We start from the raw sequence: 134,831 nt of genomic DNA, 5'->3' as shown, positions 1-134,831 counted from the left end.
CGTTTTGGAGGTATGTTTTTTTTAAAAGGCATAACTCATCAAGAGCTCCGTGCCAGACGCCGACCATAAACCAATTTCGAATCGGGTGCCTTGCTGGAATTGAACCGATTCGCCACTGGGAGTTAATTATGACAATTAAAATGCGAACCTATGCGCCCTCCAACCGGGCTCACCTATCCCGCTCACGCTTCTCGATTTCTCGAAAAAAAAAAATGCCGGACGATATAACAATCAAATTAACAAATGCTTTTAAGTCATTAATTTATTTTAATTTATTTATTTCTCCATAACGATGCGTAAATTGAGACACGGCGAGCACTTGGCAAGGATACATCAGGGCAGGACGACTGATGACAACAGCCCAACCGAACGCACGGGTAAAATGGTAACTAACGCCGCTATCACAACCGGATCCGGACCCATCCAATTTGAACCGTTTGTGATCTTGTCTAAGCAAACAATCATCGCATAAATATCCATTTCATTATGATTGCTTTTGCAATCGATGACGCGCTCTCGGACCCATTCACGTCCGCCGGTGAGTGGAGTGTCCTACGCACAGCGGAACCGCACATGAATGAAAAGATAGTGGTCAACCCTGCGCTGTCGGACGGGCGACGGATGCATTTATGTTGCCAGTCAAGTGTGTACCGGGTGATGTAGCCAGGAATTCCATCCCACCAAATCGATGTGTCGGGATGGTCACTCTACCCTTCGCCTTGTTCTTCGCCTTGTTGTCGCCGGCCCCCGGGGTCCGTTTGTCCATTGTTTATACACCGCTAGCAGCAAACAGCAAACGGAGCTCGGTGCTCGGGACGGTGCTCTCATATGCGAGGTTTGCCAAGATGCCTGCCTGACCGTACCGATGATGCTGCCACACCGATAGCCCCACACGCGTCAACACGTAACCAGATAGCGCTGCATTAGTTGGATTTGTTTTGTATAAATGCATTTCGATTTCGGCCAACAGCGTGCGCGTGTGCATTGTTTTCGCTCCGGGCCGGGCCGGGTTTTGTTGTTTGGCTGGGGTAACCGTTTGCTGCAGCCATTTCAGCACCGTGCTTGTGTGTGTGTGTGTGTGTGTGTGGGTTTATTATGAAAGGAAATAAAAATATATATCATCACCATATCGACTTACCGTGAGTGAGCCCAACGGGAATCCCTCGGACACAAACGGCAATGGAACATCGTTGTGCAATGCGAGGGAATCACGTGCATCGATCTGGTATTTGCACAAATAATGAACATTTCAAACAATACAATGATAAACCGAACCCTCGGTTGCCCTTTTCTCCCTTAGGCGTTAAGGCCCTTTTGTGCCTAAAAACCCCCGTACCCCGTCCGTATTGTTTGGCCCGTGTCTGTGCCGTGTTCCATATGACAATATGATCTAGCTGTGGCTATTGATCATCGAAAACAGCTTCCCACTTCCTACCAACCCAATTGGCGGGTGTAATCTGTACCACCTTGTCCCCGGTATGCTTTGCAATTTAGAGACTAATTTCGTTTCGGTTCCGAATGGGAATGGGTTGAAAACCCGATCAATGGAAACTGGAGTCCATCGATGCGCTGTAAGACAGGCAGCCCAATGGGCAGGTTTTTTCTTTCCGCCCTCCCCCTGATGGACACCGAATACCAGTTCAGGTCGGTCTTCCAACCCGTTAGAAACTTCATACAGCTACATATCCAATTTCGCCAAAAAGTCGAACAGAAGAAGGCCTCCACCGTAGGACAATCACTTCACAAAGGAAACATCCGCAGCCACTGGGACATCGGTAAGATGCTGGGTTCTTCCTGTCTTCCTGCGTTGTTCACGTGCACGCAAGCTTTGTACCGTAACCATTTGTGTGTGGTTTGATTATTCCACAAAATTTACTCCTTTTAAAGTGTACTTTTACAAATGTGGTGAGACACCATTAGGCCACCCTCCCGGTTCTAAGCCAGCTTCACCCTTACACATCAGGTAGACAAACGGAAGAACAATTTTACGGCTCCGTTGCTCCGTTGCCCTGCTGCTGTCTTGCCTGTTGCCAGTTCGGTGAAGCTACAAGTTCTTCCCGCTCGAAACGGAAGGGAGTTTCGGTACGGTTTCGGCAATACGAGATCATTCATATTTTATTAAAAACCCAGCCCGAATTCATTGCGAAACGAAACCTGCCGAAAACTAATTAAACATCCATGTGAAAAACGGGGGAGTTCTAGCACAATCTAGCAACCGGGGAAAGGGAAGAATTTAAATGTATCATTTAGACGATTCATAAACATGGCCCAGTGTGCCAACCCTTTGTTCGTCAGAGAATTTACATGATGCGATACCGGCCAACGGGGCGGTAGTAAAATTGAAGCTGGTGTGTAGCTAGACATCTGTAGACATTTGGCTCCCTGTGTTACGGTGATTTTTTAAACATGAGATCTTACAGCAATTCGAGCTTATTTTCTTTATCCTCCCCCATTGAAGGGTGGCTCTTGCGGGTAATAAGAGTTTTTTTACGACGTTTTGTCGTAATAATTTTCCGTCCGTTTTTTTTTGTACGTAATGAATGCGCGATGAATCGGATGAATGGGTTGGGTGCGATGTTCTAACGTTCATTATAACAAATCTATTGGCACCTGCTATAAATAGGCTGAGTAATTTAAGCTAGAGTGCATCACCAGCATCACGGCACGGGCGTTGATGATGCCAAATTTCCGTATCGATTATGGACGTTTGGAAGCAACGATCGCCACCGGGTAGAGGAGAAATGTGGCCCTTTGGCACCACATCATTAAGCAACAGGCGCCAATGGTTTCAGTTTCCGAATTCGTTCTGTTTACGGCTAATCGAAGATCAAAGTTGTTGCACACGTAAAATACAAAAGCACCGGGCATCAAACCCGAAGATCGACGCCACCGTGTTCCGTTCACCTTGACTGGAAAAAAAACCCTTCATCTTCATCTGGTCCGAAAACGGTAGTCGGTCAGCGGGGGTGAGCTGGGGAGAAAGAACAAGCAAAAAAAAAAAGGGTGGCATCATCCATTCGGCACGATTAGATCGTTTTGTTGGTGGAGTACAAAACCTCCAAACACACATACACACACAACAAAGAAAAAGCATAAAAGTAAAATGTTCCCTTTCATCTAGGACGTCTAGAGTAACTGTAAAACGCTCAACAAACATTCAAACACACACACACACACCCGATACACCCGATTCGCCATGTTACAGACAGAAATTGGTGATGTGTTTTTTTATTTTTAATGTTGTATTATTATTCACTTACTTCACCCTTTTACTGTCATAATAATGGAACGAAGAAAACGGAGAGAAAAGTTCAATCATTATATGATATGCATAAATCATTATTGTGTTGCGTTTTTCGTTCTTTTGTCGGCGCAACAATAGGATAATAGACAATCGAAACCTAGAATGGAATCAACAGCAGAAGGAAAACAAAACAAGACACACGCACACACACACACGTGGAAAAAAAGAGTGACGCGTGTGATACAACCGTCGAAAGAAAAGATTGAACACATTTCGGCGCATTAAGCATAGTGGAAACGCGTCACGCGCGTTACTATGGCGATACTACCAAACGGCTATCAGGTACATTCGGCGCGCGGTGAGCAAGAAAAACGGCCTAATCATTTACTGATGGGTACGAGTGTGTGTGTGTCTGTTCACCTTTAGCTGGCCGGTTTGCCTGTTGCCTGTTACTTTGGTCTCTCCTTTTTGGCCAGTGGCTTGATGGGGATGATTTTCTTTTTACAAAACCGCCCGCGTCTGATCCGCCTTGGCCTTTGTTGCCTTCTCTTATTTTAGCCCTTTTTTTCTGGTGTGTACTGTCTCACAAAAACATAACACACGCGCGCATACATACCATTCACCTGCGAGTTTTGGCAGGGCCACCCTCCTCACCCTCCCAAACATATATATATTGTTGTCTATTTACCTTATGAATCATACGGCCAGCGGCTACTCGAATAGGAAGGAGCGCTCCTTCAAACACACCAATTCATCCGATTCATTCATTCGATTTTCCACCACCCATTCCGTGCGGTCAATCGGAAAAATGAACCTCCCGCCTCAATCACAATCTGAGGGGGGATGATGGGGGATGTAATGCATTGGGCATTGGTAAACCTAATCGCGGGTGTGTGTGTGTATGTGCTCTGCGCGGAGCACGTATTCGGGCGTTAGTGTCGTTATGCTGTCCGCTGGCCTGCCCCCGCTGCTGTCATGCTCCATCCAATGCGCCAGCCGGGATGGGATCGCTAACGTTTTACGCCTAGTCATGTACACACAACCCAGACCGAATCCAACTCCCCCCGGCCGCGGGGTCGGTTTTGTAAAGAGTCTCCGCCTTTATCTCAATCCGCGGTACGATAAAAGGCGCTTACGCTTTTAATGTATAACTAGTTTCGAGAAATTGCCGAAGATGATGATCGTCTGTTCGGGGCTGTTGTATTCCGATTGATTTGATTGATGTTTATTGTTGAATCAATTATATTATATCATTATTAATTCCATATGTATTTATTACGCACGGCCGGCCGGCATCCCTTGAGTGACAGTAGTATCCCCCGAGCCGTCTTCTTTGTGCTGTGGAATATATGTGTACGGTTACGGGTTGAAAGAAAATAGGCACAAGCTAACAGTCCTGGGGAGGGCGGGAAAAAAAGCAGGCCGTGAGGTGTAAAGGAAAACAATGCGTGTCAGAATGTTGCTGCAGTTCAAAAATGATACAGCTCCTTTCTGTTGCCCCCACACCGACACCGGGACCATAATGGATTGTATGTCCAGTTCCTCATACAGTTCTGGGGAGCCTCTTAAGCATTAACTTTGAGTGAGTTATGCCAAGCGAATTGCTGTGCATGGTTATTAGAGAGAGGGAACGATGGGGTTAGCGCTTTGCTCATCATTCAGTTGTCAATTCTATCAGTCGATCGGCAGTTTCAAAGCACTGTGTGAAACAACACATTCTTCGGACGCAAATAACAATCGCCTTTCATGCTGCAATGATATTTCGATTCGATATGCCCACGTTTTAGAAGCATCCTGAGTGTGTGAACAGGTTTGATACGTTGGGGCGGTTTTGATAACAGATGGCGCTAGTAGTTTAGTAGTTGTTTCCCTTTCTCTGGCAATACTGCCTTTTAGAAAGTGTCATTTTGATGAGGTGAAACAGAAAAACACAATTACTGAATGCGTCAGCAAAGTTACAGAATAAATTTTTAGATTATTCAGCAACTTATTGCTGATAAACTCCACCAAACTCCTGAAGAACTCGAGAAAAGCTTTTCACTCATTTAGCAATAATCCAAATCGTCGCACAACGTATTCATTGTTGAGATACTTAAAAGTAACTCGACCATGTCTGATCACCGCTAAGCCGAAAATTCATGCTGAGAAGATGATTGGTAGGACCGAATACGAAACGAAAAAAATATAAGTGATATCTTGCCTACTTGGTTACTTATTCGATGGCGTGCGTGTCATTCGAATGACATGACCAAGGTCTGTGTAGGATAGAGGTCGAGTAATATAAAGCAATTTGACAAGTAGTCAAAAGTTCGTTACACGTGATTTGACGTTTGGACGCCCTTTTCCATTCAAATGTTTTGTGTTTCACAAACGACCAAGCTAATTGTGAAACTTCGCGATATAGTAATCAAGTAGGCTAGACGCAAGGAATCTTACACGGGCGACCAAACGTCAAATGAAATCCAAAATGGCGGACCTCTATCTTGGCTATTACTCGACCTCTATTCTACACAGACCTTGGACATGACCAAGTTAACAGAGCTTGGTATGACAAATTCACTGTTTGATAGTGAGTTCATCTACAGCTTGTCTTTGTAGCTGATGCTCCATTGTCTTTCTACACATGTGAGGGAGGGGCAATCCTTTCTGAGCATCTTCTTCTCGAATTCAACTAAAAGGATCAGGATTTTGACAGAGTCCATGTTGCATAGGCGTACGTTAGTATCTATTAGGCGTATGAGCTTATGTACCCTTAATGTCATTTAAATTCCAGATTCACTCTATTCAAACGGACCACAACGTTATGGAACCGCACCGCCAAAGACAAATGATGTTTGTCCTCTCCTCCTCTAACACAAACGATAAAACACCGCCCGAACAGAAACTTCAAAACATCTTCACCATGAAACAAATGTAGCAAAAGTACGCTTTTAGCATATTGGATATTCATTTTTTATGAACGACCTAATTTAAACCACAAATTTCGGCCGTTTACCGGGTGCGAGTCCCTTCTGCCAGTTGCCATTCCCGGCGTAATGCTATTGCCCTGCGTTGCGCCAGGCACATTAACCGAAAACTGTTGAACACCTGACACAATAATGGTGCGGGTAGGCCGAAAACGGTTTCTCGGCTTAGCGAAGGGAGCGTATATTAATGTAATCTCTTTTTGCTCGGAATATTTAATTCCCACGAAAATATAAATTTAATAATTTTAGCACTTGTCACTCGTTGCGCTTCGGTCTTTCGCGAGAGGAAGTTGGAATCCCCCCGTTGGGTATGTGGTATGGGTGCGAAGAATGCAAGTAAAATCACCGATTCCCTTACCGGGGCTCTGGCAGATAGAGACAGCCGTCGTCCTCATTGCCGTTTGCTTTCATCGCCAGGCACTTTATCTTCGTCCGGACTCGTCAAGGTGCGGTATGACGGTACGGCGTACATAATTTCATTTTCATACCTAGGCGTTTGTCTTCCATGCAACTTCTACTAGTGGCAGGAGAAAACGGAAGAAAAAAGAAGAGAGGAAAATTGGAATTAAACATTTATTTCAATTACCCTAAACATTATGTGCAAAAGTTGGTTGCTGAATGGTGGTGTTCAGCAAATGAATCCAACATACCAAAAACCCAAAGTGTCCCCTGTAGCAGAATATCCATTTCAATGGTTTCGAGCAGATAGACCACAAATGGATGGCTTCTCAACAATCGCCTTTTGTTCCACACTGGCCAGCCGCAACAAAGCGACGTCTTCAAGACAGGCAGCACCACCAGCTCGCGTATCTTTTATCAAACGAATCACTCAGCGCTCGGACGCACGCGGACCAACAAAACAATTGTCCGCGAACGAAATAATGACGAAACGAAAAAAAAAATCAATTATAATTAAAGGAGTAAGTCATAATCAACAGTAACTTTCGCTCCTAACCCACCGTCCTAATGAGCGCAAAACCGAAACCTTTGATGAATTAAAGAGGAGATACTTTCAAAGTTCATTAAACTTTGCTACGGAAGTAATTACGCCTTCCCTTTAAGACGCAGCCCTCACATTCAGCACCGGGGAAGTCCTTTACCACCTGTTCTAATGGCCGCTTTGCGTTTGCTTCACATTTTTCCAATTCCTGCTGTTAATCAAATACATTCATTAGTATCCGCTTTCAGCGTTGTGTTTATTCCACTCGCCAGGACTTTCCAGCTGGGCCAGCTTCTTAGCCCGCGATCCGCTTCTGCTAGGGGATTTTTTGGAAGCTGAGCCCGATGTGCACCGTCCGACGGAAATATTATTTTATCTGCTCAAATTTTCGACTGCACTTAAAACAGCTTGATCTAGGCTACATAAACTACAAGCTTATGGTTTGGAATTTCACAAACATTTTACTTTTATGCTGCTGAAAAGGAGAGGGAGTTCGGCACATCATCTCGCTGGCCAGTAGGGACAAAAAACTGCAATCGCATGCTGCGTTTGCCCGAGGCACTCAACATAACAAAAAAAGTACGAGAAAACCATTTTAATACTCATATCGCCATGTCTACACACACACGCACATAGCCCTTTTATTTCTTGTGTTTTTGATGTTCAATTTTCTTGTGTATTTTGTTTTTTTTTTTTTGTGCTCGCATAACTGGCTTCACTTCTTTCTTGCCGATATCTTAACGTCCAGCAGAACACTCAATAGTCGGTGGGCCTGTAACTCAATTCCATTCGGATATTTACGTTCCTATCACTGGCAATGTCCGGAAGGGCTAGACACCCTCCCGGTTAGTGCTCAAATAATACCAGAAAATGCTCTTACGGATGGAAAAAGTCAGTCGAACGTGTAATATGGATATGAAATTGTCCCGTTTATGATTGTTTGCACTTGCAGCAGAGCAAAGGGAAAGAACAGAACAACAGCAGAAGAAAGAGAGAGAGAGCGAAAGAAAAAAAAACACATTCACCCAACCGCGAAGGGGGAAAAACGGTCCGGTAGGCATTGGTTTTTTTTTTTTTTTTGGGATGCTGGATGCTGGAATCAGCATACTGCTACCGGAAAGTCATCATATCTTTTCTGATATGAAAAACTAATATTACGCTTATTGGTGAGCGCGTTCTTGGAAAAAATGCGGGCAGCGAGGAATGCAAGTGAAAGAAGAAATCCTACATTAGGAGCTACTTTTATGGTTATGCGTCTTATCATATTCCTATCATTCTTCGCATTGCTCGCCCATTGTACTATGCCCGTTGTTTGTGCGAGTTGTGGTGTGTGGGGGTTGATGGGGGTTTTAAGCTGATATTGAAATCAATTCGTTTGCATCTACCACATGGCCACGGTTCTTGTACCTTTTCGCATCATAATTCGATATTCGATTGATGCTCTTCTCTGTAAGTAGACACACCTTTTTCTATCTGGGACGGAGATTGCTTCTGGCTTTGTGTGTCCTTTATGCCTTTGCTTGCATCTTGGTATGGGACATCTGACTTACCTTTCCGACTTGACTACCCGATGCTGGATAGTAAATACTATGAGATTTACTACAGGTCCTAACGCTCCGTTTAGATCACAAAGGTCTTCTCTCAGATATCTAATATCTCTGTGATCTAAAATTATAGCCACGATAAAATTTATCTAATTCATAGTTAAACATATCTTTTATAGACTTTATCTAGTTCAAATTCATGATTATTTACCATATACAATAATTAAAAGAGAATGATGAGGTATAACTAAGACATACTGAGCTAAATTCCCGTATAGGTTATGTAAATCCTACCGTATTGAGGCACCGAAAGTCAGTCTAATCATCCAGATAAAAACTCTCTTCGTTTGATACGTGAAGAGCAGCAAGACCTACGTCCAATTCAACAACAGGTTGTCGCTGGAATAAGAACAAGCTGGGTTTAGGTGAAACCACAATGTGTGGTGAGCATCTTCGACTTCTTCTCCTTACGCTGTAGGAAAAACACACGCAAAGGCATTCTAGCGCTGAAGCATCATCCCAAAGCCGTTTGTGATTAGGTTTCGCATGCGGGAAGACATGGAAGAATGGGTGTAACAATGTAACTTATCAATGTCCAGTTGAGGTGAGGTGAGGTTACACTCACTAAGGACGTGATTTGAGACGTGACGCTAAAATGAAGATGTAATATTGGAAGCCTTCTGAGGTGCCATTTGGGTATTGAAATATTCGAAAACTTTAAGTAATATCAGGAGCATCACAACTATCCGCAACATATAGCTACTAGCTCTAGCTGACGACTACATACATTAAGGGATCTCCAACATTTTTTTGCTAATATACGAACTAATATAAAATACAACATTTAAGGTATAAACCGACGCTCGGTACCCGTTAAGATGCAAAACATTTAAATACCTAGTTCCACGCTCAACAAGTGTACGTTTGCCAACGGTTTTGGCCAGCTCACACCCATCTTCTCCCCCCTGCCACCATTACTCTCTGCAGCCATTCGTCACTCTCCCACGCATCCCAAGCGCACTAGCGAGGCATCTGACGCAGTGCCCTAGCAAAACGCACCGTTCCCCCTTTTGCCAATTCACAGTACAAAAAGGCAGAGGAGCAACATATTGAACCGAACCGAACCCCGTAGCCCCCGTAGCTTCTGGACAGCAATAGCGAAAGGTCGGGCTGGGTCGGGCTTGCTTTTTGCAGCAACACCGAAAAACCACGCCAAAACCTCGAATCAAAAAGGCAAACGAAATAAATATTGAAAGCGGAACTGACGAGGGATAAATGTTGTGTGAACTTCCTTTACCACTTTAGCCACGCCACACGTTACGCGCTGGCGGATTGGCGTTTACAACCTCCACCCCGCTCTTACGTTTGCGCCTTTTTGCGAGACCCGAGGTCGTACTTCCGATTGAATTTTATTGCCTTTAAATTAATTGTGCGTACTTAGAGTGGCGGATAGACAAACACGCATATTTACATACCGTTCGACCATCGACCGCCCCATATGTAGGAAATGCAAAGGGCACGGCACAACACCGGAACGGACCGGAACGGAGAGGGAGCGGGGAGATGAAATTAAATGGGTCTGGTTCGATTGTGTCTGGTGTGCTACTTGACATGTTTAAGCTCGCGTGAGATTGATTACAAATCACGGACACAATTCATCAATCCTGGCCCGTCCCGTCCTGTGGCGCAGTGGCTACATATACATCTACCTCAGCTGCTAAATCTTGACCAAAACACATCGATATGCTCCATCAATCCGAATTATTCTTTATCTAAATTCTGGCCTCCCCCCCGACCCGGTACGGTACCGTACAACCGTACGCCAACATCCCAGCCTTTATCCCGGGGCATCGATCGTTCTCATTGCGTTTGCGAATCAGTCGAACCGGGGGGTTGCGATAGCGGATAGGGCATAGCCGACCTTCGAGGCCCGACTGTCTTAAAACATTCTTCGCACAGTAGACACAAATCAACGACAAAACAGCGATGGCAACAGGACTTTGGCCAGCAGTAATGTGTATGTTTTCCGAATGATTTATCCAAAGAAAAACGCTAACATGCAAAGCTCTGATCATTCACCGAAAACAACGTCACTGTGTACGGTATGTTCGGGGAGACGGTTTTTTTGTAGCCCGTTTTTGCTGCCTGCAAAACATAAATATCGCGTGTAAACATTCGAAATCATACCCAAACTGTTCGGCAGTTTTTTTTTTTTTTGTTGGCCTCTCATTTTCCTGTTCCAGCGCTATGCTGCTGGGCACTGTGTTGTTGGGCCCAGAGTGTTTCTGCCGGGTGGGTTTGCATGACGGTTTAGCATGATTCGCAAACGTATAAATGGCAATTGATCTTTTGCACTTTTGCCGCTATAGAAATGACGTAGAAAACTGCGTGCCAACATCACCCTCGTCGGATTCCTCAAGCGTACATGCTCGGTAACTTCCACCTTCCCCCGGTCCACCTTCTCCAGCTCTCTGCGCGCTTCTGCACGCCCTTCGCGCGACGTACGCACGGGGAGGTTTCGGTGGTGACCTTCCTCGCGTTGCAGCACTCACTCCCCCCGAAAAACAAAAACGCACAATCTAAAGAACACATCGATTAAAAATGCACTTATAATGCACGCACACACACACACACACACACAATCCGGTACTAGCTAGTAAGTCCCTTAAATGTTCATTTCCTACCATCAATTTGCCATATGACACCAGAAAAGTGCACAGCCAATCTTTATTGGCAACATTAAGCAACAACAGCAGCAGCAGCAACAGCAAAAAAAAACTCCAACACGGGCACACGGGGCTCGGAACAAACAGGCGTTAAATAAAACCGGGCAAAACAGCGTACCATACGGCTACAAATACAGCAAACTACATTTCTAACAGGTCTAGGATAGTTCGCTCCATCCCGTTCGCGCGGCCCTCGGACCTGCAGCACAAAAGTGCACTCGTGCACTGTGCGGCTCGATGGATTGGAAGGCAATTATTTCCATCTGCATATTAATTGTTGTCCAACAAACACTGACGTGCGGCACCGTTCTCGCTCACACGAACCACCATCAGCAGCAGCAGCACCGGCTTGGTCGCGGTGGTGGCGGTGGACGTGATCGTTTTTCTTTCGATTGCGAACCTGCCGCAAATGGCAAGCAACTGCATCAACAGCACCGTGTAAGTGCATCGATCTCCCCCGAGTTTGATTCGATAAATGTTGGGCAGAGCTGCGCGGGAGCCAGCGCAGGTTCCAGACAACATCGTAATGGGTGGATTCGTGGCGGGAGTAAGTGCAGTTTGCACATTATCTAAGCACATGTTCCATCCGCAGTTATAATCCGGCACTGCGGATGCCACCTATATTTTATTGTGCGAGTGCTTTGGCGAAGATTGCATTAGTCACAACATTTACCCAGCTGGCGTGAATTGCTCTATCCCTTTTGCCGTAACGGTGTGCACGGCACACGAAACGCACGTCGGAATGTTTTAACGCAATGGTTTTTTTGCTCGCGTATTATTGATGCGCAAGAAAGTAGCTGCGTTGTTGGTGTCCTTTACACCGATTGGTTCCGATTTGTCTTGCATTTTCAAACCAAGGGCATGATCTAATTAGTTTCTCTATTGCCTGCGTGTCTCGAGTGTCTTGCTTAGTGTCTGTACTTAATTAATCTTTTGCGAAGAGCCACTGAGTTCGTCACCTTCAGTGAAGAGTCAATCGAGTGATGATTTGACTCTCACATATCGAAAGATTCCTGAATCTCTGTTGAGCGAAGAGTCATTAGAATCATGGTTCGACTCACAAAAGATTCATGAACGTCAGTGGATTCTCTATGAAGATTTTCTCCTCTAACAATCCAAAAATTTCTGAAAGTCTGAGTTTCCTCGTCTTCCTTCTTGGCGTGACGACCTACTAGGCCATTTCAGCTATCATTTCAGGCTTACTAAACTTATATTCCGCGGATGGGATTTTGGACCAGCCCGGTTGTGTGAAGGTCGACGCCGCTACCTATACACTACCGGGACTCTGAGCAACAATGGGGTTATTTTTTATTCAGAAATTCATAAATACCAACAGCTTTTCTCGAAGGATTCCGAATTATTCAGATTCAGCTATTTAAATCATAGTTACTCATCATTAATGTTAAGTATTCCTATTTACGGTTTTTAAAGGTGAGAACTCCAAGGAGGTTTTTTTTTAATTTACCGATGTTGAATCCTCAAAATAGAGACTCCGAATACGAATCCGAATCAGCCCAACACTTGTATTGATTTATTTTGTACATAACATTCATTTGTGAGAGATTGATCCTTAAAGAATTGATCCGTTCTATGATTCTATTTTAGGTTACGCAAAGGTAGACCCGTGATAAAAACTCCTTCTGATCCATTTAAAAACTTTATTCAAATAACGCAGGTGTATTGTATGATGTTTTCTTAACGATTTGTCAGTTGTATCATTGTTGTCGTGGTTATGAAGCCCCAACGCAGAACAATGCTGCATCGAACCGTTTGCCTCCAGTTTGCCCGTTTTCGTTTTGTAATTTATTTTATAACAACCCGTAGAAAGCGTTTGCTTTATTATATTCACTTAAGCTGCACAATCGCAACAGCAAACGCACCCCAGTCCCGGGCAGGAAATGAGGCTACGGTACGGCAGCGGAGATGAAGCGTACGCGACAATAATTATTATAATTACATGACGTGATCCTCTATTTCTGCATAAAATATTGCAAGCGCGTTGCACTTGAGCGCGCCTCTCACATGGCCGGTTTCTTTTTCGTCGAGGCAGCCATCGCGCATTGTTGACAATCGCATTGGCGCACCGATTGGCGACTCGATACATTTCATTTGCGCCGTTTGGAATCGGCTACCCGCCCGACACGATCGGGTCGACCGCGTGCGTACGGCGGACACCGTGGCCTGGTGGTTCATTATGTATTCCATTTCATTAAATTATAAAACTCGTCTCCTTCGCTGACTGCTGGTACATTCTTCATATTTTGTAGCAGCAGAAATGCAAATCCATCTGGACGAAACACGAGTGAAGTTTCATTGATAAATTGTTTTATTATTATAATAAAAAATAATAAAGCAGACAAAAAAAAATAAATCGGAAGGACAACCCATACCCATAATTACGGCACACACATACACACACACACACACGGACATGACTGCTCCAATGTAGGTGCTGGCCGGATCGATTGTGAGAGGGCCAATCGCCAATCTGTCTGTCGATAGCTTGTTGCGAACCCGCAACCCATCCGGCAAAGTGAACGCAACGCGACAACATCGACGTAGCATAAATTGTAAAAACTAATTATCAACTTACCTGTATTTCTTTCGCATTGTGTGTGTGTGTGTGTGTGTGTGTGTAATTTTTTTCTTTCTAAAACTTGCAAATACTTTCATTAATTATCATTATAAATCGATCGATTAAACGCCACGGCTATTTGCATTTTAAAAACGTGATTTTCTCGTCCACATTGCGAGACATTGCCTTTTGCAACAAGATCATTCAGCAGGTTCATGTTGCATATTACTTCAAACGGCTAGGCGAGACTCTGATGGACTGCAAAAACTCACTGCGATCAGTGCCGCTGCGTGCACGTCCTCACCGTGTATCGCATTTACCCCGGCAGTGGCAGTAATCGATCGTACGGTCAATAATTGTGCTGCCCACTGCCCTTTTTAGGGGAATGCATTGGCACGGGGTACGATAATTTCTTACCAGCTACAAATTGTCCACATTTCACCGGTCGGACCGGCGGAGTGAACGAATTGTGAAACAATTCTTCGCACAAACTTCCCAACAGCGTCCCGGATAGAACCATCCCAGCAAGGCACAAACATAGTAGCCAGCCGGGAGTAGCGCGTAAAATCCCGCGTTTGTGCGCCACCGAGAGAAGATTATTAAACCCTGCTGACGTTAATGTATATTACCTTTTGGAAGCATCTTTTTGGTTTTGGTTTTTTTTTTATTTCTTACACCCGTACAGCATCCTCCCAAAACGGGACGGGGAATGCTAAATCAATTTTGTATCATTTTGTTACAACTCCCATGCGACTGGGGCACCATGAGTTTCGCTTTATTACCCTTTAGACTTCAACCTTTTATTGTTTTGTTTTGTTGTGCATTGAACGCCACACCGCACAAATTGCAGTTCGTGGCTTTTTTGTTGCCAGGTTGATGATGTACATATAGGTGTGTAGCATGCTTCCTGTTGTGCTTGTCTAGACTTTCATTTCCCACACAGTACCAGTACGGCACACACACTGTTCGTATCATTTGCTATGCTTTCTTTCGTGGCAGGTAACTTAGAGAAAGAAGTTGGACTAACAAAATACCCGCTCTCCTGTTTATTAACAGTGGTTTTCTGGTGTCGAAAATCCCAATTTTGCGCCGAGATAAACGGTTCCTCTTACCCGCGGATTCGCGGAGTTCCTTTGTAGCACAAAACCCTAATGCAAAACGGCGGAAAATTGGTTGAAAATGTCTTTCTGTATCATATAGAACATTTGTTAATGTTTTCCTTTAATGTTGGGTGACTTTGATTCGGATTCATGAATTTGACTAAATCTTTGAATTGAATCTGAATCTCTATTTCAAAGTTTAATGAATCCTCTAAGATTTATGAAATCGATCTACGAATCATTCCCTCCCCTCCTCCTCCATCTACCACTCGACCATCCGTTTTGTTAATTGGGTCCCCTCTGTCATTTTGTTTGAGGTCTACTAATACTTGATCTGCCACTGCTATGGAAATTCATGAATCCTTTATGAATCCTTTCTTTTTGTCGATTCCTGATTTGAATGACTCGTCACTTAAAATTCATATGAATGACTCTTCTCAAAAAGTTTTCTTATAAAAAGTTGTCTGTAGTTGTTCAATAAAGCAGAGAAAGAAGTCGACTCTAGTAACTTGGAAGTATAAACGACGTTGCACGCAAATAATGCGAGATACACACAGCTTTCCTGGATTACAGCTACCTGTTATCGCTGTAATAGTATATCTCGGGCACTGTCTCTACTTTCTAAAGTGCGAAATGTCGCATTTACACTTTTCTCATGTATGTTCCAGGCCCCACTCCACGGCACGCCATTTTGCTCTTAATGAAGTTGAATAGTACAAAAGTGACAAAACGAGCTATTACACGGGGCAAAAGTAAAAGGTCAACAGTGTATAGTTTCACCCTGTTCATCGACCAACAACCCAATCCGGCATCAGTTGCAGTTGCAGCAAAAACCCCCCAAGAGCTGCACACGTGTGCACCGGGATTAGGGCACACAAGGGAACCCAGGTTTTGGAACCGTTTTCTTATTGAAATCCTTTGAAATGGGAAAATGAGCGTTTTATCGTCTGATGACACAAGATGATGAATAGCAAACATGATGATGACACCGAGACCTACACGGACAAATTGTTGTTGCAACCGTCAAGCAGGCACACACATCACATCACAGCACAGACACACCGGGCCGGAACATCTCAGGAAAAGGGGAATCTACCGGGCCGAAGGGTTTGTGCCAAGATGTTTTGATTGCGGTGCACTACATTCCGTTTGATGTTTTGCACCCGTGTTATCAGTACGAAAAACAATCAATTGCATGGAATTGTTCACACTTCCGACAGGCAATGCACACAAAGCGCATTCCTCTAGACGAGACGAGCCTGTTTCAATGGCCATCTATATTCCCCAGCATAAGGGTGGGGCAAGGGAATTATTGCACCAATGTTTCTTTACTAACAAATCAGTTATTATTGCCACCATCTGCAAGTACACAACCGGGAGCAGTGTGACTCCCCCATTGGGTCTACGGCCAATATTTGCAGAACGCTGTACTCGCCGAACCTTTGCAATGCTGGATCGGACTTTGGTTTATATTTACCATCAGAAAACAAGCATATAAATAAGGTATGAGTTTATTTAAACATCACCAAAACTGCTTCTTGAGCTCACTATGAACTTAATGTCTTTGCGTGGTTGAACGATTTCTTGTTTGGTGCTGAAATTTTCTTGGAGTCTGAAATCTGTGAAGTCCATCCCCGGAGAACTTGGTAACATTTCACTTCTGAAAGCTTTTTCTCAGCCATAACCTCATTCGTTCTAATTACAATAATTAATCTTAGGCATAACAGATACCATACAATTTACACTGATTCGTTCACTAACTTTTTACTGAAACGGATGCTGAGAAACTTCAAACTGTACGCGGCGATAAGTGACATTATGGGTGAGTGATAAATTTACCATACCACTCACGTGAACCACTACAGGATGTTTTCCAATGTAAATCTTTCCTATCTGTTCTATGTCTTATGTATCTTGGCATAAATCGACACTAAACAACACCGACACAACAATAGCTCCTTCTTCATGAGAACTTTTTCACTTAAATTGCATCACTTCAAAGCAGGAAGAAGAAAAAAAAATGGCCAGAAATGGTAATTCTTGACTGCGAATAGCTCCGCAAGCTCGGCGCTTGAAAAACCCGTGATCAATTTTGCTGTAGTCGGAAACAAATAACCAAAATCTATATGTACTGTATACCTTTATTGTCTCTGCCCATTTACCTCCGCTTTCATACCACCGCAGGGACCGGGATTAACGAAGAAAATCGGAAAATTAAAGAAAAACACCTGCATTATATTTTGTTTCCGAATGCTTTTGCTTAGGTGTACCTCAGGAGTACTTACTCCCCGCCCCGGCCATGCACGAGAGAGAAAGAGATTTTTGCCTTAACACATACATTATAATGCCCAGTTTTTGAACATGTACATCACCCCGTATATGTCTTGGCGATAAGCACGATATCTGGGCACTAAAAGCACCGAGTGCATCTGCAAATTATTAGTATATTATGTTTTTGTTCGACATCGGGAACATTGTGTGTGCCACGAAAGTCGCTTCCACTGACTCTGTTTGTTTACCTAATATCAACGCTTCGTTCGGCAAAACCAACGTTCGTTCGTATCGGCATGCGCCGCGTATAGGCGGAGTCAACGCAATACGGATCACTACAGCCTGGGAAGCAACCCCGTGCGATGGGACGGCTTCGTTTCGGGTGGGTTTTCGTGTGTATGCCCTTTTTTCCACCCACCTCCCCAGTTTTGTGTTTCGATGCTCGAACGTACCACAAAACTTCCTTTAGAATTTTGATACCCTCAAATAAAAGTGCATACAATATCGTCTTGCAGGTTACCGGTGGAATGTGCGCCAGAAAATTTTGCGACAAAAACGCGATCCTCTATACATAAGCGAAGGACCTATCGAAGAGATTGCTATTGCACTTTGCGCGAAAGTTTCTTGCTTTGTGAAGATTGCTTCTATCGCGCGCGCGTGTGTGTGGTTGTGTACATAAAATGTGCCATAAATTGCAAGTTGTATTCCATTCTTGATTATTTCCTTTCCCTAATATTAATCTTCTCCGAGCGCAACGTTTGTAGGAAACGAAAAAAAAAAGTGTAAAGTCTGCTGAATATGAAATGCGCTACTACAAATGCTTTTCAATGCACTTGCGATGCGGTGGAGCATTGTAATGGGTTTCTATTGTATGTACGGTTGAACGGCAAATATTTCACTATTTTAAATTCTCGCCAACGATGGTAGCAATTATTCGTAGTAGTATCATATCGATCCATCACATCACACTACAGAGAAGCACAACTTTTACTGCATCTCTTTGACTTTGGGGCAGTCTTCGATAAGGGTATTTCAAGTGCTATTACTTTAGTTAAATAACAAATATTCCCTTCGCATGAAACATCTCCTAATGCTATTCGATCTACGAGGTTATTCTTATTCATTGGAACTTGTAATTGGTATGTAATTTTAGTACCACATATTTCTGAATCTATTTTCCATAACTGAAGGTTCCTTTTATATACCATAATAAACAGATAGTTTAAACAAATGTGTAGTTATGCATCGAAACATTTAGTCATCTACATTGGAGCTCCAACGGTCAGTTTGGGTCACCTTGTGTTTGATAATTCAAATTTGCAAAACATATCAGACGTCTAGCGTCAGACGTCTCGAACATGATGGATGACGTTATGTCCCAACTGTCAAACTACAGCGTATTGCCCTGCCTGTGGTGCTGTACGTTGAAACGGAAAACAGAAGCGGCTTTGAATGTTTGTGACCGTGGGTTAGCAAGCGTAAGCTTGGGATATAAACAAATATTCATTTCACAAAAGTTACGAGGCAATAATACGCCTAACCAATACAAACTTTAGGTGTTAGTGGAATCATCCAACGATTTTGTAACTGCAAACATATCGTGTAAAGCGGTTTGCTATCGATTGAATAGCATAAATTGCATCCAACTGCTCAAAATGGACGCTTTGGACGCGGGAGAAATCCTCAGCCATTTGAATCATTTGGGGTATCGCAACATAACTGTGGTACAGTTGAAAGAATTTCAAAAAGGTATGGCAATTGAAACCTGCTCGATTTCATAGCATTTATCACTTCACAGAACCCTAATCTCCTGCATTGCAGATTTGAAGAAACTCATCCGGTACGATGCAAAACAGTGCGTAGAAAATGATGGCAGTTTGAATGATAACGCAGCACCGGGCAACGTATTCGATAGGTTACACACAGAAACAACGGCAAGCTATCAAGCAAAACATACACGATCAAAACATACCGAGTCAGCTGCCCCAGTGGACAAGGAAAACGTTACGCCAACTCATAAAACCACTTCTTGTAAAAACAATCAACCAGTCAGCAAGATGTGTAAGTAAACGTAAGCCTCCGCCTGGTGCTTTATTCAATTGTCACTTTCTTGCAGGGATAAGACCGAAAAGTAGTCAATCTGTGAGACGAAGTGACCCCGTTGCGCTGTACCATTCATATAAGAAGGAATGGAACAAATTCAAACAGAAATTACCGGGCGAAAACGATCATTCCGAATTGCGCTGGAAAATCAGGAACAAGTTGCTTGGGGAACAATAGACGGTACGACAGAAAGACACGAAAAAATAAACTTTTGTTAAATCAACCTGCTGCTTTGTCTACGCTTTATTTATCATGTTTGAATTTGGTCATTAATGCCCGAGCATCGTTGCGATTCAAATGTTCCAAAAGTTTCTTCTCTATATCTCGCACTGCACTTTCCGTTAGCACGACGGTATTGTGTTTTAACATCGAGTACACATTCAACCCATACGTTGGCATTAAATTTACGTGCGCCAAGCTATCTGCACTAATCGATATGTTCTTTGGAAGAATATCGGACGTGTCGACGAATAGCACAGAAGGTCCCCATAGGCGAGCGGCAATCAAATCATTCAAGTACTGGGGATCTTCCGTGGGGATGTTTAAATCTTTTACGACATGCAAATCATCTTGCGCTAGCTTTATCGACATGGTAGAAACCAGTCCCAATACTCTGTTGAAGAAAGGTAGCATGTAGAAGTGTGTAGTCGGAGATCTTGGCCCGTGGGCAACTCCGCCTCCTCTCCACAAGGGCGACCGGATCGAGCCGTGACGGGCCCTTCCTAATCCTTTCTGGGGCCATGGTTTTCTTCCTCCACCACGTACTTCGTTTCTTGTTTTCGTGTGGGCAAAGCTCACAAACCGGTACTTCCTTTGCCATTCGATATTCTGATGAACGATGTCAATCCGCGGCGCGGCACCAAATATTGAACTGTCCAATTCCATGATACCGGTGTGGTGTGGTTCTAGCGAGTCCATGTTTTCCAGCCACACTGCACGGGGCGGGCGCCGATCGACTCTCGCACCGGACACTATAGCTGAGGTAGAGTTGAAACGAGCGAAGCCATTAGTTCCAAACGCTTTACACAAGTTAGCAAACTTAAACATTATAAATGCGTTTGTTTCGTAACCGAGCTACCGAGAAGGGAAACAAACAGACCCAACTTGACACCGATGAGCTGTCAAACGTTTGGTTTGACAGTTCATGAGCCAAACATTAATTCCGTTGTTGAGCCAATTTTTTAAAAACGTTTGATTATCGGACAAACATTCTGCAAAGGGTTTTGATGCGAAATGCCATTCTTGAAGTGGCTTCCAACAATAGAAACAGCAGATTTGGTTTTCTGTACCTTTTCTCCCTTTTTAGTGACTCCATCATCTGATTTCTTGGTGAACTATGGGCACTCTTTGTCAGCTTGTTGTCCAACATCAACTATGGGATCGCACCAAACGTGCTGTGTACCTGTTATGTACACTGCTTCATTATGTACACCATTGACGTTTGCCAAAGAGTTTGACTCACGCACACATGTTGTTCGATTGCTTGCGCGAGGTTGTGCTGCTTGTCCCCCGAAAAAACGAGTTAATTTGTGCGTTCAACCCTACTTCTTCGACATCGCCCGTGTGCGATTGATACCTCTTTTCGGCCAGTTTCGATCGTAGTAAGCAAACGGAAGTGCACCGCGACAGTGGCAGGATTAAAACGCTCAACGTATCACGCGTACTCCATTTTATGATTTTTATCGCTGTTGACGACATCCCATCCACTCGCGTAGTGAAGCATCCAATCGATTAGTTTCTTGATTAGTGCTACAACACGTTAACGCTGTAGAGAGAGCAACTAGCACCCGATTGTGAAAAATGCATCCGTCACGAGGATCAGCAATGAATAACGTTTCGATTACAGATTCTTGTGGTCAACCGTTGTGTGAAAAGAAGGACTACTGTGACAGTGTCAATACCGATTCTGGGTTCCTTTCGGGCCATAACCTCAACTCGTCTGAGATTATTGGGACGGAAGAAAGTGGTTCGTCGGAAACTAATCCCAGGAACGTTGGTACGCATACATCGCCTCCTGCGAGTGAGAAACAGATCGAAGAGGAACCGTGTTCGAACGTCGACTCCGGGATGATTCCGGATGAAGAGTTCAACTCCCGTGAAATGGGGTTGACCGACATTTGCGAACGTTTCGACCGTTTGATGAAGCGTGACTGGATGAAAAGTTTTCAACAGGATGAGATGGGTGAAACGTAAGTGTCTTGGCAACAGCAGCCCGCCGGATGTTTCGGTGTGATAAACATTGGGCACTGTTTTTTTTTACTTTCAGCCAGCTTCATCTGGCCGTATACGAGAGAAATGATGAACATATTGCCAAGCTGGTTACACATCTTCCACGACAATTCCTAAACATCCAGAACGACGACGGGCAAACGGCACTGCATTTGGCTGTCCTGACGGATCAGGCCAAGATTTTGCGTCGCCTATTGAGCGCGGGTAGTGATCGGTCTATCCGTGATCTAGATGGCAATACCGCCCTACATCTGGCCAGTGCTATGGGAAACGTGAACATCGTCAAGGAGCTGCTAGCACCGCCATCGTTCAACGAGATCCCGCAGGGTGTATCGCAAACAAAAGTGCCACAGGATATGGAATCGTGGAATTATGATGGTAAGTGGGTAGATTCAATTTGTCCATTATCGTTGCCCTAGCGGTCTTTTTTCAATCTCCATTTATGGTCAAAGCGTCGTTCCTTTCAATCAAAGCGCGTTGCTGTTGCGATTGAATGCAACAGAACGAGATGGGGAACGAATATGAAACGAAAATAGATGGCGGCATCCAGTAGGCATGGGTATTTCTAATTATAAAAAGGGACCGTGCTAAATTTAGTAAATGAAGCACGATCCTAGCAACGATCTGCGCAAAATCGTGTTTATTTTGGTGTTAAAATCGTTCTGCAGAAGAATGTTAATGAATCACGAAGTAAATTCTCTATGCAATGCGTCTGTGGCAAGAGCGGAACTTGCGGATTGCCCCGAAACGTCTTCTTGTCGCACCACAAACATGACCACACGGTCCCGTTTACAAAGTCTGGTTTTTGAAGCGTTTGGGAAACCCTAACTTTCTACTTCGCGACGTGTTTCCCACATTCATAGAAATCCCGTGGGCCCATCATCATCCACTGGGAAATACAGGGGGCCTCGCGGATTGCAATCGCACGCAGTTGAAGCGAACGTTATATGTTGGGTTTTTCCCACTTATTTTGTGTACAACGTCATGCGAACCACCACCACACAGTTGAAAGCGCATGGCTCTATTGTTGGCTCTGTTGTGTGTATTAGTGTTAGTGTTCACAGATGTTTTAACAAAAACACTGGTTTCTAACCACTCGTGGGATTTTTTGTTTGTTATTTTATGTAGAATTCTTTTTTTTTCTTAATGTCATACATTAATCATGTACCGTTCATTCATTGATGGCTACAGAATTAAATCTTTGCATCATATTACATCCGAGATGAAGTCTCTGACATATTACCCGCATACCAAAGGTTGTTCCGGGGGGTTGGTTCGACTGAGAGGGGGGCGTGAAAGTGTTTACGATCAGGTTTTTTTTTGTTATTTCATCCAGCGTGGATGGGAAATTCCGCTTTTGCGCGGTTCCGCATGTGTGTTTGCGTATTTGTTTCATGTCGCTCGGCAGTGCTCCAGTGGATACACCTGGAATTGATAAACCACACGTAAAACAGAGGTACAACTTAGTTACAGTAGGCGTTGTAGCGCTGTTCAAGCATTTGAATTTGAACGTTGATAGCAAATGTGAACGGAATTGGAGCTTTCAGAAGAGTTTATTAAGAATTATATGGGTAAAAGTGCGATAAGATACAAAGCAGAATAACATTTAATTTGCTTGTTAAATGAATAAAATGTTATTTTTTTTTAATTTAAAGCTTAGATGAAAGCGATGCCATGAAGCAATATTCATACACATTTCAATATTAAATGCAACAGATTACATATTCACAATTTTGTCTATTTGATTAAAGGGGAATGTACATTCAGAAAACCGCAAAAAATAATCTATCTCTCTTATTGGATTGGATGGAAGTAGAAAAGAAGGAGTAAAAACTAAAGTTGAATTCAAACCACAATAGTTTATCACCGGCAACAGCATTGATACGTGCTGGGGTACTGACTCAAAACACACCTGTCGTAACCAACGAAGCTGGGAGAGGAGGGATAATGATGAAGGACTGGAGTAGACCTGACGCTAATGTACGAGCTGTACCATGAACTTGCTATGTTACAGTGAATTAAGCTCGCCAAGCTCAGCTAAACTGGTCATGTCGTTAGAACGGCACTGAACGACTCAACCCGTAAAGCCCTGAAATGTCGAACTTTGCCCAATATCCGTAATGTTGAAATTGCAGTTCTCGACTTAGAATTGTTTCTGTCTGATTTATGTTGTGTATCTGATTTCTTTGATTGATTATCAATTTGAAAGATTATCAAGAAGAAATTTAGGATACCAATATGTAAAACGTTGTTATGAGAATAATGCTTTTCTTCACTGATATTTTCGTATTTTTGTACGGCCAAATAAACACTCCTGTGGTCGATATATTGATTTTAAATTTTCATAGATTCTTAAACTTCCAATAGATTCCATGCGGTTTGTGTAGGAAAGGCAACTGTTTTCAATTTTATGAAGCATGCGGACTGTTTATCTCCTTGATATCTTATACTTATTACAAATGCTTATAAATCAGTGTATTTCATACCTCAATTTGCCCTCTTTTTTCAGGTAAAACGTGTGTTCATTTAGCAGCCGAAGCTGGTAGCATAGAAGTAATTCGATCATTACTCGACGCCGGTGCCGACATTAACGCAAGGGTAAATATTTCGTAAACCCTCACCTTGGCGGGGGTTTTTGTGTATCGCTTTTGTTGTACAACCCCACTGATAAAAACCCATCTTTATCATTGCCCCACAAAACAATAGGAAGGAAAATCCGGAATGTCTCCACTGCACATCAGTATCGAGAAGGGCAACGAAGAGCTGGCAAACTTTTTGCTCGATGAATGTCCACTTCTCTCGCTGGAGGCGGTTACTTACGCGGGAATGACGGCTTACCAGCTCGCTCTCATACAAGACAAACGCATGCTGATCAGCGACCTGACGAAACGTGGAGCGGAACCAATTTCCCTGCCGGAAAGTGATGCGGAATCCGATTCTGATGATGAAATGGTAAGCTAAAAGCAAACGCACACTAATGATAGTATATGTAGAACAGGATTGTAGCAAATGGGACAGAAGAAATTTTGTTTTTTTTTGTTTTTTTTTTTTTACTTACGTTATCGTACGTATAAACACAATTAATGATCATGTTTTTAGTTTTGAGCGTTATCTGTTGAAATATTGGTGAAGCAAATTCACAACCGGTTTAGCAAATTGCTCGATAGATGTTTTTTTTTAATTAGCGCCATATAATATTAGAAAAAGCTTCGTTATTGCCGAATGCGTGAGCCCAAGTTGCCGTAAGCTCTTCTGGGTTATCCGACGTAAATCCCAAGTTTTGGTTACGCGAATTACCGTGGACAGAAAAAAACACGACAAGCTTTATGCAATTAGTGAATCATTACTAGGCTGTAAGGTGTAGTGTGTGGTAGCTCTCTATTTGTTTTAATTCTGTATGATTTCACATTCCACAGATCAGTAACTACTACGGGGCGAGTGCATTTTCGGCAGCTTTCACGGGATTATCGGCTATCAATGTATCTTAAAAGCAAAAGAAAAAAAAGCAAACTAAAAACAAACACTATATTTTGGCCCCCCCTCAAATTGACCCAGCACCACCTACCCCGGGGGCTGCGTGCGAAAAAACAAACCACGCATGTACCGAGCGCAGATAGAAAACAAAAACATATTGGACCGTGGTTCTAATGTAAAATAAAAAACCGTATGTAACTATTATTCCCATTCTAATAAGTGCCTTATTGTAAATGTTGGTCAAGATGAACAAATGTGACGTTGTTGGTCTCTTGTTGGCATAGTTAAGCGTATATACATACATGGGCATCGGATTACCGTAAACCATGCATCATTCATCAAATGTTACAAAGAAAAAAGAAATGATTCTAACACACATTATTCACTCATAATCTTCCTTTCCACCCTTCTTTCCACCCCGCCCCACGGTGTCACCTCTTTGGCTTATTTGTAGCCAGAAAAACGATGATACGCTAAAGCTTTAAAACGTATCTTGTTTCGAAATGTGTGTTTTACTTGTCCATCCCAAAAAAGCAAAGGCGTCGATGTGTGTAGTAGTGGTATAGAGATATGTTATTTATATGGTTCGATTAACTCGTAAGCAATTGTACATGTAACAAATTTAAAACAAAAAAGAAAGACGATGTCGAGAAGCGAATAAAACAAACCTATTGCGAATGAACCTTCCATTATGTCATCATTCTCTATTCGCGCCAGTTAAAAGAAAGAAAACGTTTACGCCAAAACAGAAACGAGATCGATGCACAGAGAAGATTAGACTTTTACGTTTTTATTTGAAAACAATAATATCCCATAACATTTACCTAACGAACAGGCATTTTTTATGCATAATAACATGGCGCCACTATCGATTGTGGGTGTTGTAGTTATTTTTTTTTTTTTGGTGAGTGTTAACGAAAACAAAACTTACTATCGGAAATTAACCAATCTTTACACAACGGCTTGCGTTGTTTATGATGGCGCTACTTTACTAAATAAATCCCCATTATGTAGATATTTGCGTTGTTGTTAGTGTGTTTTATTTCTTCATCCGTTGTGTTTTTTGTTAGTGATGGCACCCCTTTTTTGTAGAAGAGTATATGTCAGGCTCGAACGAAACGGAAAGCTGTGTTTTAATGCCGCCACACCCGCGGTGAAGGGGTGAGCTAATTTTTAGCGGCTATGACGCTTTACTCTACTGCGCATCCAATGCAGGAGCGGGTGCGTGGTTGGAACGACGGCAGTGGCGCAAACACTTGGTGGACTATATATTTTACCGCTTACACGCTTGCAACAGATACTGGGAAGCGCACGATTTACTTTGCACTGCCCGGGTTCGGCAATTTCTCCCAGCTCGGTTCAATGCCCCAGATTTGTCGCGCGTACTCGGCGATGGTACGATCGCTCGAGAATTTGCCACTGGTTGCGATGTTGTTGATGGACATCTCCAACCATTTTGATTGATCCTGCAAGAAGGAATGGAGGTTTGAATTTAGAAACTAATAATAATAACCAAACGACAGCGCCGTCCCCCGTACCTGATATACGGCGGAAACACGATCCTGTGTTTTGATGTAGGAATCGAAATCAGCAAACAAGTAGTAACGATCATACTTCAGCAGCACATTGGCCAAATCTTGGAATTCATGCGGATTGCCCGGGCTGAAGAATCCGCCCTGGATCTGATCAACGCACTGCTTAATGTCCGGATTCGAATTGTAGTAATCGTACGCATTGTATCCACGGCACTTGAGATCTTCGACCTCCTCCACCGTCATGCCGAAGATGAAAATGTTCTCATTGCCCATCTCCTCGGCCATCTCCACATTCGCACCATCCAGGGTGCCAATGGTCAGTGCGCCATTAAGCTGGAATTTCATATTGCCCGTACCGGACGCTTCCGTACCAGCGGTCGAAATCTGCTCCGACAAATCAGCCGCCGGCATAATCTTCTCCGCCAGCGTTACTCGGTAGTTCTCCAGGAAAATGACCTTCAGCTTGTCGCCCACGATCGGATCATTGTTTACCACGTTGCCAACCGCACAGATTAGCTTGATGATTTGCTTGGCAATGTAGTAACCCGGGGCCGCCTTTCCACCGATCATGATCGTGCGCGGCGTAAAGTTGGCGGTCGGATCACGCTTGATGCGATTGTACAGCGTGATGATGTGCAGACAGTTGAGCAGCTGACGTTTGTACTCGTGGATACGCTTCACCTGGATGTCGAACATGGAAGCCGGATTCACCTTCACGCCGTAATCCTTCTCCAGCAGCTGTGCTAGCTTCAGCTTGTTTTCCTGCTTCACACGCGCCACGGCCCGCTGGAATGTAGGATCCTTTGCCCATTTCTTCAGCTCCTGCAGCTGCTCCAGATGGACCGGCCACTGGTCGCCGATCTTCTCCGCAATCAGATCGGACAGGCCGGGATTGCACAGCAGCAACCAGCGCCGGGGCGTAATGCCGTTCGTTTTGTTCTGGAACTTTTCCGGCGTCATCTCGTAGAAGCATTTGAAGATATCCTTCTTGATGATTTCGGAATGGATTGCTGCCACACCGTTCACCGCGTGCGAACCCACAATCGACAGGTTTGCCATGTTGATGCGCTTCTCACCATCCTCCTCCACCAGCGACAGTGCACGCATACGGCCGAAATCTCCCGGGAAACGTTTTTCAACTTCTTGTAAATGCAAAAAGTTTATATGATAGATAATCTCCAGGTGGCGCGGCAGAATCGACTGCAGCATTGACACGGGCCAGCGTTCCAGCGCCTCCGGCAGCACGGTGTGGTTCGTGTAGGCGCAGGTACGCGTCACAATGTCCCACGCCTTCTCCCAGCTAAGCTTCTCATCGTCCAGCAGGATGCGCATCAGCTCGGGAATGGCCAGCGACGGATGGGTATCGTTCAGCTGTATTGCCACCTTGTTCGGGAAATCATCAAACGACGTACGGACGGCATCGCGCGAACCAAACTTCGATGCCTTGTAACGGCGCACAATGTCCTGCAGCGTGGCGGCACACATAAAGTATTCCTGCTTCAAGCGCAATTCTTTGCCCTCGAAGAAGTTATCGTTGGGATAGAGCACGCGGGAAATATTTTCCGCCAGATTTCGATCCAACACGGCCTGGATGTAATCACCATCGTTGACTGAAAAGCATGAAAAGTAGAAGCATAGAAGCATAAATATTAATGAAGGTTTACTACCTTAGCATTGGAAATGGAACGTTTTAATCCCATCGATGCTTACAGAACTTCAGGTTGAAATCAATCGGTGATTTGGCAGACCACAGGCGAAGTGTGTTAACGACATTGTTTCCATAACCGGGCACCGGGTTATCGTACGGCATAGCGAACACGGTCTGCGTGTCGACCCACTTTTTACCCTCGGGTGTGTCGATCACGCGGCCATAGAAATGGATCGGGATCATGTATTCCGGGCGCGCCTTCTCCCACGGGTTACCGTAACGCAGCCAATCGTCCGGTTCCTCAACCTGTTCCCCGTTACGGATCTTCTGTGCAAAAATACCATACTCGTAACGAATGCCTAAAGGTTGGAAACGTAAAGTTTTGGCTGTAACAACGTGCAAATACACCTGAAAACAAGCTCATATACCATATCCATAGGCCGGCATTCCCAGTGTTGCCATGGAGTCGAGGAAGCAGGCAGCCAACCGGCCCAAACCGCCATTACCCAAGCCGGCATCCTCTTCCAGCTCCTCCAGCTCCTCAATGTCCAGACCCATCTGATACATCGCTTCATCGCACGACGTTTGTATGCCGAGATTTATCATGGTGTTTTGCAGTGATCGTCCCATGTAGTACTCCAAGGACAAATAGTACACGCGCTAAAATGAAAAAATTAAAAACACAAAAACGAAAACATTATACTTTCCTGCCCCGGCCATGTAATGTTTTTTATTTGCTTTGTCCATTTTTTTTTTCTCTACTCCTGCTATTATCAAATGCAATTCCACTTCCTTCGTGGCGCAATGCGTTTAGTTTAGCCGGGCGCCCGATTGTAAGCTATAATAATTGGGTCATTGTTATCGCGAACAACCGTCAACTATGTCACCGATGGTTATCACTAGGCGTGCTAATACTAATGATAAGGGCTAGCCGACAGAACCAAACATCCGCTTATCATGTCTTACCCTGAGGTTCATTCTAGTTTAATTGTATATATTTTTGTAATCATTCTAGCCATCTTGCTGGTGTTATAATCTTTCTATGACCGCCACCAGCCGCTTATTATGTGACCGCTGATTTGTACAAAAAAAAAACTGCACTCAAGTCACCTGACTTTCGCAAAGAATTTGAAAAATATTTAACCCTTCTTGGGACAGCACTTGAACGAGCTCTGGTGCGAGAGGATCGCAGACTCGTGTTCATGTACCGAACTCTTCACGATCACCATTTGCCTGATGGCCATTGAAACATTATCCATTCCACCCAACGTCGTCTCAACACTTCTTCCCACCGAACCGGTCTTTCTATTAGTAGCACTGACAATTAGAGGTCAAATATCGAGTTCATGGAATACGACCGTATATCGCGCACTGGCTAGTGGATCGCCATCGCGAAACGCGTGCAACGAACATGAAAAAGGAGGTGGTAGCAGGATGTACTTACTTTCGGGTCCCTCTCGTAGTAATATTGCTGCGTTCGGATCCATCGCGATACCAGATGATCCTTCACGGTATGGGCTAGGGCAAAGTAGTAATCACGCACGGTGGCTACGTTCCTGTCCTTCACCAACGTGTAGTGAAGATGCCGATTGAAATCCTTCTTGATCTCGTTCACATCCTCCAGCTGGGCTATGCCGCGCACACTGATCTGTTTCCTTTTATCGACATCTGACTGTGGCTTTGCCATCGTAAAAACGTTACTATAATTCGATTCGTTTGCAAGACTCGATACGGAATACCGTGGAACACTTGGACGAACACAACCGCTAAAGGAACTGCAACGGTGCAAACGCGGACCACTCTTCGAGATTAGTGTTCAGAAAATGGGATTCTGGCTAGCTTCGTTACTTCTTCGGTCACCTTGCGAAGGTCAAACATGCGCTGTGTTGTTTTCGCGGCTGTCATCCAGTGAACCTTACAAATGTTCACTGGCAAATGCATCGGTTGCACGGTTCCGCTCTTTGCCAATTTCGACGTTTGTGTTTGTACAAAAAATTAGGTCACGTATTTTTGAACAATCGTTTCAACGTTTTTTTATGGTAATTTTCGTTCGTATTGCTTTTCGTTAGATTGTCTGTTCTGTTAAGACATATAATTGTATTATTGATACACTCTATAAGAATGGTTTAGTAACAAGTTTGTGGATTAAGTAAAATTATTTGAATTATTTTGTGGTGTTGGATTGCTTATACTTCGTTATTATCTTTTATTGGACAACTTCTAATGAACACAACTTCTTAAAAACAGCAGTACTTAGGTGTTTTACGTATGAACAGTATGAACTTAGACTTTAAATGTGCTATATTTAATGCTAAATGTTCAACAAAGGCAAAACATTATTTATCAACTCACATGCATGCATGCATGCGGATGGAACCGGTTCTTTCACTCTCTGTCCCAAAACATTTAAGTGAACGCGAACACAACGCATGTTAAGATAGAAAGGTCTGTAGTTTTATTTTCTAGCTATGGCGAAACATGCAGCTTAATGTTGGTTGTGATTATTTTATTCCATACTCGAGAGATTTCTTTTGCAATATTCATTTCATTCAAATGTTTCTATAGTGTAATTTAAGCATGTGCTGTAAATTCTACATGGAGTGTTTGTATTGGCCTATAGCTTTAGGTTTTTTTTCTTTTCCTTGTTTCTTGTCTCCATTCCACACGCATCAAATACTTCCGTCGTTACACGCGCACGAAAGATGGAAATAGTTTTAAAGCGTACCACAGAAAACCAAAAACCAACGTGAGGAATACCACAAAAAGGCAAAGCCGAACGAAATTCAGAGAGGTGGGCTCGAAAACAAAACGTTACAATTTGGCTGTGCCAATAAAGCATTCGCAACGCTCAATTTCAGTACAATCACACGCAACTTCAAGGTATGTTATATTTTCTTAAGAGAAATAACACTAGTTTCTTTTTTTTTTTGTTTTCGGGTACGTGGCAAGCCACACAATCTCAATGACGACTCCCAATCGCACGTGCTACACACATTATGGACCTCCTTTTTTATCTTTTGTTCGATCGTTTAATTTAAGAAGTGTTATAAATGGGGTTCACTATCAAGAAGCCTACGGACATTTAAAAATTTTGATTTCCATTTCTTCACATAACACTTCTTCCTGGATGATGGCATTACAAAAGCAGATTCGAAACGAAATGGTTTTGCGTAAAACTTCGAAAGCAAATGACAAACAACAGCAAATAGTCGAATGCTAATAATATCCTGTTTAGCAAGGTTTTCTCCTTCTTCAACCGAGGGCTCGCTTGTGCCTTTGAACCACGTTTGAACGTACGTCTTTACTTGGTTTTCTCGGTTTCCGTCTTCTTGCCCAACGGTACAGCAGCTTTTACTCTAAAAGTACGACAAATTGTGAGAAAATACCATTAAATCAAACAATCTTCGTTGATTGCAATACTGTTGCGTACTTACTTTTCTGTAATTTCTTGGATTTTGCTTCGCACTATCTCTATGTGGGTGTCAATCGACTGTTTGTTGTTTTCATATACTTTTGGCAAGGTGAACAAAGCGACAAATCCTGCAATGTGTGGGGAGAAACAATGTTGAATGATGGCTGTCCACATCAGATTCATACACGCTCGTGGGCAGACAAGTGTCCTTACCAATCATGACGCATGTGATACCATTGAAGATCGCTCCAACGTATGTCAACCAGTACAGCAGTACACCAAACTTGATCGAATCGACAAGATCCTCTACCAGAAACAGGCGTCTCAATCCGGTCAGTAATGCATTCACGTGAGCCACTGCAAATGTAGCCAGCTGCTGGACCTTCTCCTGCGACAGAGTAAGATCCATTTCCAAGTAATCCCTGTAAAATGCAGCAGCATTTAAATATGATTGCATAAGTGCCACTCTCTCACACTCGCTCTATGCACAAGTGAATAGTTACTTGAATGGGTGTCCCTCAGCAGTTTTCTGCACGGCTTGCAGAACGTTCTTATAAATCCGGAAAGAAATCGTTCCGAACAAGAGCAGCAACGATAGGTATGAAAATACACTGATCAGCGAGAAGAGAGACATGGCCAGCAGAATGGCAAGTCCGCCACCGAATACCACTGCCGACTTCTTTATATCACGCCAGTAAATGAGAGATTCCACTAGAACGAGAACAAAAGACACAAAACGATAATTAAATGTTTGTATATTGCGTTCGGCACGTTGCCGTTTTCGGCGTCTGGAAAATGGGTTACAAGCTTCGACTAACGAAGTGCTGGCTGGGCACAACTATATTGACACGTTGCCAAAGATCGCTTGCGTATCCTTCTCGATCACACGGCGCACGGAAAAGAGCCTTCCGGATAAGAGCCTGCTCGTCCAATTATTGTCCCGTAGTTACCTGGACCGCGTGGAGGCAATTCCAGGCGATTGTAATGGCCATTTCCATTAGAAGTACGCGAATTTTGTCGTTTTACCATCGCGAACAAATAGTGTGCCTGCGTGTCTGCGCGATGTGTTGATGAGTGGGCTGCTGGCGGTCAACTTCCAACTCAACACTTAATCCATCCTTTCGCGTTGCGTTCATGATCGCCAAGCTCCAGGCAGTGTTCCCAAACTTTACGCGAAAGCTTTTCCAGGTAGCAGGTGTCAAAAATATGATTCATCTGTCTGGCGTACCCAAACAAACCGACAGCAACGGGTAAATCAGAACCGCGGATTTTTCCGCGGAACATAATTTCCAATACAATGACTACGACTCGTTGCATCCGCGGATCAGCACGAAATTAAAATTAATGTGTTTAGCTAACTGTACACTTGTTCCTGTGCAAACATTGAACATTTGCTCGATGGTTTCTGTTGATTCAATTGTTTGAAGTCTGTCTTGGCCTGTCCCACAACGCTTTACATAATGTTCTATAGCTGCTGTAGGCGAACAGCGTTGCTTACTTCCATCTTTGGTGAAATCAGAACCTTCTAACACCAGAACATCGGCTAGAGAAAACGCTGCCATCGTTGAATGTTTCGCCGCTTCTCGTATTTGTTTACTGTTGACAAAAACTCATTGACCACCACAGCAAATCGTATGCCGCAATTTGATTCAGAATTGTAAAATCTAAGCCAAAAGTCACTTGAAATTTACTACTAGGATCGTATTGGAACTTTAAATTTCAATCAAAGGAGAACGTTTATTTATAACTTTGCCTTTTTTTGCTGCATTTTATTAGTCACTGTGTTATTTTTACAAATCTTGGCTTTGCAACAAGGACTTCGAAACTGCCCGGTTCGAGCCAATCGGTGCTGCTTGACAGCTAACAACTTGACATAAGGGAGCATATCTTTGCTTCTTCCCAGAACATCAGCCTGCTAGATAATCACGTAAATTTTCATTCATCTTCAAAGTTCAAGTTGAACCTTTGCTCATAAAAGAAATTGGAAAATAAATTCGCATTCCTTATTTTTTCTTCGAGAAAAAGATCTGTTCAAGAATAAGTTATCAGTACTGTGATTTTTCTCAAACTTTGTGTTTTTGTTGTGTGAGGAATTAAATAATGTGCAAAACATTCCATTTTCGATTTATAAAACGAATGCTGGGGCAACACATTCGACTAATTATGTTGTTCTAATATTATAGAAGTTTTGGAACTAGTGGGTCTCTTCTTTGACCCGTTTGACTAGTTGTGGTTAGAAAATTTCATAAATCTCTGCATTCTTTTCACCTCAATCAAATGATAATTATAAAATGGAACGAAACTATAATATATCGAGATCCTAGCATATCATTGATAAAGGTTAGGAATGAGCCAATTTTATATTAAATAAAATATAATACAGCTGGAAAAGAATTGTATGCTTAACACGAACATAATAAGCATAACATTATTTCGTAAAATTTGATGCAACAAGTTTTGTGAAACACATCGATAAAAACGAGAATAACAAATCATTCCGTAGTTACTAAAAAATGTTTAAAACTGTAAAATCCGAACCAGGACAACGTTACCCCCTTCGAATCATTTAATAAGTTGGATTTTTTACTGTATGGAAAAGTAACGCAGCCTGCATAATTGGCCCACTTTCAACAGTACATGCATATGTTATTGAACTTAAGCAGTTACCACTAACAGACATTCACGGTTTTGCTACTGACACTCACACACTTCTGAGCACAGTACCAACAATGTTTTTTGAATAAATCATGTTTTCTTTTTGTCTACTTGTGTCAAGTGCACTGCACTGGGCTGTCTGAAACTCTCTTACCTTTGGGGTGTAGTCTTGCTGGATTAAACCAAGTGTCTGCAAAGGAAAAAAAAACAACAAAACCGTTAATGAAACATCGAAGAAAACTAATTACGTTTTATGCATCATTTGGTTAATATAGCGCGTATTCACGATATGAATTTAGAACGCAAAAAACGAACTGACGTACATGGGTTAATCACGCTGCAAATTAAAAGGGGAGAAGATTTGCCGTTTCCTTCCATTGCGTTCTTTTAGGGCTCCGAAGCACCGAACTGATTTTTTCAACCCTCCAAACAATTGTATGTGCGTATGAGTCACACTTTTGCGGCCGAGAATTAGGATGTAGCGCTTTTTTCAGTTTTATAAAACCGTTTTCAACCGAATCGTGTGTGTCGTGTGTGCAAAGGCTTGACTATTAAACGGTTCTAAGCGAATATCGATTTTTACATTTCCCTTTGTATGATGTGACTGACATGCGAAATAAAACTCTATCGCCCTTTCACTGTTGCACAAATACTACTGACCACATCTAGGATACGTTTACCACGTATCCCTCTTGCCGTTAAAAAAGATAGTGCGCAATCACTTCCTACTGCGCATGCCCGATTCACAGGCGGAGGTTTTCATCCCGACGACGTACCGGTATATTCATGCTAAAAGTGATACGTTCCTCGTGTTTTTTCCCTTAGCTGTTCTTGCAAATTTCTTCCGTTTTACTTACCCAATCCATAGTCCTTAAACATTTGTTCAATCTTTATGCATTCATTGGAAGCTTCGGCTTCAACTTTGGCAGCCACTACTTTATCGGTTGTGCGTGACACATCGCATGCTGGAGCAGCAGTAACGTTTTTTTCGGGCTCCGGTTGGAGCGGTTCCAACGGTTGGACATCAGAAAAAGGTGCAGCAGCTGACTCGTCGAAGATGAGAGCTTTTTCCTCCTTCTGTGGCCGTACATTTGCGTAAGGATTCATGTAGTCACTTTCAACTTCATCCTTTATCTCTGCATTGATTAACTCGATGGTCGAGTTGACGGGTGGTGCAGGAACTGGCTCCACTACCGAAAATGGTTCGTCCTTATCAATCAGCAGTTCATTTCTGTAAGTGCTTTGAGCCATGGGCATGCACTCATCAAAAACATCACCATCTTTTGATTTTGGCTCTGGTTCTGGAGTACTGGAGAACAGTAAATCTGCACTATTTTCTTCCTTTCCGAATTTATTATCTACTGTACTCTCAGTGGCAAGAGCGGAACCGATATTTTCGAAGCTTAGATCTAACAGAGAATTTTCACATTTATCTTGGAAGTTATCCATGTTTAAACTTTGCATATTTCTTTCTATCGTGTACGAACTGAACTGTTCGCTCCACCAAATAGCTCGGCTCGCACAAGTTACCTTCTGTACAATTTTCTTCAACGCAGAGCATGCGTACTGCTTACGTCAAAAGCATGTCAATATTTAGTAAAAGATTGGAGAAAATCTCCCCCACCCTTGGCAAGGGGTTTGAAGCAGCCCTGGAGAATAAAAAACAACGCCACAACGAACAACGCTGGGTAGTTTTGCATACAAACATTTGAAAATGTCTTTGATAATCAAGACATTAACCATCGATTGGAGTAAATCATCGAAAAAAGCAAATGTGATAACAATTATCAATCCGTGGTGGAAGCTGCATCACATGGCCGGGACACTCCCCCAAGCTTCTATGTGCAACAGCGTCATTAGCCAGGTTGCGTCGACAAAGAGAAAATTGTACGGAAAACCCCTGCAATACGAATGAACGCACCAACACACACTCAATGGTCGACATCAAATATATCTGCCAAAATTATAAATATGGTTGGTCGACCTTTCTGACGTTTTTGCATTCCCTTCCCAGGTGTCCGGGTATACGCAACATTGTTAAAGGGAATAACTTATCGGGTGTTTTAAAGTAAAAACGTCCCATCGGAATCATTTTTTCGTGAGCTACAATGAACGGAACTATCAGGAGTGGATTGACCAACCCGACACAAGGGCTGGGCCAAGTACAAATGGGTAAAACAACACCGGTACGAATCGTGGTATGAATCATTCGACACGGGGCAATATGCTTATCACACACCCCAAAATCTGTTTTATCATTGTAGAATAACGGGCTGCACAGGAAGATGACGAGAACGGATCAGTCGAAATCATCGTACGAGCAGGTTCCGCTGCATACCGCATGTTTCACCTATCTTGGATTCTATCTGTTAATGATACTCGGTATGCACGAGGTCGATTTGTTATTCTGACGACTTTTACTATACAAAAATGTGTTTCTTTTTACAGGATACATAAACCAGCTGTTCTTTACACCAAAGGTTGCAACGGAAAAGCATCGAGATGTAAGATTTACAACAGCCAGAGAAACCTCTTTTTAGCGTACCTTGATGTAAAGGGACATTGACATACTTTCCCCCCAGGGTTACGTGCCGCTCTACGATGCGTTTGAGAAGTTTTATCTGCGTTATGTTTACCGACGCGTGAAAGATTGCTGGAACAGACCTATTTGTAGCGTACCCGGTGCAGAAGTCGTACTGAAGGACCGAATCACGAAGGATTACGGCTGGTCATTTGAGTACGTTTTGTTACATGCAGTAGCATCTTATTAGTATTGGCGACCATTTAACCACAAACGGGGCTATCTTTTCTAGATTTACCGGAACGGAAACGAAGTGTCTGAATTTGGGTTCCTACAATTATCTCGGCTTTGCACAGAATGAAGGTCCTTGTGCTGATGAATCTGAAGAATGCGTTCGGTCACACGGTTTAGCATCGTGCAGTTCACGCAGGGAGTTAGGTAAGAACTGGCATATAAAAAATGAAACATTACATACTCATGCGTTACGATCTATTTCACATCCACAGGAACGAATCCACTGCATAACGAGCTTGAAGCGCTGACTGCCAAATTTCTAGGCGTCGAAGATGCGATCGTATTTGGCATGGGCTTTGCCACGAACTCTTTGAACATTCCTACCCTGATTTCACCGGGTTGTTTAGTAGTTAGCGATGAGAAGAATCATGCTTCGATCATTTTAGGACTGAGACTCTCCGGAGCAACTCCAAAGGTTTTCAAACATAACAACATGGTGGACCTTGAACGTGTCCTACGGGACTCAATTATAGCCGGACAGCCTGGCACTGGCAAACCGTGGAAAAAGATTCTTATAATAGTGGAAGGTGTTTTCAGCATGGAAGGGTCGATAGTGAAACTTCCCGAGATTGTTGAGTTGAAAAAGAAGTACAAAGCTTATATTTATCTGGACGAAGCTCACAGCATCGGTGCGACCGGGCCATCCGGCCGGGGTGTTTTGGATTATTACGGTGTTAACCCGAACGATGTCGACATTTTAATGGGCACGTTTACGAAAAGTTTTGGTTCGGCCGGAGGATATATTGCGGGCAACAAGGTAAGCGAGGCGAGAGAGTTTTTGGCGTGGCCTGTACATTCGTTTCAATCATTCTTTTGTTTCCACAGCGGCTTATTAACTTTCTGCGAGTGCATAGTCACGCACACTGCTACGCCAGTTCAATGTCTCCGCCCGTAACGCAACAAATTTTAACATCAATGAAAATTATTCTCGGAATGGATGGATCATCGGAAGGCAGAAATCGTATTTCTCAGTTGGCAAGAAATACGCGCTACTTCCGGAAGCGACTAGCACAGATCGGAGTTATCACCTACGGGCATGAGGATTCGCCCGTAGTTCCTATGCTGGTGTACCTGTTTTCGAAAATTGGGTAAGTGCCGTCCGAGCTGACCAATGTGTGGATAGGGGATGTTAATTAATAACCTTCCTACTTAACACAGGGCCGTAGTGCGAACATTGACTGCTAAAAACATTGCCGTCGTTGGTGTTGGTTTTCCCGCGACACCAATCATGGAGGGCCGTATCCGTTTTTGCTTGTCGGCCGCACATACGAAGGAACAGTTAGATTACGCTCTCTCGGTCATCGACGATATAAGCGATACGTTGGGTCTAAAGTATTCCCGCAAACCTAGAAATGTAAACCCCATCGAGTATTAGTACAATCGCAGTACATTCACACGGCACAGTTTGCACCGCATTATATCTATCTAGTTGCTGGTGGGTGGAATTTTCTTTTAAATTAATATTAATTAAAAGGGTAGAATGCAAACCAGAACAAAGCTTTGTTAATCGACAATGGAAAGGGGTCGGATTGAAGCGATAAACTGTATTAAGAAAACAAAGCTTACAGTCAATATTTCTTTAGGTTGAGCTTTCGGTATCTTCCACACCGATATATTCACCAATAAAGGTATAAAACACAGTTTGATTCTTGTTGCAAATGTATCAAATGAAAGAAAATGTACGGCGTGCAGTATATTAACAGTTATGTGATGAATGTTTTGCAATACAAATCTCTAATATATTTTAACATTAGAATCGAAGCTGTTAAAGCTGTCCCCACTGAAAGATGAAGATAGGATAAGAGCATGACGGTTTAACTCTCACTAGCACTTTAGCAGAAAGTAACACGCCTTGTACAGTGTAGTTCATTAAAAAAGCTTACTACTACATTAGTGAAAATGCATATAACGTTTGAAAGATATGTTCTTATATTATTCTACCCTTTTGAGCACACATATTGCAGAATTCTGGAGCTTTTTAGGCAGGTAAAGCCTTACACGTTACACAATAAGTAATAATTGACCAGTTGACTATTGAAACGTTTAAAGTTTTTGTGGTAAAAGCACAGGGGAATGCTCAATACAGTTGCTTCACCCTCAGTTGCTGAAACTGTTATACTGCGGAAATTGATTGTGGAAAGCCCCATTTTGACATTCTGTGCATGTCTGTCAAGGATTGCGTACGCAGGTACGTTGCAAATGCGCATGTACTACATTTACAATCTTTTCTGATATGCATCGATTTTCTCATTCATGTTCAATAGCTACCATCTTGAGGATGTGAAAATTTTGCTCTTGCACAAGTTCCAAAACGCTAGCACTGGTGTACTGGGTAGTCTTGGTGAAGTGAACCCAAAAAACGCACACTTTCTCTACGTTACAATCGTACGATGATAGTGTAGGGCAGTGTGCAGCAAAGCAGTAACGCGCGTGCAAAAGGATATCTTAAAACCTAAATAGTGCAACACTTTGCAAGGTAAATCTGGTTGTGTAGTTCTGGATGTAAGGGGGCGGTGTGGGGAGGGGGCGACTGTCTCAGCTTTGAGGCTTTCGTGAACCCCCCACACTACTGCCACTCAATCGTTCATTAAAATATTGTAGTGAAAAATCGAAAGCTCTCCACCCGGAGAGCACACACACATGACCTGACGTACGGGCTCATTCGTAGTGTTTGAAAGGACGATTTTTGGTTCTGTGATTTGATGAAGAAGCAAAAAGAAACCCGAATCGTACGCAGAGTGAATTAATAAAGTGCGTTAATTTCACAGAGGAAAAAAATAAAAATGGCTCCCAACGCTCGCCTGTGGAAGAGAGAGGCCGAGGTGGACTCGGATGCGGCAAAGCTTGCGGATGTAGCCAGTACGCTAGCTACAAAAATATTCGGCCACAAGCAAAAGCACCATACGACCACCACGGAGTCTGAACTTGAGCTGGGTAAGTGTTTTTTCCCCTTTTCCTTATCGCCTTTCAACTCTCGATACCACCACACAACCAGTATTTCCTTCTCTTGGGCTTTTTTTTTCTCATCGTTTAATCCGTTTTACGTTATCCTTGCGTTTCGCTCACCCTTATATAATGGGGTGGTTGTTGCAAGCCGCGCAAGGGTTGGGAAATATTAAACAAAATTATTTCAATTTCTTTTCCCAATCTCTACCCACTCCATCGTAACACATTTGGAAGACGACTTTGCGCGTGTGTGTTTGCTTATATATATACATATAAGTGTAACTGAATGTTTTACTTGCAATAGGGACCGAAATAAAAAAAGAGAGTTGTTTCGAAAACTTTCTAATGTGGGTCAACACATTAACTCGAATTAACTCGAATATATTTTAAAAGTACTTCTTAAGTGGAGTAAATGAATCCCGATTTTATCCCCCAAATTATTTAAACAACATTGTGAACATTGTGGTGTGTTTTCCACTTCCACCTGGTGAGAATAATGATGGTCCGGTGGTACTTGTTTTCAACCTTCAAATTTTCCCAACATTCCTCTCTCTCTTGCAGAAGAGAATGAAGATTTCAGCACAGCATCGCCCACCAAGGGGGAGGCGGAAAAGTTGGGCGATAAGGCGGCCGAGATGACGGAGGCGCTAGCGCACGAGATGGGCATACCGACCTGGGGGCTCGTGTCGATCATCATCGTCGTGGTACTGATCATACTGGGCGTTTGCGGTTTCTGCATCCGGCGCTGCTTCCGAAAGAGACGATCCAAAGATGGCAAGAAGGGCATGAAAGGCGTTGATTTGAAATCGGTACAATTATTAGGTTCAGCATACAAAGAAAAGGTATTCAGTAGAAAACTCATTCATTACGTGTCAGTGTACAGGTGCATTTGTAATCGTGTAATTTCTCACTAAAAATATTTGTATTCGTTGTAAAACCCCTCTTTAAGGCTGAACCAACTTTAGATGAATGTTAATGTTAGAATTTTGTACTGTAATGTAGCTCTCTCTTCTGCTGTATCGCAGAACAGACGGGATGGAAACCGGGCCCATACTAACATGTGCTTTTGTGCTTCTTTTTTTTTTTCATCACACTTTTACCCCGTTCATCCGTTCCTTTTTCCCGATTTGTGCCCCCGGGGTGGCGCTTTCGTGTTTCGTGTGTATGTGTGTGCATTTCAAAGGTTCAACCCGATATGGAGGAGCTGACGGAGAATGCCGAGGAAGGTGATGAGGGCGAAAGCAAACAGAGTGAGCAAAAGCTGGGCAAACTCCAGTACAAGGTACGCTGAAAACAAAAAATCCATATCCTTTTTTGTTGATAATAACAATAATATCCCAAGATGCCCAAGCCTAACGATCCTAACGATCATTCACGTTTGTCTTGCAGTTGGAATATGATTTCAATTCGAATGCTCTCACCGTCACCGTGATACAGGCGGAGGAACTCCCTGCCCTAGACATGGGCGGAACATCCGATCCGTACGTCAAAGTGTACCTACTGCCGGACAAGAAGAAAAAGTTCGAAACGAAAGTGCACCGTAAAACGTTGAATCCGGTGTTTAACGAATCGTTCACCTTCAAGGTAAGTTTCTCGGGCGGCGGTATGATCGTTTACGGGTTTTTTGCATCGTTTGCAGGTTGAATGTTTTAATGGCAAAATAAAAACAAAATAATCACCATCACAACCAATGCAGAGCAGTGTGTGTCTATAGTCACGAACACAACACACCGCCGTATCACTAAGAAAGGTTAACTCTTCTATCAAGGGCTTGATCTCATTCACTAGGATCGCCTAACACACAGACACAAACCCATACCCATGCCCTGTTCCGTGTTCCGCCCCAAATATCCAAGTTAGATAGATCTATCTGGTTTTAAGTATCTCGCATTTAAGACGGGAAACCCTTTTTAGATAAATCCCAACAAGTTGCAAATTGTAATATTGTAAGTATTGAAGGGCAAGCGTAAGCAATATAACTAATGTTGTGTTGTGTGTTTTTGTGTGCTTTTTTCTTCCTTTATTTCGTTTCCCACCGGCAACAGAGTCTCCCATATGCAGAAGCGATGAACAAGACGCTGGTATTCGCTATATTCGATTTTGATCGTTTCTCCAAGCACGACCAAATTGGGGAGGTAAAGGTACCCCTTTGCCAGATCGATTTGGCCCAAACGATCGAGGAATGGAGAGAGTTACAGAGCGTTGAGGGTGAAGGAGGGCAGGTACGTACACATGTTACCAAATATTCTCCCCCTCCCTTCGGCGAAGGTTGTTGGGGGAGGTTTTCCTTTTCGTTGTTCTATTAAGAACCTTACTACTAAATACCTGAATAATTGAATGAATAACCATAATGTGGCTTAGGAACAAAGGCAAAACAATCGAAACTTTTGGCCAGTATTGAACAGTGGACGGACACAAAGTTCAGCAACTCCACACTGCTATTATTATACTAATATACATATAATACTTATTCGTGATGAGTATAACAACACTTGTGCGATATTGTGTGTTTTGCGGGGGAATGTTTAAGAAGAAGAAGAAGCACGGATGCCTTTCGCGATCGCGGTTTGGACAACATTTATATATTTAAAAAAATATGTTTTTCTTTTCTATTTTGTAACTTACACCCAGTTCAAATCCTACTCATTTGAAATCTATCAATAATCCTGATATATATTTATAGAAAAAAAAACAATAGAAAATCATACAAGTTTATTGATTTTGAATTAATTTGAATTTACATTTTCATTCCTCCTCATATATTTGCTTACATGTTAGCATATTTTTCTATTTGACGTGATATTGCATATATTACTATAACTCTATGACTTATTCTTTCAGTTCTGTTTTTATTTTTTTTTTTTCTATAATCAATCTTCAACAGCTTTTATATATTTCTAAAAAAAGCATATTTCATTGCTCTGTGTGGAGCTGTAAAACGATACTTTAACTACACACCGGTACCTTTACTTACTTACTTACTTACTTACTTACTTACTTCATTTAATTTGTTTTGGTTCTGTTTTGGTGTCAACCTGATACAATCAATTCAATTCATTTGAACAATATAGTACGAAGCATTGAGTTATTGTGTAAACAAAAAAAACAAAACAAACAAATAACCACACACACATTCGTGACCGGGACGGTGTAAAAGGACGCGTGTTATCCATACAGCACTACTATTACTACTACTACTACTACTACTACTACTACTACTACTCTCTCTTTCTCTCTCTCTCTCTTCTATTATAGAACGTTGTTGAAATGAGTTGAATGAAACCAAAAAAAAAAACACTGTTTGAGATAGTTTTAAGTTTTTTCTTTCCTATCGTGGTCCGATTGATTGATTTTTGAAAAACTAATTTAATTGACGTAAATTGTTTTTTTCTTTTTCCTCAAATTTTCTCTGCTGTGCTTACGCCTGTGAATGGTTGTGTCTACATCAAAAAAAAATATATCTAACATATTTTATATGCATGTAACTGCTTCAAAATATATAAAAAAACTCGATAAAAAAACCATTACACGTAAGTATTGTTTCCATCAAGAAAAATATTCAAATACCACTTACTACTTACTACCTCCCGCCCCCAGCCCCCCCCTTTTACTACCCAGTTTTAAAAGTGCGCTGCTGTATATTTGTTTGATCGTATTGGCTTTTGTATAGCTTTTGTGTAATGTAACAACAAAAACATGTGTGTTTAATGATGATCCCCCCCCCCCATTATAACAGCCCCCCCCCCCCCCCCTTGCCAAGCCCAACCACCCCACCAAAAACATTAAAACCCTTGTTGTGTCCCTTACGATTGTGTAACCAAACATCATGGGCAACAAAATCCCCCGATTTGCCATACTCTTTTCTTAGAGCCTTTGCATCAAATCGATTAATCGATTTCGTGATGTGTTATAGTGTTAGCACCGTTCTTTTCTTTGTCGAATGAAAATGCTACCGATACGGGTTTCGCGAGGTCTGACACAGATAGTATGATCTTGGATCGTAAAGCAGCAACGACACACATAGAACAACACTTTGAACCCCTTACGGCCACCACAAATCTCCACAACTATTTTCTAATTGATTAAAAGTCCCTACCCCCCACAAAGCTCAATGCAGAACCGAAGTCACCATCTTACTCACGTGATCATTAATACAAAGAACGATCATCTCTATTTCTCTACACCTCTCTGGTACAACACACTCCACTCCACAGGGCTTATTAAGAGCAGTTCAAGCTTTCTTTTGCATCTGTAAATGGGACCATTTATACACACGAAAACCACAAACTAACGCCCGAAGCGCTCACAAATTCTTTTCCCTTTCGCTAAGCGCTCGGTGGTTATTATCTCGTTGTGACCGCGATGGCAACAATTGTGTGCGCGATCGCGATTGTACAAATTTTTGTTCACTAATTTGACAACTAAGTAGTATCTCCGCTTTAGTGCGTAGTGTGCGTAGTGCTAATTCTCTGTAATGTCTGTGTGTGTGTGTGTGTGTGTAGTTTTGTGTGAATTTAAAAAATCAAACCAACAAACCGCTTCAACGTGATCATCAAAAGCGCGCGCATTTACCCCTATACAAAATTCACACGACACGAGAGTTACTTTCACTCGCATTTCCACCGTTTATTTTTCCACCCCAAACAAAACCAAAAGCGGATCGTAGAGGATCGTATTTCCTTTTTTTTTTTTGTTTATTTGGGATATGTTCCCAATGTAAAGTATGTTTTTGAAGCGGTAAATGTAAGTGTATCTTTACTTTGAAGAAAAAAAAACTACTACTACTACTACTACTACTGACAATGATTAAACACGTTTGGTTGTATTTTTTCTCTCTCTCTTTTCTCTTCTATTCTTAATTAAGTAACAATTTTGCCGGAATGCTTACTAATTCCTTTTGTTTAATGCATATTATAACGTACTTAAGTTTCTCATCACCTCATACTTATAATAAACCTTTGTCTCTTTCTCTCTCTCTCTCTCTCTTCCCATTGATGCTTTTTATGTTAAAATTTCTCATAGCAAGAAAAAAAGTATATTTATATATATATAATATAATATATATATGATATATATATATATACATATTATATATAATATATATAATATATAATATATATATATATATATATATAATATACAAACCATACTATAATCATTTTATTTGAGCTGGGTGTCTTCCTGAAAGTTTTTGTTCCAATGTTAAACTTTGTTTTCCACCTCCCTCCCCCCCCCCCCTTGTTTTTGTTCTTCTTTTGGACGATATTTTTAAATACATATTTTTGGCAACCAAAAAAAAAACAAACAAACAAAATAATAACCACATTTTACTCCCCTAAGTCCGTGTTTGTCTTTTTTAATCGTAAAAATATATACTTTTTCCAACCTTTTATAGAAAAACATGGAATGTGATTGGAAGCATATTTTATGTTTCTGTATTTAATTCCATGCTTGAAAACTAGTGTTGTGTTGGTTTTCTTTTATGAGACGGTGTGTTTCTTTGAACGGCGATATTATTGGCGTGTATTGTTTTCCTTTACCTCCCTTTTAAAAAAAATAAAAACACCAACCACAAAAAAATACCAGTATAAGAATAGCAACAACTACAAAAAAAAAATACCGCTACAATCGCCATATTTTCCGATAGATTTATATATTTAACCCATCTTAGCGTAGTACATTTGTTTCAATATAGTTACCAAACTAATACAGGCGCTGTAAAAATAACGCTGAATTTTTAAAGATGACCATCCGTAGCAAAAACTGGAAATTATATAGAACGTTGTATACCTCCCTCCATACCCTCCCCCATGGCCCCCCTCACATCCACCCTCTCCATTTGTTTTATTAATCCCTACAAATGTAAGCAAACATTTTAACTGCCCTTGTGTGTTTGTGTTTGATTTCATTTTTTGACAACTGAATCCCACATTGTATGATTTAAAAAAAAAACACCTCCCACCCTTCCCCATTACGTACCTTTAGAGGGTCAGTATAATAATTGTAAAACCACCCCCAACACACCACCCCCTGCCACCCGGTCCACCCCCTTGTTCCTAATGTGGCGAAGCAATGTGGCGCTTATATAAACTGAAATTTAGATTTTACCTAAAAACCAAACGAAGAAAAAGTCTCTCGAGCATGTTGTGCTTAGTGCTTTAACTAATTGCGCGGGTTTTGTTTTTGTTTTTGGTTCGTACAAGCAATCGTAAGATACCATGCAAGACAATAAAACGCACCGAGAGATGTTGCGAACGTGTTGCTTAAAAGGAGGCCCTAAAAACTTTTTGAAATTGTTGATTCAATAGAAAACTTTCACGCAAAAGCCAAAAAAAAAGTATTAGAAATATAACAAACAAAATAAGAAGAAAAGTTCAGTCACAAAACAGTAGTTACTGACGATACGCTTTTCATTTGAACCACAGTGTTATAACTTTATTGTTGTATGAACTTTCGAGCTGTTAAAATTGCTGGATGGTGTTGTAATTAATGTCAACTTGCGCAACTTGCTAGTGCGGACTATTGATGCCGGCACTATTACATATATATGTTTTCGCGATTAAAACCCAAACACGCAGTGTGGATTATTATAGTATACTAAACAATGTTCTTAAACGAGGTGACGGCAGGGTTAAAAGCAGTGAAAATACGCAAGAATCAAGCAAGAATGAAGAAACGGAGGGCAACAAATCGTATTATCAGTATCTGTTCCACTGCAGAGTTTAGCAGTAGATAGGATAAAACGAACACGGTACAATGAATCACGCAAACGCAGAATATAATCATGGCGATTGATATTGGAAAATACACAAACACATACCGTACTAACACACACCCTGTACTAACTTTGCTAAGTAACTTATTGAACGGTGCGCACAATTCAGTGCATCTTATTTATTTACACGAGTTCAAGGGTTGAGATTGTCTTTTGACAGTGTATACAGATACTAGGATCGATGGATTGAAGAGTAGAGATTTAAAATGACAGTCAACCCTCACTACTGGTTGGTTTGGTTGGGTTGCTCGATATTGGGGGCCCACCTCAATTGCGCGATCTCACTAATTGATCCATATCGCAGCCAGTGAGATATTAACTCAGGTGAATGATTTACGAATTCCCATATACAGTACCCATGTATACAAAAACGGGATTTAAAAGTTATGTTAAATAGCAATAACCACGACGTTTTTGTAAACTTTTGAAATGCAAAAGCTCAAAAATCACTAGCTCGACGAAAAACAATCAAAGCAACACTCGTTTGAATCGTTACCATGCACCAAACTGTGCACGCAATTCAATATTAGCAAGTAGTCAGTGAAACCGTGTTTTCAGCATCAGTTTGCCGTGAATATCGTATACGCTTTTGGGTTTTTTCATTATGATGTGTCCGTTTCTATCCCATCTAGTGCAGGAACGCTGCGACTATATTGCTCTATTTGTTTGCAACATACTGTATAGATTTGCATCCATGCCTTATATATAATATAGACAGTGACAACAACGCATTATATATATATATAAATACATACATATATCCCCGATTAAAACATTACAGTCCGAGTATATTTGCTGAGTGATACCAACTTAAAAGTGTAAATGCTAATAACAAAACTTAGAAGCACGTAGTGAACAAGTATCCCAATTATTAATTAAATTTGCCGCTGGTTTTTAAATAGAATCAAAAAAGCATGATATCCTAAAGATGTCTTTTTTGGTTGATTTTATATAACTGTGCCGCTAGAAACAAAAAAAAATACAAAACAAAAAAAATACATATGTCGCTTCGTTTTACCACCCAACCAACCGTTAAACCAACTGGCAGACGTGTTTCACCTTCAACCATTTCGGTTGTTTTCTTTTTCTTTTTCTCCGTTTCTCTACTATCTTGCAGGAAAATAAGTTGGGAGACATTTGCTTCTCATTGCGCTATGTACCCACTGCAGGTAAATTAACTGTCGTTATCTTGGAAGCGAAAAATCTCAAAAAGATGGATGTTGGCGGTTTATCAGGTGGGCTATTAATAAAACAATGTTATGTTATTTAAAGCATATTTTGATTTTCTTTTATCAGTTTCGCTACCCATGTATTGTCACTTTTCTTTACAACAAAATGCTGTAAATGTAGTAGACGAACTATTGTCGCACATTTGCTTCTCCCAGGAACGTCCCAAAATAATTATCAAAAAAAAAAAACAATCTGGGAGGGAAGCATATGTTGCACACCACCTGTCCAAAGCAAAGTGAAAAATTAATTCGTTTTCCTCTCTTTTCTAGATCCATACGTCAAGATAGCCCTGATGCAGAATGGAAAGCGTTTGAAAAAGAAAAAGACTAGTATCAAAAAATGTACACTAAATCCCTACTACAATGAGTCGTTCTCATTTGAAGTTCCTTTCGAACAAATACAAGTATGCGAGAATGTATTCTACTATCATATAAAATTCTGTGTTGTGTTGTATTTATATATTGTGTATATATATATATTTATATACATATCAAGCCAAAAGCATAGAATCTCCTACCCTCCCCCCATCTCTCTCTGTCTCTCTCTCTCTCTTCTCAATTAAATTATATTTTATTTTCGTGGGCAACCAGTATTTGTATTACAAATTGTGTACAGTATTATACTCTCTACAACTTTGTTTATTGTTTTTTTTGAGTTCTCTAAAAAGCATGATCCTGCTCTCCTAATGCCTTAAAAAATTCCCCCCGTAATTTTTACATGCACCACATATGCTGAATGAGCGCGAGTGGTATCACCAATGGACAAACGTATGTTGTCTTTTCTATTTAAATGATTTACATTAATGACTAACGATATTAATGATTAACGTAACGTATATAACAAGCCTTAGTATGTAATTGTAATGATACAAACACGACTGTGATTAAGAGTATTTATTATATACTAATCAGAAAAACAAACCAGTAAATAATAGAGCAAGAAACAAACAAATTTAAAGACTGCCACCCAAAAGATTCCTACCACTTTTCCAAAGGATTAAATAGCTAATTTAAAATTAAAGATGTTTCAAGATAAACGTAGTATTACAAAAAAAACTGAAATATAAAAGAATTCATACGTACGTGCGTGGTGTAGTAATAATGTTCCATTTTTTTCCCCACCTCTATCCCTTATCTCTTACCACGAACTATCTCTGTCTGTCTGCCTCCCTTTCTCTCTCTCTCTCTCTGTCCCGTAATCCAGTAATTTGTTATTTGTATGAAAATGTTTGTCAGTAAAGTAAATGCAATAGATATTCTGTGTGTAGAAATGACAAGTATTATTGTTTTATAAAAAAAAAACTCCAAAAAAAAAAAGACACAGTGCTCCATATTTTTTGGCCGGTACTCTGAATAACAGAAATATACTTCTACCAGAAACACTAACCAAAAAAAAACTAAACAAATATAAATACACACTTCATACATGCATAGCGAGAAAAAAAAGGAAAAGCAGAACGAACTCCGCAGACAAATTTAAAATCTCCTGCCACCGCAAGACCAACCAGGATATGTGTGTCTTGTAGAGGATGATTTTAAACCTTTGTTTGTGTCTACAATTCAGAAGCGTGACATTTTTTAGACACTTCCTTTGTCTAGTTCAAACAACTACAAAATAAAACCGTACATTCAAAACAGACCCTGGGAAGATTATCTAACAGATCGACTCGACACCTCCTCAACACGGCATGATAACTCCCCACCAACCAACCACCCCCCCCCTAACTCCATCAAGAGATCAAAAGCGCAACACGAAGAGATCTAGGCTCCACATAATTTGCTACCCAAGTACTCAATTATGCTGCCAATGCGCGCCACCCCGAACGTCTTACCGTGGGGGTTGCGTGTACCTGTACCTCCTCTCCTCCAAGCGAAGCTGCACTGCTGCTGGCTGGTGCTCCCGGGGAGATGAATGCAGCCATACGATAAATCCAAACAAAAGAAACCCGAATATTCAGAAGAGAATTTAAGCGAAAATGCAACACTGTAAAACCCCCACAACAAAAAAAAAAATAACCGTATTACAGGGAAAACACAGTTTTGATCGAGTATTATACATTTCCGTGTACCAGTATTTAAAAAAACCAAACACCACATGAATCAAGTAGGACTTTACGTAGGCACAAATATCTCCCAGTACAGTAATACTGCAACAACCAATCCCACCCACCCCAAAAACCCACCCAGTCCCCCTCCCCCTCCAATTACAGCAGAAAAAAAGGAGTTTGCAAAACAAACCTTGACCTGAAAGGGTGCTGAATTTGAGTTGTGCTGTGTGCACCAATGTTTTTTTTATTTTGAGTATCGCTAATCAAGATTGGTGATTGGGTACGAATGATATAAGCCGGAATCGCGTAGTCGTCAAGCACTTCTTTAGAGCAACCATCGTAAACGATTGACGATCGTTAAGATCGAGCAGGTTCTTCGAGCAGTTGTCTTGAATTGAACTAATGTAGCATTCACTAAGGCACTTTGTCTTAAAGAACTCGTCTTATTTTGTTATTTTATTCGATGGATAACTAAAAATCCAATTCCAGGGAACTAAACGATCATCAAGAACGGATGCGCATGCAAAGCGCAGTCATCAAAATTCTACCGTTCGTAACTTTTGCCCACATTCGACGATCGTTTGATCGTAAAATCCTACTAACCAATTGCACGATACCGGCTTATAGTGTAGGTTCAATTCGGCATTTAAAATTTTATTTTTGAACTAATTTCCCATCAGATAACACCACAATTGTACATGGTACTTTAAAAACACATCTACATCCTGTGTTTCCTTTTCTGAAAAATCGAAAACGCGCTATGCCATATCTCTCAAAACTCGAACCAAAACACCACAAACCAAAAAAGGCAAATAAAAGAACACAACATATAAAACGCTCAACTCAACTTCAATTCATGCAAACTATTTTTTTCTCCAACAATACTCTCACAAAGCCTATGTAAAATATTCTACTGTACAAAAAAATAACAAAAACAACAACAAAAAAACCATCCCCCAAATAATGGATTGCATGTGCAGAACAGGATCAAGTGACTATTGGGCGAGATCGGGGTTTGGCACTACTCCATCCATCCGGAGGAGTTCCATACCGTGATTAACTAACCCATCCCGCCCTCCGCTCGCACGTGGTGTGAGGGTGGGCAGAGGGCATCCAAACAAATGCGCGCGCCATAGTCCGTTGATCATGCCAAGCAACTACTAACAGCTGTATTTATACCTACTAAAAATAATATGTATATGATATGTATGTGCCCGTATGTATGTGTGTGCGTGTGCGTGTCTGTTCGGTGTATAAATGGCTTAAACCATTTAGAGGCATTGCATTTTGTGATGTGGCGGCCAGGACGCAGCAAAAAAAAAGACAACAACAACGGAACAGCCCCCCCGATATTACTAATGATTGTTTTTAATTCAATTTCCCACAGAAAGTTAATCTTGTCGTCACGGTAGTGGACTACGATCGCATCGGAACCTCGGAACCAATCGGAAAGGTGGTGCTAGGCTACAACGCTAGCGGCACCGAGCTTCGCCACTGGTCGGACATGCTCGCATCGCCTAGGCGCCCGATCGCGCAATGGCACACGCTGAAAGACCCGGACGATGATAAGAAGGATTAAGCGGCGACAACGAGTACTTAAAAAAAAACAAACAAACCCACAACAACCCACGAAGGACGTAGAGGAGGAGTACATAACAACAGTACAGTTGGGATCGAAACACCATCCCAATCTACCCTCGCAAAATCTAACCTCCCCCCATTATCAGGCAAAGAAAATGGTTGGACCCCTTCAGGTTGAACCTTGGGACATGTGTGAGAGAGACAGTCATATATGTTACAAGTTGCGCTGTAAAATAACCTCGACAAAGGTCTTCGGTAATATACCCGGGTTTAGCACAATTGTTCTCCCTTGAGTTGACCTTTTCCGCTTTTCATTGGGAATTAACTGTACCGATTCAAACCCCAACTACTACTACTACTGCGCGGGGGCGGGAAGTGAGAATTTTCCCAACCTAACGTGGATCTACTATGATTTTGCGTACACACACAAGAGACACGCGCGACGCTTTAGTGCAATGATGAACCAAGTTCATCCAGACACGCCATCATTAAAATATCGACAAAAGAAAACTGCGGATGAATTTGCGGTTTGATTTGCTTACATGCTTTAACAACCACATTTGTGTGTACAGTTTTACTATAATTGTTCTCTTGTTTGTTTGTTCAATCTGACCAAAAGCCAGAAAAGTATTGACATTCGGTTAACTAAGCGGTGCTCTTTGCTTGTTGTATCCACTATACACACCACACCGCTAACCAATTTTTCCCCCTCATTTGTCGCCTATATTTCCCACATTTTACACACGACCGTTACGTGTCGGTATGTGTGTGTGTGTATGCGTGTCTGCATTTATTATTACAAATAAAACAAATAAATACGTTAAAACGAACATTAAAAGGACAACGCGCTCGATGCATTGAAACAGCACCACCTACACTGGTAGAATTGCAAAAGAGCGAAAGAGTAAACAAAAAAAATAACACACACACACACATATGTTCATCGCATCGCAAAAGTAAGATGAAATGAAAACGAAGTAGATTAGTGTCAGTCAGTAAAAAGAGAAGAAGAAAAAACCAGAAGAAGGAAAAAAAGTACCGTCTGTATTTCTTGTTGAATAATATAAAAAAAACCACTATTGACCTATTTATTGTTAAATAAATAATCTAACTAAACATATTAGGCATATATAACCATAAAAACAACCAGAAGAAAAAAAAACAAAGTTGATAATATCTGAGCAAAACATAAGATACGCGCGCAAGGGCAGTATTTGTACACGAATAATATCAGTTCGGATTGAGAGAGAAATCGAGGGAGCGATAGAGAGATAGAGCAAAACAAAGAACAAAACAGATAGTAATGGCATATAATAAACGCATAAATTATACACAACCCATTCCATTGTAGCGAGTGTAAATGATAGAAACGGGATTTTATTAAATTAAATGCCTAGCAGCGCTTTATTTACACTACTGTTAAATAGTTGATTCTTCCGATTGGTTTTGGTTCCATCGTTAACCGGACACCGTATTTGAACGTATTGTGGCGCGGTGGTGTGGCGCGCGCGTAGACATTCCCTAAATGAACATTTTAAACGCATTGAAAACTCTGTGTGACGTGTTTCATTCTACAACCCTCCCCACTCCTCACACGATGATGATTGTTGGTGACGATGAGCGATAATGATGCGATGATGGTAATTTGACGATAACAAGTAACAGAACAAAAAAAAACCAAAAAAAAAACAAGATTATTGCGTGTTCAATGCTGTTAGCTGCTATCGTAACGCCGATAGCCCTTTATCGACACTATATCTTTGTTTCAATCTATTTTGACTTTACTAAACAAAACGAAGAGAGAGAAAAGAAACACAACAACTAAGGATTCCAAAAATCAAGAGCAACAAAAGCTACATTAAAACGGGATCCAATTTCCAAGATTAAAAATCTATGAATAGCAGACTCTTAGCGCGCTCCGTAGCAGAAGGAATAGACACAAAACCCGGCTTTTACCAACATAAATACCGAAACAAAAGAAAAACATCTGGATCACTAAAAAAAAACGAGTTGAAAATGAATGAAAGCAAGATCTTTAAAAGTATAACAATAATTAGACATGTATAAGATAACCTTTACCTTATCAAGTACACGCATTGCGAGAGTATGTATATTAAGATATTGTAAATCAAACGCTAATAAAGTATTGAAGTGTAAATTACAACCAACGATTGCACCCTTCATCACTGACTTAATCAACTCTTGTTACGCTTTTCATAGCTTACTACGCTAACTTCATATTTCTATTTGCTTCAGCATGGAAATGAAGATGTAGCATAAGAATATGAAATTTATCGAATTATTAATGAGTTGTGGGTATGGTTCACAGGCCCACATCCGGGGCGGATTATCCAAAAGACCGTGACAAGTCCCGAGCTCCAAAAGGTCCCAACCCCAAAAGCACCCAGATTGCCTGAAGAACCTAGCAGATGTAACATCCGATTAAGTAGGCCTCGTATGCTGTATATCATAACATTCAAGAAAAGTGTCGACACCAAACCTCGACGACCCTCCCAAACACCCTTCTGCTTCTACGATGAAAAATTTGCCAGAATATTGCAAACGAGAAGCCGACTCGCAGTACAACAATCTCTGTCACTAGGGGGGCCCCAGAAGCTTTCCACATGGGATATTGGATAAGTGGATGGAACACTCTTAGGACTAAGTGATAAAGTGCTGAGGTCTAAATCGTTCATTCTTCAAACTATCGCTAGAGAGGCCCATCCGCTACTCGGAATTGGAAACTTCGAGGACCATTTAACAACATAGATGTTGCAATATTCCCTAAGGTTCCTTCTATAATTTGAGGAAATTTCTCTATTTAAAACTCCTGTCGGGACAAACGTAGCTGGGACTATATAAAACCTATATAGATACAGTACGCCTCTGACATAAACTTTGTCGCAAAACTGACGACACGCTTCCGCTCAGGATAAAGTTGTTACAATGACCAGCTCTACGAACACGCCATGGTACGGTGAGCAGGTCACGTTATGATAATGATACCGGACGACCCAATCCTTAAAATACTCTCAGGTTGTCTACATGGACAGAGAAGTCGTGGTAGGTCCAAATTGAGATGGAGTGATGACCAAAATGACTAATTGTAGCGTCGGATAAGTAAACTTTCTGTTTACTCCTTTTGTATTACGTTTCTTTGTTCTCCGTATTTCTGAGAGAACGACCTAGCCTTATCGCTTTTTTATTATTATCTATAAGTAATAAATTCCGTTCATGCACTTTAAACGGTAAATATTTCGGATACAAATATGCTGTTCATCTGCGTGTTACGATTGAATATTCGGTTTAGCAAAATTACGGGATAGCATAACAAGTTTATTGGCATACACTCCTCCACCAATGGGGCTGAAGAAGTTTACTTGATAAATTTGCTATACTTAGTAATGGCACTTTTCCCACCAGCTTCTAAAAATAAAGTTTAAGTTTACTTTTAAGCTAACTTCAGGCTAGAAAACTTCAGCATAAAACTGGGCAGAACCAAATACAGACCTATGGTGCGTCTCAGCAAATACAGAAAAAATGCTATTATTAGATTCATTATGATGGATTTGGTGGAAAACGATGCAGTGGGATGTCTAACTTTCCGGTCCATCTGCTTATCCTTTGGAAGCTTATCGTCCTTCTTCATTGTGGGATTGGGCGTATGAGAGTGGCTTTGAGACGCGCGGCTTCGGTTGTTTATGGTTGCAAGGCAATTGTTGTTCCACCGCAATGAGGCAGCCGGTTCTGTGACACATGTAAGGATAGCGGCTCAACAGAAAACCCTACGGAGTTTCACGCAGCAAAAACGGAAGCACATACAATCCGATTAATTGCAAAACCTCTGTACCATTTAAGGGTGCAAATATACAGGATAATGCTTTATAAAATGCTTACCACCGGGGTACGTCGTCACGTTTGGTGTTCCCACCATCGTTGTAGAAGATAGCAATTAACTAAGAAGAGGGGTGTGGTGCTTGTTGGTGCCATAGATGCTAGTAATGGTGCGAGAGCGTGGAGTGTGGCGAGTGCACGAGCGATATTTGCATATTTATTTCAAACAAGACCTTTGGTGGAAAATATAAGTATTTCACGTTTATTGTATTACAACCTGCAGCTCACTGTTATAACATTCACACTTCTACTACTAGGTTTCTTACTTTGGGCCATTTTAGAAGCTGGTGGGGATGATCTGCTGTAAACTGGTGCATCTTTGATACTGGGGTGTGTTTGGGGATTCGTGATTTAAACCAAAAAAAAACCGTTAAACTCAAACTAAACGTAGTAAATGCCAACCGTGCCTCCCCACGGGCACACACAAAACACACACGCACACTACATGTCTGGTTGATAAAAGCCTTCGTACACTAGGTACAGTAGTAGCAGTAGAAAAATGAGAATGAAAAACGTGGTCATCAAGTTTCTAGTTTCACTCATTGTACTACTGGCTTGGCGGTTGAGCCTCGTTCTCTCCTGTGATCACAGCAATAACCACAACACAAAAAAAAACACTGGAAAATGTGCAAGGAAATTAGAAAGGAAAAATCCGTGTTCCAATTAAAACGCCACACAATTTGGCACCACCAACCCACTCGGGCGGCGAAAGGTTGGTTTTTAGGGGCCAGAAATGTTTAAACTTACATGCGCGTCACTAAATGTTAGGTGCGTTCCAGCCAGAGGAAAAATCAATACTGACAACAGTGATCCCGGCGAATGGAAAAGATAAAATTTCTAAAAATATCAACATATTACTCTTGCAGTGTAGTAAATGTGTTTTTAAAAATGTGTGCGAACGATGATGGGGTGTGTGTGGCAAAAAAAAATATAAAAAAAACCCACGCTAAAAATACTAAAATCACAATTTATTGTTTGTCTTTCCAAACACGCTTACCTAATTCGAAGCGCACATATGTACCACCCGATCGTCCGGTTCACGCATCGATGTTTCGGCTGACCCATGTATTAAAGGATCGAATATGGTGCAAACGAGGGAGGGGTCGGAAAAAAAGGAAACAAGAAGATCGTTTACAAAACTGAGAACGCGCAGCCACCACACATCAGGAGGGACAGTTTTAACACGCTCTTCTCAATATGTCATCGCTTCGATCGCTTCGTTGCACAGGTATTGATTCACGAGGTTGTCGGTTGTCCTTCTTTTTTTTTTTTTTTGCTCCACAAATGCAACTTCTACACCCATTTCTAACCAAAAGAATGGCCAAAGCGTGCACAACAAACAAAACGCGAATTTGCGTATAGCAAGCAAACACAAAACGATCACTTACATGGTTTTAAAACAAGTACCATTTGTTGCGCATTCGCTTGCGTTTCACATTTGAGTTTTCAAGTTTACCAGATTTACCATGATGGCGTACCGTTTATTTCAATGCGTGCGCGGAAAACCCACTTGAAACGAACGGGAAAAACAAATTTGACCTACGGGAAACCGTGTTACATAAACGTAACGTTCGAACACACCGGCAAGAGCGATCGGTCTGATCGTGTAGAAAGCAGAAATTCGTTGAATCGATCAAGATCAACGAGCCAAATCTACACTATATACGTACCTGCACAAAAAGGGAGGTTTTGTGTATTTTTTGCTTTCCAAACGGTTATTTTTGATTATCGATTGCACAAATATTAAGATCAAACAGGGTTTAACACATGGCACACAATATACGGAAGCGCGCAGTATGTTATCCTCCCTCCCCTCCCCAGCATGGGTTTAATATCTGTCTCGAAGATCATTTATAAGTGCCGACCCCCGCTTTAGCTCTTTCCCTTTTAAGCATGCAGGCGAAATTTGTAACCTTGAAGTGGGGTTTTACTAATACTGCAATAGCTATATATCGACATGGGGATTAAACATCGTTTTTTATGCGTCACTGCAAAGGGGGCATAAATAGCGAGTGAATCGGGTTTCGACTTAAATTTCACTCTGTAGCCGCATCGTGCATTTAAATGGCCATTAGATTTACTTATCCTAGACACTATGTTTTGTTCTATTTTAACAGTTTTTACATATGCTGATTAGTATCTTTTAACGTTTTCATTTTAATCATTCGTACACAATACTCTCCTGCGGTCAGGGATGTCAAACACGCAAAGTCGCGTTCATTTTTGATGGCTTCCGAAATGAACGCAACTAAAATAAGCGCTCGTTTGGTATTGAAACATGATACACCTTCGAACATATACCGCCGGATGGCATAAAAAATGTTTACCACCGTCGAGGTTTTATGATCTACTTGACGGCATACCAGCGTTGGCCCACATTACTGGTCCAAAACGTAAGATTTATTTATATCTTGTAGCCGTATAGAGTAAATTCAGTTGGTACGCGAGGTACGAGGGGGGAGCGGTCCAGATAAGATTTGATCCATTACCGTTAATGAATATAAAAGGAATCTTTGAGACACAATACCACGGCATGCAATGCACGACAATGCCTTCTACCTCGTTCGGTACTAGAATCTCTGAAGGTCTAGGTTTGGCATTTTTGGCTTTCCTTGACATTATCGACACGTGTCTCGTTGGTCAGTACTGCGTACGAGGCCGCCAGAAATATAACTCGGTTTGGCGGCCTCGTACGCAGGACTGACAATCGAGACATGAGCAATATAAGAGTGTATCTATCGTTTCATACGTAACAGAGGGTACCCGGAGGTATGTTGCGTCCATGTGATATATCAGTTAGGAAGTAAGACTAATGGCCGACTAATGAGTATGTCATACTGACAAATGTGTTGAAGAGAAGTAATTTTTATATGTCATTTTGTAATGCAACGGGCTATTTAAACTTTGATACGAATCCCTCATCCATAGAGCATCTGTATCATTTTTATTCGATACAAATTCAAATAAGTTTACAGTAATAGCATAAATTCTACTCACTGACTCTGATAGGTAGTCGTTGGGATTGCTGTGAACTGGTTCGCTTAGTATTGCTTTTCCAGCTCATCTTCATCCATGCATCCATACTGCCTAGAAAAGAGAACAAATGGGCTATCAATACACCTACATCGGAAAGTTGGATTAATATCTAACGTGTGTAAAACTATCAGAAGTTATCGTATAGGCTTTAATCAAATAAATTCAGGTGAAACACGGATAAAACATCATGGTATTTCGTATGATAGTTTCTTATTTTTTTCGAGTTTTTACTTACTGTATCGGGTTCCGTGCGAGGCTATTCGTCTATCATCCCTTGCATCCATAGCCTCCTTGCATCAATAGAACGCAAATTTTCGCATTATTCCTAGAAAGGAGACCAAATAGGCGTTCATTACCACTCTTATTTTGGAAAATTTTAATTAATGACGAACTTTTCGAAAGACTATCAGAATTATCGTTTAAGGATTAATCAAATAAATTCAGGTGAAACACGGATATAACATCATATTGATTACATGATAAATTCTTATCGGTTCTTTCCAATCAGATTCTACTTACCTATAATGGAATTAGGCTCTGATAAAGAGGATCTCAGCCATTGATTAGAGAACAGAGATTTTAGAATTACATGAACGGTACATTTATCAACCATTATGCAAATAAGTCAGAAGCCTCGGGAGTCCTCTTTGGATCCCTAAAATAGAGAGTAAATAACCTATCATTAATATGCCTGTCATGGAAAGCTAAATTATTATTTAGCTTCTCGCTAGGTAATCAGAAGTATCGTTTACGATTTAATCAAATTCATTCAGGTGAAACACGGATATAACATCATATTAATTACACGATCGTTTCATGTGATAGCATAGTTTCTACTTACCGGCTTGGACTCTGATCCAGAAAATGTCGTCCATTCTCGTGAACTGCTTTCAACCATTGCTTTTCCTGTTCCACAATCATCTGTTGCATTCACTGTTCAACGGAACGCAAGCTCCCGTGGTATTCCTAGATCCGAAATTAAATAGATTATCAACATCTGTCCAGACAAGTTTACCGAATATTTAACGCTTCTCGTAAAGCTATCAGAATTATCGTAAAGAGTTTAATCAAATTCATTCAGGTGAAACACGGATATAACATCATATTGATCGATCGCACGATCGGATCTTGTTTGTTCTCAACATCGAACCTTACCATTCTAACCTAACGAGATAACATGAAGTACTTACCTACAGAAACCACCGATTTTATCCATGGTTTCGTTCGCAAGCGATGTTAGTTCATAGGGAGCCGTAAATAGAAAGAACTTGCCACAAAAACGACTTACAAAATGCTAATTAATGGCTTTACCGATAGCAGGAACAAGCGCTAGCTAAACTTGGTCGAACAATATGCACGTGCAAGAGCTGTCAACAGCACGAAGTTCCGACAAAGGTGAATAAAGAAAAGGTGCCGTGATAGCTGAAACAGATTCTGACAGTCAGGTCACCCTTGCAAATCAAATTACTTGAAGTTTGAAAAATTAATACACACAGTTATCGATTAAGTATGCTGTTTATTCATCACGATCTACTTCAACACTTTTTCTACAAGTCGTTTAAAGTTGATAAATACTGCTAATAACGCAAACAACTGTTAAAAACATGTTTTTTGGAATGGTACTCCGAACAGCATAATTCGATGGCAGTCACTCTGACATGTTTATGTCTGCACCTTGGGCGTATTATCTTGATATTTAGGCGCTAGAAATAAATTTTCTGCGCATGTCGTGATTGATACATTTTTATGCATTATTGCACCTATATTTATATTTTACCATACTTTACACGTAATTTGCTGAAAGTGAAATCCCACAGGCAGAACAGCACGAACTTGGGCAATTAATTGAAGGATTTGTGCTATGCTACGGTAGCCTGGATATAGTTTCTGTGCTCCTGCAGTGTTGATAGCCAGAAAACGTATATAAAGACGCCGTGAGCCGTGTGCCTGCGTGCATATCAAAACAATTTACGGAGGCGAATGTAGCAAATGCTCAGTCTCTGTAATAACTAAACAAACAACTGGAGCCCGAGGATACCCGAGACAAATTTCTTACTTATCGTAGTGTAAATGTTGATGCAACCATCGAAGTAGGTCATCGTGGTTAAGTGATGCTGTTGACCTAACGGTGAACCATTACCAATATTTATTTTGTGCCAAAAAGAGTGCGTGTGAACAATTACTACCGAGACCACCGTGTGTGTTGTCTGCTGCAATAGTAGAAAAGCTTTCGAAAAAGTGTAAAATGAAAGCCATCACGGTGAACTGTGCTACGGGTGCTTCGGTTCCCTCCATCGTAGGTGGCCGTGTGCGGCAACGCCATCGCCGGGAATGTGAAAACGATCCGGAAATTCAGGTGTATCTTGCGAAGCTCAAGGATTTGGTACCGTTCATGGACAAAACGAATCGCAAGGTGTCCAAGCTGGAGGTGATACAAAACGTTATTGACTACATCTGCGAGCTTCAGAATACGCTAGCAGATGCGGACGTTTCTACGGGTCCTGATTCCCGGGATGCTGCAGTAAATAAGAGTAATACCTGTGAATAGGTACCAAGATTCCGTAGAGAAAAATGGGGAAAAAGGTAAATATACAGTCAAAGACGTAGTATAACGTCAGAATTAGGGAACCCTCAAAGTATTGTTAAGCAAAGACCTTAGTTATCCGTTTTCTTAAAGCAATTTGAGCCCAACGGATTATAGAGCTAAATTGTGGAACTTTAAAAACTATCTATTTACAAGCTTTTTACTTCTGTTTACTCTACAGATCAAATGGTAACACGATGTCATCATGTTAATTGGCTGTAACATGGCGCAGACGGAGGAACACTCTTGGATATGTGTGCAATAGGGGGACAAAACACAGAAAATGAATAATTAAACAAATCTCAGTAGATGGACGGATATTGCCTGTACTGGAATGATGCATCTATCATTACCGGAGGGTTGTAATTGCCAGCATAATAGCATTAGGTTTGCGTTTTATTAAGCCCGTTCTTAAAACATTTAAATATTTGAACAAACTTGTAAGTAAGAACATACCAGGAATGTAGGAAAACGGATATTGGCAGAAGAAGCATTTATGTTGTAACTAACCTCATAACAATATGCTGTGATCAGTAGAAATATGCGTTGGTTTGTGTTACTTATGTTGCAGCATAGCACACGCTAATTTCAATGAATTTACGAATATGTTTCCCTTTATCGATTCTGCTACGATTTCCTGGTATCTGCAGTATTTGCAATTTTTAATACATCTTTTTTATTGTTTGAATTTTATGAGAGATTGAACATACATAATTATATATGTGCTGCGTTTGGCGAAAGAGAGAAATTGAAACAGAAATGGCCTAACGAGCGTTGTAAAGCAGATTTTATGTGATGATTGAGTAAATTTCATTTTAGTACATAGTGAACCTTTAGTTGTACTACACCACAAATGCATCAAACAGGATCAACAGAACATGTTGTGTAACATTCATCACTTTAGAAACTCTTACTATTTTATTGTATCATCTCTATTAGTAGACTCTAATAAATAACTTACAGAACGTACACCTTTATGTGTAGTATCACTCCGGACATATGTAACTGAAAGAAGTAAAGTTTCCGTTCTGGCTGTAGTTAGGATTTAAACAATATTTTCAAGTTAATCCTTTTAAAATGGATGTGAGCCCATGCTATATGGGCCTCAGTGAACTCCCCAAGTCTACGAAACACAGGAACAACTTAAACGAACTCGCATGATATGGTGTATGTTCAGGTGCGAGTCGTGTCTCTTACGCACCTGCCACAGTCGTCAAAGCGAACTTGCCCAATGCCCTGATAAGAAAATGAGTAAACACCTGGCTAACAAACATGGGCTGGATTTGTACGAATGGCATAGCAAATGGCATATCATGGGCAGAGATATGATACGGGTACACCTGCACTGCACTCGGTCCTATTGAAATATCGTTTTTATATAGGTTACATGACGCATGCATTCTTAAAAACCAACGCACTCTACATACTTTAAGTGTAAGAGTACTCAGCGCGTTCATTATCTATGTTTTTACTTTTCTTTATTTTCTACTTCATTTGCACTAACCGGCACACAGCAAACCCCCAGATAACACAGCCACAGGCAGCAGACTCTATCACAGGAACAACAAAAGTCCAATCGATTGATCACCGCCACGAGGTGGCATTTTGTGTCACAGAAAATCGGAACGCTCATCGGCCAGGTGTGTGTCTCAATATCGTGGCATTAGGTTCACGATGACACAGTGCACGTGCACCTGTATTACTTTATGGCCAGCAGTCGGTGGTGTCGGGCTTGTCTATCAGTGACGCCCCGGTATCAGTTAGGTGCATGTAAACCTGTTGGGTGTACGCTTATCTAGCCCGGTGGTGGTCAATTAATACCGGTAAGCCCTCAACTCGAATCATGATTGTAGAATTGTCCAGGGATTCTTCGACACCACGTACTTAAATAAAAAAAGCCCGATAACAACGATCCGAATGGTATGTGTATGGTATGTGTTGTACGCTAAACACCTGGATGCACTTAGCAATCGGAAACTTGCCATTAATTGGAAGTCACAAGCACGCACTGGAGATGCTTATCTGCGAAGAGCGTACGATATGGTCACAGCTGGGTGGATCCTGAGCCGAATCTTTTGTATTTTAGGAATGATCTTAAAAAACCAGTTCTAAGGATGTAAAGAAGGTACCTGAAAAAGATATCTATTAGTAGCGTAATTGTTTTGTTTATTAACTTTTCATATTGAACCGGTCTCCATCAGTTAGCTTCAGCTTTGTACGGTGCGACAACTTTCCCCGGACCTAAGTTATTCTGCTGTGCCGCCGCAGCGTACCGTGTTCCGTACGGGCGTATGGTGAAGTAGTAGAAAATCTCCACAAAGGACAGTAAGCTTGCGCCGACAAACAGCCCGGTAGTGCCTCCGACAGAAACTAGAGATTCGTGGGAGACAAAGCAGTCAGATTCGCACCCATTAAGTCCATTACGTACACGCTGCGCTTACCCACTAAATCGAGCCTTCCACGGACAACGTTGCGTTTATAGCGCTCCGTCGGTAATGCCGACAGCTGGATCTCTATTGTGGAGTAGCGTCGATCGGAATCGAATATGCTTTCGCGAGAATCATGCACAATGCCAATGTCCACCTCGGTACAGGATGGCAGACAATCGCAGACGACACCTCGGCGTCCCACCGACCATTTGGGTATTACAATCGTAAGATCTTCGTAATGATCATTCAGACAAATCAGCCCGGACATGTTACATTTAACGTAAGGATCTAAGGAATATTGGAAGTCACCAATGAATGTACAATTGATTGGAGCTAATAGGTAATTGGGAGTATCCCCTCTTACCCGTATTGGGCATCAAATGGCTTGTGCAGTTGCAAATCTTCAGCTGCTTATCCTTCCGACACTGGACCGAACACGCACTGTAGCTGTAGTACCGATGCACGTTCAGATTGTTTTCGTCCGGAAAGCGACACTTGCGCTGCGCAACGCTGACCTGCTTCGCTTCCGGATCATTCTCAATATCCTTTATCGATATGTGGCGCTTGTAGGCGATGTAATGATCGACCAGCAGTACGTCCGACTTGGGGGTGATCAAGTTCGGTACCTCCTCCTCACCGATCGTGTACACGTACGCCTCGGTAAGCACCGTGATGGTAAGCTTACCCGGTCCCGTATGTTTGTTCGAGATCATGTTCAACTTGATCGGATGTTTCGCACTGGTTTGCAGCGAGTTAACCGCATAACACAGCCCCAGTTCGGTTTCTATCGGTTGAAAGTATCGGCAGCAATCGAACGGTTTATCATTCCAGTAGCAATCCTCCAGCGTTTCCATGCACGTACTGCGCACCAGATCTGCGTACGCGGTGAAGTTGTCGAAAAAACAATTCTCCGCCATTTCGTCACCGGCGCATTCGTTTACGGTGTGGTACGATTCGCCCCGAAAGTACCCAATCTCGTTCAAAACTTCTTCCATTGCGAAATCGTGATCGTCACCCCAAAGGCTGGCCAAAAATAACGCGCCGCAATTAGGAGGGATGTAGAGAGACCATCGTTGACCATCAATACTTACTTATCGGCAATTGCCTGAATACGTTCCATGTTGCGCATTTCGCATACGACTATCGAGGGAAAGCGCGTGTTCCAATCGAGATAGCTCGTTTCCACTACGAACGAAATCGCACTGGTTTGGAATGCTTCCAGCGAGGCATCGATGAGGAAGGCGGAACCGACCCAGGAAACTATAACACACACTATCCAGAATATGCTGTTGTGGAAGAGGAACCGAAATACATAATACGTTGAGAGTAGTATAGCGCAACTCGTTGATGGTAATATACCGTTCCGTTGCGTGGTATGAATCATCCGCTATAAATTTCACACCATGAAAGGTGGAGTTAATCAGGTATTCTTTTACGATGTCCATAAACCTCATCCCGGTGCTTGCAGGACTGGTTCGATCACGATCAAGCTAGAAACTAAACCATTTCTTTCTACGAACACAATGAGGTGCTTGCGCTACTGTCCCAGATACTGAATCCGATTAAGCAAATGAGGCTCTCGATAAAGATCTCTCCGGACGTTGTCCAAACCTATTGATTGTGTATCCTGTGCATAGTCGGTGTAATTAAGTCCTAATTTATTCATGCTCATTGCTAGATGGCTATCGTGTATTATAGGATAAACTTTTCAACCAGCTCGGTTAGTAGTTCCGACATTCGGTTCCTATATGCAGCTGTTTCCTCGAATGCTTCCAGACAAATGCGTTGCTTGCCATTGTCCCGCAAAAAACTATCAAAGTCCTCCGAAGAACTGAGCATTGCTTGGGCAAGAGTGTAATATGGCTAAACAGTAGAGATTCAATCAGTCCGGCCAATGCAAAACGTTCACAAGCTGCATCATACTCCGAGCGTGGTAAGATGATTTCCACAGTTAAACCACCGCCACCGTACAGCAGATCACCGAAGGTCTGATAGTAAGTGTTTAGCAACGTTTGCAAATGGTGCTGTCGAAAGTCGCGAGAACTACCAAGCATTATTAGCGTCCAAATGTCCAGCGCAGGTGGAGCGTACCGGGCCAGCTGGAAGTCGACAAGTTTTGCCTCGACAGGGATAAGCTTCAGCGAACGGTTGGTTGCTAAAATACAGGAAATACTAAAAATTAATGTCTTTGGTCGCATTTGGTGTTCCAAAACAGTAAACAAAACGGTTGGAACGGATCGTCTCTGGTAGTGTCGTGTGGTCGGTGAAGAACCAGCCGTAGTGGCACGGCCCTCAAACCCGAAGGATGTACTGATCAACTAAATCCGATAGCATGTCCGTCATGAAATTTCGATACTCTTCACACTGTGTCCAGGCTTCGAGACACACATCCCTCTTGGCGGACCGCGACTGGCTGCCCACAGTGCCCGGTAGCCGGTGTTCCTCGCGGCACCGTGCCACTAGCTCCATCGGTAGCATCGTAACATGCCGATACAGAACACTGTCGATCAGTCCAGCGAGTTGATACTGATCGCACGAATCCCGATAGGATGGAAAGCCGGCCGGGAAGAGTTCCCGCACATCGCGATGAAACCAGTCCAGCTCAACCTGCAGCGACTCGTAATAACCGTCCAGCAGCTCGTCGAGATAGCGCGCCCGAAACGCTCGTGTGGTTGTCGAGGTGAGGAAGGATAAAATATCGTAGGCAGGCGGGGCGTAACGAGCAATTTGGAAGTCGATCAGTATGCAACTCGATGGACGGGCAGCACCCGGTGCGGACCAATTGCCCAAATTGAGCACCTCGCAGGGGTTTGGCTTTTTGATGGACGAACGTTTCCGTCCGCGACCGCGCTCACCATTCGACCCCATTAGATGACTGTTTGCAGCGTCTACGTTGGTGCCTTTTTCCGCTTCATGCTGATCCTCGCGGTCCGACGTAACCTTACGTCCTTCGGCCGGGTGCCCTTATCAGGTAGACGTGACGTGAAAAGCAAACAAAATTTGTATACGTTAAGAACACCACCATGGCTTGGCGATAACACTACCACCTCCACCGCCTACTCAATGCAATAAATCTGCTTGGGGATCTCCGTACCTTCTTCATTGATGTCATCATCCACGCTGGTCGGTATCATCTCGTATCGGAACATTACGTTGTTACACCACAGATCACCATGATTTAACACGTTGCGAAACACCGTCGAAGGTTTAGCGAAGTCGTAAATCTTGCGTACCACCGTTGGCACTTTTTCTAATATTTCGTCCAGCTTATCAGAACTGGCGTATTTATCAATCTTCTTGATCATCTCGCACAGCACCTGGATGGCATTTTCGAGATTAATCTTCCGCACATGATCGTCAACATCCACGTACGCATTCTCGTTCAGGTATCCGGCAAAAAGCTTCGGAATTGGAGTTTTCGACCGTTCCTCCAGAATGAGCGACGATGCGTGCAGTTTGGCGATGGCCTGTAATGCCACTTTTAGGTGCTCAAAGTCTAGCAGGTTTTGCGTGTTTTCCACTATGCTATACCCCTCCGATTTCAGGTTCTCGAACACTATCATCCGTTCGCCCTTGGTGAAGTATGCCGTGGGTACGAACGGTCTCGTACCGATCATAACATCCTGCAGCCTCGGAATCACATGCTTGTACAGTGAAATTTCCTTCCGAAAACAACCCATCTCCTTGATGTAGTCCGCTAACTTTGGCACCTGTTCGGGGATCACTTTCACGAAAAAGCTTATGTATTCCTCTTCGGCATACTTTTCCTCCTCCTCCGGTGAGTAGTGTACCATCTTTTCGCGCAGATTCACATCAAGCAGATAATGGTCGCCCAAATACCCGACCGGTTCCTCGCACAACCGTCGCACTTGGTACGAGACGAGCCTAAACTTTCCATTGACACGGTTCCGCTTATCCTGGATGTAGCACTTCACCAACTCCTCTATATCGCTCTCAACTAATCCGATCGTTCCGGGGTCCATTGGACGACGCCGACGGGTTTGGGGTCAACTGTTTCTTGTACCACAAAATACGCTACAATGGCGGTATACGTAACGGTACAGCTGTACTTTTATAGATGCACATGTAGTTTCGAATGCAATAAAGATAATGATAAGAAATGCAAATACGGTGGCCCATCTTCCCAGCGTGATCTGGAGACACAACAGCAATGGCTTTATACCGGTTATGACGGCCTAGCCAAATGGTTTGCATTGAATGGAAATGATTACTACCAACCTGTTGGTATAAGCAATATTCCTACCCCTTATAGTTGCACCCCTTTGACCGTTGTCAAATGACAGTTCAGTGGATGTTTGAACGAATTGCGTAATAGTAGTGTACTGCTTAACAAAACCTAAGCTCAATAAATTCGGTTCTGTTTATATAAAATCTGTCCCACTGATTCCAACAGGTTATGGGCCCAGGATCACGAGTGATATAAATTTTATTGGAAATAAACAGAAACATCGTGTGAATTTTGCGATTGAGCGTTTGCTATACGGAAGGCTGCGAGAGACATTACACCAGTGCAAAATCAAAATGGAGGACATGAAATTTACGCTGCAGAAGCTAAACGATTTCAACTACGAAATCTGGCGTTTTCGGCTTGACCTGCTACTAACGAAGGAAGGATTAAAAGACGTTGTCAAGAATGAGAAACCGGCGGTGCCTGATGTTACCTGGACAACTAAAGATGGTAAGGCACGCGCTCTCATTGGGTTATCTATCGAAGACAACCAAACTTGTCACGTCATCCGTTCCACAACGGCTCGTGAAATGTGGGAAGCGTTAAGGAAGCATCATGCGCGCTCTACACTTTCGACGAAAATACATGTCCTGCGAAAGCTGATTCGGCTGCAAATGACGGAGAACGACAACATGGCTGAACATCTTGCTGAAATTACGCAGCTTTCGAATCGTCTCTCGAGCATGGGAGACCCACTCAAGGACTATTGGCTGGTGGCTATTATTTTGTCCAGTCTGCATGAGTCCTATGACAGCCTTATCACCGCTCTTGAAAGCCGTCCCGAAGAAGATTTGAACCTAGAATTCGTCAAAGGAAAGCTTCTTGACGAGTGGCGGAAGAGGGTGGAAAAGGGAAGTGCCATCGGTAACCGTGAACAAGCCTTAAAGGTAGGAGCAAAACCAAAACTGGCTGAACAAAAGAAGAAAGAAAAAGTATGCCACTACTGCAATAAGGAAGGGCATTTTCGTCGCGATTGCCGTAAATTGGAAAACGATCGACGAAGTAAACGGGCGGAGGAAAACAGCCGGGCTGCAGGAAGGTATCCAAATCAGGAGGCGCATTTGGTGGTTGCGGATTTGAAAGGAGAAGAGGTGTGTTTGCATGCTGGTTTGATACGAGAGGACTGTGCTGCACTTTGGTTCCTTGACTCAGGAGCTACATCGCACATGACCAGCAACGCATCGATTCTTGACAAAACCTGTGAAACAACTACATATATTGGTCTGGCTGACGGAAAGAAAATCACTGCAACGGGGCTTGGTTCCACCAAATTTTTGTCGAAAAAGGAGTTTGGTAAGGATATTCTTGTTAATCTGAAACAGGTATATCATGTCCCCGAGTTAACAGGAAACCTTTTGTCCGTGAGCAAGCTGTGCGATGAAGGATGTGTTGTAACATTCTACAAACATGGCTGTGACATAAGTAAAGACGGTAAAGTTTTGATTGTTGGACAACGCAGCGGTAATCTTTATCACCTGAAACCTGGTGTGCAACGAGCGCTTGTAACGACGACTGGACATACCAGCAATTGTATCCATGTGTGGCATCGTCGCTTGGGTCACAGGGATCACATGATAGTGAACAAAATCGTGCAAGATAATTTGGGAGTAGGATTGGATCTACGTAAATGCTCAGTTGACTCGGAATGTGTTGCATGCTACGAGGGGAAAATGGCACGATCATCATTCCCAAAAGCTTCGACATCTAGATCCAGCGCTGTGGGAGATCTAATTCATACTGACCTGTGTGGACCTTTTGAAGTTGAAACACCGCGGGGAAGGCGTTACTTTATGACCATGGTTGATGATTTTAGCCGCTACTGTGTATTATATTTGTTATCCAATAAGTCGGAAGCTGCTGACAAGATAGCTGAATATGTCAACATGATGCAGAACCAGTTTGGAAAATCACCCAAAGTCATCCGGGCAGATGGTGGGGGTGAATATTCCTGTGCACGACTGAAAGAGTTCTTGGCAAGTAAAGGAATACTACTGCAGCGAACGGCCCCATATAGTCCTCAACAAAACGGGATTGCAGAAAGGAAGAATCGCTCTTTGGTAGAAATGACGCGATGTCTCTTGTCGGAATCCGGATTAGCGAAGAAGTATTGGGGAGAAGCAGTTACTACAGCAAATTACTTGCAGAATATTTTGCCAACGTCTGCGGTTAGCATCACGCCTTTTGAGAACTGGTGGCGCAAGAAGCCAAATTACTCGTTCTTGCGTATATTTGGTTCGGAAGCTTATGTCCATGTGCCTGATGAAAAGCGACGAAAGCTTGATTTCAAAAGTAAGAAACTTATCTTCGTTGGCTACTGTGAAGATCGGAAAGCGTATAGATTCCTGGACACAACTACGAACAACGTGACAATCAGTAGGGACGCACGGTTCCTTGAACTGGTTGAGAAAGCTGAATCGAAAGGTGGATCTTGTTCCGACAAAGTAGCAGCTCCGAAGGAAGTAATTATTTCGTTGAATCTGACACACACATCAGACGAAACAAGGGTGGATTCAGCAACAGTTGATCAATTGCAGGAAGAAAGGGAAGAAGATTCGGATGTATCAGCGCAGTTTGATAGTGCTTCCGAGGGTGATAGTTTCGCAGATTCTTCAGACGCAGAAATTGTTCGTCGTTCAACAAGGTCAACAAAGGGCATACCGCCGAAGCGACTGTTGGAAGAAGTAAACATTGTTTATGCTGAAACTGATGAACCACGAAACTTGAAAGAAGCAATGTCTAGCTCGGTGAAATCGAAATGGTCCAATGCAATACTGGATGAGCTGAAATCTCACGATAGAAACGGCACTTGGGATCTAGTAAAGTTGCCTGAAGGAAAGAAGCCTATCGGGAGCAAATGGGTATTCAAGTTAAAACGCGATGCCAGCGGAAATGTGGTAAAGTACAAAGCGCGGCTTGTTGCACAGGGCTTTACACAACAGTATGGCGAGGACTACAATGAAATATTTGCACCTGTTACAAGCTACACAACATTTCGAGTTTTGCTAGCCCTGGCTTCTCAGAGAAAAATGAAATTGAAACACTTTGATGTAAAAACAGCGTATTTGTATGGCGAAATCGACGAAACGTTATACATGAAGCAACCTCCTGGCTATGAAATTAAAGGAAAAGAAAATTATGTCTGTCGATTGAAACGAAGTATATATGGTTTACGACAATCTGCACGATGCTGGAATCGTAAGCTCAACGAGGTGATGCTGCAGATGGGCTTCAAGAAAAGTAAGGCTGATCAATGCCTTTACATGAAAGAAGAAAATGGCAATAGAATATACTTGTTAATTTATGTCGATGACATAATGGTCGCTTGTGAAGAGCAAAGTTTGATCGAGAAATTCTATATTGAACTAAAACAACGATTTGAAATCACCAACTTGGGAGACCTGACATACTTCTTGGGTATGGAGATAAAATGCGATAATGGAAATTATAGCATTTGTCTGAAAGGATATATCAACCGCATTGCGGAGAAGTTTGGGCTCCAGGATGCAAAAGGAGCAAAATCTCCAATGGAGATCGGATTCACTAAGTTGGAAGATAAAGAAGCGGTTATGCCTGATGTTACAACATATAGGAGTCTCGTTGGTGCTCTTCTGTATATAGCTGTATGTGCTAGACCAGATATTGCTTTCAGTGCTACGATGTTGGGCCGCAAGGTGGAAGCTCCTACACAGGCGGATTACGTGGCTGCTAAACGTGTTGTACGCTATCTCAAGGCGACACAGGACTGGAAGCTGACCTACAATGAAAACGACGGAATTCTAATCGGTTATACCGACGCTGATTGGGCTAATGATGTCAAAACTAGAAAGTCTACTTCCGGTTTCGTTTTCTGCTATGGAGGAGGAGCTGTATCGTGGGCAAGTCGCAAGCAGACATGTGTTGCCTTGTCATCGATGGAGTCGGAATACTTGGCTCTGAGTGAAGCAAGTCAAGAGTTAATATGGCTTCGAGGTTTACTTGATGAAATAGGCGATCATCAGAAGCAACCTACTTTGATAAAAGAGGACAACCAGAGTTGTATCAAGTTCATAGGTTCTGAACATACAAGTCGTCGTTCGAAGCATATTGAAACACGCGAGTTCTTCGTGAAGGAATTGTGCGAAAAAGGACTTCTTCATTTGGAGTATTGTCCGACTGAGGACATGGCTGCCGACGTGTTGACAAAACCGTTGGGACCCATCAAACACAACAAGTTCTCAAGCATGCTTGGATTGAGCATTAATAGTATGAGGACGGAACATTGAGGAGGAGTGTTGGTATAAGCAATATTCCTACCCCTTATAGTTGCACCCCTTTGACCGTTGTCAAATGACAGTTCAGTGGATGTTTGAACGAATTGCGTAATAGTAGTGTACTGCTTAACAAAACCTAAGCTCAATAAATTCGGTTCTGTTTATATAAAATCTGTCCCACTGATTCCAACACAACCATTAATCACGTAAATAAATAAATCTTACATGAAACTTAAGTGTTGTGTATAAACAATCTTCGTTTCCCCTTGCTCTATAACCTTCGTCGATCTGGATAGTTGCCAAGGCTAGGTGGTGGTTAGTTTACTGTAATTCCAATTATGTACGGATGTACGATCCTGAGATACTGCAGAAGTTTTTGGGCCAGTTTTCTGGCTCAAGTTCCATCTCCAATTGGACCTGCCTGAACAGCCGGAAACACTTTACGAGTCGTCCTGTGGTCGTCCCAATGTGTTTCCAATGATATGACCACTGGTAGCTGGAGAGTATTATTCGTTGTAACATAATGAGATCATCTCGTCATTCATTGTCCATTGTTCGTCCACAAATACAGGAAATCCAATTATTCTTCTGAACATTACGTGAATCATTCCAACGCAGATAAGAGGTTTCTTTAGTCTCGGTCAAAATCCATGTCCCCAAGGAGTATGTAAGTACGGGTTGTGAATAAGTTTCAACCAGTGGTTAAAGCTTCTCTAGTTCTTTTCGTAGGTTATTTCGGATATATCCCCGAACAAGGTAACGAGTTGTCGGATGAAATTTTCAATTCAAGCTTCATTTTATTATACGTTCTACGGATAAACGAATTGCTAAGCAATGGACGGATAGAGAGCGACGAGAGGAGTTTCACCACTTCAAATCAATCGGTGGGTTGTTTTCATTCGTTTAGGAACACAATTGGCTCGTTGCAGATGAGATTCACACCGCCCGCATCTATGTTTTCCAGCATGATTGGATTCGAATTGATCTGATAGCAAATTTCGTTCAATATTTCTTCGTTTACAGCTTTATCGCCAAAATCGGGCTGTAGCACGGTGCTCGTCTCGCCCACAGTACCAAAGCCACTTTTGTTCGCGCATGTTTGCTCCCGCCTTGGATGGTGTTTGTTTACGTGCGCTTGTAGCCGCGACGGGGATGTGTACGCCATATCGCAATAAGTGCACTGGAACGGTTTGCCAAAGTGTTGATAAGTGTGCACCTTCAGCTGCTGCTTCTGACGGAAGCTTCGTTCGCAATGATTACATTTATGAGGCTTTTCATTGCTATGAATCAGCTCGTGGTCATTCAAATGGCTCATGGTGGTGAATTTTTTCGAACAAACCCCACACGTGTACCTTCGTTTGCTCTCGGGCAATTCGTGTTCCTCGAGGTGCTTTCGCAAGAAGCTACCCTTGGCGAATGATTTACTGCAAAGTTTGCAGCGATACTTTTTTCCCACATGCAGCACCAGATGAGTTTTGAGCGAGTTTTCCTTCCCAAACGTTCGGTTACATATGTGACAAACGTGCTGCCGTACACCTGCATGCAGTACCAGCTTGTGATCGTTTAGAGAAGATTTTCTAGTGAAACTTTTTAAGCAAAGATCACATGGAAATCGAGGTTTCTTTATCTGTTGGTGTTCTGGATTTTCGTTGCTAGTTTCGGGTAACCTTCTTTTCTTAGCCGCATTTGAAGATTTTTTGTTTGAAACTAGTGTCTGCTTTCCATTCCGTTGTGAATCCTTAATATGAATTCTTAATTCATGATTGTAACATGATGCTTTTGCAGCAAATTGCATTTCGCAGTACTGACATTTATAGTTTTTGGTGGTGGAATGAATTTCCTGGTGCCTGGAAAGCAGTTTTCTGTTCTTAAACTGTTTTTGGCAAGTAGTACAAACGAAATAACCAGCTTGCGTATTACCAGAGCTTTGCAATCGCTGAATGTTGGTATTTTCACCAGTATTTCCGATATAATCTTTACTTTGTTCAGTCTCTTCATTACTCGCACTGCTTTGCTCTAAACTGTTGATAATTTTAGCAATATTTGCTTTGGTCAGCAGCTCTTCGTATGCCTTCATGGCTCGCATACGGAATCGATAAAAGTCTTTCAGCATATCCACGCATCGGGAACAAATATCATCGTACAGAAGTTGAACATCCGAGAGTAGCTTTTTCGATGGAAGCTGTATGAGCAGTGCGTATAGTTCGCCCAGCTGTACCATGCTGTTGGATGGATTCGTATCGTTGCATTCGTCGGTCCGGAATTCACATCGTGTAGACATTTTATACGTAAGAGTTGCTTCGGCTAAGCAGCATAAGCAAGTCAACTCCATTTTATATGGCGTAACTATATTTTTGCTTTAAATATTGGCAATTTTGTTAACATTTACACACTTTGTTTTGCAGCGAAAGTAGATGTTTCCATTTGTTTATTTACAATTCGGAGAAATGTCACAGCCTTTGCATGAACGACACTCGGAGTTTATAACATCGACTTCAAAGCGCTCGACGCCTTTGCGCAGTTGCACAAACAGTAATATTGATTTTGGTTGAAAATTATCGTTTTATTTATAGATTCTTTACTAAAAAATATATGTTCTTTTTGTTAGTATAACATTCTTGAAGCCTCATTAAGTAGTGTATATGTTTTATATAAATTCGACAACATCTATGTATATTCACATCATGTTATATATTATTCTACACTGTCTTTTACATTACTCTTTACGATAACTTTGTGTAAACCATTTGATCCAAGGAATTAGATCAAAACAATGCACCCAATTGATTGCTGTGCGTTCCTTTTCACATTTTCAACATTTAACGAACAAAACGGTTTATTGTTCTAGCACGTACTTGTCAACAATTTGGGTGATCATATCACTAATGCGTGTACGATACTGTTCATACTTTTCGAACCCTCGTATGCTGGCCCTCACGAACACGCTGGAATTGTTTTTGCAATCAAAATCATCTTCCGTACTATCATCCCGCTCGTAACAATCTGGTTCGGGTGGCCAGTGAAAGTACATACAGCTTTCGATCAATCCGGCCAGATGGTAGTGTGCACAGGAGTCGAGAAACTTGGATTTTGGTAAAACTTTCTCCACCTCCAGCTGGTTTGTCGTCAAATGTGAAGCCAAACTGGTGTAGTACAAATCCTTCCAGTGGTCTAGCAGCGGTTCCCGAAATCCGCTCAGCGTTGATATCATAATGAGAGCCATCACGTCGTATGCCGGTGGTGCGATTCGCGAAAACTGAAAGTCCACCAACTTTGCATCGATAGGTTGAACTGTGAAAAATCAACAAACATACGTATACGTAAAAGATCATTTGCTTACGATGATCCAAGCTTACTCTTACCTGTTTTAGTTCCATTTACTTTTGCTTCGTACTTAAACAAGATGTTGTTACACCACAAATCTCCATGGTTTAACACGTTGCGGAACATGGTCGATGGCTTGGCCAGGTCATAAATTCGTCGTACTACCAGTGGGATACGTTTCAGTATGAATTCCAGCCGGTCTGAATTTCGATACTTATCAATCCTTTTCGCTACTTCACACATCACCTGTATGCAATTCTCTATGTTTGTAGTTCGCACGTACGCATCCTGATTAACGTACACGTTTTCCTCTAGCATACATGCTCCACTGTCCCCAGAAAGCTTGGCCGTTACTTCAGCTAACGTTGTTTTGGTACGTTCTTCATATATTAACGACATTGCGTGTAATTTTGCGATCGTCCGTAAGGCAATCTCAATGTGCGCCTGATTAAGTAAACTTGTCCCCCGATCCACCATCATGCTGTAGCCTTGCTGCTTCAAGTTTTCGAAAACAATCAGATTCGTTTGCTTCGTAAGGTAGGTGTTGGCCACTACGTTCCCAATGCCATGACAGTGCCGAGCTAGCTCTGGCAACAGCTTGCTGTACACGAAAATTTCCTTCTTGAAACAATTCATCTCAGCTATGTACTCGGCCAGCTTTGGGTTTTTCTCCGGTAGCATCTTTACGAAGAAGGATTTGCTTTGGCTGCCAGTTGCAATGTTTGCATCGGTGCTTGTAGAGGATGTGTCACGTTCTTCTGCATGCTCTCGCTTCGTTTGCACTAATTTCTCTTCAACATCCACCGCTAGGATGAAGTGGTCTGCCAGATATCCGATGGGTTCATCGCTTATTCGTTTCAAGCCGTACGATACGACATGCGACGAGGCTTGTATGCTCCTAGCCATAACCAACTGTACGTCCTCAGCGGTGATAATACCCGTCGTAAGCGTATCCATGCTGTGGTCAACTTTGATTGCTGCTATTGCGAAAACACTATGGTTTAACAAACATTCTTCAATGAGCAATAGGAAAGTGTTGCCTTGGGCCACCAGCTTTCACACAATGTTCTGTGACGTAATCACATCAACAAAATTGCTGAGTCACCACTTGTTCTACCATTTGTACATCTAAAACACTTTATGTTCGGTTCTGTTCCTGCAGTTACAGACAAACGGGACAAGCGTGGTACTTTAAAGAAAGATCTTTAAATGAAAATTGCATTCTTGCACCATCTAAAGTTAAATGCATCTGTTGCCTATTTTTTGTTATTGTATCATCTATCTGGAAGACTACATCAGTAAACTTTCATCTTTCATCTTCTTCACGATATTTCGTAGCACTTTTACTTTTCGCACTTTTCACCTATTCCTTTATTAAATTGATTCTATATTTTGTTCGATACGATACGATCCGATACGATTTGATAAATACGAAATGATTGTAGATGATCGTAGGCAAAACTTCCCTTTTTTATCAGCCTCCGGTTTGACAGTTGGATATCAGCTGACTTTGACGTTTGTCGGAAATGTCGGAACAAAAGTTCCTATGTGACCCTGGTGAAATTTTAATTCAAACGGTCGACCACGTGATATTGGGATGCAAGCCTTTTGTATCCTGTTTTTTTAATGATTCATGGCGTTTTAGTAACTTAAATTCATCTAGTGCCATTAGAACCATAAGTCATGCGTATTATGCTTTCAATTGCCCTAACCATTACATTATTTTGAAGATCCTTTCCCTTAGTTGATTTACTTCATAACACAAGCGCTTATATTCAAACCCCATTGCACAAATAGATAATTCGAATAAAAAAAATGCCTTATCACAAGAACAAACAATGCTCTGCTATTGTGAGTTATGATTGCAGTAAGGAAGAGCACGTTGGCATGATGCCGTGGTAATTGAGATAATTGAGTTAAGCAAATATTCATCATCACACCATGCCGAGAGGGACGTACCCGACCAAAATGCTTAGCGAAATATCAGTCTTGATTGTGGACTGTAGCATACAGAAAGTTATAGCTGGAATTTCCGTAACAAAAATCCCAAACATGGAAGTAAAACGATATCAGTTATCGATTGACGATTGTAGTATGATCGTCGAAGCTGATCGAGAAATAGGCGTTGAAGTATTGAAAGTGATCAAGTATGAACTGGAGCAAGTTCCGGGTCAACCGGGATACCTGGGAGAATATTACTATCTGACTATCTATTATAAAACAGTAAGATAACCATGTTTAGCAAATGTTACAAGAGTTCGTTAACGTCGCTGGTTTGCGCATTCCATTAGGTACATGAAAGCATCATGTGCGGCAGATATTTTATGAAATCGCTTCCATACCACGATTTAGTGCTAACGAAAGCCGTCCAAGAGTGGGGTGTATTTCGCAAGGAAGCCGAATTATACTGTGAGCTTTTTAACAGATTTGAACGGAGCGGGGACAAAGTGATCAAATGGGTACCGGACTGTCTACTGGCCCGAAATCATTTGCTCGTAATGGAAGATCTATCGCGTGCGGGATATCGGACAACGCAATTCCTACACAATTCACTCAATGAGCAACACATGAAGCTGGTCTTCGATCGGCTGGCGCAGATGCACGCCTGTTCTTTACATTTTGAAGCAAATCAGCTTGAAGCGAACTCTATTGAATCGCTGTACGGTAGTAGAGTATTATTCGAAACCACCTTCACACCTACAAGTGGGTGGTTCGTAGCTGGATTAAAGGTAGCCCAAACTGCAACATATTTCATTCTCAGCTATGTTACTTAATTGTCGGTTTTTATATTTTATCTAGGGAATACAAAAAGTGGCATTGGAGAGAAATCATTATGCTAAAGATCCTGTCAAAAGGACCATTATTGAGGATCGGCTGTGGAGTAATCTGGAGCGTATTTACACTTTAGCAGAGAGTACGGATGAATTTCGTTCCGTAGTGGTGCACCGGGACCTCTGGGTTAACAACATAATGTTTAAATACGACCAAACCGGAAATCTGCCCAACGAACCAACCGATTGCATGCTGATCGATTTTCAGTTGGCGCGCTATTTACCCCCAGCCGTTGATTATTTAAGCGCTCTATACCTTCTAACCGACAGTGCACATCGGAAGCAATATGAGAAAAATTACGATGAATATTATTACAATTCCCTACGACAAAAGCTAACTCTGCTCGGCCTGGATGGTTCATCGATACTGCCAATGGAACAGTTCAGAACAACTTTAAATCATTACCGTCTGCTTGCACTGGTTTGGACCGGTGTTCTTCACGGGTTTGTCAACTTTCCCAAGGGGGTACTAGCCCGTCTTCACCACGAAGATCCTGAAACGTACACCCGTATGTCGATGGAGGATCGAGATGATTTCATCATAAAGTACTACGATAGTGATCGTTTTTATCGCGATCGGTTAAACGATCTCGTTACGGAGTTATTGGAGTACTTGTTTGATTTCAAATAGCTCATGCAAACACAATTGTGCATAATGGCAAACATTTCAGGCAAAATAATAAAAACAAAAAACATTGCATTGTTAATATATTTCAATCTCGCTGATTTATCAAACCATTATTTTAGTTATTTGTTTGAAATGTACAGTATTTATTTTCTCTATGCAAAGACGCAATACAAACAAATGCCACCAAAAAAGGAATGGTCCTAGTGAGAAAGAGAGTACATCGTAGTTGAATATCTTATAGAGCCTCCATTAAATCCCTTACGATTCCCGTCATTCTACTGCGATAGGCGTCATCATTCTGTAACACTTCTAAACACATTTTCATTTTAGCCGCACCACTAAAACTTTCGTAACACTCGGGCGAAGAAAATATGGTATCGATGTAGCTGCGCGGCAACAACGTGACATGGTTCATGAGGAAATTTTCAATCAATCCCGATGTTTTGTACACCTCACAGGACTCCAAGAACATTGCCTCGGGATATAGAGCGTTGCCCCCAGCCGATCCAACTGCCTCTGGATGCTGCTTCAGTTCCGTCGCCAAACATTGGTAATAGTGTCGGGTCAACTGATCGTAGTGCTTGTGCCGAAATTCACCGGTAGTTGTGAGTGTTAGCAGCATGTTTACGTCGTACGCTGGTGGCGCATAACGCGTAAACTGAAAGTCAATTAACAAACACTCCACTGGCATCCGGTCATCATTCGTTTCATCATAGCGAAACATCATATTACTGCACCACAGATCACCGTGGCAGGCAACATTTTTAAACTTAGTCGAGGGTTTCACAAGCTCGTAGATTTGCAGCACAAACGAGTGCACGCTGGGCAAGATCGTATTCAGCCGGGTGTCATCCTTCTCCATCGTACGCACGAATGCAAGTAAAATGTCTATCGCATCGTGAAGCTCCGCTATTCGCGGATTATTTGCCCTTTCAACCCATGCGTTTTCGTCCAATAGTCCGGGAAACTGTACCGATAAACTAGCCCCTTTCTCTTGCTCCAAAAGCAATGCTGCGGAATGAAACTTTGCCAACGCAGCAAGGGCACACTTTAAATGTGCTTCATCGAGCACCCCCGATGCGGCACTGGGAATCGTTTGAAAGCCTTGTTTGGCTGCATTTTCCAACACCAACACCTGGCCGGATAGCAAACAATGCGGAGCAAAGCGTGAAAATCGTCTCAGCTGAGGGAACAGCTCACGGTACACTCTCGACTCCTTGGTGGATGTGCCTATTGCTGAGAGGTAATTGGACAGGGCCGGAATAGCAGTTGGGGTCACTTTCAAAAACAGCTCCACGCGTAAGTCGGATTCATCAGCAGATAACTCCAGCACGTAATGGTCCCCAAGATATCCGGCACGAGTTTTCCCGAATGGGCGCACTCGAGCAGACAGGTTTAAAGGACACGGAACACTTTCTTCCTCTGTGCCATTCCTACACACCCAATAATTATTCCAAATAGCGTGTAAATCTTCTGGTGAAAGGTTATTTTTTACCGATTCGATTGGCCCGTCCATCTTACCGATGGGTCTGTTTTGAACTGGTTCCAATAGCTCATTCACCACCACACGGCCGAACTGTGATAGTAGGTGCTTGCGTCACGCATTAAAACTTCACAGTGTTTGTGTTTGATTGCGTGCAATAAGTGCGCATGCAGTGGGGGCCTTTCTGTACATTTTTTTTTGTTGCGAGAGCTGATAATGTAAAGCTCAACAAGTGTATAGACAAGCAATTGCTTTATTTGGTAAACATAAAAACAAAACATTAATTGTTAAAAGTAATTAAGTAATTTACTTTGTAATAATGAAAAAGCTAACAACTAGAAAGTAGCATCAATTATTGTCGTTAATCAATCATTTATTTCTTTGCCCTTATGTACAACTTATACAATAAGAAACTTTATGAACAGTATAGTTTTTGCAATTAGACTGATCACAAAACACCTAACAAGTACCATGCTAGTACGGTAGAATTAAGCTACGAAAATGCCATCTCTATTGGTTCATCGAGCAATTTCCTAAGATCGGCCTCTTCTTCACTTACGACAGACGATCTGTGTGTTTTGGATTTTTTCATACCATCCATCTCCGACTGGGCTAAATTGCGAGAGGACCACTTCTTCCTTGCAACCTTACCTTCACCGAGCACATTTTCTTCGTCATCACTTTCCTGCGCCACGGTACCTGCATCGGGGACAGAATTTCTCCTGTCATTAGCAGTGGCAGCCGTACTTGGAGGCTGGTTCGACGATGGTGAATGATTGTGGTTTGCACGACGCCCTTCCACAATGAGCAACGAACGAAGAAAGTCCTTACACAATAAGCTTATCGGGGCCATCGTGTAGGAAGATGATGAAATGATCTATATTAAAGAAAAACCGATACAGAAACAAAGAGAAGGTGTAATTACCAATTTAACCAAACATACAATATTGATACACAGTAAAGCAAAAAGGGATAATTGAACGTACGGCTAGCCACGTTTGCAGTGAGCTCTTTAAACAATGCTACACAAAATTTGTAAACCCAAAATCCCGGTACGAACTTAAATCGCGTAACGCGTCACAATAACCCGGTAAATAAAAGAATGTAAGCGACAGCTAGCACAGCAGATCCATCATGACATATATCCCCATAATGCTTCCCTTCCGAAATCGTCCTTCCGTTTGCTGGTGCTGCCCCGAGCACTGCCCCGAGCTGCGGACAGACGCAACTATATAAAGCCACATTAAAATGATGTGCAGGTACCATTTTGCATACGATAGCTCACCAGTGAGGATACAAATACAGTAACATAAAACATTCCTTTTTTAAAGTGAGTTTTTGTACACAATACGTAAATTATGCGATAAGTTTGAATAACCATCAAGTATCACTAAAAAAAAAACCTTAAATTAAATGTGTAAATCGTTTACAATTCTTGTCGGTGTTTACTTTGAGGATTAAACGTAAAGAGTGGTTAATGATAGTTTCCGATTCATCTACTGTTGCAGTTACACTTGAAACTTTTAATAAAAAACTTCTAATAATCATATGTGAAATGTGAAGTTCGGTTAATACAAATTAGGAACTTTTTCGATAGCTTTCAATAGTGCGCCCAGTTCTTATACTCTCTTTGCATGATGGTGAAATAGAAACAATAAACCGTACATTTGAAACTTTAATGTTTTCTTTTTTGTTTTCTTTTTTTTCAAATAATGAACGTTTGTTCGTTTTAGACAGTCAATAAACTTCTGTTCAATAGAAACATGAAATTGTACGGATTTCTTGTTTCTACATTGATTGTGATCTGCGCCTTCAGTGCATGTGCTGTGAAAGGATGGCCTGTTACCAATCCAGAGGTAGTGGACAGTCTTATATTCGCCGATCCGGAAGAGGTATGTGGTGGACAAAAAATAGTCCAAAAATTAAGATTAAATGAAAAAAGATGCTTTACTACCAGCTTAAAAACACGTTACTATCATATTCATATTAATACATTGAAGAAAAGGAATAAAGTTAGTAAACTTTAAATTCAACTCAAGATTGCAAATAGCAATGCACTAAGGCAGGCCCGTCACTGAAGCCTGTTCTGTCATGTGCAGCACAGGGAAAATTGTGTACAATTCAAAAACAGATCGTTATTGCAATTATGGACATTTTTTTTTTCTTTCTACACTTCACTTGCAGGCAGCACAATCGATGAGAGAAATCCCCCAGTGGCATTGCTTGCGATATTTCAAGCATGACATTCATCTCATGCGCCGCTGTAGGAACTACCGGCTACACATGCTACGTCGGCCAACAGATACAATGTAATGCATTATTAAGAACAGTCAACCCTCATCTACGGTAGAAATGTTCCGATGCGTGTAGTTTGTGTTAGAGCATTTAGAGTAGCATTTGAGATTGTTTGCTACTTCCTTTTATAGACGTGTCTTTAATCATCGTACAGTTCATTCAAAAATACCTAAACTTGCAACAGGAACACACAACACAGATATGAACATGGCCGTAAAAACAAACTTCCCCATATCTAAAAACATTCAACTAGGAACTGCCTGTGTTCAAAATGGAATAATTAAAATGTAAATAATAGAAGGAAAAAAAACTTAGCAGAACTCGTTACATTATTATACAAAATTCAAGCTACTGTCCGTATTCCCAGCAAGGCATGTATTAGTCTTAGTTTATCAAAAGACCAATATTCTTTTTAAAAGCTCTACTGCAACTTATAAAACTACTCAAAGATCCATTTAAATGGCAAAAAATACTGCCCCATTGTGTGCACCAAACATCGGCTAACAAAAGAAAACCGCTTACAATCGCTAGAGCCATGAGTGCTAAAGGGCCATGTTGATAATTTTGGGATAACATAGAGAAGTAAGTGCATAGTCAGATGTATAGCAGAAGAGCACACACAAAACGTTTAACAAATAATAAAAGGAATTCAAAACTTCACTACTTCAACTAAAGTATCTAAACTTAAACTATAACTTATTAGCATAAACATGTGGTCCATATTTGAACGAGTTCAACAAGTGGTTGCTTAATAAAGGCATTATGATAGTACTTACGTCTTTTAGTGCAGCGTTCGATGCGCTTCCCAAGCGCATTCCAGATTCTGCAGCTGTGCCTGCATACGGTAGAACATTGCTACTACCACTTGCTGCTTGCTTATGCAGCATAGCGGCAAAAGGTGTGTTCAAACCTATCGTAGGCTCATTCATGCATACCACCGGTCCTAAAGATTCCTCGTCGCTGTCGGAAACCAGTTGCAGCAGTTCCTGAAAAAAAAAAACATTAGCATTCATTAGCTCAGCTGGCTGTTCGATCGACCGGGAACAAAACCAGACCGCTCTTACCTGATTTTCATTCAGGAAAAATAGCTGGGAAGTAGCCTGCCAATCCACATTAAACGACTGGGAACGTGGATAACGACGAGGAATCCAAGCTGCACCAAAGACTTTTGGTAAATGGATTCGATGAAACAGCGGCATCGGGATGTTGGGCAGAAATACATACACTGGTAAAGTGAAAAAGAAAACACAGAGTAAATCGTAAATAATTAAATAACGAAACATTAAATGCGATGCAAAAACACTTACCTTCGCGTTGCTTCGTGAATGCTGCGATCAGGTTCGTGAAGGGATCTAACGCTATTTGATCGATGGTAAGGTACACCGATACTTGCATCTTTAGCGTAAGTAAATTCCAAACGATTAAACGATTCTCCGTACAGATAAGCAACAGATGGGAAAATTGTCCATAGCAGAAGAACACTTTGTGAATTTGGGCAAAACCTTTAATCGGCACTTCTTTGCTGCTAACCGTTTGGCCAGTTTCCAATTTTGTTCTGGAAGTTACATGGTTCGGGTTTTTACCTAGTGAAAATATTTCATCCAGAGCTTTATCCTTTATGGCAGCTAGCTTACGACGCTGGAAGTTTTGCAAACGGCGATATTCTCGAAACAGCGTGCGAGTATCGATGCATTCGGCTAACTGTTGCAAATGTTGAACCATTTTACGATGCGGTCGTCCCATGCCGAAGATTTTATTGAGAATTATTTTTCGGCTCTCTTTAGTAGCGCGGCAAATGATTGCTAATGTGTGATAAATTTCTGCCCGATAGGCCATGTTGAGATGAACATTCGCTGCCGTCCGTTGCATTATCAACCTTTTCAGATCGTTAGAAATACTACTTGTTTTCAAATGTTTCCCAATTGGTTTAGCATGAATAATACGATCGTTTCGCTTGCAACCATGGCTTAATTTTGCAGCACGAGAACTCTTTTCTTTCCCGCTCAGCAGTAACATCATGTCGAGTACGATCTTTGCGCGAATATTCTCATACGATTCTTGCTCTTGTGGCTGCCCTTCCGTCGTCGGTACCAAAATGATCGATCTGTTCACGCACCCATCAAGTCCGCTCGGGGCGGAAAGGTTACATTTTAACTGTAATGTTTCAGCATTCCACGTGCATAGCACATTGCCGAAACCGCCGGCTAGCAGGGACGCATCTTGGGAGAATGATACGGATTTGACCGGAAGGTTACGGTGCTGTACACTTCCCACACAAACCCATATCAACTTTTCGCCGCCATCAGTCGTTTGCACATTTTCTATCGACCACACCTTAATGCGACGATCCTGTCCTGCTGTGGCACACTGCAAATCCCGTTCGCGGGTGCTGCTCGAAAACGCTATATCGTTCACACCGCCATTGTGGACGTTTTCGAAGTTGACACAGAGCGCGTACGTTTGGTGCGATTCATCATACCGCCAGAACTTCAGACGCGTTTCCATCGAGTATTGATTGTCACACCAATTCTCGACCGTAGCCAACCAATACGCGTTGATCGCAATATTCGTCACAACCGTGTTGTGTAAGAAGGTTTCAGCTTCGACGGTGTTGTAATTGCGCTGCGTTATGTCCAGCGTGTAGAGCAAACTCTTGGTGTGGGTCGAAAAAAATTGAATGCATCCCTCCCGTCCATTCAGGACAATTGCTTGCGTTCTGGGATTGACGCGCAACCCTGCTGGGAAGAGTGGAGTGTCTGCTGGGACAGTCGATATGCCGGAAAAGTTTTGCACGATCGCTATCTGTTTGTGCTGGGCATTGAGTATTTGAATACCATTATCAGCGGTGCACACTGCCAGCTTATTATTATCCGGTCCCACCACCACGTGCAGGATGGTGTCTGAAATTCGGGCCAATACTTCATCCGTTTTCTGCATTCCCATCTCCCATTTCACCAACACACGTTCTAAACCTCCGGAGTAAAAGTGTGTTCCATAGCTTCCAAATGCGATCGTTTGTACCGTTTGTGGATGCCAGTGATACGTTTCGGGGATTATTGTGTTCTGCTTCAGAAAGTTTCGATACAGCACCACGCGCCCGGAGCTATCGCCAACCGCTACCACTGCTTCCACCGGATGACATGCTATTACATGCGGTGTGTTACCACCGGCATGTTTGCGACTATTAACAAACGGTCTCGGTTTCAGCGTACACCAGTACCATCTACCTTTAATGATGTAGGCGAAATAGTTCCAGCCACGTCCACCTGCTGCTGCCACGATGCGCATATTCCGCACATCATCGTTGTCAGGTAAATCGCCGTAAACGGTATGCAGAGTTGGATATATCTTATTTAACTTTGTCCTGGCACGCGGACAGTACTGCAGAAAAACTCTTTTTTTGGAGCTCATTGTTCCCAAAAGCAAAAAGCTGGGCATATCATTTTCATCATAAAGAATATGAAAGGATTCGACAGCAATTTGCTGATTTAGTACATCATATCTTTCGAACTGTACTCCGGAATCTATTTTCCACGACACTATGATTCCATTGCATGTGCAAGCATAAATATATTTGCTGTTGGTACTATCTATCACCAGGCCAACCAGCACTTCTTTCTCAGGGTTTGACTGTGTATACTCATAGTTGTGTACCAACTCTCCCGTAATTGTGCTGAATGCTTGAACGCTGTATTCATTGATTAGAAACAGCAATCTGGAAAAAGCAACGCCAATCGATCAATAAATCGGCTGCCTTCTAGCAGAGTATTGCTGCAATAAGTGTTTCATACCTTCCATCGGCGGAAAAAATCGGAGCATGTTTCACAATGCATCCTCCCGCGATTCGTCTTATCCGTAGTCCTTCTTCAAGGCCCAACTTAACAGTGGATGGTTCACCAGTCATTGTTTCTATGCACGTTATGCAAATGATTTTGAATGAACATAAACCACAATTAACAAAACACTTGCACTTGCACCGCGAAGCAGAGCACGGAACACGCCGCAATTCATAAACAGTTTTCCGCTATCTGTCACAAGCACATGGGTTTTGACAGCAACAACCCTTCACACTGTCGTCGCAATTGGACAGTTTCAACGACGTATCATTAGCACCAGCGAGAAAAGGGTGCGTTTCAATCGACCGTTTTGCATATTGTGCGCGTTGCGATCGAAAAGATCTCCAGATGATTCTCGCTGCAATGTGTATGAGGCTTTAGTATGTGAAGATCTCCAAAAAATTGTTTACCAGCTATGTCAATTACGACGCCATAAAACGATCACAAATTAAGTAGCTGTTTCGTAGTATTTTGTACCAATAACGAAAAGAATTATTTATAGATTGAATGGGTCTCAAATAGTGATTGTCCAAAAGATGGCAACAGAGCCCAGAGACAACACGCAGTAATAAATGCTAATAAGTATTCCAAAACAACAGATAGATTAGGCAAACAACGGTCTTGAAGAGCTCGAATGATTCCCTATCCATTTCCCAATGGTGTATTATCCGCTTTGAAAGCATTATGTAGACAGATTTTCATACAGCACTTTGCTCATTCAAATGACTTTCACACTCGCACGTTTAGGTTGTATCAAATCTCAATTCCACGCTTGTTCTGAACATATCTCCAATATCACAGCAGGAGCAGCAAAAACAACGGTAATAATAACAACAGTTATCTCGTGGAGACGGTTCGAACCGGTTCTTGCGGTTCGTTCCTGTTACTTTTGCGCAAATCATTGGTGGCATTGCCTTCGTTGCGTTTGTGTGATTCTGAAGAACCAATACTCAATCGGTCATCTCAAATACAGTAAGTACAAAAGCGAAACGTTATCTTTTTTCTAACTATGCAATCTAATTAACTATACAACTATACAAAGATTACCAATTCTGCCTAGGTACTGTAAAATATCAATAGATTTTCAGCGTATTTGGTCAGTCTCGTCAGCTTCGTCTGGATCAGTTAGAACTGTGCAACATAGGCAAGGTGAAATCAAAAGAAAGAAGACAAAACGAATTTATACCTTAACATTATACGATAGTTCAAGTAAGAATCGAGGATCACGCGATCGTGTGTGATCAGTTGGGACGGAAACGCAAGCGTTAAAAAATGCAAAATCAAATACCTCAATTAAGTAATTTAGCAAATTTTCCAACCAATTATGCTTACATAGTACCATATTTCTTACAATTGCAGGTAGTGCAATATACTTCATGAAGCGTTGGATTATTTCGTAACTTCATTAGCGGAATTACTAATAAAATGATGCTCACTGCTCGGGCAATGCATACAACAACTATTCTCACCTTTCTGACCTGTGTCGGCGTAATATTCAACCACCTACCAACGACTTCGGCTGCACCATTGCATTCGTCTAGCAAGAAAACCAACAACAGAAATCCGGACCATGGCTCTAGTGAAGTTGAGGCGCATGATCAAGAATCGATTGCATCATACGATCAACGCCAGACCGGTCAGTATAATATAAAGGTGAACATCAAAGATGTAAAAATCATTTACGCCGATAGGGAGGGAATTGAAGGCAGCTTAGATGATGATACCATCTACGACTATGGTGATTACGATTACGATCCTTCGCATCTTACCGTAAGCCCTTTACCCATATTTGGCATCGGATCCGTGTCCTTAACCTCCAGCAAACCACCGAAATCGTCAACAAAAGTACCTACAACCACTGTTAAGCATGGTACAAAATATACCACTGAAAAACCGCAGCGTACAACTATCATAAATTCATCTCCTACGACACCCAATCTGCCTGCCTCGACTACGCAAATCCTACCATCGACTCCAGTTGCCGTCACGGTTCAATCCCAACCTTTAGAAGCGCAAACATCAAATGGTATGTTGTCTACCAACACCTCTTCATCGGTTTCCGAAGAAAATCGTTCTACAACTGAAAGTATCGGTACGACAGTGAAACATTCCCATAATGGTAATCCCGTTCAGGTACCACAAGTACCACTCACTGGCCATTACGACTATGAGCACATACCGGTGCAAGTCATAAGTTACAAGCGAGGCAGCAAAATGTGGAGCAATATCTGACCACGAATCACGCAAAACGAACAATAACATCATATAAACCCATACAGTTTGGAAATACTGCTAACGTAGTACAATATGGAGGACGAAGGATAATATCGATAATTTAATAAATTATTCAGTTAACTGATCAATTGCGGTTTGCTTGGTTGGCTTCATCACGTTTTTTTCTCATTTCTAACATTCATTTTTTCATTCCATCAAACCGTAAAATATTTGCTAATAGTTTATCATACTCCTTTGTTTATTCGTCAGCTGCTAACCACCTCAAGATATCTTGTTCACGTACGGTAACATAAACCTCAAGAAACGCCGTGTACACGCGTATTTTCAATGTTTGCTTAAAATGTCTTTTAAGTTTTATTTTAATCTATTTTGTGATACCATTCCGTGTAATTTGTGCTTATTGTTGGCAAAAACAAAAACTATAACATAGGCAATTATAAACTCACTATTGGCAAGTGCTGTCTGGTGGTACATGGTATAGAAAAATTTGTAAAATTCGAAATATCTCCAAATTGCTGTGCTGTAATAGCGGTAAAGAATTGTTTGCACCTTATATAATCCGTAACCATTATTTACCCGCCCCACCTCTAACCAACTGTGCCGTTATATTTTACTGAAAAGAATGTTTTCGTAACATTTTGCGAAGCAAGTTTTTCACTGACTTAATTTGACCAGTTTAACCCTGCATTATGTCAATAATTGTGTTTCCTTTAAGTACCAAGTTAACGTATCAAACGCAGAGGAAATAATACGATTTTCAAACGGGGCTATCCTAACCTAGCCAGCTAATTTAAAACATAACAAATCACAGCCTACAAAGACAAAATAACAACGGTATGAATGCTCCGATTGCAATGAACACAGGCAGCATTATTGAGGAATCGTCCAACGAGTACGGGTTCGGTTGTTTTGGGCCGCTAGTTTTACGCATTTTGGACGACGATTTCGTCGACTCGTCCGAGGATGCGCTCAGAAAATCGTCCATGATATTATCATCCGCACCATCGACGATCGGGCCATCATCATCGGCTGCGGGATATGAATGTGAATGGTACTGTTCGCCGATAGTGTCTATCCCGCTAGCACCGGTATTATGGTCGTTAATCAGCGGCGGCAAACGGGGCAGAACGGCCTCATTGTAGTCCTTGATGAGCAAAATTGCATTAATTTTCGGGTTATCTTTGAATCCCTTTAGGAACTCTAGCTTTAATTTACTGCCACGAATTTCCGAATTTTTGTCCTTAACATACAGCCGTCCTCGCGAGATGGTAAAGTATATGTACTCATCGTGCGCAGTGCCTTTACCTACTAAAGCGTATATATCTAAGTCCGATACGATCGTGTGCCGATCGAGCAGCACATCGAAAACTTTCATGTTTGGGGCGTTGAAGTACACTTCGCAAAACTTCAATATCAGTACGTACTGACCATCACCCGATACTGGCAACTCGTAACCGAACGTATCGTGATGATAGCGTTCCGTTTGATACAGAATCTCATCATGCTTGCTAACTCGATTGATCGCTAGCAGCTGCCGGCCATAGTCCGATTCGGTGCCTATCTTGCCCTTTAACGGGTCACCCAGGTAGTATATTCCATGCGAATCTGTATGTGCATCGCCACCAGCATTGATTGCATAAATCACATTAAAGGCGCTTCCGACCGATGTTTGAAGGGTGGACAGTACGGCCAATATGCTGATCCAGAGGCCACCGACCGGTCGATGGATTATCATTGTTTAGAAATGTACGTTCGCTTTACGTCGGTGGATTATTATTGATCTGCAATGTTCAAAAGTACAGGCACGATTAAATTAATACACTTGTCTCTCCAGTTTGAAAAGGGCATTAGAAAAATCGATAACTCCTACATCAAAAGCGTGCAAGTTGCACTTTTCCACAATTACCTTTACTGTATCCACAATCGTGTATTTTCTCCATTACCTCGTTTAGCACCAACTTAGCCAGTGATTTCACTGCTGCCTTGTACTTGTTTGCTTAAACTTTATTGAAAATTTATCAATCGCCGGTAACATTACGTGGCATTTCAGTGTTGGAGGTTCCAACTTTGTACACTTATGTTACTCACTCAACCAAAGATTATGCCCATCAATCGCATGCTAAAGTATGTTCCATGCGTATCGTGGCAATCCTTATCAGATTAATATACGAAACGGCTTTAGGGTACACTTTCGACGTGTTCCTGTTATTTTTCGTACAATGTTCGACCACAATAAAGTTTTCTGAAAAATCTTGGGACAACTTTTCTAAACAAAATCCTTTGACGTTTTATTTTGACGTATTATTTTGTTTTCCTAACGACGGTTGGCGGCCGCATTTATTTGTTCGAGTTGAAAGATCTAAGCAACTTTGAGCCTATGGAATATTCGATTTATTCCGATCAAAGTGAGAATAACCACTAATCGTAGTTCCAATGAGCTAAGCATGAATAGCAGAAAGGCTTTAATTAATCGCGATTAAAAATTTATGAAATCTAACAGCATCAAGGTGATGAGCTACGACCGAGACACTTACTCAAGCCGGCCTTTTTCCGATGCCGATTCGGTCACTCAAAGGACACTCATTTTGTGAAACCACAGTGCATACAGTGCGTGACAAAACTAATGACAGTTATTCTTCTGTGATAATGGCCAATAATAAGCCATGCGGCCTCCCTTAACTAAGGGTATGTGTTTCAAGTAACGTTACTTGTTTTAGGATTTAGAATTTAGGAAATTATTACGGTGCGCAATCGTATGAACTACCCTAAAAGCAAAATTCTAAAATTTAGTAATAAACTCTCGCTTATAAATGTGATTTGAATGCCAGCGAATTGATCGGCAAAACACGTTACTATTGGTTACTATTACTAGCAGCTGGCTAGACTTGATTTTACCATGTAGCAAGGGTATTCAAATCTTGTTACGAGAGGAAGGTTCGGGTGGGTTTTTGGAAACAGTTCTATCGTGGCAAAGAACGGTAACGCTACCACACATACCTATAAGTTCGCTCTTATTAAAGAGTTTCAAAAATCAATTCTATAGACTTCAATTTTTTATTTCTATAATACAACTGTATGTCTTTCCATACTTTCAAGTTACCGCGCTCGAGGGAAAATTTAATATTTAAAATCAATTTGCATATCTTATTACATTGCATGCAGATTTGCATGAAGAGTTAGAGGATAGGATGAATGTACATTGCTAGTTGCTAAACACGGTTTGTAACAGTAAAATGCGTAAAGTAATTCCTTCGCTTTGGCTTCTACTAACCGTGATTGTAATTTATTTTGTTGGAGAATGTAAAGCGGAACCGAAAAATGACTTCCTTAAGGGAAGTCAATCAAAATCAATACGTTTCAATAACTTTCAAGAAGACGATATTCATGTGCACCTCGAGATGCTGCTGCCCGAGTTAGTGGAGAAAATGAACTACGGCCACTGTTATGCGATACTGTTCGATGAAGTGTACGAAAGTGTACTGAACGAGTACTTCTTCCATCGAATACATCGTGCCGCACGTTACATTGTAAAAATCGCCGAGGACGAAGATACCTTCAATCCCCGGCCGGATTTAAAGTGCATTCTCGAAAATATACGACGAGTTGGGTGCGGGGGTTACGTTATACTAATGGCGAATGGAATTCAACTGGAACGTCTGCTAAGATTCGGCGATAAAACACGAATCATTGATACACGTGCCCGATACATAATAATGCACAGTTATCGACTATTCGTACCACAGTTAAATTACATCTGGAAGCGCATTGTCGACGTGCTGTTTGTGCGACCGCTGCAAAGGAGAAAGAAATTCAGCTGGAAAACACTTAACCATTCCAACGCGACGCCTGTCTACGAACTTAGCACCGTTCCATTTCCGATGCCAATCAATGGTGTGTTTTTCTCGAAAATTGTAAACTTTTGGCAGGCGGGTAAATTCCGATTAGCAAACAGCACGTTTTTCAGCAATAAAACTAACGACCTACGTCACCAAAAAATGCACGTCGTGGTGCTAGAACATACACCGGCCGTTTTCAAATTGGAGACACGCGATGGAATGGCATCAGGCACGAAAAAGTCAAACAGTTCCGACGACAGCACAGGCGCCATTTCTACAGTATCGCAATCGAAAACCTTCTACTATGGGCTGGAAATTGAGCTGCTTAAAGCCATAGCAAAGGCCATGCGGTTCGATATGGTATTCTACGAGACGTTCGATGCCGACATTGAACGATGGGGCAATGTGCAGGACAATGAAACGCTTACCGGATTGCTTAGAGAGATGCACGACGGAAGGGCGGATTTCGCCCTCGCCGATCTACACCACACGCAGTACAATCTTGGCTTCATGGATCTCAGCATACCCTACAACACGGAATGCTTAACGTTTCTCACACCCGAGGCACTGAGCGATAACTCCTGGAAGACTCTCATCCTTCCGTTCAACAGAGAAATGTGGACGGGTGTTATGATATCGCTGTTTTCCGTTGGTTTCGTGTTTTACGCATTCTCAAACACGCTCACCTTCATTCACCATCACGAAAGAGGATATCAGCCGGAGCAGGATCTGGTGCAGCGCCATCACAACAGAAAGCGACATCGAAACCTCAACTTGTGGGCACGATTCTGCAAACATCGTTACGGTACGGTCTGTAAATCAAAATTAACCTACGGCCTAACGCGCATACTTCGCAAAGCTCGCAGACACAAAAAATATGCCAACAAAGCAACGCACTACACCGCGAGTAGCTTGAAAAAGTTACAAATGATACCGTTTAAACGCAAACCGGAACCCTGGCATGATCCTTTGCCGGCGTACGATATTTTCGATACGTTTGCCGGCTGCATCATATACACTTACAGCATGTTACTGCTGGTATCACTGCCACGACTGCCCAATGGATGGCCGCTTCGTGTCCTTACCGGTTGGTACTGGGTGTACTGCGTTCTGGTCGTAGTCGCATATCGGGCCTCCTTCACGGCAATACTGGCAAACCCAATACCTCGGCTAACGATTGACACGTTGCAGGATTTAGCGGAAAGTCCCATTCGTTGCGGAGCTTGGGGTGCACAAAATAAGCTCTTTTTCCAAATGGCCCAGGATCCGTATTCGCAAGCGATCGGTGCAAAGTTGGAGCATGCCCCGAACTACAACGAGGCGGTTGATAAGGTCAACGAGGGTCTGTACGCGTACTATGAAAACATCTACATTTTGCGCCAGCTACGGTCAACAAGGAAATCGGAAAAGGCTCGTCAAACGCTGCACATCATGCAAGAATGTGCCGTGCATATGCCGATATCGATCGGGTTGGAGAAAAACTCACCGCTCAAATATCAAGTCGATCGCCATGTCAGGGCATTGATCGAAGGAGGCCTCACCAGAAAATGGCTCTCGGAAGCGATCGAACGGTTCCAGTCGAACGTGGAGCTACCACCGCAAGAGGCTACGATCGATTTGAAGAAAATGTACGCCGGCTTTGTAGCGCTCGGTCTCGGCTACACTCTGGCGTTGTTCGCATTCATCGCGGAAAAATTGTACTGGTCGTATGTCATTGAAACCAATCCGGCATTTGACAAATATTTGCATGGCATTACGTTTCGCAGGCGTCTGTGAATGTGTGGAATTTTATTTTCTTCTCGCAAAGGCCAAATATGTGGGCCAACGTTTTATGTTATACACCTATAGTAGTTTCCTGTTTTATTTATACGCAAGTGTTTAATTTCATCTGCACTCCATTACAAATGTGTGTTTTCCGTTTCTTTAAAATCCATTCCGTGTTCACGCCCGACCACATTTTTTGTATGCTAAAATTTTACATATTTAACATGGTTTTAATTTTGAATTCCCTTTTTTAATGTTCTGTCTGCTTCTGTATTTTTTCATTAATCGTTTTGAGCGAGGAATTCGTGGTATACGACGCATGAGCTGTCCCAATGCTTCTTAACATAAGCGTCTGTCCCAAACTATTTTACCAGCTTCATTTAAAGCTGCTCAAGCCCTTTAATTATTGGAATATAAGCTAACTGTACTGCCGTTTCTTAATGATTTCTGCTATTTCTACACCGGTATATTCTATACGTCTGTAACGCCGGTTACCGAGGAACTTCGTGGTTAAACCCTGCACTTATACAATAATTGACGAATACAAATAAATTTGCAATAAATTGCATTTGGAATTTTGTTATTCAAAAAATCATCCCTGGTGGGACGAAAGGAAAAACGATCCGCTAGAGATTTCAACTGATAATGGCGTAGTGATGGTGTGTATCCACAGAAAGAAATAAAACGTGTTAACCAAAAACTCTACCAATCATAACTAATTAAAAAGCGTTAGGCTTTAGGCTGTTGCCATACGAACGACACATTCAGACAGTCTTACATTAATAGTACATATTACATTATTAGCACACATGTTGCATGTTCATTGCACATGCATCGGAAAGTTTATGTTTTGGTAAAGCCTACGCCTACGCCGGTCCAATCAGTTGAACTTTACCGGATTTCGTATTCATTCTTTACTTGTTGACATTACACAATGAATTGCTTTAAAAAGGTAACTTATTTTATCTATTGTTCTCTCTGTTGATGTTGTTTGATATTTACAAAAGACATAATTTAGGACACCTGTAGTATGTTGTTAAAAATCGAATTCAACTACAGAAAACAGTAGTACGCTCAGTGTCTAATCTGCAATACGAAGACATTTCCTCGATACAATCTTATTCTCGATCCCATTTTGGCTATTCGACTCTCGGTCGGCATGGCATAACTCATGACTGGGCATGGATCTGTAACTTCAATAGCGCCGTAATCAATTTTGCCTTAGGTTTAGGTGCATGTTTTAGAGAGACGTTTCCTGAAAATGAAGACAGATTATCAAGGACCTTAGCTTGTCTTGTAAGTTATGTCTGTTATGTCTATTAACGTATAATCGGTTCCGTTGCAGAGTTCAACACTTCGGATATTATAATATGAAGTGCCAATTATGTGCTAATCGACTTGGTGGTTTGCATTTTCTTCTAGATCTTGTTTATTGTTATACCGCAAACTAGTCAATACATACAAACATTTCCAATTTAATGTTTTCCGGTAAAACACTGGTCGTGCTAAAACATAGCTACTTGCTGGTTCTCCTTCCTTTTTTGCATTTTGTAAATTATTAGCCTATTACTAACTAAACACGATGTTACCGATGTTACCAAGAACGGAAGAATAAATTGAACGATCAGGATGCAATCAACTCACAACGTTTTGCCGCTATTGTGTCACATTACATACGATCGCGGCATCTGTGAATCAGCGTAGAACATGAACACGAACCAAATAAAACGTTACTACTACTGTAACTCTAAAAAGAACATATGCAGTTGTTGTTTTTAAAGTAAAATTTACAGTGAGATCGAGTTCGATGCGTCATCTCAGTAATAAAGAACTAAATCTTAACTAGTATTACAATATTTCTTCTGATCGTATATGCTCTCGGTAGCATGCGTTCTTAAAGAATAGCTCGATACAAACGAATCCGGATAGTGTTACGAACTGATAACGTGCCCCACAGTAAAATACACATCAAAAATCATTCAATTAAGTTAACTTTATGATGGTAATCACAGTACTGATTCTACTTCATGCTTGTAAAATAAGGTTGGTTCAACCTCTTCTTGGTAGGAAAACAATACATTTGGAGTTGGAAAGTGGATGCTTTACGGCTGAATGAAATAGGGATACCGTTCGAATTAGTTCATCATATTTTGCTAGACTTTAGCGGATTGATTTAAATTAATGCACAAATCGTAACTTTCGGCTGACTTTATCTAGACTTGGTAATTCTTGCTAATGCAAATCAAATTTATTTCACTTAAATGAAACTTAAAACATTACTTCGTATCTTTGTTGCATGCATGATTTGTTGCGCTATTGGTTCAATGCGTTGAAGTAGAAAAAAAAACAAAACCGATAATAAAATCATACAGCATATCACTTAGGAGTGGATGCTCAGTCTAAAACTATTTTATGAATTATCTTTCAACGGGCTTCGCAACCAACTCAGTTGTATTCCGGTATTAAGCTTGTCAAACCGTGTTTATTACTTTTTTTCCAGTTAAAAATTAATTTTGAAACTCTTCCATCAATATTAAGTTTTGTTCATCGATCATCAAAGTATGATCCGCATGAAGTATTTTTGCAAACGAATAGTTCATTTCGCGTCAAACGTAACCATCCTCTCCCTCCCCCTCTCATCTCTCTCTGATTGCACTAACAAGTGCGTCGTTCTATTTTATTATTTTTTACTGAGTCGGGCTATGATGCGTTTAGCTTTGCGAAGTACATTGTAGGGTTGATTTTGTTGTTACGAATAGATTCATAAATTAGTATCGATTGCGCGTAAAAATATACAGACCTCCAGAGTAATGAAATCACGTAGCATATCTGAAATTATACAGAACATTTATACACACGTTATTCGATTATTGTTCCATGGAAATATTAACTTTACTCTCTTGTAATTAAGCAAAAATTATGCAAACTATTAAACAGCTAAAATTGTCTGATATACGGGAAAGATTCATTACAATGTTATTTTTTTTGCAAAAACGATTGTTTTATATTCAATTTTGTGAGAAAGGTCCGTGTAGGATCAATTATAATTATCCATACGTTTTACGATGCTTTACGGTATTGCTACGAGTTAGAATCGTCAAACTCCGGACGATTAGAATAACAGCTAAAGAAACTCTCTGAGGAGGAACTCTTGAATTGAGTCAGTTGTACAACAAAAACAAGCACAAAAAAAATACCGGAACTTAATCATGTATACGAATGAACCTGAAATTCATATGATCATAAAAACGGGTAGAATGCGACCTCACAAAAAGAAATGTTTTATGCCAAGACGCTCTCAAAAATTTTAAATTGTTATACTGTAACTGGGTTTACCGGGTTCAGTCCGCATTGCAATATTTATACTCTCTTTGTAACCAAGCCATCCAATAGCATATGTTAGCCTCTGATCAATTGAGAATATAATGAATGTTCTGCTTACCGTTTTGTCCACAGGCGAGCAATTCGATCGTGCTCTTCTCTATTTTGCAGATATTGGGTCGCAATACTTCCAACTAGCGGATCAGCTAAAGGGCAAACATTTGACAATACTTTCAGTACGTGAACAGCAGAGGCAAAAAAAATCACATTTTACATACCTGGATTACAGTCTGTCAGCAGGGAACAAATAGATAGCAACACTTTTGATATGGTCAATGCTGGTGACCAATTATCTTTTAAAATATCCAAGCAGATTACACCTTGACTGTTTATGTTGCAATGATATATCCTAGTGCGGAATGTTACCTAGTTGATGGGGATATAAAAACAAAAATAAATTCTGTACCGAATCGCTAGACAAGGTTGCTGGTTTTTCTTACCTTGGGTGGTTTGAACGGATACTCTGGGGAAAAGTGTATATCTAGAAAAAACACTCCCCCTTCATAAACTGATCCGGGTGGACCGAGAATGGTTGATACCCATTCATAAAGATTATCGCCCTTCGGTCCAGCACTGCAATTTGGTGGCGGATCAAGCGTAATTTCCGCCAGCTCTTTTTGAATTCGTTTAGCAGAAGTTCCTAAGGCTTTCGATATTTTGGGATTTGATTTTGTTTCCTTTGTTTCCGGCTTCGGTACGGTGGCTTCTGCACCCGTAGCTGTTCCACTCCCATTGCCATTCCGGCGTCCTCCGGCACTGTTATTACCGTCACTGTTACTGCTACTGCCACCGCTTCCGCCACCGTTACCAGTGCTGCTTGACCCCGCACTTGTCGACATTTCGTAGATGTATCCTTAAAATTGTGCTAAAATAATAAAAATAGAGGGAGCAAAAACATATTATTCTTCGTTTATACTTAAGTCAAGCTTAAGCTTCCTGCAACATCGTGAAACACCAGCACTGAAATCCACACATTCGACGATACTGGATACTTGTTGTTGGAACAATAACAAAGTACTGACTGTTTTTATTTCTTCTACACTACCTTTTCTCGGGCATGGTCCATCCAATCTTAACGCTGGATGTGTTTAATGACATGAATTACCCAGAGTAGAATAAACAAATCTTGCGTGTGAAGAAAGCACAATCAGGTCGGGTTTTGAACCCGGATGGAACGGCTTACTTACTGAGGTTTTTTATTCCTTCGAAATTTAAGAAATTGTTTGAAAATGTGTGATTGTTTTAAAATTGTACATCAATCAAGCTTGTTGGGAATGGCTCATGAAGATTGCACTTTTTTTTAAATTTAAGAATTGGAAATGCTACTGAAGGGCTTACTTAAAACATGCCTTAATTTCTAGGTAATTAGAGAACGTAATTATGAATAACAGACAAGGATCTACACGACATCAAACTATCATCTTCAGCACGATACGCACTGCATATAGCACAGAACTTGCATTTGGTTCTATCTCATAACAGCGGCCATTTTGGCTATAGTACAGAAGTGATGAATATATTGCACTTGACGATGTTTTCCCTTGTTCGTGCATTTATATTAACAATCGCACAGCTTGCGCGTAGATAGCAGCGAAAGACACTGAAACAACGAAACTGCATTCGAAATCTGCAATTACATTATGCTACCAACCAATGAACGCGTCCGCCTTTCCACTATGCCGGATCGATCTTGGAAGTCTATGAACCGGGCAATGTCATTTACTCTCGGCCTTTGCTATTGCACCACGAACACTAGCACAACTTCTGTCTAGCAGGCTGCAGCTTATGCGGCACCGTACCGTCCAGAAGATTGGCAGGAAGAACTCCGTCCAAATGGTTGCAAAGCTTTTCAAACGATTCAGTTATCGATTGATTGCAATACTGGCATTCGGAACAGTTTGACCAGCTTTTTCACAAACAGCCAACTTTTCATCAAGGGCTTGCTATTTGGTTTTCTTCCTCGCCGGACTACCATTCCACAACATTCTTTTTTTTCTACCACATTTGTAGACTACCACAAAACCCATACATTTCTATGGTACACAATTCTGCCAGAGGGTCACATTTTCAACCTGTCGTATGTTTGGATGTTCCTAATCGTCAATCACGCATATTTTATCGGTTTAAACACTGTAAAAATTACCTTTTAGACCTTTTTACTCGGAACTACGTCGGCTTTGTTCACCACCGCTTGCTTTACCTTAAGCCACGGCCAAAGGTATGGAAAATGTAGCAAAACTAAGGTATACATAGAATCGGTTCGACACGTCAAATTTGACAGCTTGCATTTATGCGAATCGTTGACAAGGTGCATTTGTGAGGTTTTAAACCCGGAATACAAACTGCCAGTTATCTGGAGGCGATTCGGTTGTCCTACGAAACGCCCAGTATTGTTGTATGGTAACAATTAGGTTTGCATCTGCTTTTATTATCTTCATTGTATAGTAGTGCGCTATGAAGTAGTACAGGAGATTTAAATTGAAAGTAAACATGAGCATAACAGTATCAGTAAAATTATGTACATATTGAACATAATTATACACATGATATGTTATGAATTAGGTATCGTTTCAACAGAAACAGATATCTTCAGGATAAATCGAATCATCCTCTCCAATTCTGGTCTGGTGCAAATCCCATAGAACATCATAAAACGTTCTATTCTCTCCGCCTGACAGTATGCAACTGACCTTCATTTTGAACTCAACACGGAAACGCAGGTTTGAGTTTCTCTTTCGCATTTTCAAATGAACAAACCAATATTACATTTTTGCAAATATTTATTTGGAACATTGCTATATGATCTTTAGCATCCTGGTCGTATCGTTTTACTTAGCCCGAAATTTGAGATACAGCAGAGCCGAGCGTGTTGGCCAACTGAGTCAACGTGGTCTGTAGTGGCGCAAGACCCGACTGGTTGAGCGCACCAATGTTGCCAGCGAGCGTGGACAGAATGCTCTGAGCTTTTCCGATGGCTGGCAGCAATGTAGCTAGAGTAGTTCCAGCACCCTTTACAGTAGTCGAGATTTGAGTCGCAGCATTCGACAGCAACGAGCTAACTTGGGTCAGTGCCGCTTGTGGAACGCTCAACAGCGAGAGTGTGGAGTTGGCCAATCCGTAAAGCAGGGACACTGCGTTCCCTACTACTGAAGTTAGCAAGGACGCGGTGTTTGTTCCGACCGCGGCGATGACATTGTTCAGCAGTGTCGTGATTTGCCCTACCAATCTTGTGATCGAATCCGTCAACACACCAAACGCTGCTAGAGGCGACTGAGGAGCTGCCTGTGTCGCCTAAGATTTGATCGGTTCATTAGTTAAGAAAGAAATATACAAGCGACACACTGACTAAACAGAAAAACAACACTTACCATAGCAAGGCACAGCGCAATAGCAAGAACGTACACGGCTTTCATTTTCGAAGCTAGTTGCTGATACGATCCTAATCGAAGATCTTACAGATAAACAATGATAATTTCGCATATTTACGAGATGCCTTATATAGTCGAAAGAAAATTGAAACTCCACCAACGACGTCAAACAAATTAATACAATCGATCATTTGTTCGCCCTATGTTCACTTCACGTTCGCATAAACTGTCCTACTTCTAAAAGGCTGAGCAAACACTGCTGTACTACAACAAAACCAGTGATAACGATCTAAAAGTTTAGAATGTTGACCTGTCTGCCATAGCGGATGTCTGGCGCAAACGGATCTAACTATTGAAGAAACAAAAGTGTGAAAAACTAAAAGAAAACTCTACAAAGGTTTACAAAAACGGATCCAAAAGTTCCGCCACAATTTCGAATTCGGAGAATTCCGACCGTTTTGACGGCTCCAGGTGATTCCATTTGAATCCGGACGATTCAAGTCAATTTCTGGCGATTCAGGATTAATCCTGACGCTTCCAGTAATATTCCGGGTGAAACTGGTGGTTTCTTTTTTCCAGAGTTCGAACCGGAGTCACGTTAGCCACGTTTAGTCGTAGGCGCGCTCTAGATAACCCATTATTAATTCCGATGATTCTGACGGTTACGGATGAGACGTGTACGAAGTGTGCGCATTAACTATCCATATTTGGCTAATTGAGACATGTACTATGACATCCTACGACTTAGTTGACTTAAACTATTTTGTAGTAAATCAAAAGTGGTATGATATGAAGTGGAGTCACATTGAAGGGGTTAATAGTTGGTATAGTACATCTAAACGCACTGACAAGAGACGTTTGACGAGCAGGAGCGGTAATTGATTGATGTGTAATTGATTCGATCATTAACCTATTGTCGGGTCAATGATCGTGTGTGTGCGTTTACTTCCGATTAGCTAACAGATAGCTCATTTACAACCAAATTAATCTCGCTTGGTTTACGGCCATGTGCGTATAATTTAAAAAAGTAGATCACCAAACTGATAGCTAATAAATACGCTTTTTGTTAGGCACGCATTTAACCCCAGACAAACGGCCACGCTTGTTATAATTGGGTGCCAAAACACGCATTAACATATTACGGTGTGATCACTGCATTATAATTCTCTTTTTTGATTATATATGCTAGTGTAATGCAAACCATGTTTCAGTTAACATTACTCTGTTGTTACAATACGACCAAACAAAAGTCTCCTTCATGGCTGCCGGTTTAGTGTACTGTCTCAGGTGTTTTATTAGCAGACATGTCTCAGGTGTTTTATTAGCAGACGCCTAATCAATGAGTGCTATTTTACGTTCTAGCTTCTTGATCGCTACCAAAGTTGCGGCATTTGAATTCATCTGCTTCAACCGTAACAATGCAGAATGTACCTTAAGCCACCTACATCCAGAGCACGAAGGAACTTTTGTGCTGCACCATATACCGGCACACGCAAACATGTTGACATTCACTCAACTCATAGCCACTACCGTTGATCACACCATTCTAGCCAAACTGACTCCGTCCATCACGTACTTGGTGGTGAATGATTCTGCGCAAGTTAGAAGCATCATACTACCAGGCAACAGTTCCATCGAGAATTTGTTTCTCGTCAATACTAGGGTCAGTGCAATTCGGTTCGAGGACAATGACGTACTGTATGTGCTGTCCATAGAAAAGGCTCGATTAAATCACATTCCACCCACGTTGACCAACTTGAAGAATTTGAGTTACGTTAAAATTAATCACACTCCACTGCAAGAACTTGATCTGAGCATATTTTGCAACTTGCGTCGTCTGCAGATTATCAATCTTAATCACAACCAGATACACCGCATCACCGGTCAGCAGTACGCCAACTGTGGTTCATTGCTGGTGGAAATGTGGATGGCTGATAATCGACTCAAGCGAATAGACCCGAATGTATTTGTCCAGCTAGGCAAGCTGGAGTCGGTCACACTGTCGGGCAATTTAATTCATACGTTTTCAGGAAGTTTCCAAAACACACCATTATGTGAACTGGCACTTAGTTACAATTTGCTGCCAACGTTAGATCTGTGTAAATGGAGCTTGATGCCATGTGTAACTGCACTCTTTATGGAATGGAACAAGCTTACCCACGTGCCGATGTGTTTGGAAAGGATGCCCAATCTGGATGTGATCAACCTGGAGCATAATCAGCTATCGAACGTTGCGATCGATGTGTTTAAAGAACTGAAACAGTTGCGGTATTTACGGCTGTCCAATAACCCGATCATCACGTTTACAATGCATCAAAGTTCGCTTCCGCCTAGACTTTTAAGTGTAGACATCCTGCACGTGCGTTTGCAGCAGCTAAACATATCGCAAGCATTGGCACAGTCGGTAATAATACGCACTTAATAAAGAAATGTCGGTTTTATTGGTTTAGAATTAAGGTTTGATAGTCGGGACTTCGGATGAATGACCAACTTTACACACCAGGTGATATCTGGATGGAAAACTTTCAGGACCCATTGCCACCATCAAGGCCACCATGAAGATGGGCAGTACTCGTGCCTTGAACTTGTATACTCTTCAAACTAATGCTAGAAGAGGCCATTCGCGGCTGGGAGAAGGAAACTTCGGGGAACGGCTTCTATAAATTAATTCGGATCATGGCGTACGGTGATGACATAGACGTTATTGGTTTAAGACTGTCCGTAGGTCTTTCTACTTCTACTTCTACTCAAAACACGACGTCGGGACCGACGAAGTAGGGAAATATGGGTAATAGCCACAGTACTAACACACTCCCCTGAGACATGGACTTTGTCCAAAACTGATGAAACCCTGTTGGCCGCGCTCCAGCGGAAGGTGCCCAGAAGGCTCTGTTTGTGTGTAAGGACAATGGAGGAGGCGTTACAAGCTCTATGAGTGGTATAGCGAACTCCCTGTCGTACAGCGTATTACACACGCCAGATTCCGTTGGGCTGGTCAAGTCATGAGAATGGGACTGGGTTCCGTAAAGTCCTTGTAGGTCGTCCATATGGACAGAGGGTGTATGATAAGTCCAAATTGAGACGGAGTGAGCGGTTACTGATAAGTAAATAAGTAAGTCGGGTCTCATAAGATCATTAATTGGCGCACGAACGCAAAAAGGTTCGTTCAAAGATAATCAAGTGCAATTTGCGCCATTGTAACCTCGCTGCAATCATTAACTATCAATTACCAGCAGAGGTTACATTTTATAACATCCTTTCATGGTCGAACAATGAGCCATACATTAGGCCAAGTGTCCCGAAAATGCCTTTCTAATGATAAATTGTTAACCCACCTAAGCGAATAGTATATACACTACCAACTCATGTAGAAGTCAGTTCTGGAGGCAGAGTTTGACAGTTGTCGTTATAGCATGTGTGTTGCATCGATTCACGTTTGCAAAAGGTGGTTTTCAATCTGTTAATTTCTGTTTCTATTAGTGTACTATATTTTATTCAATCCACATAATAGTACTTCTCAACTTCCAGCCTGTACCTCCTTGTCTGTATCGCGGTGACGCAGTGTGCAGCGTTTCAGTTTCGTTGTGAGCCGGTAAACACCAATTTCACCTGCATGGTCACAAACTATAATCCAAAGCAGGAAGGAACGTTCTTGTTTAATCACATGCCGGAAAGAACGAACAATATTGATTTTAAAAATGTTATTCTAGCGGTCGTGGACAATACGATATTTGGCTACATACCGGCCGCTGTCAGCACACTAACACTCAGTGGTTCTAGTGCAGTGCGTGCAATAATCGTGCCTCAAAACATTTCCCTGTTTGAAATTGTCGTAGCAGAGCCCAGTATGGTCCGGATGCGTTTCGAAAAGAACTGCACACTGTCCAGGTTGCAGGTAACGCAGAGTAGCTTAATCGCGATTCCCCCAACGCTTGGCAACCTACAACATTTGTCCTTCTTCAAACTAAACCAATCGCCGATCGAACAGATTAGTTTGGAACGGTTCTGTAACTTATCGCAGCTACAGTCACTTAATTTTAAATACAATCTTATCGCCACTATATCATTCCAAGGTGCGATAGTTCCCTGGTGCGGGCCGGCGCTAGTGAAACTTGCGTTTGCCAACAATAAGCTCCGCATTGTTAATATGACAGTGTTTGCAAGCATGCGGGAACTGCGGATACTGGATCTGGAAAACAACTTGATCGAGATTGTAGAGGGTCACTTCACTAATCCCAAAATTACGACCGTGATACTAACCAACAACAAACTGCTAGCGATTGATTTGTGCCGCTGGAACGCGATGCTATCGATTATTTCGTTTTCCTTTAACAAAAATAGTTTGCAGCTCATTCCGAAATGCTTGCAGCGGATGCCAGCGGTGCAGTTTATCAACTTCAACAACAATAAGCTTACCAAGATTAATATCGAAGCGTTTGCAATGCTGAACGAGCTGAAGTCATTATTTTTCTCGAACAATGCAATAAGATCAATTGTCAACTACCGTAGGCCGGTGCCGTCGAGCTTAAAGGAAGTTTACATGGAACACAATCCTCTAGGGTTAGAGAATGTTACAAAGTTTTTCCCATCCTCCGTAAAAATATACACGTAGAGCGTTTTCTGTTCGAAGGGATTCTCATGGTGTCTGATTTGGAAGATTTAATATGTTTTTAATATGAATTAGATTACTAAAAATAGAAATTCTACCGAAACAGGAAATTCCATTTTCCACTCTCATTTTAGAGAATAATCTGTTCTGAGAAATGTTCTGAGATAATGTTCTGAGAAAATCGGCCAGAAAGCAGAGCACCGTAAAGCATTTAAATATTCAGAAGACTGGCCTGAGTAAGTTGCGCTCTGGATTGCATACAGGTCTTGTATCTTTATAGAGTTAATACATTTCGAAAGGCATCGATCAGTCGATCTTCAACTATTATGACAACCTTTTCGAGAGAGTACAATTGTTCCAGTTGATGAATGAAGATGGATAACACCAAAAGAGATTTTATTTCGCATAAACCACTCTTAACATTCTTAACTAACCACTTTCAATTGTTTCAGGAAATTGCCGCTAGTCCGATCCCATTCGCTCTGTGCTTTCCTTGGTTGGAATTCAATGTCCAGTGAGCATATTGGTAGATCGGATGGATTGTTACATTTTATTTTATTTTCCCTCAAAATCAACATCCGAAGCCTTTTGGGATAGTTCTCTTCTCGAAAGATGATCAATGATATTTGATTTGCAGATAGATCCAAATCCAGTAGATTCTCCATATTACCAAATGCGTCCATGTTAACGCTGGATAGTTCATTGTTGCTGAGGCATACGTAGGAGAGGTTTGACAGCTGATTGATACAATTCGGAACATGAAGAAGTTCATTCCACCCAGAAATGACTGAACTGAGCCGTGGCATCGATTTCCATTGGCAAAAGTCGAGCGTTTTCAGACGATTGTGAGAAAGTGTAATGCTGATCAGACGATCGCTGGAAAATTGCCCAACCAGTAGTTCTATCTTATTGTATGATAAATCCACAAATTTAAACCATCCGACAGGAGCGAGTACTTCCAGATTGAGCATTCTAAGCTCATTGTTACTCAGATTTAGCATGTTGAGATCTCGCCGTTGCTCGCCGGTCAGAGTGCTCGTGATCGTGTGGATATTGTTGTATGGTAGATCTAGCGTAACTAGCTTGCGGCACCACTTCAAAAGATCCAAGCTCAGCTGCTGGATGTTGGAATGTTGCAGTTTTACATTATTCAAATTCTTCAAGTTCTTCAACGATGGTGGCATCTGTTGTAAGTTGCTGTATATGATCCAGACCACTGTTATATGCTCATTTGTATGAAAACGTATCCATATTAGCTGTGTCTTTTCAACGTTAAGCTGTTCAACGGAGAGATTGCCAGGGACAACAATTTTTAGCAACGATTGTGAATCCGTAATCACCACAACCTTTACAGAATTGGCGAAACAGTTGAAGATCGATTGATCGATTGCTGACGCTTCGAAATGTTGAAACTTTACATATTTAACACCTGCTGGTAGGTTTGACCGTAATACACTTAGGCTAGATCGGTTGGAATCAAAATGCTCTATGTAGCACTGTTTTATTCCTTCTAAAACCCCAAGATCTTCGCAGCTGATCTGCAAACTCAGCACTGCCGACGATAACGAAGCTGGCTGTTGTAAGCAGACAAATAATAGTGGATAGTATTTCAACGAATTGAAGGACATGTTCTGCTTGCTGCGCAAACCAAACACACGAACGAATATAACAGTGGCAAGTGTAACACACGCTTCAACAGTCATCTTTAAACTTCAGGCAAACTTTACAATTTTCGTGTTCTCATTCCTGGACTTTATTCGTGTTTTGGGTTGCAAGCGATATCGATTTTTAATGAAGATGCCAAAATCGTTATGATAATGCCCTTCTCTAATGGTATCCCATTAAATCTTCTAACGACTTGTACATTATTTGTTCCGCAGAGTTTGTTTTTAAATATTGTTAAAATACTATCAACTACTAACTGTCCAAATTACTAATAGTTCACAGCAAATATTATTCACTTGCAACACCTAAACAAACACCTAACCATATTATTGACGGCAGTGTTGAACTATCAGAAAGTCTGTGAGGGGTTTCAGCCTTTAGAAAAAGGCTAATTGTTAGTTTGGCTTTTTGTTTTAGTATTCGATAACTGAACATGTTACATATACCCTGTCGAGATAGCCATCGGGCACGATCAATCGATCAGCGTAACGATCAATCGCGAGGTAACTCCTCATCCAAAATGGGGTCTTTAGAGGAAGTTGACGATCATCCCCAAATGCTCACACCTCCACAGATGTGTGTATAACGGACTTTCTCTCTCGTTCTTCTAAGCGTAACGGCCTACTAGATCATAAGCCTACCATTTCTGGCTTACTAGACTTATTATTTTACCACGTAGCCGGATAGTCTATCCTTGCTACGGGAGATTGGTCCGGATGGGATTTTTGTGCGGTTCGTTCGTGTAAAGACTGGCGCCGCTACCGTCATGCCACTGCCCCTAACGGACTTTACTTTAACGGACACAGGACCACAGGAGCTCTGTTCTGAAAGCGATTGTTTCTGACTGTCGTTCGACAAAGTTCTCCTTCTGTCCCAGAGATCAATTGCTTTTCTTCATAGGCTGGACAAATATTTCCGAAACGATACAAATCATGTAAGGAAGCATTTTAATAGATTTTCTTCAATTAAACAGATTTAACAGAAAAAAAAATCCAATCACCGCCTTCCGAGAGAAAAACAAATATTTCCGAGTGCATTTAAGGTTGTTGTGCATGTGACTCAACATGTTGCGATAAAAATACATTAATGCATTAATGATATGCGTTAAATATCATTATCATTATTGAAATGTTCACTAAGGATATTATATTCAAATTACCACTCTACCGGCAATGTATTATTTATGGAAAAATTGTGGCTATTTGGTTATTTTACTATAAGTCTAGCGTGTTTCGTTGACGTTGCGCAAATGAATATCGTGCCGAATGTTTTGCCAAACGCTATCTTTGTTAGGCCGTATGGAATGCGACGAGTATTCCGCATCAGCATTTCGAATTTTGGAAAAGTAGTGTTGATTTGCCTGCTCTACATACGTTCAACCTGCGGAGACGGTATGATGTGGGATTGCGAAAAAGACTTCAGAATGCGGTGTACTGTCGATCATTTCAATCCCAGGAATGCTAACATTACTTTACGATACGTTTTGCCAAACGACACAACGGTGATACAGTTTAGAAACTTCGAAACATCCACATTCGATCGTGCAACGTTGATCAAACACATCCCGCCTGCTTTAGACCATTTGGAATTCGTGGACTCAAGAGCGCTGCAACGATTCGTTTTGCCAAGCAATGTTAGCATCCGGCGGCTTACCATGACAAAAACACAGCTGAGCTGGATCAAATTGCACCCCAACAATGACGTCCGTGAGCTGATCATCGTGTCTAGCAAACTGCAGCAGGTACCAGCTTCAATTCGAAATCTGAAAAGTTTGGTTAAGATCAAACTGCAACAATCCTACATTCAGCAGCTAAACCTAAACATGTTGCAGTGGTTCAGTGAGCTGGATTCCTTAGAACTGCCGCAAAACAGAATACGGACAATCACGAGCACCCTGAACAATGCACAACGACGCAAGCTCTATATGCTAAATCTGAGCTACAATCACCTTAGAATCCTCAACCTCGAGGTACTTGTTGCTGTCGGGTGGTTCAAGAATGTCGATGTATCGCACAACAAAATAGAATTGTTGGTTGGACGATTCGCTAGCGCCCACCTATCTCAGATTATGCTTTCCTACAATCGTCTGAAAACGCTCGACTTTTGTCAATGGAAACTGATGCCAAACCTCGCAGCATTATTGCTTAATTCGAACGAGCTTTCGCGCGTACCGAACTGTATGCACCATCTGCCAGGCCTCGCCGATATTAACTTCAGCAGCAATAAACTGACGAGTGTAAGCATGGACGCGTTTGGCGATATGGAGAATCTACTGGATTTGGATTTGTCGGCCAATCAAATTTCGTTGATCACCTTTAGGGAAGAGAAATATCCCAAAAGACTAGGGGAACTAATTTTAAGTAGAAACAAAATCGAGTGTATCAATCCAGGCGATATGCCTTTCTGCCCATTGGACATTGAATTTCTACCGAGCTCGTCGGACAGCGAATGGAAACGAAACAACAATACCTTGCAAAGGCAACTAACGATCACAACTGCATGATCGCTTTTTGGGACCGGTGAAAAGCGATTAAAATTATGCTTACTGTTGTACTGTGTCTATGTGAGTCGAATCATTAGCTTTTTACATTCGTTGAGATCTCCGTAGGTTATGAAGGTAAGGCGCATTTTAAGAATTCGTAGTTTAAAAAATGCATCCACGGAGGAGATTATACTATCGATTAGATTATACTATTTCGCATCGAGACTAGTGATCTTCTATTGTTTGTTCATATATAAGTAGATAAGAGTGAACGAAAGTGTAGGTAATCCTTTCAGAAGATACACTGTGGAATGTCCAAATGTCGATCAATGACACACTGCAAAAAAGAAACATCTAATCTAACAAACCAAAAGGCAGGAAAGACTTAGAATGGTTTTTAGAAAATATTGCTTTTACCATCGTTTCGCTTTATTCGCAACTTGCCACTAACAATGCACAAGTACACAGGCCGCCATTATGTCTATGTCCTACTTACCGGTGTATTACTTCGGCAAGCGTTCGTACCTCGACCGACAGTTGCAGTGTTCCCGCAGGAATTTGTACACAACATACAATACACCCAGCCCGACCGGAATGGCCAGTATCACTACGTACGAGATCAGTTGATAGAAGCGTCGCGTCGTCCATAGAACGGTGTACTTTAGCGTGGTACCATCTGCGTATGGAGAATAATTGTAAACGTTCAATCAATTAGACCGTTTACCCCATTTTGTAATTTAATTCGTTAGAATACCTACCAATTGCCGCATAGCCGTATCCAATGTCTGGAACACTCATCCGATAAGAACACGTGGGCACGATAATTTCCAGCAACTCCTGCGTATCCTGATGATAGCTCAGATCGAACGAATGTACCTTGTACGCCGTACGCTTGTCCTGACTGAGCGGCCGATACTGGACCGTTTTCAATCGACTACGATGTATGCGGGCAAACTGAGAAACGTGCAAATGTGCCGAAAAGATCACGTTCGGTTTCAGATTGTGTATCGCCGTATAGGTGAAGCTGGATGGTACGTCCAGCACTGGTATGTGGCTAACAAATATGCGCAAATACCGGTCGGAAATATCCGTACCAGTGCTGTCTAGCATGCGTGGATCGTTTAGTGTCATCTCCAGCGTAATCCGATTGATGTTGTAGATCGTTAGATTATCGTTGATCACCCAAGCCGGTCGCTCGGAGAAATACTGCCGAAAGCGTCGCTTCGCAATCGGATTCAGCGGTTGCCGTCCATCCCCCCCGATATCGTTATCTCCGGGAATGTAGATCACCTTCGCGGTCGGATGTGTGGGAAAGATCGCTCCGAAACGTGTGTAATACTCCTCGAAGTGAATCTCCGTCGAATCGGTACCTTCGTCCATGAGATCACCAAGAAATATGATAACGTCCGGTTGCACGTGTTCTACCGCTTGCTCGTAATACCACGCCAGATACCGATCGGAATCGTAGTTTGCTGCCCCGGCATAGAAATGTGTATCGTACGTTTTACCCAGAATTTGTGGATCCGCTACAAGTAGAATCCTTACACAGCCAGCTGTTGGAAAAAGAATATTGTTGTTTCAAATAACATTTTAGACACTTGAATCCTTCGCTTCCATTTTACCGCATTACGTACCTTCTTTGCAATAAATATTAGACCACTTCAGTTTCTGCAACACGTAAATAAGCACCTCATTGTACAGTACCAGTAGCCCGAGCACGATTACGTATACGCGCCACGCCGGATGAAGCCGGAGGAACTTTTTTTTTGTCCTGGCAAGCCAATTCTTTGCCATCGTGAGAAATGGACGGTTCGATCGGGATTATGTTTCGAGCACACGGTTGTTTTTTTACACGAGTTTGCAAGAAAAACTACAAACTCAAAGCTGTTTCGTAACTGATCAGCAAGCGCTATGCGGCAACATTGTCCTTCTGTGGCATCATTGCGCTTAATAATCGAAGGAAAAGTGAAAGAAACATTATTGCTTATAAGTTCTAAGGTGTGTAACGATAATTGTGCTTACAGTGCACTGCCACTGGTTTTTGTTGTACTGTTTTGTGTACAAACAGATGTTTGGGTTTCCTTTGCCTGCTTTACTTGACAGTTCAATCGTTTGGCTGCGTACTGTCTATTCAGCACTGCACGGTAATAATCGCGTGGATGACAAATACACTACAATCAGCATGGGAACAAACATACTAAACGATACTACACCTACTAGACACGTTCGATGATTAAAATTTCTCTTCCTTCATTCCCAAACATTCGGCAACAAGGCCCATTTCTTTGGCTCTCACTTTCGGATTAAGAGATACCAAATATCACAGCCAAACGTTAGGTTATATTCCTACCATGGTTTCCGTGTATTATCGAATGATCATGTACTTTCAGTAATGCATTGACAAACGTAGCTGTCACACTTTCATTTAACAATTATAACATTCAATAAGTTTAAGCCTTACAATTTATGCTTGTTGCAGTTAGAGTTTCATGACGATAAATATATCGAGGTTAGGTTGATGAGGTTGTGGGCGTTCCGAGCTAGTGGGTCTTATTTATGTTGCGACTACGGCAACTACGAGTAACGGCGTGAGTTTTCAACGATCGGAGCAATAGCACATCGTGCACAGAAGCCGTCGAATGTGAACAACTAACTGAGAACACCTGCTTGAGGACTCGATCGTCCCCAATTTGCACCTTCAACGGTGGTACTTTGCACGTTGCATATTCTATCTCCAACCTCACCTCGTGATGATCTCGTAAACTATCCTCTCGCCAACAACGGGTGGAACCAACGCCGACAGAACGTTTATTGCGGATGGCGGAAGCTCTTACCGGCGAACTTCGCACCGGCACCGAGCTCCTCCTCGATGCGCAGAATTTGGTTGTACTTAGCCAAACGCTCCGATCGGCACGGGGCACCGGTCTTGATCTGGCCAGTGCTCAAGCCCACCACCAGATCGGCAATGAACGTATCTTCGGTCTCACCGGAACGATGCGAAACCATGGTACCCCAGCCATTCTTCTTTGCCAGCAGATGCGCATTGATCGATTCTGTAACCGAACCGATCTGGTTGACCTTCAGCAGCAGACAGTTGCAAGCCTTCTTCTCGACGGCCGTAGCAATGCGCTTCGGGTTGGTAACGGTCAAATCGTCACCGACGATCTGGATCGTGGTGTTGGCAGTGATCTTGCTCCACGCATCCCAGTGATCCTGATCGAACGGATCCTCAATACTGACGATCGGGAAGTCCTTGATGAAGCCCTGATACAGCTGTTCCAGCGCATCCGGAGCCAACCAAGCGCTGGCATCCGATTTCGGGTTCTTGAAGTCCAGATCGTACTTGCCATCCTTGTGGAACTCGGACGCAGCCACATCCATGCCAATCTCGACCTTGCCCGTGTAGCCGGCCTTCGCAATGGCGTCCTGGATCAGGTTCAGTGCTTCCTTGTTTTCCAGGATGTTGGGAGCGAAGCCACCCTCATCACCGACGGCCGTCGCATCCAGCCCGAACTTAGCCTTGATGACGTTCTTCAGATGATGGTACACCTCGCTGCCGATCTTCATCGCCTCGGTAAAGGACGACGCACCGGTCGGCAGGATCATGAACTCCTGCATGGCCAGCTTGTTACCGGCGTGGCTACCACCGTTGATGACGTTGAAGGCCGGTACCGGTAGGATGATGTTGGCATTGCCAGCCAGGTCAGCAATGTGTTTGTACAGCGGGACACCCTTCTTGGCAGCGCCGGCCTTGCAGATGGCCAACGAAACACCCAGAATAGCGTTGGCACCGAGCTTCGACTTGTTCTCGGTTCCGTCAAGCTTCAGCATCAGCTCATCGAGCTAAGGACACACAGGAGATAAAGCGAAAACGAACCAAAATTAATCTTCCACCACCAGCCGTTGCATAATATTTTCTATCACTTTCGACGCCAAAAATAGATCTCTCTCTGTCTTCTTCCGTGATCGGGAGTTTCGAGGGATCGACGGCTGCCGAGAAGCCTACCTCTTTCTGCTGAGTAACGCAAAGGTTAGAGCTCAACACAGCCGGGGCGATGATCTTGTTGATGTTCTCAACCGCCTTCAGGACACCCTTGCCATGCCAATTGGCCTTTTCGTTGTCACGCAACTCCAGCGCCTCATGGACACCAGTGGATGCTCCAGATGGAACGGCGGCACGGAACAGTCCCAGGTCGGTCACCAGGTCAACCTCAACGGTAGGGTTACCGCGCGAGTCAAAGATCTGGCGGGCCTTAATACTCTTGAACGGCATCTTGGATCTGAATTGGCAATCACAAACAATAAAAAAAAAACCGGAAAGAGTTATTAAACGAAATTCGCCACACAATTTGCAATCAGCAAAATATGATATTTGTCCTAACTGTCAATTTTGTGTTTTCAAAGTTCTTCTCGAGTGTTTTCAATCGATTAAATTCTATATTAGCTACAACAAATGCAACAAACAAAAAACGAAGGCCTGCCTTACATAATTCCTCGTATCATGCTCGTCCGTTGCGGTACAGATATTGGCGTTGATATTTAATGGTATTGAGGCGCGAGACTGGCTTGTATGTTGTTATTTACGTGGACGCTAAAAGTACGGAGGTTATCAGGTTATCATCAACCCGAAAAAGAACACTAGACCCGTGTAAAGAGGCATCAAAGAAGGCGGATGTTTCGAGTTTCGTTTCCTGGCGACAATTTTTGCCTTCTATATCTGATACGGATTTCCTTGCTTTAGACTCTTTGACTCATAGAAAGTGCAGTGCTGATACAATATTCCTATTACAATCCTTTCCTATTACAGAATATGAAACATTTTGAAGTTCTTGACTTGAACGAGTAGATAAGGCTCTGAAGATCTGGTGAGGAGTTCTTGGCGAAATCAATTGTATCTTTAAAATGTTTCATCAAAGTGATCCGATTTTGCATCACATTGGCGACGACAATTACTGATGTGGTTTTGGGAGGGGAGAGTGTAGGTCTCAAAATGGGAGAAGGGGGATTTTGTTAGGCGCGTCTTCATTGACCTCTAACTGTGACTAGAGGTCATACTTTACCTATGCCGGGAAAACACAAAAAGAAGAGATTTTCCCTACAAAATGTCACCAAGTTTTTCTACTATCATGTTTACTTTATGTAATCATGCGTGAGTATATATATTAGCAAAAAGATAATTTAACTAGAATCATACAACTAATATAATGTATGTTTTAGCACACCCAAATCGACCCTTTGGCGGTGTTTTATGTTTTCGCTCAAACGCAGCCGGTTGTTAGGCTAAAGAACGTGAAAAACGAAAGGTGACCTTTCCCTGATAAGCTCAAGGTTAAACAAATGTTCTGCTTGAAAACAATCGTAATCTAGAGTTTGCCGGATGCACCGCTTATTGCACGGCACACCACATACACACACACGCGCGCGCACACACACAAGCTGTTGCAAATGCAATTATTGTGCAATAGGGTAGTTTTTCACTTTCACCGCACTTCTTCAACATGCCGGCTGTTCGAGTAGGAGGAGGAGTGATGGAAAAAATTGCTAAAACGTGTGGAAAATCTCCGAATCTTTTCTAAAGACTTTCTTGTTATCATCGGGTTTTCCACGGTGATACAATTTGCAACAAAATGCTTCTCACACTTACTTCTTTTAATTTACTTTTGGGACAAAGATGGAGCACAAGAGACCGAGCACCGTTTTCACTGCACCGTTTGCTGTTAAATGAAACAATCAGCAGCTCTACAAAGATGATGAAAATTAACAGGAATTGCACTGTTGTACGCAGGCGCGAAAGAAATATGGGTAGGCTGCACAATTTGAAGTCATTTGACAGAAGTGATTCAATTTTACGTAGTACGAGGAATACTGGCAGAGATCAAACAAGCATCATTGAACGGCTATATATCAATTTTTGATGAAAATTGGCTTGTGCTTAATCTATTTACATTTTTTAAATACAAATAGATCTGACATTTACGCTATGTTAGGCTATTCCATTGTTTTCAATGTGACTGTCAACAATCTGCCATGGTAGAGCCTGTGCTTACATCATTCTACTTTGACCTTGAAATGCTCTCGTATCAATCGTGAAGGCGAGAGCCGAGAGCATTCCGAGATCGTAGATCATCCCGAGTTGCATTGCTCAGAAGATGCATTTTGTTAAACTTATATGAATACTGAACTTAGTTAAGCTTCAGCTAGCCTCACATTTGTTAGCGACTTTTTCTGAGCTTAGTTAGAAATTTCAAAATTTAGTACTCTCTCATAGTCATAGAGAGTGTATCTGTTCAACCATGTGGTGATCATCAGTTAAGGACATCTTTCTTCAATTTGTATTATTGCTCTTATGCTTTGTTCAGAGTGCAGCTCAAACTCTAGCGTAGCCATCTACCCATCAGGCTCTTGACCTAGGCTTGAAACCCTTAAACTTAACCTATTAAGCAACGACTTGTATCTTTTGGCAGTACCCTTTTAAGCCAGCGATTGTTCGAACCACAAATGCCAACAGCCGCGTGCCACATATCGATTCGTTACTATCGCTTCATTGCTTCGGTTCGATCTGCGGAAAAGGTCACAACAAGCAAAACAGACGCATTTGCGGAATACAACGTTTAAAATAGTAACACGGTGCATTGACCTTTGTTAGCGCGCGAAGTCATGTAACACTGCAATCACTAGAGAAATTAAACTGTTTCTAAGTTAAGTTAAATAATTTTGAAGCAAAAATATAGATACTAACGTAGAAATATTCTCCACTTTTATTCTCCGGTCTCGTTATCTGGTCTGGCGCGCAAAACTAAATAGCAATTAAACATGCTTATCCTTCTTCTTCTCCGTTTTTCCCATCTTTTTCTGTACTTTTTCCAGCTTCTTCTTCAACTTCCATCGGTACGTCGGTGCTTGTTTCGACGGTACTAGATTCTTCGGCCGCGCTAGTTTCCATCAGCGGAACTTCTGTTGGCGCTTCTGGCGTAGTAGTATCTTTATTCGTCTGTACTGATGTTTCGAGTGTATCATTATTCTCATCCGATGCGTTTAGTGTTGCTCTGTACCCTTCATCATCCTTCAAATTGATACTCTCGTTGGGAAACCCGAACTGCTGCGTTTGCCGCTGTGTAGCACCGATGTGCGTAATGGTCTTTTGCGGATCGTTCATGATCGTGACGGAGTTGGTGCAATCGCTCACCTTGTAGATACCGACCAGATAGTCCGACAGCTCAAACATGTTGGAGCGCAACGAAATGATAATGAACTGTGCATTCTTTGTGCGTTCCTGCAAACAATAAAACAAAAAACCCATAAGAATGATACAATTTCCCCTTTTTCATCGAACACACACACACACACGAAATTGATCATACCTTGATGTAGTGTGCCACAATTGAAACGTTCTTAAAGTCTAGGGCAGCATCGATTTCGTCCATCACGTACAGTGGCGATGGTTTGTAATAGTGCAGGGCAAACACCAACGCCAGCGAGGATAGCGTCTTCTCACCGCCGGACAGGTTCGAAATCATCTTCCAGGACTTTTTCGGTGGCCGCACACTGAATACGATGCCCTCGTTGAAGGGGTCCATCGAATCGATCAGCTCCAGCTCGGCATCACCGCCAAGCGTGATCATTTGATACATCTCCTTCAGCTTCTTGGTGATGATGTGAAACCCACGCATAAACTCGGTAAACCGTTTCTTACGCACGTCATCGTACAGCTGTCGCATCTCATTGCGCTTGGCAGTGATCTCTTCCAGCACGGCAACGCGCTTTAGGTAAGCATCCCGCTTCTTCAGAAACTCGTCGATCACGGAGAGGTTGGGTTTGTTGGTGTTGAGCTTTTCCTCCAGAATGGAGATCTGGTACTGCAGATCGGGTAGCTTGTAACTACTGAGTTGCTCCTCGGTGTACTCTTTCAGCGGTTCCTCCGTAGGAACACCCGGTATTTCATGCAACTTGAGCGGTTTAAGCTGTAATTGGGAGAGAAATATTGAATTACATTACGTTACGGCATTAGCATATACAAGCCATTTTTTTTTTCAAATGTTAAAACGACCGTTGCGGAGGTACGTTCGAATCGTACCCAAAATCTGTACGTCGCATGCGCCAAAAACGAGGCCAATGTTTTCACCGGTTGACAGATTCGGTTCGATTCTTCCCACCACCAAAACCGAAACGACCGAACGAGAACGATTCTGAGTGTTTACCTAACAAATCGAAAAGGAAACTATCCACGTGCTCCATATTTCCATCCGACATTGTCCGCTGCACAGATTCTGCGGCATCACAGTTTGCCTTTGATAAGCGAAACAACAAAATGGGAAGCTTCTTTTCGCACCCGACCGGGATGGAAGTGGTCAAAAAGAATCAGGAATACATTTCCGAGATGAACAAAATAAAGGTAATCCGTCCTATCTTCCATGAGTGGCATCGAACGCTCCATTTCATTGCCTTTTTAATGATCTTCCGCTGTAGATGGAACGCTGGATTCAGATGCACTATCAGATGAAGGAACGCGAAACAGCGATGCAAATCTCACGGGCACGGGAACTGTTCTACTGGCTTGCATCGTTCTACGGCGTATCAACCGTCGGGCTGATCGGACGGTTCCGGACCACGAAACGTCCCGGTACGCTTGCACCGATCGTACCGCTATCGTTTGTCGTCGCCTACTATGCGGATCTTGCGTACGGGACAAAGATACATCGAATACAAGGTAAGTCAATCGCACTGCGTTTACGTTTGTGTCTTTCAGAAAACAATCAAATGATACCATTTACGTAATCGATTCTCTAGCGGAAGCGGAAATGATTATGCATAATGAGCCAGAACTATTGGAGTGGCCAAGCGGACTGCCCACGGTGTCGGAGATCGATTCGGCACGCCTTGATATTGATGATAAAATTCGACTCCATCCTCATCAGCTATGAAAGGCAGGCGACGTTTGTTATTAACGGAGTGACAGCAGAGAGCTCCACTGTAACAGTATTATAAGGAGAAGGACACATCAGTTAACACACTACACACTGCACGCAATTTTTGGAGTGAGATTGCACCATTAGAACCGTGTTAACGGCAGTAGCATAGCTCCGTAAGAACAAGTGTTCTACCACTTTCTTTGCACTTTGACTTTTAACGACTAAAAAAACTATTGCAAAAGAAACATACAACTTCCACACTAAAAAGCTGTTTCCATGTTCCATGTTTAAAAATTCAGAGCAGCTTTACCCTTAAAGATCCTGTTTTAGCTGTAAAAGCACCACTTAGCTCCTTCTCTCTAGATGTCTTTTTATCAGCAACTTCATAAACTATACGGTTCTAGTAAGCATCGCTAGCAAAACAAACCAGTCCGTTGCTATCCAACGAGATAAATGGTCTAGCAACCAACTCTCTAAATTCTTCTGAACGGAAAACGATAACAATAACAAATAAGTGCATTTAATCCTTCTCACTCTTCGGTGTATTCTCCCAATCGAAGGAATCGGGATATTCGTCGTGGTACGGGTGAGTTTTAAAGAACCGTGAACGGTTTCAATCGCGTAAGCTATAGCATGCAATTATACCCTTATATCCACATGTAATTGTACGGGGCAAGTGGACCTTGTTCGGAAGTGTGTCAGATTTTAAAACAACATTTTTTCCGTCAATCCTGTTAAATGCGTAAATGTGAAATTGCTACATCCGTTTTACATACAGTATGTACTAATAAAGTATATAAAAAGAAACAACCACTTACCTTATCTCTCCAGTGTGGAAGTGTGTCCTTCGTTTCCTGTAGCTTCGTTTCGATCGTTTGCAAAATCTGCTCAAACTCCAGGCGCTTCATTTTGCCCTCCGCTTCCCGCTTCTGTAGCGCAACAATCTCTTTTTTGATGCTAGACGAACCTTCGTGCGCCTTTGTGATGGCCTCTTTCATAGCTTCCAGCTCCTCTTGCAGCTTGCTCGCTTCCAACTCAAGCTGCGTCCGTTCGTCGTTGCCCTTCCGTATCGCATCCTGAGCTGCCTCAACCTCAGCTTCCATGCTCTTGATTTTATCTTCCGATTTCTTCACATTTCGCTCGGAAGTTGTGATGTCCACCGTTAGCTTTGAGATGTTTGCCGATAGTTTGTCAATTTGTTTGCCCAGTGTGTTGATCTTCGTCTGCAGCACCTTCACCTTACTGTTGGTAATTTCGTTAATCTGGTCCGTGTACCGATCGACTTCTTTCTGCAGTTTGTCCGCTTTTTTGGTCGAACTTTCGTGTGCTTTCTTGCATTCCGCAACCTTCGCTTCTAGGGCGCGCACCTTTTCTGGATCGGAATGGGTGCTTGCGACACGTTCTGCCTGGGAATCTAGTTGCGCCTTCAGGCGAGGCATCTGCTGAGTCAAACTCGCCACATCCATACGCATTCGCTTCAGTTCCATTTCTTGGTTCTTTAGCTTGGCCGTTAGCTTCTGAATGTTGGACTCCAGTTCGCCCTGCTGCTCCTGCAGATAGTTGATCTGGGATTGAATATCCTGCGCACGGATTTGCATCTGTTCTATTTCACGATTCGAAATTCCCGCCGGTTCGCTCGCGGACGTCTTTGTCTGCACCGACGTGCCCATACGGCCACGCTGTTGCGATCGACCACCGCCGGACATTGTGCCGGACGTCTCGATCACGTCACCGCCGAGCGTAACCACGCGGAATCGCTGCCGCCCGTACGCAATCCGCTGGCCTTGATCGAGATTTTCCGCAACCAATGTGTCGCGCAGTGCAAAATAGAATGCGGGCAGCACACGCTGGTCTTCAACGCGAATTAAATCAAACAATCGGGGTACATCTTCGGGCCTGCAAGATAGAGAAAAAGAGAGAAACTCGAAACAACTTGTATACAGCGACCATTTCATTCTACTCACGTCTGTATTCTGGTGTGACAATTGCGCTCGAAATGCTGTATTTTTTCCAGCGCAATAAACGATGCCCGGCCGATATCGTGATGCTTCAAAAACTCGATGCAACTCTTCGCCGTATCAATCGTTTCTACCACGATGTGATCGAGCGTCCCACAGCACGTCGAAATGGCCACGTCGTATCGTGCATCGATACCACCAAGATTCCCCAAGCGCCCGAGAATACCCGGGATGCGCCCTTCGTTCTTCTGACGCATCAGTGCATCCAACACTTTGCCTTGCGAGCGTGTCGACTGCATAGTGGCCATCGATTCCTGCAACTTGCCCTGCACCGAACGCAATTCTTGCCGCAGTTGCTTCTCTTCGTTACCGTTCGCTTGCAGTTTTTGTTGAGCCGCTTCAAGCTCTGCCCGCGTGGTAGGGAGTGCCTCTTCCAGCATCTTTAGACGAGCTTGTTTCTCCTCGAGATCCTTTTCGGTTTCTTCATAGGAGTAGCGGAGCGATTCGAACTTGCGCCTTTCCATTACTTCATCGTGCTGGACAATCTTTAGCTCGGATTCCGCGATCGACAGGGCCGACTTGCTTTCGTCGACCGCACGCTTCAGTTCGATCAGCTCCGTTTGCAGTTTCTCTTTTTCCTCCAACAGTACCTTTGTTTCATCCTTGAGCGTGGCCAGATTTGCCGTCAGTTTTGCCTCGACTTCAGCTTTCTGCTTGTTGAGCGTTTCTATCTGTTTCTGTGATTCTTCAATTTCTTTTTGGTTCTTTTCCGGCACGGCGAATAATTCTTTCAGCCGTTTCTTCTCCGTTGAGATCTGGTCCATCGTTTTCTTGCGCCGCTCGTTGGTAGCACGCATGTTTGCTTGCACTTTAGCAAACTTATCGAGCGAGTTCTTTAGCATCGTTTCCTTGCTTTCCTTCGCGTTGACCAGTTCATCGTACTGTTTTATTTCCTCCTTCACCAGTATCTCCTTCTGAATGCGTTCCGCTTTGAACGCCTCATACGTTTCGTCGTGTTTGGCAAGAATGTCGGCGGCCTGGTCCCGTTCCACGCTGAACTCACCGATTTTGCGCTGCTGTTCGCTGATATACTTTTGTATCTGCTGGTTTCGTACGCGGGTCAGCGTGTTTTCCAGCTTTAGATATTCGACCGCTTCGTTCATCGGTTTTTCGAGGTCTTTCATTTCGCGCTCGGCCAGCTTGCAGCGGTTGTGCTTTTCTGTGCGCTCTTCGTTCAAAGAATCGACCCGTTCGTTAATTTTCAGCAATGGCTGCTTGTATCGCGTCGTTCCCACTATATCTTCCAGGTACTCCAGCAACCCACACTCATTTTCTGTCTGTGCCTTCGCTTTCATCATAGCAATCGATTCCACCTCACCCTGCAGGATGAGGAACCGATTGTGGTCCAGATCGATGCCGTGCTGTTTGAGCAGTTTGGACACCTCCTTGAAATGTACGCGCTTGTTGTCGATCGTGTAATAGGAACTGTTGTCCCGGAAAGCCGTCCGAGCAACGACAAACCCGCTGTTCGGCACCTCGTCGAACGATCCATCATCCCGATCGATGATCTGCTTGAAATGCACACCAACCGTGCAGCTGTTTGTGTTCGGATGCTTCGACGAGTTGTGCAACAGCACTGAGAGCTTCTTCGAACGGATCTTCTGTGCCCGGTAGCCGAACACAAACAGCATCGAATCGATCACATTACTTTTGCCACTGCCGTTCGGACCGATGATCGCAGAAAAGCGCTGATGAAACGGTCCAAGCATTACATGTCCGGCATAGCTTTTAAAGTTATAGTTCGAGATGCATTCGATAATTAAACGTGGTCCTTTGCATTCCGTAGAACAGTACGGTGGAACTGGAGGAGGGATGTAAATGCCTCCGATACGCGTCCCTCCCTCCTCGTCCTCCGACATTAACGCATCTTCGTCGACGTCGGCGTCTATCGGTTCCGGTGGTTTTTGTGGAGCAGCGGTTCTCGTACTTCCGTCACCTCCAGAGCGACGTTTCTTTGCACTACTCATGTTCGTTTTACAAGGACCGTTCAATACACAAAACACGAAACAACCAACTTATGCACACAATTTACGTATTAAACAAGTTTTTTCCAGTAAGCAGAATGCAAACAACGCGCGCGATTATGTTTGTTGTGTTGTCCCCCTAGACATTTCGAGTAGTTTTTCACACGTTCCTCAACCCGCGCACCTCACTTGGTCCACACATTTCTGGTTGCACACAAGATTTCATATTGACCTCTCTTTCTCGAATATGTCGGTCCTACTCTAAAGACGACCAACGACCAGTTTCGATCCACCCGAACGTGTCTGTACACAGTGATTTCACGTGTATGATTGTGTTGGTGCATATGAAACGCGAGTTGCTGAAAATTTGACAAGTCCAAGGAAGCCGGTAAGCAAAACAATAACAATCGCGAATCCGAACTTATATTTTATATCTTTTTAGCAAAACAATTGTTCCGCACGGATTAAAATGTAAGTCGGAACCATCTCAGCATCTGCGCCGTCGCCAATGGATAAAGAAACGCCGCGAAACTCAACGCATTGGCGTGTTTCGGTACAGTTTCAGTGCCGGTATAGACGGAGAAGATCTTTGGTAAGTTAAATCGTTTTTATATGGTAAATATAGTGAATTAATTAGCGGAAGTGTTATAAAATGTGTTGTAGAATGTGTTGTGCATAGTTTTAAGCTATTGTAGGTGGAAAAGTGGGGTTATCGAGATCCTTGTGCTGCAAACGCGCACTCGCACACACAGAAGATGAATCCCCTAATTTTGCTTTCAGTCCATACAAAAATCCCCTAATTTGAATCTGGTTCTATTTTGATACCATTATCGCTGAAAATAGTGTAAAATCAAGTGGGAAGTGATTTACTAGTGTTATATCAACACAGTTGTGCATTAATTTGCGGTTTTAACCGCAATAAATCTATTATATTATCAACGCTTAGTTTGGTGTTGTGGGTGCAAAGTGAGGTTAGGTGAACGATTCTTCGACCGAGTGAGATGATTCTAATTCGGGAACCACAGCAAATATTGTCTCCTCCATGACCTTTCTGAATGATAGAGAAGACGCTGTTCTTCAATATCCGTGTGTGGATTGGATAGTGAGTTTCCGTGACTTGATAGTGAGCTTTTTGTACGTTTGCTTTGTTATGTTCGCTTTCCGAATTGCTATCCGCGACGCTCCGTTTTCAGAATTCTGATTGCGGTTCCGTCGTGTGTGATTCGTGGTTAAACTTACTTTTAGCGTGGGTCAATTATCGTTCAATCCGTTGCCAAATTACCATTGGTTTATTGTAGTCTGTAAAAGCACTGTGGTTAAAGTGTTACTCATTGTACATGGCATCAACCGTGTGAAGGGTTGTTTCAACCACATAGTATTAGGTTGCTTGCATATATATCCACTTTTTAAACATTATTATTATTCCTACCAGCACCACATTATCTAAATTCTGCCTTTTCTTTCAACAGGGGATTTCCGGTAGTACGATAGCTGCTCCGGACTCTGGAGCTCCTGTCGGGTTGCGGCAAAACGCGCACAATGAAAGACAGCGTGTTCCACCGACTCCACCACCCCAGGGCATCGGCGACAGTCCGGGGACGACGTGAAACCCAATCGGCACAGGTACTCACGGAATAATCCGTGTCCAGAGAGCACCTGCAACAGCTGGAAAGTCACGTCTCCGTGTTTCCGGGACTGCCATGCAGTAACGTCCGGAATGGTGCGGTGGGCCCATCTGATGAAGCGGCTGGCGTCGTTGCACGATGCATCCGCATCCCACCGCTCCTGCCACAGCTGCAACGTCCGCTCCCGTTCCTCGCGGCGCACCTCATTGCTGCTCACTGTTGCTGCTCCGTCGGCTCCTCGAAGGCGCTGGTAGACACGGTGGTCTTCGTCCACCAGTAAGCAGATCGGCAGCAAATCCGACAGCATCACCGCCGTCTCGTACCGCGTGGTCCGGAACGATCGCGACACCCGCAATGCCGTCTTCCGCTGCACCCGTTGCAGCAGCCGGCGACACTCCTGGATCTCCAGTCCATCGCGCCAGATTGGCGCAGCATAGCGGATCGCGGACTCGCAGCCCAACCTTGGACATACGGTAGCATATGCTTCAGCTGCGTACAACGAGGACAGAAGCATAGCTTAAAAGTAAGTAAATATCATTTTACTTTTACTTAATGTGTAATTAATATATTATTATAAATTATCTATTTAATTATCTTATCCTCTTAAAATTTCATCCTATTTACAGAAAACGAAATCGATCGTTTGATCTAATACAACGAATAAATTCATCGTTGCAGATCGTAAAAGGTAAATATGATAACTAAATAAATCTTTGCATCACAGTGGTGGAAGTTTGTGTGGAAAATGTTTCTTTTTTCCGTCGTCTCAATGGTTGTAGCACTAAATGAAAAAAAATTTGCTTCCTACCTGAAACATTTCTTACTAAACCATGCAATACGACTGCGATTACGATATATTGTTGAGCGAATGAGCACATTATTGATAACTTTCGTAGTGCTAATACAAGACGATATTTTCTTTTCAATTCTAGTGAAATCATCATGGAAGGAGAAAAACAACATATCCCTTATCGAGGAGAAGCATGGCCTAAAATATGATGAAGGACACGTATTAAGAAGATGGTAACCAACGAGATGTTGCCGAGATGTCGAGAAATGCAACGAATTCCTTTGCATACTATCTTCCGTTGTTGGCGACGTCGGAATGCGTTCGGAATGCGGAATGAATTTAATATTTTTTTATTCAAATTTTTTTAAAGTGATCCTACTAATTATAGAGAATACGGTTAAAAGCGGTACGAAAACATTCAATGAATGAAGTAGGGTTATTTTTAAATTTTTATTGTTAAAGCTTATATTTAAGGAAAATGTAACAATGTAGTCAATAAAAAATAATCAACTTTTTTTTATTAAACTAGCAATTCAAATTTTATCAGCTGGGCGAAAGAAAACGAAAATCACCACTACATACACATTCCGAGCGATCTCACACATACATGCATACATCTGGGCTGCAAACGCTCACTCACACACCCTCAGGAGCACGTAGCAGAATCCCCTAATTTTCCCCTATTTTCATATAACGAATCCCCTAATTTTGCAAGAGGCTGAAGCCATGTGAACCGAAATTAGGGGGTTGCATACAGGTTCGAGCGCTTGTTTGACCAGGGGGGTGTTGACGTTAAATGACGTTTGGCCAAATTCAAAATCTTCAGCTGTCATCAGCATCAACAATTGACAGCGGCTTGAAATGCTTTCAATTTAAATTTAAAATAGTGTTTGGCCCGTTGTTGATTGAAAGCGGTAAAATAAGGACCTTCTGGTTAGTATGATGTTCTACCATTGATATGGCAGCATTTTAATATTACTACCTTTCTATCACCGAAAACTGAAGAAACTGCGTCGACTTTATTTACACTTTGTTTGGAGAAAGACAAAATGCTATCTTTATGTTGTAGTACTCGAAAATGATTTATTCAGTTAAATTACATCTATTTCAATGCAATCCATGACAAACGCTTTACGCGAATATTTTCTCTTCCCTTCGCTTCTTCGTCACTACCGTGCCTGGTTTATGCTGGGCGTCGGGATGGTTCATCAGCTCCGGAGGACAAACCGATACCGGGCTGGACATAAGCATCTGCTTAAGATCGTAGAATAGATGACTATCGTCCTTGGTGCAGAAGGAAATCGCACAACCAGTCTTTCCGGCACGACCCGTACGACCGATACGATGCGTGTAATCCTCGATCGTTTTCGCCATATCGTAGTTGATAACGAGCGACACGTCCTTAATGTCGATACCACGCCCAGCAACGTCCGTCGCGACCAGTATGTCCTTCGAACCGTTCTTAAGCGATGCCAGCGCATACTCACGCTGCTCCTGCCCCTTTCCACCGTGTAGCGTACACGCGTTGTAGCCCAACTTCTCCAAACCCTTCGCCAGCACGTCCGCACCCTTTTTCTGGTTGACGAAAATGATGCACGGTGGCTCGACACCGCGCGACAGAATTTCCATCAACTTCTTGCGCTTATCGTTCTCGCCCATTATGTGGATGATCTGTTCCGTGCGCTCTGTTGGTTTACCGATCGAGCCGATGTACACGGTGGCGGGTCGACGAAGATACGTTCGCGCAAGTCGCTCTACGGCCGGTGGCATAGTAGCGGTAAACATCACCGTTTGTCTGTACTTCTTCTTCGTGTTAAAGTTTTCCATCAATTTCGATGCATCTTCTGCTTCTTCGGTGTCCGGCTTTAAGTTCGACACTGGCATGTACTCCAAGATCTTCTGTACGTCCGGCTCGAAACCCATGTCAATCATACGATCGGCTTCGTCCATTACGATGTACGTACATTGGTTCAGGACGAGATAGCGATTTTCCAGCACATCGATCAAACGACCCGGAGTAGCAATTACTATCTCACAACCCAATCGTAGCCGGAATCCTTGCTCTTCGCGAGACAAACCACCTACGACGACAACGGTACGAATACCCAGCGGTGTACCGAACTTTTGAGTCTCTTCCTCTATCTGCTGAGCAAGTTCACGCGTTGGCGCCAGGATAATCGCATATGGGCCTTGATCGGCCGTCTCCAATCGATCGATCTTGGGCAGTGATTGAATCCACGTCAATAGCGGGATAAGGAAAGCGAGAGTTTTACCAGAACCTGTCTCTGCAATACCGATAATGTCTCGATTTTGCAATCCGATCGGAATAGCCTGCCGCTGAATAGGTGTAGGATCCTTGTAACCAACTTTGTCGATAATTTCCAAAATTTCCTTAGGGAAGCCTGATTCCTTCCACGTGCGGATCGGGTTCGGAATCTTGCCACCCTTGATTGTAATGTTGTAATCTTCCCGAAAGATACGCCAATCACGCTCCGTCATCTCATCCACATCCTTCTCCGACCAGTGCCGATCGTCCCACTTCTGTTTGTCTTCTTTCTTTTTCACCTTCTTCAAGCGCACCTTCTCCTGTTCCTTCTCCGCCTCCGTACGACGCTTTTCCAACAGATCGCCATAAAACTTGCTCTGTTTGCGCTTCTGCTCCTTAATGTCAATACCTGCAACGTGTCCACGGCCGTAGAACTGCACGTGATGTCGCTCTTTGTATAAGTTGTTGTAATCGATCGAAGTGTCCTCACCGGCGTCCCAATCAAACACAAACTTTCGATCGTTCAAACGTCTTACGCGACGCTTCTTCTTTACAATACCCAAATAGCGCTCCCGGATGGCTTCTTGCTCCTTTTCTTTATCTTTTACTACTGGTTCGGCTTCTGTCGTGGCCGCACCTGAACGTCTTTTATCAGCATCCTTTTCCTTGTCTCGTTCATCGTTGGCGGCTATTTTTCGTTCGCGTTCTCGCCGGTCATATTTGTCGAGCGGATCACGCTTTTCACGGTTCAACAAGGTTGTTACGGGAACATCGCCAAACTTGGGCACGTTCGCAGCGGCTGCTGCTTTCATGGCGGCTACCTCTTCCTGACGGCGCTTTAGAGCTTCCGCCGCGCGCTGCTCTTTTGTTATGAACACCGGCTTGCTACGTGCGGCCTCTTCTGCCTTCTTTTTTGTTAAAAGCTCCTCTAGCGAAAGCGGTTCCTTCTTTACGAGGTCTGCTTTAAGCTCCAACTTCGTTTCCGTCTTTTTGAGATCTTCCTCCTGCTCATCGTCCGCCTTATCTTTGCGTGGTTTGTCCTTTTCATCTATCCGATCTCGTTCACGGTCCCGTTCACGTTCACGATCCCGATCTCGCTCGGCCCGGTCCCGGTCTCCCGGGCGTTCTCTTTGTGGTGGATCGCGGTGTCGATCCCGATCTCGTTCACGTCTCCGGTCCCAATCACGATCACGGTCCCGTTCTCGTTCCCGATCTCTTTCACGTTCACGTTCCCGATCCCGGTCACGTTCTCTTTCACGGTCACGGTCTGGCCGGGCATCCCGTTCTCTGGAACGGGAACGACGTTTTTCATTCACCATCGTGTACAGAGGTCAGTAACGTGGATCAGTTCTACTGCTGGTTGTTCAAGAGTATCGACGATGCTAAGATAAAGGATAAATGAAAGGTTTTCTGAACAATTGAATGATTTATACACGAAAACTAGCTACCCTGCAGTAATGATGCAGCTTGCCTATGTTTTTGTAAACAACCCGCTTTTCAGATTTTGACAGCTGTGCAGTCCCTTCAGAAACGTCACCGAAACCGAAATTCCGAATCCGAAATTGTAATTTTTAAACAGTTCGTTATTTGATTACAGCAATATAATTTTCTTCCAACCAATCTACTGAAACATATTTCTTTAATGGTCTTTCGGTATCAGATATGTTAGAACATTCGTATCATCTTAAGATATAATTTAAAAAAGTTTCTAAACAAAATCTAGAATTAACAACATCATTTAACACGTTACATAAACATGTGACCCCAACAAGAAAATCGCATTAACTTCAGTCAGGTTTTTTTTAACTTGATCATACTATTTATCACTACCGTAATGATCACTAGCGTAAAAAGTGAGAAGTAGGAAAAACCAGTGCGCCTATTAAACTTTCATTAATTCCAAATAAGGCATTAAATGCGCTCCAATGTTCCAACCTCAAGATTGCTAAAATGTGGTACCAAAACTTACATTTCAATGCCCCTTTGCTAGACTTAACTGTTTATTATACGATCACGAGCAATCTAATCATGCGGACGAATTGGTCATTGAACGCACATTTAATTATACCTGTTCGCACGAAGTGTGTGCGCATCGATAATGTATCAGCTAATGGTTTCCAAAACAAGCGGCTCGTCGGCTCCTCGCACTCACTCCCCTCAGTATGTTGTATTGCCGCCAGGAAGGTTCAAATTTCCGGTTAATGACATAATTGCACACCGTTAGAATAAATCGAGAAGCTCAGCGCCTCTAATAAACACGAGCACCGCGATGGACCTGCACGGTAACCTTAGCGCACAACCCTTGGTCAATCCCTGAGGGCGCGCGATGGGTTTACTTCCGTTTTCCCTCGTAACAATTCCCCACGGTTACCCCAAACGGACAGAACCGATGGGGCAGATACGCTCGGATAAATCCCTCGACGAAATTAATCCATCATCCATTAAACGGTATCGGTTGGTGGCGAGGTCGAGGTGGTTCCGAGGAACCGTGATTGCAATCTGAAACTGAAGCTAACGCCTGTCTGATTTCGATGACTTCTTCCGAATTCCAATCGCAATGGTGGAGTGCCCAATTTTCAAAGCAATCGAGATGCGATCGATACTACAACGCTACAAAAGTACACTCACCTTCAGCGAAGACTTTGCACACTTTGCTCTGGCGTAAAGAAACGCCCAAAACAACGCTAGAATTGTTGGTCGATGAATTTTTGGGGTAAAACTCTGTAGAAAAGCAAAATCGGCGAAAACCCGGGTCAGAGTCCGTGCATCAAAGCAACGCACACGCCCGAAAAAGGGAGAATGATGCCCCGTGTTAAGCCGGAAATAAAGTGAACCAAACACCTCTTTGGCAAGGTGTGCTTACACCCTGCAGTTTTTCCAGGCTAGAGGGCATCATTTCCGAAAAGCACTCCTGCCCTCCGGGCGGCAAGAGCAACACATCACTGGAGGTTCCATTCCTGAACTAGAATCTGTGGACGAAAGTGAGAGAGAAAGATGATTGGATGTGTAAAAGTATCCCGTGGTTTGTGTGGGGTTGAAGAAAGTGGCAATTTTGGCGCTTCGAGAAAGACCCCCGGCATTGGGAACAACCCACCCTACTCGAGAACGAGGTGGAAAAGATCGCGGAAAGATTACACGATCGAGCGCCGATTGATTGCAGCAATAACCCTTCGCACTGGAAAGGTAAATGAAAAAAACTGAAATCTGAAAAAGTTTTATTGTTGGGTTTCTGCGCAATATATCTAAACCAAGTTTTTGGGGCTATAGATCTGTTAAGGTTTAAAACAACCATTTAATAAAAAAGCAACAATTCGTGGTGGGATGCGCGTATCATCACAAGGGTTAATAGGTCGATGTAACGTGATTTACGCAGCCAGCTTTGGATAGTTGTTCGTCCAAAGGTGCGCGAACACAGAAGCGAAACGAAAGCGCCCCGGCAATAGTTGACTTGTAAATATGCTCTCACGTCGGTAATAATTCGGAAGACTATAATCTTCTCGCACCAGCTCGACGTGCCGAGACGCTGTGGGCCTTTTCGGGTCGAGATACTACACGGGTTGGGTGCAACGATCATCTTCCCCTTCACCGTGGTTGGTGATTTGCTTGCGCCAGAGAAGCAGACATTCTTCCGGATTCTTTGCCGTTGTGTGTTTCATTCGTGCGTAATTTTAAGACGGCGGTACTTTGTTAAGATTGTATGTTTAGTTGCTAAAAAAAAGAGAATGAAAAGGTGGAAAGGGCAACTGTTAAGCGGTTTTCCATTTCCGCCACCTTTTTTAACTGTTTTCTGATAGTTTTTCAATGCCGATGGTATTGTAGATTCATGAGGTTATCGGTATTTTCCTGGGTATCAAAAAATGTGGCCACAATTTCCAAGTGGTACGCCAAGAGTTCTTCAATCACCCACATATTGGCCTAATATTTCTACACGGGAAATAAACTGTGAGAACTTACGTGATCTCCTTAAGTCTGCCATCCTACCTGCCACACAGTCTGGCCGCGTTGTCCCTAGATTCATTAGCCGCAGACATCGTGGCTTTTGTTTTACCAGGCGCCGTCCGATCTGCTGCAGCAACTGCACAACACTCAACCAATCCCGTCAGCATCCCATCTGGTCTATACTACCTACTAGATCAATCGCCCTCTACGAACTGTCAGATCCATCTGTCAGTTTGGCTGCGTTACAACAAAGCAAAGCAAAGGCCATTAGCGCGTGCATCCCTCTTTAGCGCAAATCCTGCGCAAAAGCTGACGCAAAAGTGATAATAATAACCTTTCGAAGTGGGTTCATACGTTTGATGCCGACCGGAAAGTGAAATAGTTATAAATTGGCAGCATTTTTCTCACCCAAGTGTTTGCCGCGCTGTTGCACATCCACCAAACCAAAACAAAACAATGAATAATTGAATCCGGGTCCCAGCCACAGTGCGGGATCAAAGTGAAGGTGCTAATAGTGGGCCGGTTTAGTTAAGGAGGGTACCGGTTGCTTCGGAAATCAAACACTGGGTGAGTGATGACCGCGGTGCAACCAGGAACGGGAGCGATCGTGTTCGGTAAGCTGTCCCGTTTTAGGTTTATGTCATCCTTTTACCATTTCCGTAGGATAGCCTGCAGGTGGCGGCATCGTTTGCCATTTAAGGTCTTTGAGGTTTTCCCTTTGCTCACTGCCGCACGGAAGGAATATGAGTGCTAGGCGAGCTTTATTTTTCATTTCAAAGTAAATGAGAAATCTAGAATTCCAGAACTGTCACTCTCTGCTATCTTGACTTCGGCCACAAGGCAGTATATACTGTTGGACGAGCTAATCGGTTTTTCGTGTGGGTTTGGCAAGTGGTATACGCCCACGGCTTTTCGGCCGATACGGAACGGATCACCTTACCGGCGTACATTGCGTCCTTTTACGTCCTGCGACCTTAAAACCTGTAATTTGGGCCGGGTTAGCGCCACCTTTGTTGTACGCCCGCTTTTTCCTGCTCGATATCGATACTTTTGCCACCTCCAAATCTGGACAGACAGTGCGCCGTCTATTGTTCTCGGTTTGAAGGGATGTTTTGCGCGGAGCGGGAGAAGAAGGGATGCGGTTAAGCAAAGGGAAGGAAACCTTCCGAGAGGTCGTCGAAATTAAATTCCCAACAATCGGACTTTGCGAGAGTGGGCGATTGGTTCCGGGATTGGGTTTGATACATCCAGAGTGACGTATAGCATTGGCTTTGGATCGGGGTTGGAGGAGATTAATATTTAGCTCGGATGATGCGTAATGGAAAGTGATGGACAGTTGGCAAACTTTGAGAAAGGGCAATTAGCAGTGCTTAAGGAAAGTTAATTAATATTCATTCCGTAGGCAATACTTCGGCATATAGAATACTAGGAACAGATAGGAGATAAGCTACTGCTGGGATTGTATATTAGCACTGTTCGACTGTGAGTGGTTCTTAAAGGGCCTTTTCCCAACACCAGCTCCGGGGACCTCCGGTCTAGATGATGTGTGGTGAAGTGAATTGAACACCTACGCCATGTCCTCTCAAAGCGGCAAAAACTTTGGTGCTCTCGGAAAAGATAGCATCGGACGAAGCCTTGCGAGGACTTTCGTCTGCGTCAACCAATAGCCCTATGGGTTGTAATGGACGTAATGAATTCAAGGATCCCTGCTAGATTTACAAAACTCTTTCTTCAAGGAGATTTCTAGCGTTAAAAGAAGTGAAGGTCTATTAACCTATCTAAATAGTTGCTATGTAGCATCTTTGTGTACGCGCATTCTTGCAAAGTTGTTACTGTTGTTTATTTCACGAGATTGACTGCTAACTGCGACACCATTACACGATCGCTACGATACGATCAAATATCACTACCTTGCGTTGTGCGTTGCTACTTTGAGCTAAGGTAAGGGATCTCTTATAACGCGCATTTTAATACCCTCTTCGGTAGTGCTATCGTGCCATATAATGATAATAATTGTGCATCGATGCTCTTTCTTTCTCTACAGGTACCAATTTGAAGCTTCTGTAGCACACCGGAACATTTACCATCGATGGCCTGTTGATAGGTGCTTTACTTGGTGCGTCAGGATCACTTTAAATCCTCCGATTATCAGATTTTATCTCCATCGCTTGGGGCACAACTATATCGCCCCGGAGACCGACAAGAGGAAAACAATTTCGAAACAAAATAAGCTCCCGTTCAGGCAACTTGCGCTGTAAAAACGAAGCCAACCCATTTTTTCCACCACTTTCCACAATGTCTGAACCGTGAAGGAGATGTACCGGGAGAACAACAAAAAAGGGACAAAAAAGGGTGATCGTACCAACAAAAAACACATAAGCCCTGTCTACGGTTTTTAAAGCACCACCGTTGTAGCTTTCTGAAGCCTTCGACATCAGTTTTTATCAGTCACAGCAACAAGACAACATCGACAGCAAAGGGCTTTTTTATATTTATAGCTTATCATGTCTAAATTAGATAAACAGGATGAGAAGATGAGACGAAATCTTTCGAATCCGTTTAAGAACTGCACCCGTTTTTATGTTGTGGCCTCAAATCAGAAGCGGTCATTTAACTGTCAGAAGTTGTGGTTGTGGCCTCGTGTCTAGGTTGTTGCTGTCTGGCAAGATCAAAAGAAGCGGCATTAAACATTCCCTTCTTAGTTTACACAGCTCGACCCACAAATGTACACAACGCTATCCTAATTGTGAGGTATTTGTTTTTCCTTATTTCTAGTGGCGCCGTGCGTGAACATCTCGCAGCTATTGGATGGAGCGAAAGTGGAGCTTTTTTACAACAATTACAAAATCACATCAATTCACAACTGAGCTAGCCTTCAAAGTTTCACACAACCAACAAATCAGCAGTCTTCCGTGTGGTTGTACTTGTGGTCGTTTCTAATCCTGAGTAAGTATCAAGTTACATTTTATGGCCAAACCTTTTTGTCTCTTATTTATGATGAATGTGGAAGCTGTGGTTAACCGTCGGATCAGCTCAGATTGAGCGAAAGACTTGAGGCGCTTTTATTGAGACGGTTGTCTTTATTGGGATACTGTTTAACAGGGGCTATATAGTTTAGTGGAAATTACAGAAATTGGAATTTAAACTTCATATTTAACTAGCTTTTAATTTATTTTTTTTAATTAACACCAATATTGTTCGTATACCATTGTCATTGGCAAATGTTTTAAAATACATTTAAATAAGTAGTGTAATTTTAAGTTCACACATTATATCCCTTCAGTTGGGAACCACCAAAGTTGACTTTAACAAAACAAAACTCAAT

General features: G+C 42.4%; 29 protein-coding genes and 1 long non-coding RNA gene across 39 annotated transcripts; 12 read left to right on the top strand and 18 right to left on the bottom strand.

The window, feature by feature from the left end:
* Positions 1-18,812: 18,812 nt before the first annotated feature.
* On the top strand, positions 18,813-19,661 carry LOC128304617 (uncharacterized). The gene is made up of 3 exons (XM_053041823.1): positions 18,813-19,115; positions 19,188-19,427; positions 19,483-19,661. The coding sequence occupies exons 1-3, from the start codon at positions 19,022-19,024 to the stop codon at positions 19,644-19,646; spliced, it is 498 nt and encodes a 165-aa protein (XP_052897783.1). The 5' UTR covers positions 18,813-19,021; the 3' UTR covers positions 19,647-19,661.
* A 37-nt stretch (positions 19,662-19,698) lies between these two features.
* On the bottom strand, positions 19,699-20,548 carry LOC128303863 (39S ribosomal protein L4, mitochondrial). Its single transcript, XM_053040940.1, has one exon. The coding sequence runs from the start codon at positions 20,514-20,516 to the stop codon at positions 19,713-19,715; it is 804 nt and encodes a 267-aa protein (XP_052896900.1). The 5' UTR covers positions 20,517-20,548; the 3' UTR covers positions 19,699-19,712.
* A 389-nt stretch (positions 20,549-20,937) lies between these two features.
* On the top strand, positions 20,938-25,854 carry LOC128305601 (NF-kappa-B inhibitor cactus). Its single transcript, XM_053043129.1, has 5 exons — positions 20,938-21,658; positions 21,736-22,076; positions 24,208-24,296; positions 24,405-24,650; positions 25,115-25,854. The coding sequence occupies exons 1-5, from the start codon at positions 21,270-21,272 to the stop codon at positions 25,184-25,186; spliced, it is 1,137 nt and encodes a 378-aa protein (XP_052899089.1). The 5' UTR covers positions 20,938-21,269; the 3' UTR covers positions 25,187-25,854.
* Positions 25,855-25,935: 81 nt separating this feature from the next.
* Positions 25,936-30,174, bottom strand: LOC128305600 (glycogen phosphorylase). Its single transcript, XM_053043128.1, has 5 exons — positions 29,800-30,174; positions 28,784-29,015; positions 28,418-28,714; positions 26,711-28,317; positions 25,936-26,638 (listed from the first exon to the last, which is right to left on the bottom strand). The coding sequence occupies exons 1-5, from the start codon at positions 30,040-30,042 to the stop codon at positions 26,489-26,491; spliced, it is 2,529 nt and encodes an 842-aa protein (XP_052899088.1). The 5' UTR covers positions 30,043-30,174; the 3' UTR covers positions 25,936-26,488.
* Positions 30,175-30,808: 634 nt separating this feature from the next.
* LOC128300206 (reticulon-3-B) lies at positions 30,809-35,886 on the bottom strand. 4 transcript variants are annotated; one of them, XM_053036188.1, is made up of 6 exons: positions 35,280-35,886; positions 34,577-34,612; positions 32,271-32,478; positions 31,981-32,189; positions 31,790-31,895; positions 30,809-31,711 (listed from the first exon to the last, which is right to left on the bottom strand). In XM_053036188.1, the coding sequence occupies exons 1-6, from the start codon at positions 35,884-35,886 to the stop codon at positions 31,657-31,659; spliced, it is 1,221 nt and encodes a 406-aa protein (XP_052892148.1). In that variant the 3' UTR covers positions 30,809-31,656. The 4 variants fall into 4 exon arrangements, with proteins under 4 accessions (XP_052892148.1, XP_052892149.1, XP_052892151.1 ...); XM_053036189.1 differs by lacking the exon at positions 35,280-35,886 and adding an exon at positions 34,746-34,968; XM_053036191.1 differs by lacking the exons at positions 34,577-34,612; positions 35,280-35,886 and adding an exon at positions 33,266-33,585.
* A 568-nt stretch (positions 35,887-36,454) lies between these two features.
* LOC128302111 (serine palmitoyltransferase 2) lies at positions 36,455-38,871 on the top strand. 2 transcript variants are annotated; one of them, XM_053038848.1, is made up of 8 exons: positions 36,455-36,608; positions 36,687-36,804; positions 36,871-36,926; positions 37,005-37,159; positions 37,236-37,381; positions 37,450-37,994; positions 38,063-38,325; positions 38,396-38,871. In XM_053038848.1, the coding sequence occupies exons 1-8, from the start codon at positions 36,531-36,533 to the stop codon at positions 38,610-38,612; spliced, it is 1,578 nt and encodes a 525-aa protein (XP_052894808.1). In that variant the 5' UTR covers positions 36,455-36,530; the 3' UTR covers positions 38,613-38,871. The 2 variants fall into 2 exon arrangements, with proteins under 2 accessions (XP_052894808.1, XP_052894807.1); XM_053038847.1 differs by having other exon boundaries at positions 36,455-36,620.
* Positions 38,872-39,572: 701 nt separating this feature from the next.
* Positions 39,573-52,793, top strand: LOC128305194 (synaptotagmin 1). The gene is made up of 9 exons (XM_053042528.1): positions 39,573-39,713; positions 40,006-40,171; positions 40,745-40,992; positions 41,367-41,465; positions 41,573-41,767; positions 42,229-42,405; positions 48,076-48,193; positions 48,458-48,591; positions 51,623-52,793. Exons 2-9 carry the CDS (start codon positions 40,021-40,023, stop codon positions 51,812-51,814), a joined length of 1,314 nt encoding a protein of 437 aa, XP_052898488.1. The 5' UTR covers positions 39,573-39,713; positions 40,006-40,020; the 3' UTR covers positions 51,815-52,793.
* A 2,668-nt stretch (positions 52,794-55,461) lies between these two features.
* On the bottom strand, positions 55,462-59,715 carry LOC128301577 (uncharacterized). 2 transcript variants are annotated; one of them, XR_008287350.1, is made up of 6 exons: positions 59,588-59,715; positions 59,266-59,401; positions 58,982-59,071; positions 58,708-58,797; positions 55,714-55,883; positions 55,462-55,601 (listed from the first exon to the last, which is right to left on the bottom strand). It is a non-coding gene; the product is annotated as an uncharacterized LOC128301577 (long non-coding RNA). The 2 variants fall into 2 exon arrangements; XR_008287349.1 differs by lacking the exons at positions 55,462-55,601; positions 55,714-55,883 and having other exon boundaries at positions 58,565-58,797.
* A 3,750-nt stretch (positions 59,716-63,465) lies between these two features.
* Positions 63,466-65,213, bottom strand: LOC128304804 (sodium channel protein Nach). The gene is made up of 5 exons (XM_053042043.1): positions 65,119-65,213; positions 64,851-65,045; positions 64,124-64,782; positions 63,772-64,047; positions 63,466-63,700 (listed from the first exon to the last, which is right to left on the bottom strand). Exons 1-5 carry the CDS (start codon positions 65,211-65,213, stop codon positions 63,528-63,530), a joined length of 1,398 nt encoding a protein of 465 aa, XP_052898003.1. The 3' UTR covers positions 63,466-63,527.
* A 267-nt stretch (positions 65,214-65,480) lies between these two features.
* On the bottom strand, positions 65,481-65,957 carry LOC128300257 (uncharacterized). The gene has a single exon (XM_053036260.1). It carries the CDS (start codon positions 65,955-65,957, stop codon positions 65,481-65,483), a length of 477 nt encoding a protein of 158 aa, XP_052892220.1.
* Positions 65,958-66,051: 94 nt separating this feature from the next.
* Positions 66,052-67,787, bottom strand: LOC128301485 (uncharacterized). The gene is made up of 2 exons (XM_053038003.1): positions 66,854-67,787; positions 66,052-66,722 (listed from the first exon to the last, which is right to left on the bottom strand). The coding sequence occupies exons 1-2, from the start codon at positions 67,740-67,742 to the stop codon at positions 66,052-66,054; spliced, it is 1,560 nt and encodes a 519-aa protein (XP_052893963.1). The 5' UTR covers positions 67,743-67,787.
* A 5,263-nt stretch (positions 67,788-73,050) lies between these two features.
* LOC128301486 (zinc finger protein 660-like) lies at positions 73,051-74,669 on the bottom strand. Its single transcript, XM_053038004.1, has one exon. It carries the CDS (start codon positions 74,588-74,590, stop codon positions 73,154-73,156), a length of 1,437 nt encoding a protein of 478 aa, XP_052893964.1. The 5' UTR covers positions 74,591-74,669; the 3' UTR covers positions 73,051-73,153.
* Positions 74,670-74,811: 142 nt separating this feature from the next.
* On the bottom strand, positions 74,812-77,038 carry LOC128301487 (uncharacterized). The gene is made up of 2 exons (XM_053038005.1): positions 75,621-77,038; positions 74,812-75,549 (listed from the first exon to the last, which is right to left on the bottom strand). The coding sequence occupies exons 1-2, from the start codon at positions 76,537-76,539 to the stop codon at positions 75,095-75,097; spliced, it is 1,374 nt and encodes a 457-aa protein (XP_052893965.1). The 5' UTR covers positions 76,540-77,038; the 3' UTR covers positions 74,812-75,094.
* Positions 77,039-77,634: 596 nt separating this feature from the next.
* On the top strand, positions 77,635-79,078 carry LOC128304499 (uncharacterized). The gene is made up of 3 exons (XM_053041693.1): positions 77,635-77,805; positions 77,874-78,311; positions 78,382-79,078. The coding sequence occupies exons 1-3, from the start codon at positions 77,635-77,637 to the stop codon at positions 79,042-79,044; spliced, it is 1,272 nt and encodes a 423-aa protein (XP_052897653.1). The 3' UTR covers positions 79,045-79,078.
* Positions 79,079-79,126: 48 nt separating this feature from the next.
* LOC128300245 (uncharacterized) lies at positions 79,127-80,997 on the bottom strand. The gene is made up of 3 exons (XM_053036247.1): positions 80,982-80,997; positions 80,563-80,593; positions 79,127-80,474 (listed from the first exon to the last, which is right to left on the bottom strand). Exons 1-3 carry the CDS (start codon positions 80,995-80,997, stop codon positions 79,277-79,279), a joined length of 1,245 nt encoding a protein of 414 aa, XP_052892207.1. The 3' UTR covers positions 79,127-79,276.
* LOC128300562 (uncharacterized) lies at positions 80,879-86,820 on the bottom strand. Its single transcript, XM_053036667.1, has 5 exons — positions 86,611-86,820; positions 84,127-86,534; positions 83,884-84,044; positions 83,596-83,805; positions 80,879-81,401 (listed from the first exon to the last, which is right to left on the bottom strand). Exons 1-5 carry the CDS (start codon positions 86,721-86,723, stop codon positions 81,018-81,020), a joined length of 3,276 nt encoding a protein of 1,091 aa, XP_052892627.1. The 5' UTR covers positions 86,724-86,820; the 3' UTR covers positions 80,879-81,017.
* Positions 81,795-83,572, top strand: LOC128300563 (uncharacterized). The gene is made up of 3 exons (XM_053036668.1): positions 81,795-81,854; positions 82,258-82,416; positions 82,709-83,572. Exons 2-3 carry the CDS (start codon positions 82,288-82,290, stop codon positions 82,835-82,837), a joined length of 258 nt encoding a protein of 85 aa, XP_052892628.1. The 5' UTR covers positions 81,795-81,854; positions 82,258-82,287; the 3' UTR covers positions 82,838-83,572.
* A 371-nt stretch (positions 86,821-87,191) lies between the features above and the next one.
* On the top strand, positions 87,192-88,887 carry LOC128300243 (uncharacterized). The gene is made up of 2 exons (XM_053036241.1): positions 87,192-87,220; positions 88,038-88,887. Exons 1-2 carry the CDS (start codon positions 87,192-87,194, stop codon positions 88,885-88,887), a joined length of 879 nt encoding a protein of 292 aa, XP_052892201.1.
* A 239-nt stretch (positions 88,888-89,126) lies between these two features.
* LOC128302228 (malectin-A) lies at positions 89,127-91,142 on the bottom strand. Its single transcript, XM_053038999.1, has 2 exons — positions 90,797-91,142; positions 89,127-90,671 (listed from the first exon to the last, which is right to left on the bottom strand). The coding sequence occupies exon 2, from the start codon at positions 90,623-90,625 to the stop codon at positions 89,696-89,698; it is 930 nt and encodes a 309-aa protein (XP_052894959.1). The 5' UTR covers positions 90,626-90,671; positions 90,797-91,142; the 3' UTR covers positions 89,127-89,695.
* A 1,461-nt stretch (positions 91,143-92,603) lies between these two features.
* Positions 92,604-94,565, top strand: LOC128300919 (glutamate receptor U1). The gene is made up of 2 exons (XM_053037168.1): positions 92,604-93,416; positions 93,624-94,565. The coding sequence occupies exons 1-2, from the start codon at positions 92,604-92,606 to the stop codon at positions 94,500-94,502; spliced, it is 1,692 nt and encodes a 563-aa protein (XP_052893128.1). The 3' UTR covers positions 94,503-94,565.
* On the bottom strand, positions 94,307-100,082 carry LOC128300920 (ubiquitin-conjugating enzyme E2-24 kDa). 3 transcript variants are annotated; one of them, XM_053037171.1, is made up of 5 exons: positions 99,523-99,543; positions 98,312-98,736; positions 98,090-98,237; positions 97,933-98,017; positions 94,307-97,319 (listed from the first exon to the last, which is right to left on the bottom strand). In XM_053037171.1, the coding sequence occupies exons 2-5, from the start codon at positions 98,708-98,710 to the stop codon at positions 97,307-97,309; spliced, it is 645 nt and encodes a 214-aa protein (XP_052893131.1). In that variant the 5' UTR covers positions 98,711-98,736; positions 99,523-99,543; the 3' UTR covers positions 94,307-97,306. The 3 variants fall into 3 exon arrangements, with proteins under 3 accessions (XP_052893131.1, XP_052893130.1, XP_052893129.1); XM_053037170.1 differs by lacking the exon at positions 99,523-99,543 and adding an exon at positions 99,311-99,390; XM_053037169.1 differs by lacking the exon at positions 99,523-99,543 and adding an exon at positions 100,015-100,082 and having other exon boundaries at positions 94,308-97,319.
* Positions 100,083-100,703: 621 nt separating this feature from the next.
* On the bottom strand, positions 100,704-101,284 carry LOC128305138 (uncharacterized). Its single transcript, XM_053042443.1, has 2 exons — positions 101,240-101,284; positions 100,704-101,162 (listed from the first exon to the last, which is right to left on the bottom strand). The coding sequence occupies exons 1-2, from the start codon at positions 101,282-101,284 to the stop codon at positions 100,704-100,706; spliced, it is 504 nt and encodes a 167-aa protein (XP_052898403.1).
* Positions 101,285-102,578: 1,294 nt separating this feature from the next.
* On the top strand, positions 102,579-103,661 carry LOC128300239 (leucine-rich repeat-containing protein 15-like). The gene has a single exon (XM_053036238.1). The coding sequence runs from the start codon at positions 102,579-102,581 to the stop codon at positions 103,659-103,661; it is 1,083 nt and encodes a 360-aa protein (XP_052892198.1).
* Positions 103,662-103,915: 254 nt separating this feature from the next.
* LOC128300235 (phospholipase A2 inhibitor beta-like) lies at positions 103,916-105,851 on the top strand. Its single transcript, XM_053036227.1, has 2 exons — positions 103,916-103,960; positions 104,751-105,851. The coding sequence occupies exons 1-2, from the start codon at positions 103,916-103,918 to the stop codon at positions 105,849-105,851; spliced, it is 1,146 nt and encodes a 381-aa protein (XP_052892187.1).
* A 3,085-nt stretch (positions 105,852-108,936) lies between these two features.
* On the top strand, positions 108,937-110,016 carry LOC128300232 (chaoptin-like). Its single transcript, XM_053036223.1, has one exon. The coding sequence runs from the start codon at positions 108,937-108,939 to the stop codon at positions 110,014-110,016; it is 1,080 nt and encodes a 359-aa protein (XP_052892183.1).
* A 403-nt stretch (positions 110,017-110,419) lies between these two features.
* LOC128303679 (uncharacterized) lies at positions 110,420-112,051 on the bottom strand. 2 transcript variants are annotated; one of them, XM_053040722.1, is made up of 4 exons: positions 112,018-112,051; positions 111,630-111,941; positions 110,754-111,548; positions 110,420-110,671 (listed from the first exon to the last, which is right to left on the bottom strand). In XM_053040722.1, exons 2-4 carry the CDS (start codon positions 111,787-111,789, stop codon positions 110,499-110,501), a joined length of 1,128 nt encoding a protein of 375 aa, XP_052896682.1. In that variant the 5' UTR covers positions 111,790-111,941; positions 112,018-112,051; the 3' UTR covers positions 110,420-110,498. The 2 variants fall into 2 exon arrangements, with proteins under 2 accessions (XP_052896682.1, XP_052896683.1); XM_053040723.1 differs by lacking the exon at positions 112,018-112,051 and having other exon boundaries at positions 111,630-111,973.
* Positions 112,052-112,334: 283 nt separating this feature from the next.
* On the bottom strand, positions 112,335-115,776 carry LOC128304653 (enolase). Of its 2 annotated transcripts, none has more exons than XM_053041864.1 (3): positions 115,640-115,776; positions 114,002-114,275; positions 112,335-113,838 (listed from the first exon to the last, which is right to left on the bottom strand). In XM_053041864.1, the coding sequence occupies exons 2-3, from the start codon at positions 114,266-114,268 to the stop codon at positions 112,804-112,806; spliced, it is 1,302 nt and encodes a 433-aa protein (XP_052897824.1). In that variant the 5' UTR covers positions 114,269-114,275; positions 115,640-115,776; the 3' UTR covers positions 112,335-112,803. The 2 variants fall into 2 exon arrangements, with proteins under 2 accessions (XP_052897824.1, XP_052897822.1); XM_053041862.1 differs by lacking the exon at positions 115,640-115,776 and adding an exon at positions 114,482-114,498.
* Positions 115,777-116,812: 1,036 nt separating this feature from the next.
* On the bottom strand, positions 116,813-122,978 carry LOC128300226 (structural maintenance of chromosomes protein 4). Its single transcript, XM_053036214.1, has 4 exons — positions 120,869-122,978; positions 119,723-120,800; positions 117,357-117,956; positions 116,813-117,268 (listed from the first exon to the last, which is right to left on the bottom strand). The coding sequence occupies exons 1-4, from the start codon at positions 122,887-122,889 to the stop codon at positions 116,813-116,815; spliced, it is 4,155 nt and encodes a 1,384-aa protein (XP_052892174.1). The 5' UTR covers positions 122,890-122,978.
* Positions 118,170-119,696, top strand: LOC128303673 (plasminogen receptor (KT)). Its single transcript, XM_053040716.1, has 3 exons — positions 118,170-118,387; positions 118,462-118,702; positions 118,783-119,696. Exons 1-3 carry the CDS (start codon positions 118,304-118,306, stop codon positions 118,914-118,916), a joined length of 459 nt encoding a protein of 152 aa, XP_052896676.1. The 5' UTR covers positions 118,170-118,303; the 3' UTR covers positions 118,917-119,696.
* Positions 122,979-126,378: 3,400 nt separating the features above from the next.
* Positions 126,379-129,026, bottom strand: LOC128301372 (probable ATP-dependent RNA helicase DDX23). Its single transcript, XM_053037814.1, has 2 exons — positions 129,016-129,026; positions 126,379-128,949 (listed from the first exon to the last, which is right to left on the bottom strand). The coding sequence occupies exon 2, from the start codon at positions 128,884-128,886 to the stop codon at positions 126,433-126,435; it is 2,454 nt and encodes an 817-aa protein (XP_052893774.1). The 5' UTR covers positions 128,887-128,949; positions 129,016-129,026; the 3' UTR covers positions 126,379-126,432.
* Between the last annotated feature and the right edge of the window lie 5,805 nt (positions 129,027-134,831).

The sequence above is a fragment of the Anopheles moucheti genome, chromosome 3, assembly GCF_943734755.1.
Source record: "Anopheles moucheti chromosome 3, idAnoMoucSN_F20_07, whole genome shotgun sequence".
NCBI classification, from domain to species: domain Eukaryota; kingdom Metazoa; phylum Arthropoda; class Insecta; order Diptera; family Culicidae; genus Anopheles; species Anopheles moucheti.
The sequence above is the reverse complement of the archived record's forward strand: the minus strand, read 5'-3'. Positions and strand labels throughout refer to the sequence as shown.

Excerpts from the sequence above, each read along its gene's own strand:
- LOC128305194 (XM_053042528.1), top strand. The coding sequence starts at position 40,021 with ATGGCTCCCAACGCTCGCCTGTGGAAGAGAGAGGCCGAGGTGGACTCG. Across the intron at positions 41,466-41,572 it reads TGGGCAAACTCCAGTACAAG|TTGGAATATGATTTCAATTC; the intron begins GTACGCTGAAAA and ends TTTGTCTTGCAG. Across the intron at positions 48,592-51,622 it reads TTCCTTTCGAACAAATACAA|AAAGTTAATCTTGTCGTCAC; the intron begins GTATGCGAGAAT and ends AATTTCCCACAG.
- LOC128300235 (XM_053036227.1), top strand. The coding sequence starts at position 103,916 with ATGGCGTACGGTGATGACATAGACGTTATTGGTTTAAGACTGTCC. Across the intron at positions 103,961-104,750 it reads TTATTGGTTTAAGACTGTCC|TACTTCTCAACTTCCAGCCT; the intron begins GTAGGTCTTTCT and ends TCCACATAATAG.
- LOC128302228 (XM_053038999.1), bottom strand. The coding sequence starts at position 90,625 with ATGATAATCCATCGACCGGTCGGTGGCCTCTGGATCAGCATATTGGCC.
- LOC128305600 (XM_053043128.1), bottom strand. The coding sequence starts at position 30,042 with ATGGCAAAGCCACAGTCAGATGTCGATAAAAGGAAACAGATCAGTGTG. Across the intron at positions 29,016-29,799 it reads ACTACGAGAGGGACCCGAAA|CGCGTGTACTATTTGTCCTT; the intron begins GTAAGTACATCC and ends TTTTCATTTTAG. Across the intron at positions 28,318-28,417 it reads TGATTTCAACCTGAAGTTCT|TCAACGATGGTGATTACATC; the intron begins GTAAGCATCGAT and ends CATGCTTTTCAG.
- LOC128300232 (XM_053036223.1), top strand. The coding sequence starts at position 108,937 with ATGCGGTGTACTGTCGATCATTTCAATCCCAGGAATGCTAACATTACT.
- LOC128301372 (XM_053037814.1), bottom strand. The coding sequence starts at position 128,886 with ATGGTGAATGAAAAACGTCGTTCCCGTTCCAGAGAACGGGATGCCCGG.
- LOC128304804 (XM_053042043.1), bottom strand. The coding sequence starts at position 65,213 with ATGAGGTTTATGGACATCGTAAAAGAATACCTGATTAACTCCACCTTT. Across the intron at positions 65,046-65,118 it reads TCATACCACGCAACGGAACG|CATATTCTGGATAGTGTGTG; the intron begins GTATATTACCAT and ends CTTCCACAACAG. Across the intron at positions 64,048-64,123 it reads CCATTTGATGCCCAATACGG|ATCCTTACGTTAAATGTAAC; the intron begins GTAAGAGGGGAT and ends AATATTCCTTAG.
- LOC128300919 (XM_053037168.1), top strand. The coding sequence starts at position 92,604 with ATGCACAGTTATCGACTATTCGTACCACAGTTAAATTACATCTGGAAG. Across the intron at positions 93,417-93,623 it reads TCTCAAACACGCTCACCTTC|TACACCGCGAGTAGCTTGAA; the intron begins ATTCACCATCAC and ends AAAGCAACGCAC.
- LOC128301485 (XM_053038003.1), bottom strand. The coding sequence starts at position 67,742 with ATGGACCCCGGAACGATCGGATTAGTTGAGAGCGATATAGAGGAGTTG. Across the intron at positions 66,723-66,853 it reads TGATGACATCAATGAAGAAG|GGCACCCGGCCGAAGGACGT; the intron begins GTACGGAGATCC and ends CTACCTGATAAG.
- LOC128300206 (XM_053036188.1), bottom strand. The coding sequence starts at position 35,886 with ATGCAAAGTTTAAACATGGATAACTTCCAAGATAAATGTGAAAATTCT. Across the intron at positions 32,190-32,270 it reads GCTGAGGGACACCCATTCAA|GGATTACTTGGAAATGGATC; the intron begins GTAACTATTCAC and ends TGCATTTTACAG. Across the intron at positions 31,712-31,789 it reads ATCCAAGAAATTACAGAAAA|AGTAAAAGCTGCTGTACCGT; the intron begins GTAAGTACGCAA and ends TCGTACTTTTAG.
- LOC128300245 (XM_053036247.1), bottom strand. Across the intron at positions 80,475-80,562 it reads AGTTCAAAACAGACCCATCG|GAATGGCACAGAGGAAGAAA; the intron begins GTAAGATGGACG and ends TTGGGTGTGTAG.
- LOC128304653 (XM_053041862.1), bottom strand. Across the intron at positions 113,839-114,001 it reads GCGTTACTCAGCAGAAAGAG|CTCGATGAGCTGATGCTGAA; the intron begins GTAGGCTTCTCG and ends GTGTGTCCTTAG.
- LOC128304617 (XM_053041823.1), top strand. The coding sequence starts at position 19,022 with ATGGACGCTTTGGACGCGGGAGAAATCCTCAGCCATTTGAATCATTTG. Across the intron at positions 19,116-19,187 it reads GTTGAAAGAATTTCAAAAAG|ATTTGAAGAAACTCATCCGG; the intron begins GTATGGCAATTG and ends CCTGCATTGCAG. Across the intron at positions 19,428-19,482 it reads TCAACCAGTCAGCAAGATGT|GGATAAGACCGAAAAGTAGT; the intron begins GTAAGTAAACGT and ends ACTTTCTTGCAG.
- LOC128300563 (XM_053036668.1), top strand. The coding sequence starts at position 82,288 with ATGAAATTGTACGGATTTCTTGTTTCTACATTGATTGTGATCTGCGCC. Across the intron at positions 82,417-82,708 it reads TATTCGCCGATCCGGAAGAG|GCAGCACAATCGATGAGAGA; the intron begins GTATGTGGTGGA and ends CTTCACTTGCAG.
- LOC128300920 (XM_053037169.1), bottom strand. The coding sequence starts at position 98,710 with ATGTCGACAAGTGCGGGGTCAAGCAGCACTGGTAACGGTGGCGGAAGC. Across the intron at positions 98,238-98,311 it reads ATCCGTTCAAACCACCCAAG|GTAACATTCCGCACTAGGAT; the intron begins GTAAGAAAAACC and ends CCCATCAACTAG. Across the intron at positions 98,018-98,089 it reads GCTGACAGACTGTAATCCAG|CTGATCCGCTAGTTGGAAGT; the intron begins GTATGTAAAATG and ends TTTGCCCTTTAG.
- LOC128302111 (XM_053038847.1), top strand. The coding sequence starts at position 36,531 with ATGAACGGAACTATCAGGAGTGGATTGACCAACCCGACACAAGGGCTG. Across the intron at positions 36,927-37,004 it reads CAACGGAAAAGCATCGAGAT|GGTTACGTGCCGCTCTACGA; the intron begins GTAAGATTTACA and ends CTTTCCCCCCAG. Across the intron at positions 38,326-38,395 it reads TACCTGTTTTCGAAAATTGG|GGCCGTAGTGCGAACATTGA; the intron begins GTAAGTGCCGTC and ends TACTTAACACAG.
- LOC128303863 (XM_053040940.1), bottom strand. The coding sequence starts at position 20,516 with ATGTTTAAGTTTGCTAACTTGTGTAAAGCGTTTGGAACTAATGGCTTC.
- LOC128301487 (XM_053038005.1), bottom strand. The coding sequence starts at position 76,539 with ATGGATACGCTTACGACGGGTATTATCACCGCTGAGGACGTACAGTTG. Across the intron at positions 75,550-75,620 it reads AGTAAATGGAACTAAAACAG|TTCAACCTATCGATGCAAAG; the intron begins GTAAGAGTAAGC and ends GATTTTTCACAG.
- LOC128305138 (XM_053042443.1), bottom strand. The coding sequence starts at position 101,284 with ATGAAAGCCGTGTACGTTCTTGCTATTGCGCTGTGCCTTGCTATG. Across the intron at positions 101,163-101,239 it reads TTGCGCTGTGCCTTGCTATG|GCGACACAGGCAGCTCCTCA; the intron begins GTAAGTGTTGTT and ends ATCAAATCTTAG.
- LOC128303679 (XM_053040722.1), bottom strand. The coding sequence starts at position 111,789 with ATGGCAAAGAATTGGCTTGCCAGGACAAAAAAAAAGTTCCTCCGGCTT. Across the intron at positions 111,549-111,629 it reads TAATATTTATTGCAAAGAAG|CTGGCTGTGTAAGGATTCTA; the intron begins GTACGTAATGCG and ends TTTTTCCAACAG. Across the intron at positions 110,672-110,753 it reads ATACGGCTATGCGGCAATTG|ATGGTACCACGCTAAAGTAC; the intron begins GTAGGTATTCTA and ends CTCCATACGCAG.
- LOC128305601 (XM_053043129.1), top strand. The coding sequence starts at position 21,270 with ATGCATCCGTCACGAGGATCAGCAATGAATAACGTTTCGATTACAGAT. Across the intron at positions 22,077-24,207 it reads GGAATCGTGGAATTATGATG|GTAAAACGTGTGTTCATTTA; the intron begins GTAAGTGGGTAG and ends CTCTTTTTTCAG. Across the intron at positions 24,297-24,404 it reads GTGCCGACATTAACGCAAGG|GAAGGAAAATCCGGAATGTC; the intron begins GTAAATATTTCG and ends ACAAAACAATAG.
- LOC128300562 (XM_053036667.1), bottom strand. The coding sequence starts at position 86,723 with ATGACTGGTGAACCATCCACTGTTAAGTTGGGCCTTGAAGAAGGACTA. Across the intron at positions 83,806-83,883 it reads TTTTCCTGAATGAAAATCAG|GAACTGCTGCAACTGGTTTC; the intron begins GTAAGAGCGGTC and ends TTTTTTTTTCAG. Across the intron at positions 81,402-83,595 it reads CGAACGCTGCACTAAAAGAC|ATCATTTCATCATCTTCCTA; the intron begins GTAAGTACTATC and ends TCTTTAATATAG.
- LOC128304499 (XM_053041693.1), top strand. The coding sequence starts at position 77,635 with ATGGAAGTAAAACGATATCAGTTATCGATTGACGATTGTAGTATGATC. Across the intron at positions 77,806-77,873 it reads TGACTATCTATTATAAAACA|GTACATGAAAGCATCATGTG; the intron begins GTAAGATAACCA and ends GCATTCCATTAG. Across the intron at positions 78,312-78,381 it reads GGTTCGTAGCTGGATTAAAG|GGAATACAAAAAGTGGCATT; the intron begins GTAGCCCAAACT and ends TATTTTATCTAG.
- LOC128303673 (XM_053040716.1), top strand. The coding sequence starts at position 118,304 with ATGGGAAGCTTCTTTTCGCACCCGACCGGGATGGAAGTGGTCAAAAAG. Across the intron at positions 118,388-118,461 it reads CCGAGATGAACAAAATAAAG|ATGGAACGCTGGATTCAGAT; the intron begins GTAATCCGTCCT and ends CTTCCGCTGTAG. Across the intron at positions 118,703-118,782 it reads AAAGATACATCGAATACAAG|CGGAAGCGGAAATGATTATG; the intron begins GTAAGTCAATCG and ends TCGATTCTCTAG.
- LOC128300243 (XM_053036241.1), top strand. The coding sequence starts at position 87,192 with ATGGCAACAGAGCCCAGAGACAACACGCA. Across the intron at positions 87,221-88,037 it reads GAGCCCAGAGACAACACGCA|CGTTGGATTATTTCGTAACT; the intron begins GTAATAAATGCT and ends TACTTCATGAAG.
- LOC128301486 (XM_053038004.1), bottom strand. The coding sequence starts at position 74,590 with ATGGAGTTGACTTGCTTATGCTGCTTAGCCGAAGCAACTCTTACGTAT.
- LOC128300239 (XM_053036238.1), top strand. The coding sequence starts at position 102,579 with ATGAGTGCTATTTTACGTTCTAGCTTCTTGATCGCTACCAAAGTTGCG.
- LOC128300226 (XM_053036214.1), bottom strand. The coding sequence starts at position 122,889 with ATGAGTAGTGCAAAGAAACGTCGCTCTGGAGGTGACGGAAGTACGAGA. Across the intron at positions 120,801-120,868 it reads TGTCACACCAGAATACAGAC|GCCCGAAGATGTACCCCGAT; the intron begins GTGAGTAGAATG and ends TCTATCTTGCAG. Across the intron at positions 117,269-117,356 it reads TTGTGGCACACTACATCAAG|GAACGCACAAAGAATGCACA; the intron begins GTATGATCAATT and ends TATTGTTTGCAG.
- LOC128300257 (XM_053036260.1), bottom strand. The coding sequence starts at position 65,957 with ATGCGACCAAAGACATTAATTTTTAGTATTTCCTGTATTTTAGCAACC.